Source organism: Chlorocebus sabaeus, chromosome 22 (assembly GCF_047675955.1).
Source record: "Chlorocebus sabaeus isolate Y175 chromosome 22, mChlSab1.0.hap1, whole genome shotgun sequence".
NCBI classification, from domain to species: Eukaryota; Metazoa; Chordata; class Mammalia; order Primates; family Cercopithecidae; genus Chlorocebus; species Chlorocebus sabaeus.
The window spans coordinates 80468900-80613078 of record NC_132925.1 but is presented as its reverse complement, the minus strand read 5'-3'; positions in this window follow the sequence as shown (position 1 = coordinate 80613078).

The window sequence follows — 144179 nt, the reverse complement described above, 5'->3', positions numbered from 1 at the left end:
GACTTGTGGTTGAATCACTCCAATCTCTGCCTCCATGGTCACGTTGCCTCCCACCTTCTGTCTGTGTTATCTTTCTTTGCTTTTCTCATATAAGAATACTTGTGATGACCATTATATACATGTATTGAAATATCACCCTGTGTCCCATAAATATGTACAGGTATTATGTTTCAACTAAAAATAAAAGGAAAAAAGTCAGTTGCAACTTACTCTTCACGTTTTAAAATGGTTAAAAAGCACAACCTTTTTCTCTTTAGACACCTTGGGGTTCCTTCTTTTGGGGTGGTATGGGGTGGTCTTGCATTATATCATAAGATGAAGAGGAGAGATATAAACAAGGTATAAACTGTGATAACTGTGAATTGAGCCTCTTCAGGCTGCATTTCATGTGCATGAAAGAAGTCTTAACTAGTTATCTTTATTCAGACACAGAAACCTGAATGGATGAATATTCAAAATGTGTTGATGAGTTCCACACCCTCTTTGAAAGATAAGTGCCAAGTCCTTCCCTTAATTATACTCTGAGCAAAATAAGTTATGTAGAAGAAGAAGTAAAAAGAGTACTTGTGATGGCATTTAGGGCCACCAGATAATTTAAGGTAATCTTAACTCAAGATCCTTTATTTAATCATCTGTAAAGACCCTTTTCCCAAATAAGATAATATCTACACATTTCAGAGATTATGACTTGATGTCTCTGGGTGGCCATTATTCAACCTACTACATACTCTCTCTGGCTTTCTGATCATAAAATTCAGAATAATTTTTTCTATACAAAATAAATTTTATATTTATTTTTAATTTTCTAGTTTATCATCAGTTTTCTTTATGCCAGTGCTATGCAATAGAAATGTAATGAGAGCCACATATATAACTTTAAATTTTCTAGCAGCCACATTAAAAAGTGAAAAGAAACAAGTGAAATTGACTATAATAGCATATTTTATTTAACTGAATATATGCAAAATATTATCATTTAAACATGAAATCAATATGAAAATTATTACTGAGCGGTTTTGCTTTTTTAGGGGATACAAAGTCTCCTAAATCTGTCTGGTGTATATTTTGTACTCACAACACATCTCAGTTCAGACTAGCTACATTTCAAGTACTCAGCCACAAATGAATAGCAGCTAGTACTGAATTGGACAGTCAGCTCTAGACATGTAAAACACATCTATTGTGCTTTTCAGGGCCAACACAGTGCTAGAAACATTAGAAATGCTGTATATATGAATATATATGATACACACATGCTATACATATATATGAATAAGTTATTGGATGAGTAAAAGAAGACTAGCAAAATCTCATGCCCAAATATATTACATTTTCCTTAACATCAAAATAGATATCTATTTGCAGAGCCACATTTATCTGAATTTAACTGTGAGTGGAAAGTTAAGAATTAGTGATTATAAAACATCTTTGTCTCTACATCAACTCATTTTTTTGCTTGTACTATTTCTCTGGATGATAGATTTCACAACTTTAGTATATGAGAATATTTTATGTAAACTTTAGGGCATTTGTGAATGTTTAATATTCTAGGATTTGGTGAATTGTATCTTAATACATATTTATTGCAATATTTTCTTTAGTTATGGTGAATTCTGTGAACCAAAATTTCTATGGAATTTGTCCTCTTAAATATTTATTGTCACATAATATTTTAGGTTTGAACAGTGGGGAAATACAGCCGCTCATAGAGAAATTAGAACATAAATGAAATTCAACCTATAATAGTTTATATATCATTTTGAACTGACTAAAGCTAGGCAAAGCATGCATATTCACTTAAAAATATTAAGTTATTGAGGACAAATTTTTATTTAATAATAAAATAAAATGAAAACCTCTTAAATCACTGGAAAGAATCCTCAGAAGTGGAAGGAAAACTCTACATCAACTTAAACATTTCAAGACAACCAATTTCATTAATTTAAAACATCATCCAGAACCAAGGATCCAAGCAAATGAGCCTTTTTCTTTAAACATTCTGACTCATCTTGGGAGCATTAAAATTAATAGAACTTATGATCTTGAGTTCTACTCATTTGAGAATGTGTTTTCAGTAAGTACACATATTGGGGTTGGGATCTGGCAGTCCCTTATATATAACCACCATGAACATACATTGAGTTTTATACCATTAATATTTCAAGGTGTTTGATTCATAGTTTTTTACAAGCTGAACACACCCATGAAATGAACTAATATTGAAAAGAAATCTTACTGCAGACCAATGGGATGTACTATATTCATAACATATTAAGATTAAAAGTAGTAAGACAATATTTCAGCCCATGGCCTGATCCTTTTCTATAGAACTCTGGAGTGGGTAATGTGATAGGAGATGCAGTGGAGAGAAGGAAGGAAGGATCAGAGAAGTCTTAGGATCATGTTTTGCAAAAATCTCATCGATGAGTGGGTCAAGACTTCATTTCTGCGAAGCAGATTTTAAAAATTGATTATCACCAAATCTTCTCTAGACATGATCATTTTGCCTAGATCTATCAGTGTCTACTTTCTCCAGTTCCATCTACTATAGTTTCTGATACCTTCCCCTGGGGAAGCACAGCCTGGTTCAGATTTTGAGCCAGTTTTGATGAAGGCAGGCGGTATACTCAGCACCTCAGTTTTGGCATTCAGTGGTATCTAAGTGTAGTTGTGTTACCATAGAATTGTTTTTCATTGTGCTTAGGAAAAGCTTTAAAGGCTGATGAGGCCACTCAATGTGGTGCTTTCCTTACATGCCCTGCATTGTACTCTGGTTCCCCATTGGAATGCTGTTAGTCCACCTTTGTCAGTCTTCTATACCTGGAGGTGGATGTTATCTTTCAATACAACAAAAGGTAAGAAACAACACAAACCTTAGACCTGCTTCTCCAGGATTTAACTGTGGTGGTTTTTGTTTTTTTAAGTGTGTGGTTTTTATAAGATAATGTTATTAGAATGGGCCTTTGGTGGTATATGAAAGACACATCTAATAACTTATAAATTTATTTATTTATTTACAGACAGGGTCTTGCTCTGTTGCCCAGGCTGGTCTTGAACTCCTGGTCTCAAGCAATCTACCTGCTTTGGCCTCCCAAAGTATTGGGATTACAGGCATGAGCCACTGGGCCTGGTAACTTATAAATATTGATATCAAAGGGGGAGAAGTAGGTAATGATCATTTTAAGAATTGTATAAACTTCTGAGTAATAAGCTCAAAATTTAATAGATGCCGTATAATTTGAACTTAAAATAATCTCTAAGCATGTTTATAAAAAATTACATGCGTTTATGAAGATTTTTTGCTAAAGTAATTTTTGGTATTTTCAGTGTCTACTTATGCAGTGAAGTATTTAAACGTTTAAGGAACTATAAAATGGCCTGACCCTGAGAACTTGAGACTATGTAAAATAAATGCTAACAAAATATTAGACGACAGATCAAATACATTGAAAGTCTAAAAGAAGTTCATCACACTGTAGAAAAACTTCAGTGAAGAAAGAACAGCGACTTGGAACAAGAAGAGAAAAACTTCACAGGACTAAAGAAACAGAAGAACACACATAAATGATTGTAAATTGCAATCATGTAGAAGAACATAATACAATAAGTATGTTATAATGTGATTTTATTATAATATACATTACATAATATATACATATTTCATATAATACAATTATAATATATACATGTCATATGCATAATACATAATGTGATATATATTATAGTATGTACTTTATTATAATATAATATGTGAGCTCTGAAATAAACAGAAATCATCCTTGCACATCACATTTACATATTGCACCACTGGATACAAAGATACTCTCATAATCAAAAGAATCTAGTTTCTCATACATTTAGCTATTTGAGTACCATTCACAATTTCCAGGGACAGATTTTGACTTTATCTGTTCAGACATTTAAAAACCCGTTGAGTGTGGACAATTCAAAAGTGTAATTCTTTGAATCACATACTATATCTAAGAAGCATTAGGTATTTAATCTTGCTAACAGTAAACTTTATGAATATGTTACTAAAATGCGTTCATATTTTATTAATAATTATTAGGATCTTGAAGAATAATATGTATTATGTCAGGTCAGCTGAATTTCTGTAAATTCCATCTGCTCTTTTATTTCAAGATGTGAATGCTTTGCAATTATGAAACTCATGAAAGTCAGTTGAAATGTGTTTATCATGTCCACTTCCATCCCTTCACCTAAGCTCTCACACAAACTTAGATCTCCTTGCAAGGTGCCAGCTGAAAGAAGGAGGTCCAAACTGACAAGACTTCTCTGGACACTCTTCATTGACTGTTGACTGCTCTAGACGTAAACGAATCCTACAATAACTGGATTCATTTTCTTAGCCTTCCATTCTTTCTTATTTCTTTTCTTTTCTTTTTTTTTTTTTTTAAATTTATTTATTATTATTAAACTTCAAGTTGTAGGGTACATGTGCAAAACGTGCAGGTTTGCTACATATGTATACTTGTGCCATGTTGGTGTGCTGCACCCATCAACTCGTCATTTACATCAGGTATAACTCCCAATGCAATCCCTCCCCCCTCCCCCCTCCCCATGATAGGCCCCGGTGTGTGATGTTCCCCTTCCCGAGTCCAAGTGATCTCATTGTTCAGTTCCCACCTATGAGTGAGAACATGCGGTGTTTGGTTTTCTGTTCTTGTGATAGTTTGCTGAGAATGATGGTTTCCAGCTGCATCCATGTCCCTACAAAGGACACAAACTCATCCTTTTTTTATGGCTGCATAGTATTCCATGGTGTATATGTGCCACATTTTCTTAATCCAATCTGTCACTGATGGATATTTGGGTTGATTCCAAGTCTTTGCTATTGTGAATAGTGCTGCAATAAACATACGTGTGCATGTGTCTTTATAGCAGCATAATTTATAATCCTTTGGGTATATACCCAGTAATGGGATGGCTGGGTCATATGGTATATCTAGTTCTAGATCCTTGAGGAATCGCCATACTGTTTTCCATAATGGTTGAACTAGTTTACACTCCCACCAACAGTGTAAAAGTGTTCCTATTTCTCCACATCCTCTCCAGCACCTGTTGTTTCCTGACTTTTGAATGATCGCCATTCTAACTGGTGTGAGATGGTATCTCATTGTGGTTTTGATTTGCATTTCTCTGATGGCCAGTGATGATGAGCATTTTTTCAGGTGTCTGTTGGCTGTTTGAATGTCTTCTTTTGAGAAATGTCTGTTCATATCCTTTGCCCACTTTTTGATGGGGTTGTTTGTTTTTTTCTTGTAAATTTGTTTGAGTTCTTTGTAGGTTCTGGATATTAGCCCTTTGTCAGATGAGTAGATTGCAAAAATTTTCTCCCATTCTGTAGGTTGCCTGTTCACTCTGCTGGTAGTTTCTTTTGCTGTGCAGAAGCTCTTTAGTTTAATGAGATCCCATTTGTCAATTTTGGCTTTTGCTGCCGTTGCTTTTGGTGTTTTAGACATGAAGTCTTTGCCCATGCCTATGTCCTGAATGGTACTACCTAGGTTTTCCTCTAGGATTTTTATGGTATTAGGTCTAACATTTAAGTCTCTAATCCATCTTGAATTAATTTTCGTATAAGGAGTAAGGAAAGGATCCAGTTTCAGCTTTCTACTTATGGCTAGCCAATTTTCCCAGCACCATTTATTAAATAGGGAATCCTTTCCCCATTTCTTGTTTCTCTCAGGTTTGTCAAAGATCAGATGGCTGTAGATGTGTCATATTATTTCTGAGGACTCTGTTCTGTTCCATTGGTCTATATCTCTGTTTTGGTACCAGTACCATGCTGTTTTGGTTACTGTAGCCTTGTAGTATAGTTTGAAGTCAGGTAGCGTGATGCCTCCAGCTTTGTTCTTTTGACTTAGGATTGTCTTGGAGATGCGGGCTCTTTTTTGGTTCCATATGAACTTTAAAGCTGTTTTTTCCAATTCTGTGAAGAAGCTCATTGGTAGCTTGATGGGGATGGCATTGAATCTATAAATTACCTTGGGCAGTATGGCCATTTTCACGATATTGATTCTTCCTATCCATGAGCATGGTATGTTCTTCCATTTGTTTGTGTCCTCTTTGATTTCACTGAGCAGTGGTTTGTAGTTCTCCTTGAAGAGGTCCTTTACATCCCTTGGAAGTTGGATTCCTAGGTATTTTATTCTCTTTGAAGCAATTGTGAATGGAAGTTCATTCATGATTTGGCTCTCTGTTTGACTGTCACTGGTGTATAAGAATGCTTGTGATTTTTGCACATTAATTTTGTATCCTGAGACTTTGCTGAAGTTGCTTATCAGCTTAAGGAGATTTTGGGCTGAGACAATGGGGTTTTCTAAATATACAATCATGTCGTCTGCAAACAGGGACAATTTGACTTCTTCTTTTCCTAACTGAATCCCCTTGATTTCTTTCTCTTGCCTGATTGCCCTAGCCAGAACTTCCAACACTATGTTGAATAGGAGTGGTGAGAGAGGGCATCCCTGTCTTGTGCCAGTTTTCAAAGGGAATTTTTCCAGTTTTTGCCCATTCAGTATGATATTGGCTGTGGGTTTGTCATAAATAGCTCTTATTATTTTGAGGTACGTTCCATCAATACTGAATTTATTGAGCGTTTTTAGCATGAAGGGCTGTTGAATTTTGTCAAAAGCCTTTTCTGCATCTATTGAGATAATGATGTGGTTCTTGTCTTTGGTTCTGTTTATATGCTGGATTATGTTTATTGATTTGTGAATGTTGAACCAGCCTTGCATCCCAGGGATGAAGCCCACTTGATCATGGTGGATAAGCTTTTTGATGTGCTGCTGAATCCGGTTTGCCAGTATTTTATTGAGGATTTTTGCATCGATGTTCATCAGGGATATTGGTCTAAAATTCTCTTTTTTTGTTGTGTCTCTGCCAGGCTTTGGTATCAGGATGATGTTGGCCTCATAAAATGAGTTAGGGAGGATTCCCTCTTTTTCTATTGATTGGAATAGTTTCAGAAGGAATGGTACCAGCTCCTCCTTGTACCTCTGGTAGAATTCAGCTGTGAATCCATCTGGTCCTGGACTTTTTTTGGTTGGTAGGCTATTAATTATTGCCTCAATTTCAGAGCCTACTATTGGTCTATTCAGGGATTCAACTTCTTCCTGGTTTAGTCTTGGAAGAGTGTAAGTGTCCAGGAAATTATCCATTTCTTCTAGATTTTCCAGTTTATTTGCGTAGAGGTGTTTATAGTATTCTCTGATGGTAGTTTGTATTTCTGTGGGGTCGGTGGTGATATCCCCTTTATCATTTTTAATTGTGTCGATTTGATTCTTCTCTCTTTTCTTCTTTATTAGTCTTGCTAGTGGTCTGTCAATTTTGTTCATCTTTTCAAAAAACCAACTCCTGGATTCATTGATTTTTTGGAGGGTTTTTTGTGTCTCTATCTCCTTCAGTTCTGCTCTGATCTTAGTTATTTCTTGCCTTCTGCTAGCTTTCGAATGTGTTTGCTCTTGCTTCTCTAGTTCTTTTAATTGTGATGTTAGAGTGTCAATTTTAGATCTTTCCTGCTTTCTCTTGTGGGCATTTAGTGCTATAAATTTCCCTCTACACACTGCTTTAAATGTGTCCCAGAGATTCTGGTATGTTGTATCTTTGTTCTCATTGGTTTCAAAGAATATCTTTATTTCTGCCTTCATTTCGTTATGTACCCAGTAGTCATTCAGGAGCAGGTTGTTCAGTTTCCATGTAGTTGAGTGGTTTTGATTGAGTTTCTTAGTACTGAGTTCTAATTTGATTGCACTGTGGTCTGAGAGACAGTTTGTTATAATTTCTGTTCTTGTACATTTGCTGAGGAGTGCTTTACTTCCAATTACGTGGTCAATTTTGGAGTAAGTACGATGTGGTGCTGAGAAGAATGTATATTCTGTTGATTTGGGGTGGAGAGTTCTATAGATGTCTATGAGGTCTGCTTGTTGCAGAGATGAGTTCAATTCCTGGATATCCTTGTTAACTTTCTGTCTCGTTGATCTGTCTAATGTTGACAGTGGAGTGTTGAAGTCTCCCATTATTATTGTATGGGAGTCTAAGTCTCTTTGTAAGTCTCTAAGGACTTGCTTTATGAATCTGGGTGCTCCTGTATTGGGTGCATATATATTTAGGATAGTTAGCTCTTCCTGTTGAATTGATCCCTTTACCATTATGTAATGGCCTTCTTTGTCTCTTTTGATCTTTGATGGTTTAAAGTCTGTTTTATCAGAGACTAGTATTGCAACCCCCGCTTTTTTGTGTTCTCCATTTGCTTGGTAAATCTTCCTCCATCCCTTTATTTTGAGCCTATGTATGTCTCTACGTGTGAGATGGGTCTCCTGAATACAGCAGACTGATGGGTCTCGACTCTTTATCCAGTTTTCCAGTCTGTGTCTTTTAATTGGAGCATTTAGTCCATTTACATTTAAGGTTAAGATTGTTATGTGTGAACTTGATCCTGCCATTATGATATTAACTGGTTATTTTGCTCGTTAGTTGATGCAGTTTCTTCCTAGCCTTGATGGTCTTTACATTTTGGCATGTTTTTGCAATGGCTGGTACCGGTTGTTCCTTTCCATGTTTAGTGCTTCCTTCAGGGTCTCTTGTAAGGCAGGCCTAGTGGTGACAAAATCTCTAAGCATTTGCTTATCTGTAAAGGATTTTATTTCTCCTTCACTTATGAAACTTAGTTTGGCTGGATATAAAATTCTGGGTTTAAAATTCTTTTCTTTAAGAATGTTGAATATTGGCCCCCACTCTCTTCTGGCTTGAAGAGTTTCTGCCGAGAGATCTGCTGTTAGTCTGATGGGCTTCCCTTTGTGGGTAACCCGACCTTTCTCTCTGGCTGCCCTTAAGATTTTTTCCTTCATTTCAACTTTGGTGAATCTGGCAATTATGTGTCTTGGAGTTGCTCTTCTCGAGGAGTATCTTTGTGGCATTCTCTGTATTTCCTGGATTTGAATGTTGGCCTGCCCTACTAGGTTGGGGAAGTTCTCCTGGATGATATCCTGAAGAGTGTTTTCCAACTTGGTTCCATTTTCCCCCTCACTTTCAGGTACCCCAATCAGACGTAGATTTGGTCTTTTTACATAATCCCATACTTCTTGCAGGCTTTGTTCATTTCTTTTTCTTCTTTTTTCTTTTGGTTTCTCTTCTCGCTTCATTTCATTCATTTGATCCTCAATCGCTGACATTCTTTCTTCCAGTTGATCGAGTCGGTTACTGAAGCTTGTGCATTTGTCACGTATTTCTCGTGCCATGGTTTTCGTCTCTTTCATTTCGTTTGTGAGCTTCTCTGCATTAATTACTCTAGCCATCAATTCTTCCACTTTTTTTTCAAGATTTTTAGTTTCTTTGCGCTGGGTACGTAATTCCTCCTTTAGCTCTGAGAAATTTGATGGACTGAAGCCTTCTTCTCTCATCTCGTCGAAGTCATTCTCCGTCCAGCTTTGATCCGTTGCTGGCGATGAGCTGCGCTCCTTTGCCGGGGGAGATGCGCTCTTATTTTTTGAATTTCCAGCTTTTCTGCCCTGCTTTTTCCCCATCTTTGTGGTTTTATCTGCCTCTGGTCTTTGATGATGGTGATGTACTGATGGGGTTTTGGTGTAGGTGTCCTTCCTGTTTGATAGCTTTCCTTCTAACAGTCAGGATCCTCAGCTGTAGGTTGTAGCTGTAGGAGATTGCTTGAGGTCCACTCCAGACCCTGTTTGCCTGGGTATCAGCAGCAGAGGCTGCAGAAGATAGTATATTTCTGAACAGCGAGTGTATCTGTCTGATTCTTGCTTTGGAAGCTTCCTCTCAGGGGTGTACTCCACCCTGTGAGGTGTGGGGTGTCAGACTGCCCCTAGTGGGGGATGTCTCCCAGTTAGGCTACTCAGGGGTCAGGGACCCACTTGAGCAGGGAGTCTGTCCCTTCTCAGATCTCAACCTCCGTGTTGGGAGATCCACTGCTCTCTTCAAAGCTGTCAGACAGAGTCGTTTGCGTCTGTAGAGCTGCTGCGTTTGTTATTGTTTACGGTGCCCTGTCCCCAGAGGTGGAGTCTACAGAGACAGGCAGGTTTCCTTGAGCTGCTGTGAGCTCCACCCAGTTGGAGCTTCCCAGCAGCTTTGTTTACCTACTTAAGCCTCAGCAATGGCGGGCGCCCCTCCCCCAGCCTCGCTGCTGCCTTGCCGGTAGATCACAGACTGCTGTGCTAGCAATGAGGGAGGCTCCGTGGGTGTGGGACCCTCCCGGCCAGGTGTGGGATATGATCTCCTGGTGTGCCGGTTTGCTTAAAGCGCAGTATTGGGGTGGGAGTTACCCAATTTTCCAGGTGTTGTGTGTCTCAGTTCCCCTGGCTAGGAAAAGGGATTCCCTTCCCCCTTGCGCTTTCCAGGTGAGGCAATGCCTCGCCCTGCTTCAGCTCTCGCTGGTCGGGCTGCAGCAGCTGACCAGCACCGATCGTCTGGCACTCCCCAGTGAGATAAACCCAGTACCTCAGTTGAAAATGCAGAAATCACCGGTCTTCTGTGTCGCTGGCGCTGGGAGTTGGAGACTGGAGCTGTTCCTATTCGGCCATCTTGCTCCGCCCCCCATTCTTTCTTATTTCTTGCTCACTCCTTTCTCTGGTATCCTGCATTAACGAGACAGTGAATAAGACAAAGAACAGTACCTCTTTGTGTTCCTACAGATGCAGTTACTATCACTAACTGAATCCCCAAGCATGCAATTTAGCATCCCTCCACTTAGTTCAAAGCATGTTGCAAAATTCTCAAGACTCAAATCCTACTTAATTTTCATTCATTTTAATATTATATAGCACAGCGTCCTTGTAAGAGGAGTAATGGTATTCTGTGAAACCATATAAACGACAACAAGGTGTTATACTTCCCCGAAGACTGGAACTTACCAGTATTGACAACGTAAGTGGCAAATCTACCTAATACCACAGTGGTTAAGATCCTTTTGCTTTCAGGAAGGGGAGTGAATGAGCTGCTTCTCCTCCTGGTATGCCACTTGTAGTAGGTCTAGTGATAAGATGTCATGTCTCAGGCACCCTCTTAGTGGTGCACATTCTGGAAGGGACTACAGAGTTTCCAGAGTTACCAGCAAAAGGCTCTGCCTGTGTAAGTATCCCTACATGAGTAGGTTGGGAGTGGATTTAGACATTGGTTGAAAAAGGGACCTTTACATCTATATTAGTGTTTTTTAAAAAATAAATTATTATATGTCCATTAGATAGCTTTGCTCCATTCTTCTGATTTATCCTGTTCCTCACCCCACCCCTTGCATAATCCACACCAAACCTCGTTCTGTCCTTGAGCTTCATTCAACTTCTGCTTTCCATTCAACTCCAGAGCCTTACTCTGTGTCTTACCCCATCTCTCACTGAGGTGCTGGACACTAAGGGATGAGTGAGGGATGGAGTGTGGATTAGGGCCAAGTTAGGGTGAAAGGTGAAATGAAGCTCTTTCACAAGGTAATGGTTAGAAATATTACTGCAGAAATTATTTGTAATTTTAAAAATTATGTTTTTAAGTTCTGACTCACATCAGTCAATGTGACACTGTTGGAATAGGTGTGTCAAAACATTCTATTAACCTGCCACTTGACTACACAAAAATGTCTTCTTTTAGGTCCTCAGTGACCTCAACAACTCTTCACCCTGAACATTGATGGTGGAGAGATTATTGGTGCTGTCAAAATTTGCCCTACAAATTTATCAAGAAAAACAGGGAAAAGGGCGAGTTCTTGGAACTTACTACCAGAATAGTAGTACATTCCTGTATTTCCTTACCTGCCTTTGGCCTTTGGCCTTTTATCTCATTTCCCTGTGTCCGTGATCCTCTGGAACTTCTGCTAACATTTTCTAGTTCATCAAAGACACCACTTCCAAGGGCATTTATTTACTCATGGAAATTGGTTGGAAATTTGGTGTCACCAAGAGCTGCTTTATTCAATATGTGGGATGAATGTAAATTTATCAATTCATGTTGAACAAATATAAAATATAAGTCTGGGTTAGTGGTGAATAGCACTGTTCATAGACTAGAGTCTCATCAGGTGCAAGGGGTCCTGAGATGCAGAAAGTGTTACTTGGATAACTTTTATCTAAAATTTGTGCTCAGATTCTTTTGTAACATCTCAATAAATGGTCACACATATCAGTAGACCAGCAATGCCTACTCCATAAGGTGAGCTATTACATTTCCAGTTATTCTAATTCAAGCCTTTCCTGAATTTGAGCTGAAATCTACCTTCCCGATCCTTCTTCTAGTCCAAGTGTAGCTCACTACAACCTTGGATTGAAATTAACTCATCTTCTTCCTGACAACTTTTCAAATATTTGAAGACAGATATAACCGGTCTCTACTTCTTGGTTTAAATGACATTTTACCTTTAATTTGTGACATCAAAGTATAGGTCAGCAATGATAGAATCCAGATGTTGATCAATCAAATGCTATGGTTTTGACTTTTCTCAAAATGTGCCACCCTATCCATCACGGTATTTACAGCCATGGTGGTGCTTGAAAGCAGGTGATTATTTATAAAATCCCTGATGTGTGCAGATTCTCAGAATGCACAGTTTAATTTATAACCAGTCAAATAGTACATACTGGCAGATGAAGGGGCTTTCAAACAATAAGCAAACCTCCAGGAGACGCCTTGCATCTCTAGAGAAATGTGAGGTTTTTGAAAGGTAGATTTAAAATATTATACTGCTTAAAAATAATATATAAACTGGAAAATACTTAAGTGGATATTATCCAAGTGCTTCTAACTTCATTATAATTCTATACTAAGAGAATTAAGAATTTTGTCTTTTTTTTTTTTAAATAAAAAGCATTCCATGAAAATAGAGTTACATTCTATGCCCTAGATGTTTTTATTGATTTCCTCTTTCTGAAATTTCTTGTTTTTGTCTATTTTATTATCTGAGATAAAATTCTTGAGGCTTTGCCTCAATCTCTTATGTTTTAATGTAGAGATTAAAGTAATCCTTTTTGAAAATATGATGACAGTAAGCCGTGCTGAAATATTTATCAAACATATTTATAATCTCTTTATTATGTGACTTTTATTTAATAACTTAAACTTGTTTTAGACAGAAAAGGACAGGATTAACTTTTCTTATGAAGATAAATGAGAACAAAAAGTATATATAATTTATTGCTGCTGTGTGAGTTCCTAGAGTTACTAAAGAATAGCAATGAAAATAATTGCAAGAAAATTGGAGAGAGAACTTCCACATGCTGCAATGATGAACTGAAAATGTTTTTACTTAAGGATGAGTAAATTACTTTCATACGGTTGAGCATACATTCCACATTTTTATATTCTGTATGGGGAGAAACTTTTTAAGAAGAGTCAGATCTCTTGGAAGCAAGTTACAAAGTTTATGGGAAAGTTTATAATATTCATTCATTTATTCATTGTTTGCTCAATATCTATCAGCACCAACAGAATATAATTTCTATGACACTTGCCATATTTTGTCTTGTAGGATCCTTTTTTTATATATATAGGTAGGTTATAATTTCCTTGAAGCAGGGTCTGAGTGTTGTTCACGTTTGTATTACATGTGAGGCTGAGAATAGGCATAGCAGGCAGTTACTCAATGTAAATTCTATTTCCATAGACTTTTGATGTTGCTGCTAAAGTATCATTTCCATATTTTTTTGAATCTGTGCCCTAAGTAATTATCAAAGACACACTGTGAGTTACAATACAAATTTATTTAACCTTAAAAGGATTTTAAGTACATTTGTGGTCTCATTTCCAGAATTTAGCAGAGTCCTACAAAGAAGAATGCTTCAGAATCTGTCAACTCAGGGTTGCATTCTGAGTGATGCATAATTGAAAGGGGTGGGGAGGACTTATGTGAAATACCAAATTCATACAATGTAGATGATTGGTATGAGAATATATGCAGAACACAATATATTTTCTCCAGCTCTCAAGCTAAGTTGAAAAGAAATTTGAATTCATATCCCACCTCTGATTTTATAAGCCTTGCAAAACCATTTCTCAATTTGGCACCATTAGCAGCCGGATTGGAAGCCACAGTGTCTGCTCAACCAGATCCAATGAATTCAAAATCAGAGTGAATGGATATTAAGACAACAACACATGAGCAGAGCTGCATTACAGAAATGACATCAACAAATGACAGAGTTGCTATATTAAAAGTATTTGGAAGCAATAATATAGATTTATTCATGACAATGATGTGGGTTGGTTTTATCTAGGTTAATTGATAAAAAGCAGATTTAAAGAAGTAATAAAATTTTAATTTAATGAAATCAAATGACAAAAATTATTGAACTGGATCTTTTTCATACTAGATGTAATTTTAGGTTTAAATAATACAATACAGGCTATTCGTGAATGGCTACTTTATTGACAGCAGATATAATTCTACAGGGTGCTAAAACATTACACAGTTGTACAACCCAAATGAGTATTGATTAGAGAACAGCCTCAAACAGATTTATGCCATTCTACAGCAATATAGAAAACACGAATTTTTTGAGAATGATATGAATACCAAGAATTATTTGAAAGGTTGTTGCACCAACCGTTGCAATAATAAATGTTCTATCTGCATTTCTGATGGCTCGTTAGTTATTTTCAGATAAACCTTTTGCCAAAGAGAACAAGGTATATTTTGTGTATGCAGAAGACTTAAAGGAGGCAGTCAAATAAAAAAAATACATATGAAAGAAATCCGTGTGTAAATAAGTAGATTGCAAAATAACTTAGAAATTTGTTCATGCAGAGTTCTGGAACCCAGTGGTGTGGAGTCCCACAGAAAAGACAAAAGATATAAAATCCCCACTGTCATGGACTTGACATGTTAGTGCTGGTATTGGTGAGATGACAAAGAAATAACAAGCGAAGGCCGGGCACGGTGGCTCATGCTGTAATCGCAGCAACTTTGGGAGGCCGAGGCAGGCAGATCACGAGGTCAGGAGTTCAAGACCAGCCTGGCCAACAGGGTGAAACCCCGTCTCCACTAAAGATACAAACATTAGCTAGGCATAGTGGTGGGCACCTGTAATTCCAGCTACTTGGGAGGCTGAGGCAGGAGAATCATTTGAACCCAGAAGGCAGAAGTCGTGGTGAGCCAAGATTGTGCCATTGCACCCCAGCCTGGTTGACAAGGCGAGAGTTCATCTCAAAAAAAAAAAAAAAAAGGAAAAAAAAAAAAGAAATAATAAGTGAATTACACAGTATATTTAACTGTGAAAAATTAAATGGAGAAGATTAAATAAGAAAGAGTGGTAGGGGGCAAGGCCAGTGGTAGGAGGAGAATGGTGGTTGCTATGTTAAATGAGATGGCTGTGGAAGGCAGGGCCCTGAGGCAGTGCCTTTGTGCTTATTGCATTTGGGAAACAGTATGGAGGTAAGAGTTAGCTGGAATGAAGTGAGGGAAAGTGGTCGGTTATCAAGCCACAGAGATATGAGGCCTGGAGTAAATCATGCTTGGCATTATGGGACGTTTAATGACTTTGGCTTCTTCTTATGAGTGGATGAGATGCCATTAGAAAATTTTGAGAATAGGGCTTAAAATTTAGAGCTGACTCTGATTTTCAATGTTAGTGCTGTAGACTGAATTGTGTCTCCCCTAGTTCATATGTCGAAGCCCAGTCCCTAATATAACTCTATTTGGAGAGAAAACTTCTAGGTTATTAAGGTTAAATTAGGTCATAAAGGTAAGGTCTTAATCTAATAGGATTTTTGGCCTATAAGAAGAGAAGTGTTTCTTTCTCTCTGTTATGTAAGGACACAATTAGAAGGTGGCTGTCTGCAAGCCAGAAAAAGAGCTCTCATGAGGAACCAAAATAGTCAACACCTTGATCTTAAACTTCCCAGCATCCATAACTGTGAGAAAATATGTTTTTGTTGCTTAAGCAACCCAGTCTGTGGTATCTTGTTATGGAGGCCTGAATACACTAAAACAGTGTAGAAAATCTGAACTATATTTTGCCTTTGGAAATATTTTTTTAATGCATGGGTTGTCTGACTGTGCTTTATACATGTAGTGAGATGAAAACAATAATTATTTAAAACCAAGTATGATTACAGTTACTTTGCCTCCTAAAGCAAGTGACGTAGTTTATATGTGTTATACTGCTCTCTTCCATTTTTAAAGGACATACAAGAAGATAATTCTACTCATAGACTTCTGAATTGGATCTTGTCAGGCATTTTATTCAGAAGAATTTTATTTTTAAAAAACTGCAGGGAAGTACTCTTTCATTCTTTGTACTGTATTTCAGCCATTATGTGTTAAATGGGCTTTAATAGACAACCCAGAAAGTATTTGTGATTTTATTTCTACAAAAACTGCAATCTGATTTCTAGGTCATTGACTTACGTATGAACTTTAGGAACACAATCCATAAATGACCTGGAATTTGCCTATACAAACAAGTAGAAACAGATAGATGATGGTAATAATCAACCTTCAGTAGATCAAATAGTTTTAGTGAATTTTTCAAATAGGGCAATCTTTTTCATGCATTGTAAAATGACTTTGGACTTTTAGTTTGCAACCTTTGAATATACAACAAAGTTTTTATTGGTTGTGATTGAAACTCAGACTGCTTCAGAGCTATCATCCTTAAACTGGAATTTATTACCTGTGTAAAGTTTGATTCGTAGAAGCTAGGAATAGAGAAAGCCCCTCATCACTATCTTATCTATTGGATCTGTGAAACCATTTCTGGTGCATTTTCTGAAGTGGCATTTAGATGGAGGAATCCAGGAGGCCTGGACTCCTAGGCAGATGGGTTATCACTTTTGAAATGATTAGTCTAGCAGTAAGGAGAAGTAGTGACTCATAGCTACTAAGAGCAGGTGCTGTGGATTTAGTCAGAGTAAGCTCCAATCCCACCTCTGCAACTGATTGGCGATGGGCTATGGGCATATTTCTTAACTTATCCCCAGCCCTGTTTCTTCATCTTCAAAATCAGGATTCTACCTAACAATTTGAGTTGTAATGAAGATAGTATGTATCCATTCCTGCTACTTAATAAGTATGGTGCCTTAATTGTAAAAATGACCATGATTCCATATTCTTTCCTGTACCCACACACTTTGAAATATGACTTTGAAGTTCCTCCCATGAAGAGAAAATAGGTTAGGCGTGGTAGCTCACACCTGTAATCCCAACACTTTGGGAGGCTGAGGCGGGTGGATCACAAGGTCAAGAGATCGAGACCATCCTGGCCAACATGGTGAAAACTCGTCTCTACTAAAAATACAAAAAATTAACTGGGCATGGTGGCATGCACCTGTTGTCCCAGCTAATCAGGAGGCTGAGGCAAGAGAATCTGTTGAACCTGGGAGGCAGAGGTTGCAGTGAACAGAGATTGCACCTCTGCACTCCAGCCTGGTGACAGAGCAAAACTGCATCTCAAAAAAAAAAAAGAGATAAAATATATTTACTCACCCCTTCAGTCTGAAATGGCCATGACTTTCTGATTTCTCTTAGCACATGTGATGTGATGATTTGAAGCCTAGACCTCAAGAGTCTTTATGTGACTCTACTTTTCCTCTTGGACCCTTGTGACTTCCATGAGAATGAGCCTGAGCTAAATTTCAGGAGGATGAGTGACCACAGAGAACTATCCAAATTGTCTCATCTCAGTGCATGCTAGAACACTAGACCACTGGTAACTCATCAGCTGATCACAGATGCAGAATGATGAGCTTGGCCCAGGTTAGTAATCTAAAGACTTATGGATTGACTAAGCCAAAACGTAACACCATCACGACCACCAAAAAGTAAATAATGGTTCTTGTTGTTGTTGTTGCTACTGCTGTTTGAGGTACAGTTGATATAAAACAAATTGCACAGGTTTAAAATATGGAATTTGACAAGTTTTATGAATGTAGTGAGATGAAAGCAATATATCTATACCAGTTAAACCATCACCAAAATCAAGATAATGAACATATCTATCACTTCCTGAGGTTTCCTTGTGCCACTTTATAAATTGCTTCCTACCATCCCATCTGCCCATGCCCCCATCCCAAAGCATCATAGCATCATTTACATGATTTGTCAGCCTGCATTTTCTAGAATTGTATATAAATGGAATCATACACTATGTATTCCTCTTTGGCCTCTTTTGTATAGCAGAATTACGTTCAAGTTCATTTATATTGCTCTGTGTATATTACTGATTAGTATTCCATTTTACAGACATACCACAAATTGTGGGTACTCATCTTTTGATGAGTATTTAGGTTGTTTCCAGTTTTTAGCTATTATAGCTAAAACTGCTATAAACATTTGCATGTAAGTCTTTGTACCAACATATGCTTTCATTATCTGGTGAACCATACCAACACAGGCTTTTCATTTATGATGGCCGGTCATATGCGATTACGAAATTGCAAAGCAACTTTCCAATGTGGTTTTACCATTTTACATAACCACCAGCAATGTTTGAGAGCTGCTGTTGTTTCATGTCCTCACCAACGCCTGATATTGTCAGCCTTTTTTATTTTGGTCATTCTAAAAATTATGTAGTAGTATTTCATTGTCATTTTAATTTGTATTTCACTAATGACTAATGATGTTGAACATCGTTAGATTTCCAACTGTTGTGTGGAACAAAATGAGTATTTGGCAATCAGTAGCTTTCCTGTATGCAAACAATCAGTAAACAAAATTTCTAATGGGCAAAAGATATCATTTATGATGATATTCAGAAAGACAACACAGGAATAATCTTAACATAAAATGTTTGCATAAGCATAAAAAATATAAAATACCCGTAGAAGATATAAAATAAGCCTCAATCACAGGAAGATTCAATATTATCATAAAATTTCAATTCTCCTTAAATTTACAAGTTATAAATTTAAAATGTGTTATAAAGTTGTACATTGAGGCCGGGCATGGTGGTTCATACCTGTAATCCCAGTACTTTGGGAGGCCGAGGCGGGTGGATCATGAGATTAGGAGATGGAGACCATCCTGGCTAACACGGTGAAACCTTGTCTCTACTAAAGATACAAAAAATTAGCCAGGTGTGGTGGCGGACGCCCGTAGTCCCAGCTACTAAGGAGCCTGAGGCAGGAGAATGGCTGAACCCGGGAGGCGGAGCTTGCAGAGAGCCAAGATGGCGCCACTGCACTCCAGCCTGGGCGACATAGTGAGACTCCCTCTCGGAAAAAAAAAAAAAGTTATACATTGCATAACCTTCCAATAACAAATACCAGTTTTTAATTTTAACTAGACTAGCTCCTTATGAATTTACATGGAAAAATAACAACATGAATAATAAGGAAAACTCTGGATCAGTGAAGGAACACTAGCCTATCAGATAGTGTAACAGGTTCTCCAGAGAAACAGAACCAACTTTGTGTGTATGTGTGTGTGTGGACAGAGAGAAGGGGAGAGAGAGAGTTTGAGGAATTGGCCTAGGTGATTGTTGGGGCTTAGTAAATCCAAAATCTTCAGGATAGGCTGGCAGGCTAGAGACCCAGGAAAGAGTTGCAGTTTGAGTCCAAAGGCAGTCTTGTGGCAAAATTTCTTCTTGCTCTAAGGAAATGTGGGGTGGGGGTGGGGGTGGGGGTGGGGAGTCAGTCTTTGTTCTATTAAAGGCCCTCAAGTGATTGGAGGAGGCCCACTCACATTTTGGAGAGTAATCTGCTTTACTCAAAGTCTATTCATTTAGAAGTTAAAATATTCAAAAAATACTTTCACAGAAACACCTAGAACAATGACCACAATTTGGCCCAGCCATGTTGACACATAAAATTAACTGTCGTGAATAAGAAGGCATATTATAAAGTTTCGGTAAATAAAACAGTGTAGTACTGGCCCATATATAGACATGCGGGCCAGAGAAACAAGTACATATGAGAATTGAACTGAAATGCAGGGGTTGGAAAATTATGGTCCACAGGTCAAATCTAGCCCTCAGCCTACTTCTGCAAATAAAATTTTATTGAAATACAGACACACTCATTTGTTTATGAATCATCTATGGTTGTTTTTGCATGATGATGGCAGAATTGAACAGTTGGGACAGGGATCTAGAAAGCCTAAAATATTTGCTATCTAACTCTTTATGGAAAATGTTTGCTGAACTCTAGTATCCAGCATACCAAGCTATCGGGGAAAAACTGGAATATTTGATAAATGGTTCAGAGAGCACTGATTAGCCCTCTGGGGAAGGACAGGATGGGTCTATACTTCACACCCGTACCAGAATAAACTCCAAATTGATCAAAGATGTAAGGTAAAGTTTAAAACATAAAAAACTGAAATAAAATATGAGAAGTCTTGTTACCTATTATTTTAAATCCAGAAGACATAAAAGATTAATACATTCAATAACATTTTTTTAAAGCCCCAAACTTCTGCATGGCAAAACCCACTATAAGTAAAGTCAAAAGAGGAGCAACAAATTGTAAAAAAATTTGCAACTCATATCACAGAACAGAGGTTTAATTTTTCTAATATGAAAAGAGATCCTAAAAATTGAAATAAAGATTAACGGCCAGGTGTACTGGCTCATGCCTGTAATCCCAGCACTTTGGGAGACCGAGGTGGGCGGATCACAAGGTCAGGAGATCGAGACCATTCTGACTAACACGGTGAAACCCTGTCTCTATTAAAAATACAAATAATTAGCTGGGTGTGGTGGCGGGTGCCTGTAGTCCCAGCTACTCGGGAGGCTGAGGCGGGAGAATGGCGTGAACCCGGGAGGTGGAGCTTGCAGTGAGCTGAGATGGCACCACTGCGCTCCAGCCTGGGTGACAGAATGAGACTCCGTCTCAAAAAAAAAAAAAAAAAAAAAAAAAAGATTAACAACTCAACAGTAAAATGAGTAAAAAGATGTGAACTGTTCATAAAAAGAGAAGTAAAGCATATCTTAAAAATTGAAATCCTTACCTATACTTCTAATAAAGTGAAACAAAAATTAAAATATTCTTATATAACAGTTTTCAGCAATGATATACACAAAAATTAAAATTTTGATAACATTTTGTTGATGGTGCTGGGGCAAACAGAATTATTTATTGGTGAAAGTGTAATTTGGAGCAGTTTTAAAGCAGTTTTTCTGATATTTATGAATTTAAAGCAGTTTTTCTGATATCTATAAATACTGCAAAGGTATATAATCTATGACCCAGTAATTATTTTTCTAGGATTTAGTCAGGGCTATATTTACACCCATGTGTGAAATCACTTATCCATAATCTAATAATGACATTCGTTTTTAAGTGCAAAAGAATGGAAATAACCTAAATGGTCAACAATAGGAAACCGGTTAATTAAAATAGTTATGCATATCCATTCAAAGTAAAAAAAATGCAACTGTAAAAAAAGAGTAAGCAGGCTAAGTGTGAATATGAAATGAACTCAAAGCTAAAGTTTGCATATATGTTTGTGTGTGTGAGAGAAAAAGTAAGATGAATAGAACAGTGTATGGTGCACTATCACTTATATTTAGAAAGGGAGTATACATATTGATTGTCTAAGAATTAAGAGGGATATATGTACTCTGAAGAATGATTACCTTTGCATGTCTGTAGGTGGGAAATTGGGGTAAAAGTAAGACTTTTTACTGTATTAAAATGTTTAAAGGCATAAGAAAAAAGAAATAGAAACCATAATGGAACAAAAAGACAGAACCAAAAATTTTACACTAGAGAAATTTCCCACTGTATGGTATCATTAACTATACCAACATCTGGCATATTGTAAGCACCCAACAAATGCCTTATTTGTATTGATTAGATGATGTGTCTTTATAAAGCAGAAGGTATTTACTTAATAAGATGCCATCCCAGTAGCTCTTCTAGATTTTCCTCAAATATTTATAGATAATTCTTAAGGATATGAACCAGAGCAAGACCTCACCTTTGTGAATCCTTGTCAGAGATACTCTTGAGACAGAAAGATGTAGGTCCCTGGCTGTGGGCTTTTAATATTTCCCGTGTCCCAGAAATATTTGCCCTATCCCAGAAAACAAGGGAAATTACATGAACAGAGATCCTGTGATCTCAAATTCAATGCATGCAAGGTCATGTAACCAATAAATAAATAAATAAATAAACAAAACACCACACACACAGATAGAAAGAAGAAAAGGAGGAAGAAGAGAAAGAGAGGAAGAAAGAAAGAAAGGACGACGAGAAGGAGGAAAAAAACTCACTTTTACTGCCCCAGCCAGCACATTTGGCTTCCTATTCCATTTTCCAAAGCTCACTCACCTGTAGCCTGAAACTCCAAGCCGCACAGTTATCATTTAAGTAACTACCATTAAATGGGTATCATTTAAGATACCCTATGTCTTGCATATTTTCCAGAAATATCTCATGCATATACTTGTGTATAAAAGTAGCTCTTCTATGTCTTTCTTTTTCACTTAAAAATGTATCTTGAAGGTCTTTCTTTTTTAATGGTTCTACGCATTGCATTGTATGGATTTGGGCTAATTATAGTTGATCATGTGTCCAAAGGGCTGAAATCCAGCCTGTGTACCACTGACATGGGGCTGTGAGAGCCAGGAGGAGGCAATGTTTCTAACTTTTTCATTGTTATTATACCTGGTATGTTGATCTGTGACCAGTGAGCTTTGATGTTATTTTGTAATTGTTTTGAGATACCATGAACTGCACTCATATAAGATGATGAACTTAATTGATCAATGTTGTGTGTATGCTGACTGCCACACTGACAGCTGCTCTGTATCTCCCTCTCCTCAGGCCTCCCTATTCTCTGAGACATAAAATATTAAAATTAGGACAATTAATAACCCTACAATTGCCTCCATGTGTTCAAGTGAAAGGGCGAGTCGCATGTCTCTCACTTTCAATCAAACCTAGAAACAATCAAGCTTAGTGAGGGAGGCATGTTGAAAGCCTACATAGGCCAACAGCTAGGCCCCTTGTACCAAAAAGTTAGCCAACTTGTGAATGCAAAGGGAAAGTTCTTGAATTAAATTACAAGTGCTACTCCAGTGAACATAAATCATAAGAAAGCAAAACAGTCTTACTGCTGATGTGGAGAAAGTTTGAGTGGTCTAGATACAAGATCAAACCAGCACAACATTCCCTTAAGCCAATGCCTAATCCAGAGCAAGATCCTAAATCTCTTCGATTCTATGAAGTCCCAGAGAGGTGAGGAAGCTGCCAAAGAAAAGTTGGAAGCTAACAGAGGTTAGTTCATGAAGTTTAAGGAAAGAAGCTGTCTCAATAACATAAAAGTACAAGGTGAGGTAACAAGTGCTAATGGAGAAACTGCAGCAAGTTATCCAGAAGATTTAGCTAAGATAACTAATGAAGGTGGCTACACTCAACAACATCTTCAATGCCGATGAAAAAGACTTTTATTGGAAGAAGATGACATCTAGGACTTTCACTACTAGAAAGGAGAAGTCAATGCTAGGCTTCAAAATTTCAAAGCACAGGCTGACTGTCCTGTTAGGAACTTACGAAGCTGGCGCCTTTAAGTTGAAGCCAATGCTCATTTACCATTCTGAAAATCCTAGGACTCTTAAGAATTATGCTAAATCTACTCTGCCTGTATCTCTATAAATAGAACAACAAAGCTTGGGTAACTGCATATTTGTTTTTAGCATGGTTTACTGAATATTTTAAACTTATTGTTGAGACCTACTGGTCAGAAAAAGAAGATTCCTTTCAAAATATTACTGCTCACTGACAATGCACCTAGTCACTTAAGAGCTCTGATGCAGATGTACAAGGAGATGAATGTTGTTTTACCACCTGCTAACACAATAACCATTCTATACCTCATGGGTCCAGGAGTAATTTCAACTTTCAAGTCTTATTATTTAAGAAATATATTTCATGGGGCTATAGCTGCATAGATAGTGATTTCTCTGATGGATCTAGCCAAAGTAAATTGAAAATCTTCTGGAAAGGATTTACCATTCTAGATGCCAAAAAGAATAGTCACGATTCATGAAGGAGGTCAAAATATTAACACTAACAGGAGTGATATGGTTTGCCTCTGCCTCCTCACCCAAGTCTCATCTCAAATTGTAATCCCCAAGTGTTGAGGGAGGGACCTGGTGGGAGGTGATTAGATCATGGGGGCAGTTTCCCCATTCTGGTTTTGTGATAGTGAGTTCTCATGAGATCTGATGTTTTAAAAGTAGCACTTCCAGGCCGGATGTGGTGGCTCACACCTGTAATCCCAGTACTTTGGGAGGATGAGGTGGTTGGATCACTTGAGGTCAGGAGTTCGAGACCAGCCTGGCCAACATGGTGAAACCCAGTCTCTACTAAAAATACAAAAATTAACCAGGCATGATATGTGTGACTGTAATCCCAGCTACTCGGGAGGCTGAGGCAGGAAGATCACTTGAAACCAGGAGGCGGAGATTGCAGTGAGCCCAGATCACACCACTGCACTCCAGCTTGGGCAATAGAGTGAGACTTAGCCTAAAAAAAAAAAAAAAAAAAAAAAAAAAAAAAAAAAAAAAAAAAGTCGTACTTCCCACTTTGCTCTGTCTCCTGCTTTGCTGTGGTAAGACATGCTTGCTTCCCCTTCACCTTCTGCCATAATTATCAGTTTCCTGAGGCCTCCCCAGCTACATGGAACTGTGAGTCAGTTAAACTTCTTTCCTTATAAATTACCCAGTCTCAGGTAGTTCTTTACAGTAGTGTGAAAATGGATTAATGCAAGGAGTTTGGAAGAAATTGATTCCATCGTGGATAACTTTGAGGTGTCCAAGACCTCCGTGGAGGAAATATCTGTAGTGGAAATGTGGTAGAAATAGCAAGAGAAATAGAATCAGAAGTGGAGCTTCAAGATGTGATTGAATTGCTACAATCTCATGATAAAAGTTGAATAAATGAGGAGTTGCTTCCTATGGAAGAGCAAAGGAAGTGGTTTCTTGAGATGGAAACTACTCCTGGGGAAGACGCTGTGAACATTGTTGAAATGACAACAGAGAATGTAGAATATGACATCAACTTAGTTGATAAAGCAGTGGCAGGGTTTGAGAGGGTTAAGTCCAGTTTTTGAAGACATTCTACTGTGGGTAGAATGCTATCAAACACACTACAGAGACATCTTTTGTAAAAGGAAGAGTCAGTCAACACAGTAACCTTCATGTCTTATTTTTAAAAATGGCCACAGCCACCCCAACGTTCAGCAACCACCGTCCTGATCAGTCCACAGTTATCAATACAGAGGCAAAACACTTTACCAGCAAAAAGTGTGGAACTCTCTGAAGGCTTAGAAGACTGTTAGGACTTTTTAGCAATAAAATACTTTTAAGTAAGAGAGGTACATTGTTTTTTAGACATAATGCTATTGCACACTTTATAGATGACAGTATAATATAAGCATAACTTTTACGTGCACTGAGAAGCCAAAAGGTTTGTGTGACTCCTGTTACTGCGACGTTCACTTTATTGCAGCAGTGTGGAGCTGATCTTGCAATATCTCTAAGGTATGCCTGTATATTTAATGGGTCTCTCATTGATAAGTATATTTTTCCTAGTCTTTTCCACCACTAATACAACCAACATCGCAGTGAACAGTCTTGTGATATTTGTAATGCTGGGTGACACAGATTAACTTGTGGAGTCTCCACCCCAACATGGCCTGAGTTACTTCCTGGTTTTAGCAGGCTATAGTTTGGCCACTTATCACTCTTATTTCTCATTTTTAGAATTTCTTCTAGCCTGTTAATCACTTCCACAGGTCTAAGATTAATTCCTTAAGTTTCAGAGCCACCTTTAACTTTGGCAGTGACACAGGAAACTGTGCCTGCACGAACACATGCCTCTCCATATGTCTCCAGCAGAAAAATTAATAAAAGGAGAGGGGAGTGGGAAAAGCATGACATGTGTAACATGGGTGCCTTGGAAGGGAAGCTGCATTTATTGGCAAAGGTGATAAAGACAAGCAAAAAATAAATGATACCATCTGTATCTCCTTTCTGAAGTGAAGCTGGAAAGAACTTACAAATTCCACTGGACAGAACAGTCAAGGCAATGGAATTGTCTGTTTCCCTTAAAAGAAGAAAGCATCAAATGTTTGGGAAATTGCAGTTAAATTAAATGCCAAACACTTTCAACTGAATTGCCTGGCTACTCTGCTTCGCTGGTGTTGTCCACATCTTCAACCTTTCCTCATGACTACTGTTCAGCCACACGTTGGAGGAGAGTGCTGGGCTTCCACAGGCTGGTCTTTCTTGTCAGCCGCTACTTGCACTGTATGTGACACATGTAACTTTTCTTTTTAAAAAAATTGTGGTTAAAAAAAATATATAAGAAAGTATAACATATATTTTATATCTATAAAACATATTTATATAATACACAATAAATGTATCTATATAATAAATATAATATGTATATAATAAATATATTTATATAAGAAATATATTTATGTAATATATAATAAATGTAATATATTTATTTTATATTATTTATATTATATATTATAAATATAATATATTTATTATGTATTATTTATATTATATATTATATTATAAATATATTTATTATGTATTATTTATATTATATATTATATTATAAATATATTTATTATATATTATTTATATTATATATTATATTATAAATATATTTATTATATATTATTTATATATTATATTATATTATAAATATATTTATTTTATGTTATTTATATTATATATTATATTATAAATATATTTATTTTATTTTATTTATATTATATAGATTTTTACATCAATGTTCATCAGGGATATTGCCTTGTAGTTTTCTTTTCTTTTCTTTGTCTGGTTTTGATATCAGGGTAATACTGGCCTCATAGAATGAGTTTACAAGTATTCCCTCTTCCATTTTTCAGAATAGTTTGAGGAGGATTGGTGTTAGTTCTTCTTTAAATATTTGGTAAAATTCAGCAGTTGAAGCCATTGGGGACTGGGCTTTTTTTTTTTTTTTCCCCGGGAGACTTTTTATTATGGCTTTGATTACATGACTTGTTATTGGTTTGTTCAGGTTTCGGATTGCTTCATGGTTCATTCTTTGTACATTTATGTTTCTAGGAATTTATCCATTTATTCTAGGTTTTCCAATGTATTGGCATATAGTAGCCTCTAATGATCTTTGACTTTCTGGAGTATCAGTTGTAATGTCTCCTTTTTTGTTATCTCAGATTTACTTATTTGGGTCTTCTCTCTTTTTTTCTTAGTCTGGCTAAAGGTACGTCAATTCAAAAAAAAAAAAAAAATGTTTCATTTCATTGATCTTTTGTATTTTTTTCCATTTCATTTATTTCTGTTCTGATCTTTATTATTTGTTTTCTTTTGCTGATTTTGGGTTTGGTTTGCTCTCGTTTCTCTAGTTCTTTAAGATGCATCATTAGGTTGTTTATTTGAAGTTTTTCTGCTTTTTTGATGTAGGTGCATATTACTATAAACTTTCCTCTTAGTACTAATTTGTCACTGTATCTCATAGGTTTTAATATGTTGTATTTCCATTTTCATTTGTTTCAAGAAATTTTAAATTTTTATTAATTTCTTCATTGACCTACTGGTCATTCTGGAGCATGTTGTTTAATTCCCTTGAGTTTGTATAGTTTCCAAAACTCCTCCTGTTATTGATTTCTAGTCTTATTCCATTGTGATCAGAGAGGATACTTGATATTATTTCAGTTTTAAAAAATGTTTAAAGACTTGTTTTGTGGTTTAATATATGGTCTATCATTGAGAATGATCCATGTGCTGAGGAGAATGAGTGTGTAAAAATTAGCCATTTTAATTGGGGTAAGATAATATCTCATTGCAGTTTTGATTTGCATTTCCTTGATGATTAGTAATATTGAGCATTTTTTATATGCCTCTTGTCTATTTGTATGTCTTCTTTTGAGAAATGTCTATTCAGATCCTTTGCCCATTTTTAAATTTGATTATTAGTTTTTATTTGCTATTGAGTTGTTTGAGTTTCTTATATATTCTGGTTATTAATTTCCTTTTCTTTCTTCTTCTTTTTTTTTTTTTTTTTTGGAGACTGAGTCTAGCTGTGTCACCCAGACTGGAGTGCAGTGGCACAGTCTTGGCTCACTGCAGCCTCTGCCTCCTGGGTTCACGCCATTCTCCTGCCTCAGCCTCCCAAGTAGCTGGGATTACAGGTGCCTGCCACCATGCCCAGCTATATTTTTGTATTTTTTAGCAGAGATGGGTTTTCATCATGTTGGCCAGGCTGGTCTTGAACTCCTGACTTGGTGATCCACCTGCTTTGGCCTCCCAAAGTGCTGGGATTACAGGCGTGAGCCACCACGCCCAGCCCTGGTTATTCATTTCTTATTGAAGGATAGTTTGCAAATATTTTTTCCCATTCTCTAGGTTGTCTCTTCACTGTGTTGACTATTTTCTTTGCTGTTCAGAACCATTTCAAGTGTACAGTCCAGTGATACTAACTACATTCTGTTGCAGGAAGTCAGGGACCCTGAACAGAGGGACTGGCTGGAGCCCTGGCAGAGGAACATAAATTGTGAATATTTCATTTTAATGTGGACATTTATCAGTTCCCAAATAATACTTTTATAATTTCTTATGCCTGTCTCTAATCTCTTAATCCTGTTATCTTCATAAGCTGAGGATGTACATCACCTCATGACCACTGTGATAATTGTGTTAAATGTGCAAATTGATTGTAAAACGTGTGTTTGAACAATATGAAATCAGTGCACCTTGAAAAAGAACAGAATAACAGTGATTTTTAGAGAACAAGGGAAGACAACCATAAGGTCTGACTGCCTGTGGGGTCTGGCAAAAACAGCCATATTTTTCTTCCTGCAGAGAGTCTATAAATGGATGTGCAAGTAGGAGAGATATCACTAAATTCTTTTCCTAGCAAGGAATAGTAATGTTAATACCCTGGGAAAAGAATGCATTCCTAGGGGAGGTCTATAAACAGCCGCTCTGGGAATGCCTGTCTTATGTGGTTGAGATAAGGACTGAGATACGCCCTGGTCTCCTGCAGTACCCTCAGGTTTAGTAGGGTGGGGAAAAACTCTCCCCTGGTAAATTTGTGGTCAGACTGGTTCTCTGCTCTCGAACCCTGTTTTCTGTTGTTTAAGATGTTTATCAATACAATACATGCACCAGTGAACACAGACCCTTATCAGTGGTTCTGTTTTTGCCCTTTGCCTTGTGATCTTTGTTGGACCCTTATCAGTAGTTCTGCTTTTGCCCTTTGTCCTCTTCCCTCAGACGCATGTGATCTTTATTAGACCCTTACTAGTAGTTCTGCTTTTTGCCCTTTGAAGCCAGTGATATTTGTACCTACTCCCTGTTCTTACACACCTTCCCCTTTTGAAACCCTCATTAAAAACTTGCTGGTTTGAGGCTCAGGTGGGCATAACAGTCCTACCAGTATGTGATGTCACCTGCGGTGGCCCAGCTGTAAAATTCTTCTCATTATACTGTCTCTCTTTATTTCTCAGTGAGCCAACACTTATAGAAAATAGAAAGAACCTATGTTGAAATATTGGGGGAGGGTTCCGCCAATAACATTCACATCATTATACAGATTTCAACACCATTCATCTCCAGAACTTTGTTTATCTTACAAAACTGGGACTGTTCCATTAAAAATCCTTCATTCCCATCTCTCTTCAGCTCCTAGCAACCACCTGTCTATTTTCTGTCTGTAAGAATTTGACTACTAATCATATGATATTTGTCTTTTGTGATGCCCTTATTTCACTTAAGATAATGTTTTCAGGGTTCATTCACATTATAGCATGTACTAGAATTTTCTTCCTTTTTAAGGATGAATAATATTCTATTGTATGTATATGCCAGAATTTGTTTGTCCTTTCATTTGTGAATGGGCATTTGAGTTGTTTCTGTCTTTTGGCTATTGTGAATAATGCTGCAATGAATGCTGGTGTACAAGTGTCTGTTTGAGTTACTGCTTTCAGTTATTTTGGGTATATTCAGAGGTAGAATTGCTGGATTCTTATAGTAATGCAATGCTGACATTTTGAGGAACTGTCATACTGTTTTCCATAGTGGCTATACCATTTTGCATTCCCCTCAGCAATGCATAAGAGTTTAAGTTTCTCCATATCCTCTGGTGGCACATGTCACTTTTGACAACCACTGACAAATGGCTCTTTCCCATGTGCTTAATTTATGATACTTAGAGGTCTAACCAACAGTTCTAGGATTTGTTTAGAGTTGCTCATCGAAGTCCTCTATTCAGAAATAGATAATGAAGGCCAAGTGTGGTGGCTCATGCTTGTAATCCCAGTACTTTGGGAGACTGAGGTAAGAGGATTGCTTGAGGCTAGGAATTCAAGACCAGCCTGGGTAATGTAGTGAAATCTTGCCTCTACAAAAAAAAAAAAAAAAAAAAAAAAAAAAAGGAAATAATAGATAATATATAATACTGATTCAATAACTGATACATAAATATTCAAAAATGCAATTCCCCCCCACTTTATATTTCTGGCTTCTTCCTTATCTCTTGTTTTTTGTTTGTTTGTTTGTTTTGACATTACTACCATCTCTCTTGCTTAGATTGAACATTTATACACCATATGATAGTGAGTATAAAATAGCTACATTGAAACCTCCAGGACCCTGAGAGCAATGGCATGGAATTCTTGTTTTGTGCTTAATGAGGGATGCTTTCTAATTTAGATTCTTCTTAGCAGTGACTCCTTCTTTCAAGAAATAAGAGAGGAAACATCCCATCATCACAAGGCATAAAACGAAGGTGCAAAATCCCAAAGACAGACTGGACTGGGACACACAGCCAGGACACACACACACACACACACACACACACACACACACACACACAGAGAGAGAGAGAGAGAGAGAGAGAAGATTGCTGTGGTTCATAAATAGAGGATGATAGGATGATAATTCCAACTAGTATTTGGCAGGCTATACTGGAACAAAGCTAGACTTACTTAAATACACCTATTGACACATACTCTGTACTAACAGATCAAGATATTTCTGCCATTGTAATAAGCTCCCTAACAATGGAAATAAGAGTCAGTCAAGAGCAGCCTGTGACATGGAGGAGCAAAATAGTAACAACAATAATAAATGCAACCATTTATTAAGCTCAAATTATGTGCAAAGGGCTTAATAACTGTTATTATTTTGTACTGTATTATTAGACACCACCTAATGATGATAATGTAAGTGCTTTTAATATAATGATCTTATTTAATCATGACTACAGCCCTATTGTGTCAACTAGGTTCACCTAAGTTATGTTACAGTAATAAATAACCCTCAAATTCCAGTGGTTTAGCATACCAAATGCCCATTTCTTGCTTACATAAAATTTTCTGGAGGTCCAAGATAACTGCAGGGAAGTGGTGCTCTGTTTCAGCTTGGAATTCCAGCCTGCTTCAATCATATCACGTTTCCATATCAATGCAACCTGCCATGATCACCAAGGCTGGGGAAGACAGCTGTGGAGTATCAAACGTCTGTGCTTAAATGCTCCCACCTGGAAGTGACACACATCAAAGCTGCTCACATCTCATTAGCCAGAAGAAGTCATATGGCCATGACTAACAACAAGGAAGTAGGGAAGTGCAGTCCTCTGAAGTGCCTAGAAGGAAAGGGAGCCAGATCTTGGAGAATATCTTTACGCCATGTCAGTGATGTAAGTACCATAATTATCTTCACTTCCAGATGGCTAAGCCAACACTCAGATTAAAAACATACATTCAAGGCCACTCTGCTACAGGGATGCTTGATTTTTGGGTCCCAGGCACTTTGCCTTCAGCTGCCCTCTTCCTCCATTAAGAAAAAATTTTAAGGCTGGGCATGGTGGCTCATTCCCGTAATCCCAACACTTTGGCAGGCTGAGGTGGGCAGGTCACTTAAGCCGCAGGAGTTTCAGACCAGCCTGGGCAACATGGCAAAACCCCATCTCTACAAAACAAAAAAAAGGAAAAATTAGCCTGGCATGGTGGTGGCACACCTGTAGTCCCAGCTACTCGGGAAGCTGAGATGGGAGGATCATCTGAGCCCAGGGAGGTTGAGGGTGCAGTGAGCCATGATTGCGCCACTGCACTCCAGCCTGGTGGCAGAGTGAAATTCTCTCTCTCTATATATATATATTTGTGTGTGTGTGTGTGTGTGTGTGTGTGTGTGTAGTTAGATTGTGCTGAACTATGTTGAAGAGATAACCTAGAGAATGGGAGAAAATATTTTCAAACTATCCTTCAGTAACGGATTAATAACCAGAATATATAAGGAACTCAAACAACCCGATAGCAAAAAAACTAATAATCAGATTTTAAAATGGGTAAATATATATTTATTTTATATATATATTATGAATGCATTGGTATAAAGATGAAAATCCAGGCTTTTTAATTTTATTATATTTATTACATTTATTTTATTTTATATTTATTTTATTGTATTTATTTTATTATATTCATTTTTTTCTTCTGATAAAAAAAATAAAATGAAAACATTATTGTGGGCAGTAGGAATGAGCCTATTGTGCCTAGTGGAGAAGTCAGCCCTGTTCAAGTAGCTGGGATTAGAATAAAGTCTGATTCCTAAACCCATGCTTTTCACCACAGCACTAAAATACCTATCCAAACCAAAGAACCACATTGAATCAAAATAGATACAGTTCTTTAAATCACAGTTACTTGAGTATTTTCAATATTTTCTCAAAATGAGAATGGAAGTTAATATGAGAATCCACTTTACCACTGTTTGAAAATTATAGGGTATTTGGGAGGGGTGTGGAAAGGTGAGATTATGCTGAATTATGTTTAAGAGTAAACCATGTGTGGTTCTCTTTCCAGAAGATGACTATTTCATCCACAACACATCCTTAAGTCCTTGCTAATGAGAAGACAGAATGTGGCCTTGGCCAGCTCAGTTCAACATTCACATATATACATTTTCATGAAGGATAGTTGAAATGTTCTATAGAATAAAATAAATAGTTGATATTCAAAGCAAATGCTAGTCATAACCTTCCTCTTCTTGGAGTTGCATAGTTCATCTCTAGTGTTAGAAATGGCAGTTTGTTTAACAAACCACCTTAATGTGTCTGTCTTGCTGTGGAAGGCTGAGACCCTGGGTCTAGACCAGCACTGTCTGAAAGGCACAGGATGCAAGCCACACACGTAACTTTAGATTTTCTAACAGTTACATTTAGAAAGTAAAAAGCAGGTGAGGTCAGTTTTAATAATATACTTTTAATTTAATGCAATACATTATAATCTTATTTAACCTATTATTCAATATATTTATTTAATAAAATAAAATATCAGTTAGGATATAATCAATATTAACATTATTAATGAGATATTTTATTACTTATTTGAAGACTAAATATTCAAGATATGATGTGTGTTTTACTCTTACACACATCTCAGTTTGGATTAGCCACCTTTCTAGCAGCGTTCAGTAGTCATATGTGGTAAATGGTTAATGTACTGGATATTGCAGGCCTAGATTAAGAAGAGGTCAGAAAAAGAAAGAGGGGAATTGTTCTACATTCGAAAGTGTGTAAGAAGCTGGTTGCGATGGATGGCTCACCCCTATAATCCTAGCACTTTGGGAGGCAGAGGTAGGAGGATTGCTTGACACCAGAAGTTTGAGACCACCCTGGGATAAGCAGTGAGACCCCTTTCTCTACAAGAAATAAAAATAAAAATAAATCAGCAGGTGTGATGGTGTGTGCCTGTATCTACCAGCTACTTGGTGCCTGTATCTACCAGCTACTTGGTGCCTGTATCTACCAGCTACTTGGGAGGTGGAGGTGAAAGGATTACTTGAGCCCAGGAATGGAGGCTGCAGGGAGCCATGACTATGCGACTATACTCCAGCCTGAGTGACAGAGCAAGATCCTGTCTCTTAAAAAATAAAAATAAATGAATAATAGAAAAGAAGGTGGCCGGGCACGGTGGCTCACGCCTGTAATCCCAGCACTTTGGAAGGCCGAGACGGGCGGATCACAAGGTCAGGAGATCGAGACCATCCTGGCGAACACGGTGAAACCCCGTCTCTACTAAAAAATACAAAAAATTAGCCGGGCGTGGTAGCGGGCGCCTGTAGTCCCAGCTACTCGGGAGGCTGAGGCAGGAGAACTGCGTGAACCCGGGAGGCGGAGCTTGCAGTGAGCTGAGATCCGGCCACTGCACTCCAGCCTGGGCAACAGAGCGAGACTCTGTCTCAAAAAAAAAAAAAAAAAAAGGAAGGAAGGTATATAAGAACTCTGAGTTTCCTGGAAGGCAGTGGTGGTGGTGGTGGGCACAGCCAGAGAGAACAGCTGAGGAGTCTAGAAAGAAGTACTGTTAAGGGTGTGGACAGAGAGGAACTGTGTGAAGACAGGAGATGGCCAGTGAAATAGTGCAGAGGTGCGAAAGGCTTGGAGTGTGTTTAAGCTTGTGTTTTAATTTGTTGGCAGTGGTGCATTGCAACATATCCCCCTCTAAAGCTCTCGTCCATTGCTACTTTTGAATAATAGTAAAAGTGCTATTTATACATACCTACTGAAAATTGTCTTTGGGGGAAATCCAACAAAACTAGCTATGTTTCATCTTTTGCCATGATATGGAGTGAGGAAAGCAGCTATAAGACGGGAAGTGCAACTCATTCCAAAAGGACCAGGGTTCTAAAAATCAGGGTGAGATGGGGCATTGGGCTTGTAATGCCTGTGATGGGGGCTTGAACCACTTAAGTTTAAGTTCAAAGAATAGCCCCTCCCCTCCATTTCTATCCTCAAGGCTAAAAGATTTGGGTACATCCAGCAATCAGATTACGTTTAGAGAGGGGACTCTTACATTAAGTAGAAGTAGCATAGTTTTATTTTTGTTTGTTTTTTTGGAGACCGGGTTTCCCTCTGTCGCCCAGGCTAGAGTGCAGTGGCATGATACCAGCTCACTGCTTCTGGGTTCAAATGATTCTCCCACCTCAGCCTCCTGAGTAGCTGGGATTACAGGCACATGCTATGATGCCTGGCTAATTTTCGTATTTTTTTTGTAGAGATGGGGTTTCACCATGTTGGCCAGGCTGGTCTTGAACTCCTGACTTCAAGTGATCTGCCCGCCTTGGCCTCCCAAAGTTCTTGGATTACAGGTGTGAGCTACCACACCTCAAGCTAGAAGTGGCACAGTTTCAATACAATTACATGTTTGCTCTTTTTCTACTGTATTGTCAGATATTTGCTAGGTACTGGGGTTAAGAGGAGGAATAAAAATGACCTGACCCACAGACATATTATATCCTGTGATAAAGATATACCAACTGAAAAATAACGTGGTCCCTAAAGTGTAACTTTAATGAATTTTTTTTTTTTTTTTTTTTTTGGAGACGGAGTCTCGCTGTGTCGCCCAGGCTGGAGTGCAGTGGCCAGATCTCAGCTCACTGCAAACTCTGCCTCCCGGGTTTATGCCATTCTCCTGCCTCAGCCTCCCGAGTAGCTGGGACTACAGGCGCCTGCCACCTAGCCCGGCTAGTTTTTTGTATTTTTTTTTTTAGTAGAGACGGGGTTTCACCGTGTTCGCCAGGATGGTCTGGATCTCCTGACCTCGTGATCCGCCCGTCTCGGCCTCCCAAAGTGCTAGGATTATAGGCTTGAGCCACCGCGCCCGGCCTAATGAATTTTTTTTAACTAAACTGAAAATACAAACCTCTATTTGTGTTCTTTTAAGACTACTTAAATACATTGTAATATGACTTAAAAGCTAATTCTGCAACTATTCACTAAGTGTATGACTTCATTTCACAATGAGATGCTTGAATAGATTTGATTCTTCTGGGTATTCTTTGAATTAAGATGGATTATAATATCTGTTATCATCCTAGTCATTTATTTGTCTTCCAAACTTTTGACTATTTTTTTTTTCTTTGAGACGGAGTCTCATTCTGTCACCCAGGGTGGATTGCAATGGCATGATCTCAGTTCACTGCAACCTCTGCCTCATGGGTTCAAGCGATTCTCCTGCCTCAACCTCCCCAGTAGCTGGGATTACAGGTGTGGGCCACTACGCCCAGCTTATCGTTTTGTATTTTTAGTAGAGACAGGGTTTTGCTATGTTGACCAGGCTGGTCTCCAACTCTTGACCTCAAGTGATCCTCCCACCTCGGCCTCCCAAAGTGCTGGGATTACAGTCGTGAGCCATCGTGCCCAGCCACTTTTGACTTTTTCATTTGGAGATGTTTCTTTTTATTTTTCTTCAAAGACCTTAATTTCAACGTTTATATTTTGTTCGTCATTGTTCCTCAAAATATACAGAGATATTTTGGTGGAATCAAAATCTGGATTAGGAAAAAATAAATGTGATTTATTAGGAAACGAAAGCAGTCAGGACTCTCAAGTTGGATTAACGGGGTCACCCTTTGCTTTTGTGTGGTGCCTGACTAGTGGTGCTTAGATTGTCCTCAACAAAGACACCCAAAGTGAAAAAAAGAAAGGAAGAAGGAAGCAAGCAAGGAGGCATGCAGAAAAGAAGAATCTATTGTGATGATAGAAAAACTTAAAAAGATAAATCCATCTCTCAGCAAAATTAAGCTAAAAGGCCAATTTATTTTACTAGATAGCATCTCTATTTGGTAAGAAATTTCCAGAGAAAGAATGTCAATAAATAGTGTCAGCTTTGAGGTTTACATTAAATTTTTGTTCATATGAGTAAATTTTGTGCAGCTTCATCTCTTTGACTCTGGTATGGTGAATTAAAGTACACAGAGATGAACTTCTTTCTAGGAAAATATTAGAGTCTTGAAAATTACTTGTATTAAAAGAGAAAGAGAATAGAGAGCGTGAGCCGGGTGATTGGCAAACTGGCTGACAAACAGAATGAGAGATGGCTTTGGTCTATGCATTTGCAGTGGGCTTGGGGGATACGTTCTCAGCGGTGGAGTATGTGGCCCCATTGTTCTTTTTGCTAAAGTTCTTTCTTTCAGCTGAGAGATCACGAGGAAAGGCAGCTTTATTTTTTCTGACTGTCTTTTCAGATGGTCCCTTCAGTTAATTTTAACTCGATTTAAAAAAACCTATTTTCATGTGAGTTTTATTATCCCTTTCCTGTACTCAGACAGTCATCTGCACAGACCCGGAGAGAGTTGACAAAAAAGGGTACACATGCTTCAGGCCCTATCACTTCCCTAAGGTCAAATATATTATCCTTTTGGGTACGACTTGTGAACTTCTGTGTTTGAACTTCTGTGTAAGAAGAAAAAATGAAGGAAAATCTGTTCGCCTTTTATCTAATAAAGTATCAAATCAGAAGGAAAGCAAGCTCCAGAGAGAAACAGAAAGATCACAGTGCTTTGTTTCAACCAACAATACCCATGCTCAAAAAAAGACAAAAAAAAATTTCTAGAGCATATTGTGCCCACCAGGCATTTTGTTGTAATTAGGAAAAAGTCACACAAGGCCACGGGAGTGAATAAAATGACAGATAGATTGGCTTCCCTTTTTGATGAATTTTATTTTTTTGAAAGGAGTTTGGGGTGGAGGTTGTATATGTGATCATACTAAACATTGACCTGACAATGAATGATCTATTAATGCAGATTATCAGAGTTCTGAGATGATCAAACTTGCCTCAAAAGGTTAAAAAGAACCCTCATAGAAAAGAACTGATGAGAGCTTATTTCTTAGAAGATCAACTCTTACAGCATAATATGTTTGTTCAGAACAGCCAAAAGGACTTTCCCACCTCCATTTGCAGCACAAAGGGCTAGACCTGCTTGGGGCAGACAATGTCATGTTTAACAAATAAGGGAGGAAAGGCAGTGCCTCCCAACTTGGATTTTGCTTTGATTTTTTATTTTTCCCCCATGGAGGAGAATGATTTTCAAGTAAGAAGGATAAGCTAAAGAATCGGTGAAAAAGAATTAAAGTCCAAGACAGATTTGGAGAAGAGCATTTTGGCCTTTACAAGAGCCCAGATCAAAAGTCATAGGCAGCTCCTATTTCATAGCCCTGATCAAAGAACCATAGTTGGTAATCTGAGAAATCATGGAGCATGAGAGTTTTCAGAACCCTGGAGAGGGGTGAGCATTCCAATTTTCAAAAAGAAAGGATGAAAGAAACAGCTGGCTAATAAGCTTGACCTTGAACTGAAGTAATTCAAAATGACTGTTTGTGAGTAACCGGAAAAAAAAGTGGTGATGATTCATTCTTAACATAGGTTTCTCAAGTCATGCCAAATTAGTATTGGTTTTTTATCTCTTGATGATTATTCATTAGACCGGTGGAGTAAGGAAATGTCATAGCTAGTGTAGAATCTCATCATTCAGAGCTCCATGTGGACAGTCACCTCTTTAGAAGAGCAATTCGTGAGCACCTGGTCTTAAGCAGTTACCCAGATGTAGCCATAAAAAGTTACTTTATTGTTTTTATTAAAAACATTTGTTAATATCTAAATATCCTATTGCAATGACTTTGTTGATAGTCTGGCCTCTTTCCCACTAGAATGCAAACTCCATGGAATTGAAATCCCAAGTGTTTGGCCTTCTTTATATTTCTACCATCTTTAACAGTGTACTACCATGCAACAAGCACTCAGTACGTGCCCATTCAATGAATGAATATTGCTTAAGTACATTTTTTGGGTGCAAGTACTCTCTATACATGTGAGATATGGTGATTATTTCAGCAAGGAATTTGACAAAGTCTCCCATTATTTCCTTGATGATGAGATGGAAAAATTCATCGCATGATTTTATAGCTGCCAATTTGTGGTATAGCTGTCACTTACAGTCATTTCAGGCCAAGTAGGGAGAGTCAGGAGTTGCAAGGCAGATAGGAATAGAGGCTATCTTTTGATTCCCTTCACATCTTCACATGTGGTTCTGTCTGTGACCACATGAAGCATCTCCAGCTGACATTACAAGTGAAGGGGTATGCTGATCTCAGAAGGATGCTTCATCTCATCAAAGTAACCTTCATTTCTTTACACTTTTATATTATGCTGCTTGTACTTTTGTTTAGCATTCATTTCATGCCGCATTGTTTTTAATTAATTTAACATATTTTTTGAATAGTTTAAAAATTCAAAAGGTGAAGTATACAGTGTAAAGCCTTTCTCCCACTACCATTGTTCACCAATAGCTCACTTCCTCTGTCCATAAAAATCCAATGTTATTGGCTGGGTTCGGCGAGTCATGCCTCTAATCCCAGAATTTTGGAAGGCTGAGGTGGGAGGATCGCTTGAGCCCAGATGTTTGAGACAAGCCTGGGCAACATGTTGAAATTCTGTCTCTACAAAAAATACAAAAATTAGCTAAGCCTGGTGGCACACACCTGTAGTCTCACCTACTCATACAGGAATATCACTTGAGCCCAGGATGTTGAGGCTACAGTGAGCTGTGAGCGTGCCACTGTCCTCCAGCCTGGGCGACAGAGCAAGACCCTATCTCAAAAACAACAACAACAAAAAAAAAGAAAAAAAATAGAAACAAGACCAATGTTATTAATTTTTTTATCCTTCCAGAAATATTTTAGTATATACAAGAATATATACATATATATTACATATGTTAGTATCTTCTCTTCTCTTCTTTGTTATATATGTACAATGGTAACATACTATATATGTGTGTGTGCATATATGTTTAGGACTGTGATATTTTCCTGTTAGAAAAGGCCTTTTGCCATTATATAATGTCCTTCTGTGTCTTTTACTGTTGCTTTAAGATTTGTTTTGTCTGATGTAAGAATAGCTATCTCTGCTTGCTTTTGGTGTCCATTTGCATGAAATGCCTTTTTCCACCCCTTTACTTTATGTTTATGGGAGTCCTTATGTGCTAGGTGAGTCTCCTGAAGGCAGTAGGTTAGTTGGTTGATGAGTTATTATCCATTCTGTGGTTCTGTATCTTTTTTTTTTCTTTTTTTGAGACGGAGCCTCGCTCTGTCACGCAGGCTGGAGTGCAGTGGTGTGATCTCGGCTCACTGCCAAGCTCCACCTCCCGGGTTCACACCATTCTCCTGCCTCAGCCTCCGAAGTAGCTGGGACTACAGGAGCCCACCACCACACCTGGCTAATTTTTTTGTATTTTTAGTTGAGACAGGGTTTCACCGTGTTAGCCAGGATATTCTTGATCTCCTGACCTCGTGATCCGCCTGCCTCAGCCTCCCAAAGTGCTGGGATTACAGGCGTGAGCCACCGTGCCTGGCCTGTATCTGTATCTTTTAAGTGGAGCATTTAGGCCGTTTACATTCAATGTTAGTATTGAGTTGTGAGGTACCGTTGCATTAATTGTGCTATTTGTTGCCTATGTATGTTGGTTTTTTTGTTTTTTGTTTTTGCTTTTTAATTTGTATTCTTGTTTTATAGGTCCCGTGTGATTTATGCTTTAAAGAGGTTCTGTTTTGATGTGTTTCCAGGATTTGTTTCAAAATTTAGAGCTTCTTTTAGCAGCTCTTGTAGTGCTGGCTTGGTAATGGTGAATTCTCTCAGCATTTGTTTGTCTGAAAAAGACTATCCTTCATATATGATGCTTAGTTTCACTGAATACAAAATTCTTGGCTGATAATTGTTTTGTTTGAGGGGGCTGAAAATAGGGCCCCAATCCCATCTAGCTTGTAGGGTTTCTGCTGAGAAATCTGCTGTTAATCTGATAGGTTTTCTTTGATAGGTTAACTGTTGCTTTTGCTTCACAAATCTTAAAATTCTTTCCTTCATCTTGACTTTAGATAACCTAATGACTGTGTGCCTAGGCAATGATCTTTTTGCAATGAATTTTCCGGATTTTCTTTGAGCTTTTTGTATTTGGATGTCTAGATCTCTAGCAAGAGTGGGAAGTTTTTGTTAATTATTCCCTCAAATATGTTTGCCAAAATTTTAGATTTATCTTCTTCCTTGGGAACACCAATTATTCTTAGGTGTGGTTGTTTAACATCATCTCAAACTTCCTGGAGACTGTTCATATTTTTTATTCTTTTTTCTTTGTCTTTGTTGAATTGGGTTAATTTGAAGACCTTGTCTTTGAGCTCTGAATTTCTTTCTTCTACTTGTTCAATTCTATCGCTGAGACTTCCCAGAGCATTTTGCATTTCTATAAGTGTGTCCAGTGTTTCCTGAATGTTTGATTGTTTTTTCTTTAAGCTATCGATTTCCTTGAATATTTCTCCCTTTGCTTCTTGGATCGTTTTTTGGATTTCCTTGCATTGGGCTTCGCCTTTCTTTGGTGCCTCCCTGATTAGCTTAATGTCTAACCTTCTGAATTCTTTTTCAGGTAAATCAGGGATTTCTTCTTGGTTTGCATTCATTGCTCGTGAACTAGTGTGATATTTTGGGGGTGTTAAAGAGCCCTGTTTTGTCATATTGCCAGAGTTGGTTTTCTGGTTCCTTCTCTTTTGGGTAGGCTCTGTCGGGGGAAAGTCTAGGGCTGAAGGCTGTTGTTTAGATTCTTTTGTCCCACAGAGTAAAAACTACTACTTAATGTAGTACTCTCCCCCTTTTCCTGTGGATGTGGCTTCCTGTAAGCCCAACTGCAGTGATTGTTGTCTCTCTTCTGGGTCTAGCCACCCAGTGAGTCTACTCGGCTCCAGGCTGGTACTGGGGGTTGTCTGCATGGAGTCCTGTGTTGTGAACCATGTATAGGTCTCTCAACCATAGATACCAATGCCTGTTCCAGGGGAGGTAGCAGGGGGGTGCAATGGACTCCCTGAGGGTTCTTAGCTTTGGTGGTTTAATACTCTATTTTTGTGGTGGTTGGCCTCCTGCCAGAAGGTGGCACTTTCAGAGAGCATCAGCAGTGGTAGTATGGAGAAAAATTAGTGGTGGGTGGCCCTAGAACTCGCAAGATTGTATGCCCTGTGTCTTCAGCTACCCAGGTGTAGGGAAGTGTTTCACGTGTCCGTGTGGAAAGATCACCAAACAGGCTTTGTGTGAGCAACAAGCCTGTTTATTTCACCTGGGTGCAGGCGGGCTGAGTCTGAAAAAGGAGTCAGCAAAGGGTGGTGGGATTATCATTGGTTCTTACAGGTTTTGGGATAGGCGGTGAAGTTAAGAGCAATGTTTTGGGGCGGGGGATAAAGATCACCAAGTACATTCTCAAGGGTGGGAAGAATTACAAAGAAACTTCTTAAGGGTGAGGGAGATTATAAAGAACCTTCTTAAGGGTGGGGGAGATTACAAAGTATATCGATCAGTTAGGGTGGGGCAGAAACAAATCTCAATGGTGGAACGTCATCAGTTAAGCTATTTTCACTTCTGTGGATCTTCAGTTGCTTCAGGCCATCTGGATGTATACATGCAGGTCGCTGGGGATATGATGGCTTAGCTTGGGCTCAAAGGCCTGACAGGAAGGACCATCAGGTGGGGGCAGGGCTAGGCATGTCTGAGCTCAGACTCTCCTTGGGCGGGTGTTGCTGTGGCTGCTATGGGGGATGGAGGTAATGTTCCCAGGTCAATGGAGTTGTGTACCTAGGAGGATTGTGGCTGCCTCTGCTGAGTCATGCAAGCTATCAGGGAAGTCGGGGAAAGCTGGCAGTCACAGGCTTCGCTAAGCTCCCAAACAAACTGAAGGGCCAGTCTCACTCCCACAGTGCCCCTGCAACAGCCCTGAGTCTGTTTCCAGGTGGTGGGTGAGCTGGCCTTGAAAACTTGCCCCAGGCTACCTGCCTCCCAGCTGCAAAAGAAAAGGGCTTGGTTCTTCCCCTGCCTGTGGAGTCTGCACACCAGATTCACACCCTACTCCGAGTTCTGGCCAGGAGGCTTCTTCCTCCGTTGAAATCGTCACGAAGTTCAGCTGGAGATTTCCTTCTCCCTCTGGTGTTCCTTGCCCACTCCTCTGGCCACCCTCCCAGTGGATCCTTCTGGTGCCAGACAGGAATGGCCTGCTTGGGGACACAGTGAGCTCCCAGGGCCTTCCTGCTGCTTCCTCTACCCCTGTACTTTGCTCAACTCTTTAAGTTGACTCAGTTCCAGGTAAGGTCAGAAACTTCTCCCGCAAACAGACCTTCAGTTTCTCCAGTGGGGGTGTGTGTTTGGGAGAGGAGGCTCTCCCTTTCCCACTTCTGCAGTTGGGACACTCACAGTATTTGAGGTTCCTCCCAGGTCCTGCAGGAGCAGTCCGCTTCCTTCAGAGGGTCTGTGGATCTTCTTGGGATTGCTGGTTTGTTCGTGCAGTCAATCTGGAGCTAAAATTCACAGTGTGAGCCTCCACACACTGCTCTGTCCATCCACATTGGAGCTGCCTATCCACAATTCTTAGCAAATGACACATAGTTAGTGCTCTGAATAGGACACAGTCAGTTCATCGAATTGAGTGCTGCAAGCTTAAAGCATTTCTTAGCCTTTTGCTATAAAACATGACTTTCTCCTAAGTGAGAATGGCATTCATTTTACAAAAACATATTGAGCATCTACTATAAGCCTGGCACTGTTGTAGGTGCTGTGAATATGGCAATTAATGAAATACTTAAAAATTCCCATCTTTAAAAAAGCCACTGGACATTTCTAATTAATTCTGGTTTCCTTTGGAAACAAGAGTTAAGGTTCAACCTAGTATTGTTGTGTAAATAACCATTATTCATAAGTTATTATCCTGTACATAATTTGTGGATTAGCAGTCAGGCATTATAATCACATTATAATCATTTTTGTTAAATATGATGATATTTTAAGCATTTAAATTTATATAATTAATCTTCTATATGTGCACTGTCCAGTAATGTAGCCACTGTCACATGTAGCTATTGAGCACTTAGAATGTGAGTAGTCTAAAATGAGATGTTTCCAAAGTGTAAAACACATGCTAGATTTCAAAGATTTATTTTAAGAAAATAATATAAAATATAGCTTAATAATTTTACATTGATTTTATGTTCAAAAATATTTCGAATATATTGAATTAAATGAAACATTAATAAAATTAATTTCCGTTCTTTTTATTTGTATTTATGGGACCATAAGAAAGTTTGGTCCCTATATAGCTTACATATTTCTGTTGGGCAGTATTCTTCTAGATACCTCCTTTATACTTAGCTGCTGTTTCTCAAATATGGTTTTTAGTAGACAGGAATATGGAGTTAAGATTTAAAAGTTTATTGCTGGATTCAAAGAGTCTTTAATATGTTACTTAGAACTGTGAATTTTCATGAAGATAGGAGTTGTTCACGGTGTTTCCCAGATTACTTTTACTAGGAGCCCTCTTGAAACAGCCTTTGCTAATATCCGATTAAAGTGATGCACTGCGCTGCTCATCTAGGAACTTGGCACAAAGGCACTGATGGCAGAAGAGGTTTTAATTTACAAGGCTAGGCTTCCATTCATTTTCTGGATTTTTCCTTGGTTTTCTAAATAAAATCAACACTGATAGTTTTTAAAATGTAATTGTATTGCTTAAATATAATTCACCAAATCTTGAAAAGTTTGATTTAAAAAATAAATATTGAGATCTACTGGATTTACCAAAATGACTAATTTTAAAAATATGTAGTTGTAATGGGCTTGTCCGTTTGGGTGGTGAGACAGAGAGAAATCCAGTGATGAATGGCGTAGAATTAGTTGTTGATAAGTCATATTTTGACAGAAGAATATGCCACTTAGAGGACCTACACACTGGGAAATGATAAATTCCAGAAAGCAATTGAGCTGGGAGTTACTCCAGTGATAAATGTTACCATTTATTATATTCAGAAGTCCTTGTTATAAAGGCATCCAGGAGTTATCTAGGTGTAAGCCACAGTGTCATAAGCCTCAAATGAGCTTTCTGTTAGTCCACCCATTCCAGAGTGTGAGTCTCTCCTCTGAAGACATCAATCTCACACTTGGAACAACAGAATCGCAGCTCTGTGCTTTCAGTAACTCAAAATGGTTCTCAGGCCTTCACCCAAACATTTCCCCCAGCACAAAATCCATTGGATACACGTCCCAGGGAAATACCACATTTGCCACATAATTGACATTTTGGTAAAATCTACGTGGTCTTTTTGTTAACATGACTTCTGACAGAAACTAAATAGAGTAGAATCTGTTCATTCTAACAATTCACCAACGATAGCCGTTCCCCATAAAGAGAGAAAAGACAATTGACGTGTTAAAGGCCCCTGTTCGATCTCTCCTTGTGTTGTCAAGACTTTGTGATGAAAATGAAAAAATATGTAATTCCTTCCTTCCAGTTATATATTTTTGTCCTTTGCGGCAGAAAGCTTACCAAGTAGGAATAAACAAAGGAAAATCTAAGAAAGCAAGACTGGAGAAGCTGGGTAAGTGAGATCTTCTTGCCAAAGTTTGTATCTGGGTGATTCATCCAAATTAAATGTGGTAGAGTGGATCTGATTGTTGGGCCTACTTAATGGTGGGTTTCTGCAAAGTCAGTTGACTCAATATAGCAATGAGCTGAATTGACCATTAAACCAGATCAAACCCGGTAAATTAGCTATCCTTCGGTCCTCTGTTTTCCAGTCATAACAACGTAGTCATAAATCAGATAAACAGCCATCTAACTGACAAACAAAAATCAGAACAGAGTATAAAATGAATACCTATAATTGAAATACTCATTTCCCATTAGGTGTTCATGCAATAAATCAAAATTACTTATGTTTTCTCTTTTGATTTTGTTAATGAACTAGTGATGCCCTGGTATGGACTTGTAGATACTAAGAACTTATTTGCAAGGTTGCACTGAAATTTTATTCTAAAAAAGTATTGGTTTGGCCAGGCGTGGTGGCTCATGCCTGTAATCCCAGCACTTTGGGAGGCCGAGGCAGCCAGATGATGAGGTCAGGAGTTTGAGACCAGCCTGACCAACATGGTGAAACTCCATCTCTACTAAAAGTACAAAAATTAGCCAGGTGTGGTGGTGCACGCCTGTAATCCCAGCTACTCAGGAGACTGAGGCAGGAGAATCGCTTGAACCCGGGAAGCTGAGGTTGCAGTGAGCTGAGATCATGCCATTGCACTCCAGCCTGGGCAACAGAGTAAGACTGTCTCAAAAAAAAAAAGAAAAAGTATTGGCTTGCCATGAAGCCTGTCCTTTCCTCATACTTATATGTGTGCTTCTAACAGAAGCACACATACAAGTGTGTATACAGATCTACTTGATGAAAATTACAACAGCTTATAATCTAACTCCATTAAGATAAGTTTGATCTAAGATGACACTGGAAAAGACATTTTTGAGTGTTTTTAATACCAAATGATACATTTCACTGTAGAAACTTTAGAATTGTAAATAGGCAAATTAAGGAATAATTATCTGTAATTTCACCACTGAGATAGAACCCCACTACAATGGTAATGAATATCTTTCCAGACGTTTCCCTTACATTAGAATATGAGATTATACCATAAAGACTGGTTGTCCTTTTTCTTTTTCTTTTCTTTTTTTTTTTTTTTTTTTGAGACAGAGTCTTGTTCTGTCGCCCAGGCTGGAGTGCAGTGGCCCAGTCTCGGCTCATTGCAAGCTCTGCCTCCCGGGTTCATGCCATTCTCCTGCTTCAGCCTCCTGAGTAGTTGGGACTACAGGCACCTACCACCACACTTGGCTAATTTTTTGTACTTTTAGTAGAGACGGGGTTTCACTGTGTTAGCCAGGATGGTCTTGATCTCCTGACCTCGTGATCCTCCCACTTCAGCCTCCCAAAGTGCTAGAATTACAGGCGTGAGCCACCGTGCCTGGCCTGGTTTTCTAAACTGTGTTTACAATATATTTATTCCTTTTTTCTTTTTAATATATGTTATAAAACTGATGGATGTATGCTTTTCTATACCATGCAGAGACCAGTTTTATTTAATCAGTTCCCTATTGTTCTATGATTGTTCCCAAATGGTTGCTCTTATTGGCAATGATTCAGAGAATATCCTTGAACATATGTTTGTTGACTTGCTCAGTTATTCCTCTAGATAGATTTCTAAAACTAGAATAAATGAGTAAAGGAGAAAGTACACTAAAATTTTTTGATGCATTTTGCCAAATTGCCTTTCAGAAATGGTGTGCCTATCAGTACACAATTCATTGAGTGTTCAGTATGCACTATAATAGTGAAGAAGGCATATAAATTCCTGATGCTAGCAAATTGACAAGCTAAGAGGACAATGTTTAGCTATAAAGACCTTTTGAATAGTGAATTATTACAATTTAGCACAAAATAACTTTACCTAAGCAATGCATTTTTAAAAAGCACATTTAAAATATATTTATTTTAAAATATTTTAAAAATAAGCATTTAAAAATAAATAGTTTCTTAAGTAAGTCTGATTTTTGGTCCTACTCAGTGATACATTTCTGCAAAGTAAATGGACTTAATACAGCAGTATCTGAACTGATCATTAAACCAGGCCAAACCCGTGAACTTGGCTATTCTTTTATCTTGTTTGCCAATCAGAAACACAAAATGTGTAACCAGAAAAATGCACAAATTATCAATGTGTGGAAGATGAGCAGCACTTCAGAAGCCCCTCTCAGACCTTTGTTCGGTCGCTATATCCTCACTTATCAAAGATCATCATGACTCGCTAGTGTCACATAAGACTTATTAATAAATGTGTATGCGTTTCTCCTGTTGATCTTTCTTGTGTCAACTTAATTCTCAGACTCAGCCCAGGACTCTAAGAGGGGAAAGATGGCTGGGCGTGGTGGCTCACGTCTGTAATCCTAGCATTTTGGGAGTTCGAGGCTGGCGGATCACCCGAGGTCAGGGGTTTGAGACCAGCCTGGCCAACATGGCGAAAGTCTATCTCTGCTAAAAAATACAAAAACTAGCCAGGCGTGGTGGCGCATTCCTGTAATCCCAGCTACTCAGGAGGCTGAGGTGGGAGAATTGCTTGAACCTGACAGGCGGAGGCGCAGTGAGCCAATATCGTGCCTCTGCACTCCAGCCTGGGTGACAGAGTAAGACTCTTTCCAATAATAATAATAATAATAAATAAATAAAAAGTGGGGGAGAGATAAAGTTTTTGTCTCCCCTACAACATATACAATGGAATATTCAGCCCCACAAAGGAATGAAATTCTGAAACATGCTACAACATGGATGTACCTTAAAGACACTATGCTAAGCAAAAGAAGCTGGAAACAAAAAGGATAAATACTGTGTGAGTCCATTTATGTGAGATATCTAGAATAATCAAATACATAGAGATAGAAAGCAGACTAGCAGTAACCAGAGGCTAGGAGGTAGAGAAGGAAAATAAAGTATTGCTCTTCAATGGGCACAGAGTTTCAGTTCGGGATGGATGAAAAAGTTCTGAGATAAACGGTAATAATGCTTGTACAACAATGTAAATGTACTTAATGCTACTAAACTGTACACTAAAAATGGTTAAATAATAAATTTTATGTTATGTATAAAAGGTGGTGATTTTCCTAACTTTTAAATTCTTTATTTGTTCTGTACTTTATGCAAATTGAATTATACAGTGTATCTTCTTTTGTGTGTGGCTTCTTTGCCTCACCATTATTCTTTGTAAAATTTATCATGTTGTTGCATGTGATTATTGTAATCTGTTTATTTTCATAGCTTTAAAGTATTTGTTAATATGGATAAACTATATTCTCCTGTTGATGGACATTGATTCCACTCATTTATTCTTTATTTTGCTATTTTCAGTGAGTTTGCCATGAATACACACACACACACACACACACACACACATATTTATTTATTTATTTATTTATTATTTTTGAGACAGAGTCTCACTCTGTCACCCAGGCTAGAGTGTAGTGGCGTAATCTTGGCTCACTGCCACCTCCACCTTCCCAGTTCAAGCGATTCCCCTGCCTCAGCCACCTGAGCTGGGATTACAGGCGCCCGCCACCATGCCTGGCTAATTTTTGTATTTTTAGTAGAGACAGGGTTTCACCATGTTGGCCAGGATGGTCTTGAACTCCTGACCTCAAGCAATCCATTTGCCTCGGCCTCCCAAAGTGCTGGGATTACAGGCGTGAGCCACCGTGCCTGGCCTTGCTGTGAATATTTTTGTACGTGTCTTTTGGCGTTGGTGACGCAGGAACATATTTCTAGTGGATGTGTGTGTATCTCTAAGGGAGGCATTGCTGATCCTTGGGAGGCCTACCACAGTGTGTGAGAGCTCCAGTTGTTGCATGTCCTCATCATTTCTTGAGGATTCTTTTGGTTTGTTTGTTTAGCTATTGCAGTCGGCTCATGGTGATGTCTCATTGCAGTTTTAATTTAATTTATATTTTCCTAATGATTAACGATGTTTAACATCTTTCAGTAAGTGCATTGGCCATTTGGATATCCTGTTTTGTGTGAAGTACCTTTTATTCATTTTTCTATTGGATTGTCTTTTTATTTTTCTTGTTAATTTATAGGGGTTCTTTATCCTGGAGCTTTTGTGGAATACATGGATTCCAAAAAAATTCCCATTTAGTGGCCTTGCTTTTCCTATTGTCTTAATGGTGCCTCTTGATAAACGAAAATCTAATTTTAATGTAGTGTAGTTCATCATTCCTTTTCTCTATGGCTAGTGCTTTTATGTTCGGTTTAGGAACTGTTGGCTTATCCCAAAGTCCTGAAGATATTTGCCTGTGTTATCTTCTAGTACTTTTATGTTTTTGCCTTTTGCCTGTAGATCCTTGAGGTATTTGTAATTAAATTTTGTGTATCATGTGAATATGATGAGTGGGGAGATGCTGAATTTTTTTTTTTTTTTTTTTTTTTCTGTGAGGATAGCCTTTTGACACAGCATCAGGTATTGAAAGAACTGTTTTACCCACAATACCTCACTCCTGACCTTTGCTATAAAACAGGTATATGCCATGGTTCGGATTCCAGACTCTCTATTTTGTTATATTGGTCTATTTATTCTTACACTAATACCATCCTATCTTAATTGCATTAACTCTGTACTTGGTCATGTATCTACTGAGATATATGATTTCTCTTCTTTCCTCTGTTAATGTCATAATTTTATTGATTGGTCTGCAAATGTTAAGTCAACCTCAAATTATTGGAATAAAGTCAATTTAATCACAATATATTTTTCTTTCACATATCACTGGTTTGCTAACCTTTTACTAAGATTTTTGTGTGTCTATGTGGGTGATATTGGTCTTTAACTACATTTCTTGTAATATTTTTAAAATTGGGTTTGTCATCAAATTGGGAAGTATTCTCTATGTTCACTGTAAAGATTTGTGTTCTATGGCTCAATTTCTTTAATATACAGGGTTATTGAGATATTTAATTTTTATGTCAGTTTTTTATATTTTTTTGGAAGCAGAGTCTCACTCTGTTGCCCAGGCTGAAGTGCAGTGGCATGATCTCGGCTCACTACAATCTCACCCTCCTGGGTTCAAGCAATTCTTCTGCCTCAGCCTCCCGAGTAGCTGGGACTACAGGTGCATGCCACCATGCCCAGCTAATTTTTGTATTTTTAGTAGAGATGGAGTTTCACCATGTTGGCCAGGCTGGTCTCGAACTCCTGACCTTGTGATCTGCCCCCCACCTTGGGCTCCCAAAGTGCTGGGATTACAGGCATGAGCCACCGTGTCCAGCCTTATGTCAGTTTTATAACTATCCTTTGAGAAATGTGCTCATTTTATATACATTTTCAAATTTATTGGCATAAACTTGTGCATCATAACTATCATCACTTTAATGTCTTTAGGATCTTTAGTCATTTCTCCATTTTCATTCTTGATAGTGGTGATATATCCTTTTATCTCTTTTTACGTGATCAGTCTTTCTGGGATACTGCCAATTCTGTTCTCTTTAGATAAGAACAACTTTTGAATTTGTTGATCTTCTCTATCTTAAAATTGCTTTGTAAATTTTGTTGATTTATGCTTCTATCTTTACTATTTCTTTATTTCTACTTCCTTTTGCTCTAATTTGCTATTTTAAAAACTTCTTTTTGTGAAAAATTTTTTCAATGATAACTTACTTAATTTGATAGAAAATATTAAATGTGAAGATTTTTGTTAAATTTGAAGGTATAAATCTCTGGCTCTCCAAATATATGCACATTTGCAAATAAATTGAAAAATTTAAATTATATAGCTTAATATAGTTTAAAACACATAAGACTTACCATCATTTAAGAAATATTAATGTCATACTATAAGCATTCATTGTCAATATCATCTTTATTGTATTTAATTTATAAATTCCCATTCAACATTATAATCATAACTTATTCTGAGGGATAAAAAAACAGATATTTTACTTCAAAGGACATTAAAAATACTATATCTTTCATGATTCTCAAGACTATACAAAATACCTTCCAAACTGTTTAAGAACTTAGTATTAAATATAAGATCTGGCAGTTTCTCAATAAATACAAGTCTAACCATAATTACATCTTAGTATTTCTGTGAATATCTGCCTTCTCCTTAGCATATTAAGAACTATATTGTGTCTTTTAGGATAAAAAATTTCATTTGTAAAAAATGAAAACATGACAAAATGTACAATATGCATAGACTTTTTTTATATAGTTGTGTTTTGAGATGAGGCTGTTACTCCTGAGAAATTCACAGCTGTTTTTTATTTTCAAAAATCTCAATTTTGAGTTCTCCAATCTTTGGTGGAATTCCAGGCATTGTGAGTTCAGGTAGTAGTTCCCGGGGATGATTTTGGGACCTGTGTGCATGGCTGATAGGCTGGAAACGTGTATTTCCAAGTAGGTGAGCCAGGACACCCTTGAAAGGTATGGTGAGCTGCTCTGGAAAGCAAAAGTTCTCTTGGTGTACAAGTGCACTAACTCTGAGGACCCAGGGTGGGTGGAGCTGGTGTTTCCCCTACTTTCTGAAATAGATGAATGATATTCCGTCTTCTTTTTTAAACATGTGAGTTTAAGGCAAAAGAATTCCCTGTAAGTATGGTTTTAGCAGCATAATAATCTTTTTTTTTAACATACAACATTTGAAGTACAATAAATTTTAAGATATTTTTAAACTTCACTGAATACATCCAAGGAAAAAAAATTCGACAGCATCCAATATTTATTTGTGATTAAAAACTCTCAGCAAACCAGGACTCGAAGGGAGCTTTCTCAACTGGATAAGTGGCTTGTAAGAAAAACCTCCAGCTAATATCATACTCAATAGTAAAAGAATAGATGCCTTCCTTCTAAGATCAAAAACAAAGCAAGGATTTCTACTCTCATCACTCCTGTTCAACATTGTACTAGAGGTTCTACCCTGTGCAATCAAATAAGAAAAAGAAATACAAGGTATCCAGATTGGAAAGGAAGAGGTAAAACTGTTTTTATCCACAGATGGTATGATTATCTATGTAGAAAATCTATAGAATCTACATTAAGTTACAAATACATTTACCAAGGCATCAGTATTCAAGATTATATGCAAGAAAGTCAGTTATATTTTGCATCAGCAAAATTTTTCATGGCTCCATTTTTTCTCCTATTTCTCTTATTCTCTCATTTAAAAAATTACTTATATTTTTATTCATTTTATTTACATTTTTTTTAAAATTTATTTTTGATTTTTGTGGGCACATTGTGGATGTATTTATGTAGTACACAAGATATTTTGATACAGGCATACAATATTCACATTAGGGTAAATGAGGTATTCATCACCTCAAGCATTTATCCTTTTTTTGTGTTACAAACAATCCAATTATACCCTTTAGTTATCTTAAAATGTAATATATTGTTGTTGCCTGTAATCACCCTGTTGTGCTATCAAATACTAGATATTGTTCACTCTATGTAACTACATGTTCGTACCCATTGACCATCCCCACATTTCCCTCCCCCCTACTATCCTTTCCAGCCTCTGCTAACTGTCCTTCTGCTCTCCAGCTCCATGAGTTCAATTGTTTAAATTTTTAGCTTCCACAAATAAGTGAGAACATGCAAAGTTAGCGTTTCTGTGCCTGGCTTATTTCACGTAATGACCTCCATTCATGTTGTTGCAAATGACAGGATCTTATTCGTTTTTAAGGCTGAATAGTACTCCATTGTGTATATGGGCCACATTTTCTTTATACATTGCTCTGTTAATGGACACTTAGGTTATTTCAAAATCTTGGCTATTGTAAATGCTACAATAAACATGGAAGTGCAGTTATCTCTTCAATATACTGGTTCCCTTTCTTTTGGGTATATACCTAGCAGTGGGATTGCTGGAGTATATGGTAGCTCTGTTTTTAGTTTTTTGAGGGACCTCCAAACTCTGCTCCATAGAGATTTTACTAATCTACATTCCCACCAAGAGTGTACAGGGGTTCCTTTTCTCCACATTCTTACCGGCATTTGTTATTGCCTGTCTTTGGATAAAAGCCCATTTTAACTGGGGTAAAATGATACCTCATTGTAGTTTTGATTTGCATTTCTCTGATGGTCAATGATGGTGAGCACTTTTTCATAGACCTGTTTATTTGCTGTATGTAGGTCTTCTTTTGAGAAACATCTATTCAAATCTTTTGTCCATTTAAAAATCATATTATTAGATGATTTCCTACAGAGTTGTTCGAGCTCCTTATATATTCTAGTTATGAATCCCTAATCAGATGGATAGTTTGCAAATATTTTTTCCCATTCTGTGGGCTGTTTCTTCATTGTGTTGATTGTTTTCTTTGCTGTGCAGAAGCTTTTTAACTTGTTGTGATCTATTCGTCAATTTTTGCATTGGTTGCTTGTGTTTGTGAGGTAATAATCACACATTTTTGCCCAGACCAATGTCCTGGGGTTCCCACAGTGTTTTCTCTTAGTAGTTCCATAGTTCGAGGTCTTAGATGTAAGCCCTTGGTCCATTTTGAGTTGATTTTTGTATATAGTGAGAGATATGGGTCTAATTTCATTCTTTTGCATATAGATATCCAATATTTCTACTACCATTTATAGAAAAGATTTTCTTTTCCCCAGTGTATGTTCTTGGCACCTTGGTCAAAAATACATTTGCTGTAGATGTATCAATTTATTTCCAGGCTCTCTATTTTGTTCCATTGGTCGATGTATCTATTTTAATGCCAGTATGTTGCTGTTTTGGTTACTATACCTCTGTAGCATAATTTGAAGTCAGGTAATGTGATTCCTCCTGTTTTATTCTTTTTGCTTATATATTCTTTTACTTTTCTTTTTTTTTTTTTTTTTTTGAGACAGAATTTTGCTTCTGTTGCCCAGGCTGGAGTGCAGTGGCGCGATCTCATCTCACTGCAACCTCCGCCTCCTGGGTTCAAGTGATTCTCCTGCCTCAGCCTCCTGAGTGGCTGGGATTACAAGTGCCCACCACCATGCCCGGTTAATTTTTGTATTTTTAGTAGAGACCGGGTTTCACCATGTTAGCTGCTCTTAAACTGACCTTAGGTGATCTGCCCACCTTGGCCTCCCAAAATGTTGGGATTACAGGCATGTGCCACCATGCCTGGCCTCTTTTACTATTTTTATAGTAGTTACCCTATAAATCACAACACACATCCTTGATTTATTACATTTAGTATGATTTCATATATTTATGATCTCCTGGACAATGCAGTAACTTTAGAACCTGCTAACTCCATTTATCTCCACCTGCCTGTGAATATATTTAATTTTGGAGATATTTTAAGCCCTATATTTTTATTATTGTTTTATTGAGATGCTATTCACTTAGATTTACCCAAAAACTAATTCTTTCCGTTGCTGTTCCTTCTTCTATCTTCTTACTCCTAAATGTGATCATTTTCCTTCACTGAAGAATACTTATTAGTGCAAATCTACTGCACAGTGCTCATTAGTACAGATGCTGCTGACAAATTCTCTCAGTTTTTGTTTGTCTGCAAATTTTTAAATTTTATTTCAACTTCATTTTTGAAGAATACTTTGGCTGGAATTAGAATTGTACATGTGGTAACTGCTTTTATTTCCCCATGGCACTTCAAATACCTGATACCACTGTCTTTGGCTTTTATAGTTAATAAGCTGTTAGTGTTACTGTTAGTCTCCCAGAAGTTAGGTGATTGTTTTCCTCTGATAGTTCTCAATTTTTCTCTTTGTCATTGGTTTTTAGCAGTTTTACCAAGATGTACGTAGGCGTAATTTTCTTTGTATTTGTCCTACTTCAGGTTTATAACATTTTTTTAGTTTACGGGCTTAATGTCTGCATCCAGTATTTTTTAATCTTAAATATTATCTTTCCAATCATTGTTTTTGCCACATTCTATCTCTTTCTTTCTTTTAGGACTGTAATTATACATATTAGACCTTTTCTCATGTTCTACATGGCTTTTTTTTTTTTTTTTTTTGAGACGGAGTCTTGCTCTGTCACCCAGGCTGGAGTGCAGTGGCACAATCTTGGCTCACTGCAACCTCTGCCTCCTGGGTTCATGCCATTCTCCTGCCTCAGCCTCCCGAGTAGCTGGGACTATAGGCGCTCACCACTACGCCCGGCTAATTTTTTGTATTCTTTAGTAGAGACGGGGTTTCACCGTGTTAGCCAGGATGGTCTTGATCTCCTGACCTCGTGATCCACCCACCTTGGCCTCCCAAAGTGCTGGGATTACAGGCGTGAGCCACTGCGCCCAGCCCTACATGGCTCTTATACTCTTTAATATTCCCCCCTCTTCTTCAGTTGAATTTTTTCTTCTACTTTGTATTCCAGTTTATCGATTCTCTCTCTCTCTCTTTTTTTTTTTTTTTGCTGGGTTTATTTTACTTTTTAGCCTATTAATTGAGTTCTTTATTTTGTTGAATTTCTTTTTTTAGTTCTACAATTCCATTTGGTTTTCTCTTTATGATTTTCAGGTCTTTGCTGAAATTCCTTCCCTCCCTCCCTCCCTCCCTCCCTCCCTCCCTCCCTCCCTCCCTCCCTCCCTCCCTCCCTTCCTTCCTTCCTTCCTTCCTTCCTTCCTTCCTTCCTTCCTTCCTTCCTTCCTTCCTTCTTTCTTTCTTTCTTTCCTTCCTCAGAATCTCACTCTGTCACCCAGGCTGGAGAGCAATGCTGTGATTACAGTTCACTGTGGCCTTGACCTCCCAGACAGGCTCAAGTGATTCTCTCACTTCAGCCTCCCAAGCAGCTGGGCACTAACATGCCCAGATAATTTTTGTATTTTTTGTAGAGATGGGGTTTTGCCATGTTGCCCAGGCTGATCTTGAACTCCTGCCTTGGTCTCCCAAAGTGCTGGGATTATTGGTATGAGCTACCACAACCAACCCTTTACTTCTTTAACATACTTAATTGATTTAAAAAAATCCCAATATGATCCTTAGAATATCTGTATCTTTTATGGATCTATTTCTATTGTCTTTTGTTATTTTGATTTTTAGCTAATGTTTTGGCGTGTTTTGCTACTTTTAGTGGAATGCTGGTTGCTGTGTGTGAAAATTATAGAGACAATTTATATCTGGATCATATCTTACTTTAGAGAGGATTTCTATTTGTTTCTAGCAGGTGGGTAGCATAGGAACATATTAAGTTAATCCATTCATGAGTTGAGTAGATTCAAAACTGGGTTCAGTTTCTGTGAGGGCTGCTCTGTTTAGAGTTCATACCCCTAGTTATAGCACTTCAAGGGTAACAACTTAAAACCCAGGTTTTTACTTGAGCCTCTTCTCCTGTATGAACTCAATCCCCTCTTCACTCCCTCTCTCTCCCAAGTCTGGTGAAGTTTCAGTATACTCTCAGCTCTACAGCCTTTCAGACACTATTTTCTCTTCAGTTTTTCTCATCTCGGTTGTTCCTTAAAAATTTGCAAATGTCTCAAAGGGAAAAGTGGTGTCAAATACCAGTTCAATATTCTGGGTTTCTCCTCTCTCTAAGATCTTGGCCCTTTAAATCCTCACTGTTTGGGCAGCTCTCTGATGTCTTTGACAGATGTTTGCTTGCTTGTTTTAATTTTCTTCAGCCTTACTAATGGTTAATAGAAGTAAGTTTGATTTCAAATAAGCCAGTCTGCCATTTTTGGGAAGGGAAAAGTCAGCACTACTTAGATTTATATGTTGTTCTCATTTCTGTTATTTTCTCATACTTTTATCTCTATTTGATGGTAAAGAAAATAGAAATAGATAGAAACTTTGCTTCAGGTTAAATTCCTAGTTAATGACCCAGCTGAATTAAGAATCCAGTTTTTGGACTACTGAAACAGAATCTATTGCTTTCATCTGATATACACAGTAGAAATACTGCAGTCATATCAGGAATCATATTCTTTTGATATTGCAGATTCTGCTTAGAGGAAGCATTCTTTTCCATCTATAAATATTTAAATTCTATTTGTGCTGGGAAGCATGCTAGATTTTGTTTGGGCTCAAAAATTTTAAGTAATCCACACATATTGGGTACCTAGTTGGTAAGCCATAGTGCCATAGGTTTTATGTGCACCAACTCATTCAGTCCTCATGGCAATCCTCTGAGGCTAGATATTTTATCATCTTAATTTGGAGACAAGGAAGCTGTATTTCAGAGAGGTTCATTAATTTGCTCAAGTCACACTATTAGTAGTGACAGAACAAATACTTAAACCTGTGTGCTGTAGCAGAATGAAGAGTGATGTTTGGAGTCAGAGAGACCAAGCTTAATACTCTGACATTGTCGCTGATTAGCTGTGTGACTTGGAGCAAGGTCCTCTCTGAGTCATAGTGTCTTAATTTAGTAATGATGAGACTTCGGTAACAATGCAGTGAAGAGAAAATAAAACAATGTATGTGAGCACACTTGGTATACGTGAGGCACTAAGTAACTATTAGAAGCCTTTCATCCTTCCTGAACAAGAAACATTAGAAAAGAACTTTATACAAAACACTTGCAAAAATAAGATACATTTAACACAACAACTCTGAGTATAGTCTGGGCAGGTAGACATGTGAAAACCATGTATCGGAGAAATGAGGTAACTTGCCTCCAGTTACACAGCTAACATGTAGAACAGATAAGCTTTGCTGCCTGCAGTGTGCCTAGATTAACATCATATGTATATCCTCAAAATGGAGTTTGTATAAATTAGTTAATATTTCACATGCACAAAACGAATCTGCTATTTAAAGGATCCCTGCAGTGAATGCTTTTGTAAAGTCAGGAATAATTCTGGAAATGTAAGTTATATCCTGCTAATTTATCTGTTTTATACATTCAGCTTTTAATGTTTTCTTAAAGTTAGTCGTGTCTGATGCTGACTTTACCACCCTCAAAATGTCTTTCTGTTGATAAGATACTGTTACTTCGTTTCTAGAATCTAATTAAAGTTGATAGTACTCTAAGGGACAGCAAATGTCAAAATCCACCAGGGTTAATTATTTTGAATGTCTTTTAAAAGTAAAGGAACATATAAAAATCAATGAAACTGTGGTAGTAGAATTAAATCATCCTGAGATTGTTTTCCTCAAACATATGATTTATTTGAACACTTGAATGTCTTGTTCAAGAGAGACATTTAGCTTATAGCAAATGTCCCCAACAGGACGCTGCTATGATCCGATATATTAGCTCAGCTGCCCTCCGTGCACAGGTAGGGCGGTCTTCTCGTCAGGCAGGTATTTTGGGATATTCCTTGACTTTTATAAGAGGATGCCAACTCTCTCTGCCTGCATCCAGTTGACTAGAAGATTTATCTTCCAAGCTCCTGCAAGAGGACATATGCTCAAATTCCCCATTGCCCTGATCTTACCAAGCTCAGTGACTTAACTCTACTCACACTTACGAACGCCCAAAGGGTCTCTGTTCCATTCATTTATCAAGATCAGTGGCGTCCAGGCTTTCTGCTCAGAGAGAAGCAGAGGAAAGCATGGATGGTGCAACACACTTGCATGGCTGAGGCTGCTTGCTGTGTGTGATCTGTGGCACAGAGAGTAGGTGTCAATCTTGAAATGCTGGCTGGAAATCCACCCCTTTCACTGCCACTCACCTGCAGCCATCCATTGTATTGAGAACACCAGCATTAAAATGATTGTATCTAAACTTTTACCATTTTATTTTCGGGTGTTGCTGGTCTTGCAGGACTGCATGGTTTTGACCCTTCATGAAATCACTCCCTTTGAATTGCTCTTTGGTTTTGGACCATAAGCCTACATTGAGGAACTTTAAAGGAATAAACATGAGAAATGTACTGTGTCATCTAGGGATGTTCAGTGGTGTGCAATCTGGTTGCTAAGCCATTATTAAGAAATAAACTATATGAAGTTACCATTAAATACATTATATCAAAAAGAAAGTTAATAAATATGTAAAATGCATCACTTCCCAACTATTTGACCACATTTTACTGTTATCTATGCTCTTGAGGTTGTTCATGACTATTGTATTAGTGTGAAGGAAATGTTATATAAAGTAGGCTGCCGTCCAGCTGCAAGTTCAGAGGTGTCATGTTGGTAGTATGAAATTGGCCAAGGTTGAAGTATTTACAATATAGCACATCAAATCAACACCCTGCCCCGCACCCCAAAACCCAGTTGTGAAATATCTAACAGCTCACTACTGTATGTTATTGAAGATATTATGTTACAGCGATTACGAGAATCTATGGGAGAGATTCCTCATAGGTCTCAGAAGCAAATAAAGATGTGCTTCTCTTCAGGTACATGCTTATTTTTATTTTTAGAACCTCATGCCTATTGCTAATAGTTATGTTTCTTCTTCATGTTCACTGCTAAGTAGCTCAGAACCAAATCTTCAGCACCTTTTACAAAAAGAAACGTGTTCCAGGAACCATCTTATTTCCTTATTGTTGTTTTTATTTAGCCCCTTCCTTTCCTTTCTTCCTTCCTTCCTTCCCTCCCTCCCTCCTTCCCTCCCTTCCTTCCTTCCCCTCCTTTCCTTCCTTTCCTTCTGTTTCTTTTCTCTCTCTTTATCTTTTCTCTTTCTCTTTTCTTTTCCTCTTTCTTTTGTTCTATGTTGTTGCATTAATGGATTTCTTTTAGCTATCTCTAAACATGTTAAAAATGATGTGGGGGTATAAAAATAAAAAGTATACTTAAATGTGTGCAAACATTCTTAACAGCAATGGATTATTAAGACTTCCTACCTTATTTATAGATTTTATCTTGGTATAATATTTAAGCCTTCTTCCTGCTTTAATATGAAAAAACTTAAAAAGTTAGAATAAAATTTAGAACTGCATATATGCTTTATATATTAAGGGCCCGTGAAAAAAGTCCTGGGGAGAAGAAGAGTTCACTTACACGTATTTATTATCTTTCGCCCTTCTCTTGAATGTAAGTTCCAGGAAGACGTGGTGTGTCTTAAAACGTTTAAACTGCATCTCACGTTCAATGAGTATTTTTGAATGAATAAATAAATGAATAATTCACAAATTTTCTAATGCTCAATGGTTATGAATATCATTCGGTTTTTAATGATGATATTATACAATATACATACACACATGTTTAAGAACTTTCATTCCATACTTATCACATCCATTTAGGCTTTGTTTCTTCAAATTTTAATTTTTCAATTAAACATTCATTGCTAATGATATTTTTTCATTAGTTATTTATAGAAATATGGTCACACATCATAAAAAGAAGCAATATGGCATTTTCTACCCATGTGGAAAGACCAGTTATCCTAAACTAAGCCTGAAGTTTAATACCTCTGTATTCCTTAGATGGTTCTCCTGAATCTTTCACTGTAATTCTGCTGCTTTATTTTTTTCTTATACTGAGAAAAAAGAACTAACATTTATTGAGTGCTTACTTTGTGATAAATGCTTGCTGTGTATTATTAACTGACAGAACAATCCAGTGAAGCAGGTCCTATTATTGTCCCCTTTTTAATAGGTGAAGTAACTGGAGCTCAAAGAGATGATGTCACTTTCCCATGTCACGGCTCCCAGTGATGGAGCTTGGCTCTGTAGTCACAGGGTGGCTGTCTGCCCCACTCAACTCTAGATCCCTGCCTCCCACCCGTCACTTCTTCACCTCTGCCTTGTCTTCATCTTTCACAGGTCTCCCTTAGACACTACTTTTATTATTTTATTTGGTTGGTAAATGAGTGTTTCCAGTTATTTGACAGGAATGCCAAGCTAAGCAGCTTGGTGTTCAGTGAGTGGGAAGCCACTGGGGTTTTTGAGCAGAGGATGGTCATCCAGGAAGTAGGGAGAACGATGCCTCATAGATATGGAGACTGGAGATAAATGAGTGGCCAGGTGATATTCAAGAGTGTGTTTGGCAAAATAATGGCTCCCCCAAATATCCATGTCCTTATCCCTGGAACCTGTGAATATGTTACCTTACATGGCAAAAGGGTCTTTGCAGATTTGATTAACATTAAGGACCTTAATCACAGGAAAGATAAGTTTGGATTAACCAGGTGGGCCCAATCGAATCACACAAATGCTTGAAAGCATAGAACTTTTACAGCTGTAGCCCAAGGGACATGTGACTACAGGAGAACAGTAAGAAAGGTGCAGGGTTGTTGCCTTTGAAGATGAGGGAAGGTGGCCACAAGCCAAGGTAGGTGGGTGGTCTCTAGAAGCTGAAAAAGGCAATACATTTTCCCTAGAGTCTCCAGAAAGGAATGCAGTCCTGCTGACACCCCGATTTTAGTCCAGTGAGACCCATGCTGGATTACAGACCTGGAAGAGAGTAAATTTGTGTTGTTTTAATCCACTAAACTTATGGTAATCTGTTACAGCAACTTCATAAAACTAATCTAGGGAGAGATTTAGACTACATGAAGGCAGTAGGAGTTGTACCTGCTCAGAAATCTTTAGCATCCTCTCTTTCCCACTGCTTTCAATCTCAACTTTCCTGTTCAGCTCTCCAGGTTCTGTGTACCCTGCCCATATTGTTCTCAATAGTGACCCCTCCTTGCTGGGTGATCAGGCTGTTCCTCTTCCTGACCTGTGCCTTCCCGAGGCTGTGCTCAGTTTTCTAACTGCAGGAGATATTCCCTTCCCAGGAAGCTATCCCCTCTATCCCCTTTTCTTGATTACTTCTGCCCTCTCTGATCTTCATCTTCTCTGATTAGCTCCAGCATTGATGTCCAGGAAACACAATTAGTGTGCCATTATATTCATACATTTCATTGGTGCTACATAATATTAGTTTTTCCCCTTCCCTCCCCTCCTCTCCCCTTTTCTTTTTCCTTTTCTTTTCGAGACAGGGTCTCACTCTGTCATCCAGGATGGAGTACAGTGGTGTGATCACGGCTCACTGCAGCCTTGACCTCCCATGCTTAAATGATTCTCCCGCCTCAGCCGCCTGAGTAACTGGGACTGTAGGCACTTGCCATTACATCAGCTAAATTTTCACATATTTTGAAGATATAGAGTCTCCCTAATCTTTCCTAACCTGTTCTTGAGCTGCTGGGCTCGACCAATCTTCCCATCTTGGCCTCCTGAAGTGTTAGAATTATAGGTATGAGGCATCACGCCTGGCCATTATGAGTTTTTCTTAGTGTTTAATGTATTACTTGCATTTTGTATTGTTCCTACTTTAAAAAATGCCACCTAGTATTCTGAAATCCCTCAGAAAGTGTGATATAGTGAAAAGATCATGTATTTTGGATTCTGGTTTAGCAATTTCCTAGCTGTGCATTTTGGGCAAGATACTTTACCTCTCTGAGCCTCAGTTTTCTTATAGGTAGATTTCAGACGATATCCATTTCACAGGATTTTTGTAAGGATTACATCACTCTACTATTCTTACTTCCTAGGTTACTGGAGGGAAGAGAATGTGTCTTACTCCTTTATGCTATTGACACCTACCACAGTGCTTAAGCACCCAGTAGGCATACAGGTTGACCTCAGTTTATTGTCAGACTTTTGCATCTTGTTAGAGATTTTGCCATTGTTTCTATACTGGCACACCCCTCCCAACTTACCTTTCATGCAACATTCTATTAATAGAGTCTTAAAAGTCTATTAAGTCTTAATAAGTCTTATTAATTAAAAGTCTTAAGCGTCTATTATCACTGTCTTAAAAGTCCTAGCTTATTGTATCATCTGTTTAACTTCTGACAGACCTCTAAGTTAATTTCACAAAATATTTCCTGAGCATGACCTCTTTGAAATAAATCTCCCCCACCTGTCCACGGCTAGTCCCCATGGGCTCACTTCCAGTTGCCCATTTTATATTCTTTCCTGATCACAACACGCTAACTCCACAAAGCCGACTTGCTATTTTTTGATGCTCTCTTTCAACTTTCATTTGCTATGGACACCACTTCAGATTTGTTGCCTTTGGATGCAGGTGTTTCTGAGATAGGCAAGTGTTTTATAATATATGAGTACTTTCACTGCCTGCATTCTCAAGATTTGGAGATGCAGGTTATCTGCTCTGGAAACCTTCTTTGCTTTTTTCATGGTTCTAAGTTTCATCGCTCTTTCAATAAGCATTAACTCTTGATTGCTCTCTTTGGCCACATTTTTCAGCTTTAAATGTGTGTTTGTTTTTTTTTTTTTTCCTACTGCCCGGATAAGCCAGGGAGCAGAGGCTTTCATTTCTTCAGGAAGTCTCTCTTCCTCCTTCTTCTCTGATTACATCCTGCTGATATCCTTATCAAGTCTGGATCTTTTGTCAGATGAACTTTGCTTCCTACCATTGTAACGTGATAAATTTGTATGCTAGCATTACAGTGTCTGATATCTACTTGGCCTGGACTTGCTGGCAGAAATCTTTATAGGTGAGATGATTTATTGCTGAAAATTGAATCCCAAAAGTGTCTTAAGAAACTGTTTTTTTTTTTTTTTTTTCTTTTGGTATAGATTTTAGGAGAGACCTTCTTTCCTGCTTTCATTGATTTCCTGTGGCTGGGTGATATTTGCAAAGAGTTCCAGCCTAATATCTCTTTTTGGAAATCAGCGGTCAATTCTTTGAGACTATTTTTAGCTCTAGAACGTCTAATAAGTGTTTCTCTTTATATATGATCAATATGGCAGTTCTAAACTGGTGCACCTGGACTTCTTACAGGACTGTCCCCAAACTTTGGTCAATGTGTAAAATTTAATTTTGCTAACACTGAGTCATACAGTTTTGCTGTTTGGGTGCTGTGTGTCACATGAATTGTTGGCCTGAACAGATCCTATAATGTGTTATACTTTGGGGTGCTGCTTGTGGCAAACGTGCATTTCAAAGAATAGCATAATGTCAATTTAGTGTCAAAGAAAGGGTTTCCATTTACTGGAGTATTGCTTCTTACCCTCCTTAATTCTAAGGGATTGTGGTCAAGACAGAAAACAGTTCTCAGAGAGAGTGCTGTAAGGTGGCTAAGGGTAGTAGGATGGCCATAGATACATCTATAGAGATGTGAAACGTGGTTATTTTGTGATACTTCATGTGTTGTAAGTATTTCTGTCTTTTTACAAGGTCATCTTTAGTCTTTTGATATTTTGATTTATATCACCAAAAAAGTATAATATGTGAAGACATGGCGTGAACATACTAAGGTTTATTCTGGGCAGGCCTAAAGAGAAGGAAGGCTTGCTATACTGTCTGCATTATTTTTATTTGGGTTAGGGAGGAAGTGGACCTTTCACATTATTAATGACTCTTCAGGAACCAGTGTCCTCGTTGCCCTTCAACTTTTTGAAAGTAGGTGGCAGCATACCTATAGCTACTTCCAAAAATAGGACTGTGACTTTCTGAAACGCTCTTCTTTGTTCTTGGGAGATGCTCCACGATCTCCCTTTGTGCCCTCCATCACCTACAGATTGCAGAAGTGGGCAGGTGGGCTGAAAGCAGCCTTTCTCCCACAAAGCTGTTTGTGAATTTCCTTGCATGGTTTCATCAGGGCAAGTATTCAGAGTTTTCTAGCAGTAATTAATGATGTCCTTCCCTCGCAGGATAATAAGGATAACAACCAGACCTGTGTAGACCAGATTCTGTTGCTTTTAACCTCCATGCTGTTGTTAATGCATTTGATCGGATTTGTAACAAGAAGGGCTAGGCATTTTCTTACTTGCTTTTTCATCGTACAACACTTGGGGTCCCTTTATTGAAAGTTCCAGAGCTATTGTACTTGTGACAAAATGCAATAGGTTATCAGATTTTACTGAGGGCCATTTTCAGAAATTGGTAATCTTGCCTGATTAATATATTTAAAAATGCTTAATGAGTATTGATCACATTCAAGCCCCAAGGGAAATCTCCAAGAAAGTCAGTGGAATGGGGATCCAGATACCTATATTAAATCAATACAGCATCGTAGATCTCTGCAGTTTTCTTTGCTACCGTGTTTGCCTCATTCAGAGCGAAAAAGATCCCTTATGGAAGTAGGTTTATGTATTTGAAAAATCTCTGGCATTCTTTACTTTTAAAAAAGGGTGCAAGTGAAGTAATTGCTATGAACTGTCTTGCTATATGAGGAAACTAGGAACTCTTTTGTTACAGTTCTCCCCACACAACTACAGACTAGTGACTAGACCCTGATCTGAGTGTTAGTTCTGTACTTCAACCAGAAGGGTGCACTGTTGTATCTTATTTATTGCTTGGGGTTGGTGGGGAGGAAGAAAAGGAATAGAACAATGTTCTTTCCAACCATTATATGTCCTGGTAATTTGCTTTTTCTTTTGAATTTTATTAGCATCCTAGTTCAATTCTTGAATTCCTGGATTCTCTTCACACCTTTCTTGGTACAAGTGAGTAAATAGAAAGTTCACAGAGGAAGAAGTTACCAGCATGTTGAAAAACTGACTAAGGAATATTGCCTTACCTTTTCCAAATTTTCTCTCCTCTGAGGGAGGAGTTTATCACCTTTGTTACAGATGGGACAGGTTTGGCAGTGGATGCCTGCAGATGCAGAGCTCTGGAATGTTCCCAGCCTTAACATCTGGGGTACAGCTGGCTTATTCCCAACTTTCTTTCCTGCTTTCCTGGGCTGGGGTTGTTGTTTTGGGGCTTAATTACACTCTGGCTCTAAGGAGGAAGACACGGTCATCCTCTAGATGTTATTTAGGCCCCCAAATTGGTACTGTTGAGGTATTAGATTTTCATTGGAAAAAATATGTATGTGTTGTCCTTCCTAATTAGTTCTTTAAAAAGTCACACACACAACCAAATCAATAACAATAGCAACAAGCCCTTTATTCTGAAAGCTTATTGCTAATGAATCATCCTACATATGCCATGCAAGGAAATAGCAAGACATACATGAAATACTTGTTGAAACTTCTTTGGAGATACATTTGTTTTTGGTCATATTTGCATAGATACAGAAAGACATGTTCAGTGTCAGATTTCCCAAATATGGAATCGACATGGTAAACAGCTGGGAGTTTATTGATACTCTCTCGTTAACACAGTGATTTCAGAGTTTTTCCATGTTTCTTTTGAGGCAGAATTTTGCTCTTGCTGCCCAGGCTGGAGTGCAATGAATGGCACGATCTTGGCTTACCGCAACCTCTTCCTCCTGGGTTCAAGTGAGTCTCCTGCCTCAGCCTCCCTAGTAGCTGGGATTACAGGTGGCTGCCACCACACTCGGATAATTTTTTGTATTTTTAGTAGAGACGGGGTTTCACTATGTTGGCCAGGCTGGTCTCAAACTCCTGACCTCAGGCAATCCACCCATCTTGGCCTCCCAAAATGCTGGGATTACAGGCATGAGCCACTGTGTCCGACCTTCCATGAATCTTTCCAAGTATACACTATCATGATTTTTAACTAACAACATCTGAAAATATGAAGGGTTGTTTCTTACATAAGAAAGTAACTATAAGAAAATGATAACATCAGCGTCAGGATGTGTGAATGGCTCACCATAATCTTATCTATGTTTAAAATGTAAGGAAAAAGATGAGAAGAAAATATACCTAAATGAACAATGCCATTGCCTCTGGATGGTAGGACTATGAGAGATTTCTTTCTGCTTTTTGACACTTCGGTACTGTTCAAATTATCTACAATGAGAATATGTTATGTTTATAATTAGAAAAGAAAAAATAGCTTGTCCTGTGCAAACTGAAATAGTCTAAGCAATTTAATAGGAAGTTTCTCAACATCATCTTGTTACAAATACCAGATTTTAGCATTTAAAGGCAAACATTTTAAAATGTAAATGGTCGTATGCATTTATGGATTTAACATTTAAAAATCAGCTTCAACTCAACAGTGTCCAATTTCTAAGGGTTGCCGTGCTATGTACACATGAATATTGATTTGAATCCTGAAGTTACCATTTTCATAGTAATGCCCATCCGTATTCAGCATTCTGTAACCACAGCTAAAGGGCTGACACCTATCTGACTGCAATTCAATAAAATAGCTAGTATCACTCTTCTTTCCTTCAGTGTTTGGGCAAGCCAATTCTTGAACTCAATTAACCCAATCAACTGATGACCTCTCTATCATGAAAGCACAATGCAAGTAACTAAAAATATTTGGATCAATTAATGACCAGACTCTCCCTAACACCTGTGCTCTGTTTTAGTTTCTGTTGTTTTAGTTTTTTAAGATAAGCACTGGAGACTGGGCCTGTGCAGCTAAACAAGAACAATAACCCTTGTTATTGGAATGGTGCCCACTACGTAGATGGTAGAAGTCTGACTTTGCCTCTGTGGATCTAGTAGGTGGGCATTTTTCAGGCATGGATCTGGGACTAGGATAAGGTTAGTTAGGTGTTTGCCTCACATTAGTCTCTGCCTTATGGATAATTCTGGGAATAGTTAAGCCATGACTGTTTATGTTTCCTATAAAAATATAACTCTAGGCTGGCCACGGTGGCTCATGCCTGTAATCCCAGCAATTTGGGAGGCTGAGGCAGGTGGATCACCTGAGGTCACGAGTTTGAGACCAGCCTGGCCAACGTAGTGAAAACCTATCTCTACTAAAAATACGAACAATAAGCCAGCCGTGGTGGCGGGCGCCTGTAATCCTAGCTAGTCAGGAGGCTGAGGCAGGAGAATCGCTTGAACCTGGGAGGCGGAAGTTGCAGTGAGCCGAGATTGCACCACTGCACTCCAGCCTGGGTGACAAAGTGAGACTCTATCTCAAGAAATACAAAAATTAGCTAGGCATGGAGGCGGATGACTGTAATCCCAGCTACTTGGGAGGCTGAGGCAGAGAATCACTTGAACACATGAGGCGAAGGCTGCAGTAAGCTGAACTCCAGCCTGGGCAACAGAGTGAAACTCTGTCTCAGGAAAAAAAAAAAAAGATATACACACACACACACACACACACACATATATATCCAGTGAATAATTGTGCTTGTATGTAAATACCACAACTTATACAAACAACTCATCTCTCCTGGAAATTGACTTCTACAACATGTGGCAATTCAAGATATAGCCAGTGAGCCAGGATGTTGCTGTCCCCCAAAGGTCTCCAGGGTCTCTCAATTAACTGTGACCTAGGTTATACATTTTGCTCTATGAAAGTAACCCCCACCATGCTCTATTTAAGTCATTTTGCATGTGGATCTATACACATAGTTTGGATAGTCCTAGGACTTTTATGCAAATGTCAGTGGGTCAGTGGTTGGTATTGGTGCTCTGTTGAAAATGTAACCATGGAATTTCAATTAAAGGAGTAAAAAATTCAAAAGGGTAAAATGCACGTTTTTACTGCATCATATTTTTTTCTGTGTTACTACATTGTATTTCATATGTAATTTCAGTATACTGTTAATACATGTGTATTTAATTGGAAAATTATTATATATGACTGACATTTTCACCATTTTTTTTTTTTTTAGCTCTGTCAAACATGAGGGATATGAAACTCTTCTTTTAAAGGTAGTAAACAACTATGGCAGTTATTCTCCCCATCTCTTGGTGGGAGATGAGGATGGGGTGGGCATATCAGACTCTCCAGTGGAATATGTTTGGGTTAAAAAAGACATATCCTTCTGCACCCACAGTTGAAAGTTTTGGGTACTGAGTGTTATGGTGCTTCATATATAATATATAATTTTTATAATTGGTGTGTCCTCAGCTTATTCTTACTAGATAGCAAGCAAAGAGGAACTTTATTCTTGTTTATGTCTTTTTTCACAAAGATTATGAAATTATTGCCTTATTCATCTTTCTATCCTTATAGACTTAGTATGTGTAATATTATGATATAATAAATATATATTTGATCTTTATTCCTAGTTTCTGGCACAGAGATCCTAAAACCCTTGGAATTTCTTGAATGATAAGGAATAGAGGAGCAGCTTTTACATTTCATAATAAACCCCTTCCAACCATACCTGAGCTAGAGCTAATGAAGTACTCTTAGGAGGATAGGGGCTGGTAGCCAAAGGAACCAACTATGCGATTGGAAGCTTAGAACTTCTAACCCCACCCTCTGACCTCCTTAGTCACTGATGACCAGCAATCAAGTCAACCCTGGCTATGTAATAAAGCCTTCATAAAAACCCCAAATGAGATCTGGACAACTTTGGGCTCAGAGAAAAAGTGTGCATCTATGTGCTGGGAGGATGGTGCACCCCAAACTCCATAGCGACAGAAGCTCCTGTGCCCAAGACCCTTCCAGACCTTGCCTTATGTCCTTCTTCATCTGGCTATTCATTTGCATCCTTTAAAATATCCTCTATAATAAATTGGTAATAGTAAGTGAGCTATTCTAGCAAATTTTGATACTTGAGGAGGGGATCGTGGGGGAACCTCTGATTTGTAACCAAATTGGACAGAGGTTGTGGGTAACCTGGGGACCCGCTACTTGTGATTGGCATCTAAAGTGGGAGGTAGTCTTATGGGATTGAACCCTTAACTTGTGGGGTCAGTGCTAACTCTGGGAATTTAGTGTCAGAATTAAGTGGTAGGATGCCCATTAGAATCCTAATTAGAATCCCTAAGAATTAGAGAATTTGTTGGTGTGGTGGAAACTCTTAAACATTTGGTGGTGTGTTTTTTGAGTGAGTATAGAAAAAATTTGTTTTTCCTTTAGTGCTCCTTTGTAGCACTAAACCCTGGGCACAGTTGATGCTTACTGAATATTTTAGAATTGAATTGATATTTGATATGTAAATGATTTAAAAGATTACCAGAACAAAGAAAATGCTTTTGAATTTCAAAGACATTTCAGGCATGAATTCAAGTGTGAACTATCACATTTGGAGTTTAGGGACTATTTGATGAATTTGAGGCTGGTGGTGCAGGGCAGACCACCACGTACAAGAGGTGTCTGGATCAACCTCATGCAACCACTTCCTGAAGACAGGATACCATCTTGTTGGAACAGTGCTCTTACAGACAGGCATCCGAAAGCTGGCCATTCCATCCTTCTCGTATTACTGTTTATCCAGTATATTTTTTTCAAGCTTTTACTTTCGACCTCTACGTGTCTTTATATTTAAAGGGCATCTTCTGTAGGCAGCATATATGGGTTTCCAAAGAAAACTTTCTGACACTCTTTCCCTTTAAATTGGAGTGCTTAGACAATTAACGTCTAGTGTAATTACTGATGTGGTTGAGGTTAGACCTACCATTTCATTATTTGTTTTAACTTGTCTGCTCTATTTTTATTTTTTTAATTTTTATTATTTTATATTTATTATTTTATTATTATTATTTGTTAACTTGTCTGCTGTCTTATTTCTGGTCTTTTTGAGGGGATTACTTGAATATTTTATAGAACTTTGCTCCATTTGGATTTTCTTATTGATTTTTAAACAATACTTATTTGTATTATTATTTCAGTGACTGCTTTGGGAATCATACTGAAAATCCTTTGGTGTTCACAGTCTACCTACAGTTAACATCATAATTCTTTGCGTAAAATGTAGAAATCTTGCAACTCTGTATCCCTCATCTTTCATGTTTTATGTTTTTAAGCAATATTTTAATAATTAGATCTGCATATGTGATAAACCTTGTAAAACAAAGTTATTATTTTTGCTTTAAACACTTGTATGGTTTATTTAAAACAGGAGGAAAGCAAAATTAAAATACAGTTTTTTGCATATACATAGGCATTTACCACTTCTAATGCTTATTCTTCTTTTTTGAGGCTCTAAATTTTCATCTGGTATGAGTTTTCTTTAGCTTTAAGAACTGTGAGCATTTAAAGGAAAATCTTTCGATAATGGAGTCTAATGCCTTTATTTCACCTTCATTTTAAAAAATAGCTTTATTGAGTTATAATTGATATGCAATAAACTGCACATGTTTAATGTTTAAAATCTAAGTTTGGACATATATGTATACACCCATGAAGCCATCACCACAATCAAAGTAATTAATAAATATATCCATCACCTCCAAAAGTTTTGTTGTATCCCTATTGTGTGTGCGTGTGCTAGGAAAACTTAACGGGAAATCTACCCTCTTGGCAAATTTTTAGGCGCATAATACAGTATTGTTGACAGCACTATGCTGTACCTCTAGAGCTAATCTATCTTGGATAACTAAAACTTTATACCAATAGAGCAACTCCCCATTTCTCACCTTACCCTGGGCCCTAGTAACCACCGTTCTATTCTCTGATTCTAAGACCTTGACTATTTCACCTACCTCATACAAGTGAAATTATACAGTGCTTGTCCTTTTGTGGCTGGCTTATTTTATTTAGCCTAAAATCTTTCAGGTTCATCCATGTTGTTGCAAATGGCAAGATTTCCTTCCATATGGAAGATGCACCTGACAGCAATAGCGTAACTTAAGCAAACCCTGAGGATGACCCGATGATCTAAAAATAATGGGTGTTCAGATTTCTGAATTAAGGAATATGAGAGTGGCCACCCGGAGATTCACTCCGATCTATGAAGGACATCCTGGCCAACCTTTTGGAATAAGGATATATTGGGGATTGAGGCTTTTGTTTTGAATTAAGTGAAGGTTGCTAGGCGGAGGGTGCTAAGTAAAAAATGCTGTATAAAACAGCATGTTTTTTACAAACAGTAGTGGTTCTCCCTTCTAGCTCACTGCCACTGGATTACCTTTGTATGTAAGCCCCTACAATAAACCCTATGTCTCATTCACTGTCTCTGGGTCTCTTCTTTGGCCTCTCAGGCATGATGCCATCCCTGTTGGAGTCAACAGGGGTCCAGCATGACACCTTCTTTTTCAATACTGAATAATATTCCATTTGATGTACATATCCCATTTTTTTTATCCGTTGATGGATATTTGGGTTATTTTTATAACTTGTCTATTGTAAATAGTGCTGTGGGTGCAAATATCATTTGAGATCCTGATTTCAATTATTTTGGGCACATACCCAGAAGCAGCGTTGCTGGATACTGTGTTAGTTCTATTTTCATTTTTTTGAGGAACCTCCATACTTTCTCCACAGCAGCTGTACAATTTTACATTCCCACCAACAGTGTAGAAGAGTTGTAATTTCTCCACATCTTCTCCAAACTCTTATTTTCTTACCTTTTTATTTTTACTTTACTTTTTAATGATAGCCATCCTAATTGGGGTAAAATAATATCACATGTAGTTTTGATTTGCATTTTTCTAGTATTAGTGATGTTGACATATTTTTGTGTATCTGTTGATTATTTTTATATCTTCTTTGGAGAAATTTCTATTCATCATTTGCCCATTTTTAAATTGGTTATTTGCTTTTTGCTATTAAGTTGTGTTTATCCCTTTGTTATTTTAGATATTAACCTATTATGAGATATATGGTTTGTAAATCTTTTTTTCCATTCCATAAGTTGCCTTTTCATTCTGTTTATTGTTTCCTCCGCTATACAAATGACATAGTTTCATATGTCTATTTTTTGTTTTTGGTATCTGTGGTTTTGGTGTCATCACATAACACCAATGTCAAGTAGCTTTCTCCCTATGTTTTCTTCTAGGAATTTTACAGTTTGGGGTCTTTTAAAAAATTTTTTATACTTTAAGTTCTAGGGTATGTGTGCACAACGTGCAGGTTTGATACATAGGTATATATGTGCCATGTTGGTTTGCTGCACTCATCAACTTATCATTTACATTAGATATTTCTCTTAATGATATCCCTCCCCCAGCCCCCTACCCCACAATAGGCCCCAGTGTGTGATGTTCCCTGCCCTGTGTCCAAGTGATCTCATTGTTCAATTCCCACTTATGAGTGATAACATGTAGTGTTTGGTTTTCTGTCCTTGTGATAGTTTGCTGAGAATGATGGTTTCCAGCTTCATCCATGTCCCTGCAAAGGACATGAACTCATCCTTTTTCATGACTGCATAGTATTCCACAGTGTATATGTGCCACATTTTCTTAATCCAGTCTATCATTGATGGACATTTGGGTTGGTTCCAAGTCTTTGCTATTGTGAATGGTGCCTTAATAAACATACGTGTTCATGTGTCTTTATAGTAGCATGATTTGTAATCCTTTGGGTATATACCCAGTAATAGAATTGCTGGGTCAAATGGTAATTCTAATTCTAGATCCTTGAGGAATCGCCACACTGTTTTCTACAATAGTTGAACTAATTTATACTCCCTCCAACAGTGCAAAAGTGTTACTATTTCTCCACATCCTCTCCAGCATCTGTTGTTTCCTGACAATTTAATGATTGCCATTCTGACTGGCGTGAGATGGTATCTCATTGTGGTTTTGATTTGCATTTCTCTGAGGACCACTGATAATGAGCATTTTTTCATGTGTCTGTTGGCTGCATAGAATGTCTTCTTTTGAGAAGCGTCTGTTCATATCCTTTGCCCACTTTTTGATGGGGTTGTTTGTATTTTTTCTTGTAAATTTGTTTGAGTTCTTTGTAGATTCTGGATATCAGCCCTTTGTCAGATGGATAGATTGCAAAAATTTTCTCCCATTCTGTAGATTGCCTTTTCACTCTGATGGTAGTTTCTTTTGCCATGCAGAAGCTCTTTAGTTTAATTAGATCCCATTTATCTATTTTGGCTTTTGTTGCCATTGCTTTTGGTGTTTTAGTCATGAAGTCCTTGCCCATGCCTATGTCCTGAATGGTATTGCCTAGGTTTTCTTCTAGGGTTTTTATGGTTTTAGGTCTAACATTTAAGTCTTTAATCCATCTTAATTTTTGTTTAAGGTGTAAGGAAGGGATCTAGTTTCAGCTTTCTACATATAGCTAGCCAGTTTCCCAGCACCATTTATTAAATAGGAAATCCTTTCGCTATTGCTTGTTTTTGTCAGGTTTGTCAAAGATCAGAGGGTTGTAGATGAGTGGTGCTATTCTGAGGCCTCTGTTCTGTTCCATTGATCTATATCTCTGTTTTAGTACCAGTACCATGCTGTTTTGGTTACTGTAGCCTTGTAGTATAGTTTGAAGTCAGGTAGTGTGATGCCTCCAACTTTGTTCTTTTTGCTTAGGATTGTCTTGGCAATGTGGGCTCTTTTTAGGTTCCATATGAACTTTAAAGGAGTTTTTTCCAATTCTGTGAAGAAAGTCATTGGTAGCTTGATGGGGATGGCATTGAATCTATAAATTACTTTGGGCAGTATGGCCATTTTCATGATATTAACTCTTCCTATCCATGAGCATGGAATATTCTTCCATTTGTTTGTGTCCTCTTTTATTTCCTTGAGCAGTGGTTTGTAGTTTTCCTTGGAGAGATCCTTCACATCCCTTGTAAGTTGGATTCCTAGGTATTTTATTCTCTTTGTAGCAATTGTGAATGGGAGTTCACTCATTGTTTGGCTCTCTGTTTGTCTGTTAATGGTGTATAGGAATGCTTGTGATTTTTGCACATTGATTTTGTATCCTGAGACTTTGCTGAAGTTGCTTATCAGCTTAAGGAGATTTTGGGCTGAGACGATGGGGTTTTCTAAATATACAATCATGTCATCTGCAAACAGGGACAATTTGACATCCTCATTTCCTAACCGAATACCCTTTATTGCTTTCTCTTGCCTGATTGCCCTGGCCAGAACTTCTAACACTGTCTTGAATAGGAGTGGTGACAGAGGGCATCCCTGTCTTGGGCTGGTTTTCAAGGGGAATGCTTTCAGTTTTTCCCCATTCAGTATGATATTGGCTGTGGGGTTGTCATAAATAGCTCTTATTTTCAGATACGTTCCATCAATACCTAGTTTATTGAGAGTTTTTAGCATGAAGGGCTGTTGAATTTTATTGAAGGCTTTTTCTGCATCTATTGAGATAATCATGTGGTTTTTGTCATTGGTTCTGTTTATGTGATGGATTATGTTTATTGATTTGTGTATGTTGAACCAGCCTTGCATCCTAGGGATGAAGCCAACGTGATCGTGGTGGAGAAGCTTTTTCATGTGCTGCTGGATTCGGTTTACCTGTATTTTATTGAGGATTTTAGCATTGATGTTCATCAGTATATTGGTCTAAAATTCTCATTTTTTGTTGTGTCTCTGCCAGGCTTTGGTATCAGGATGATGTTGGCCTCATAAAATGAGTTAGGTAGGAGTCCCTCTTTTTCTATTGATTGGAATAGTTTCAGAAGTAATGGTACCAGCTCCTCTTTGTACCTCTGGTTGAATTCAGCTGTGAATCCATCTGGTCCTGGACTTTTTTTGGTTTGTAGGCTATTAATTGTTGCCTCAATTTCATAGCCTGTTATTGCTTTATTGAGAGATTCAACTTCTTTCTGGTTTAGTCTTGGGAGGGTGTATGTGTCCCGGAATTTATCCATTTCTTCTAGATTTTCTAGTTAATTTGCATAGAGGTGTTTGTAGTAATCTCTGATGGTAGTTTGTATTTCTGTGCGATCAGTCGTGATATCCCCTTTATCATTTTTTATTGCATCTATTTGATTCTTCTCTCTTTTCTTCTTTATTAGTCTTGCTAGCGGTCTATCAATTTTGTTGAACTTTTCAAAAAACCAGCTCCTGGAGTCATTGATTTTTTGAAGGGCTTTTTTGTGTCTGTATATCTTTCAGTTCTGCTCTGATCTTAGTTATTTCTTGCCTTCTGCTAGCTTTTGAATTTGTTTGCTCTTGCTTCTCTAATTCTTTTAATTGTGATGTTAGGGTGTTGATTTTAGATCTTTCCTGCTTTGTCTCTGGGCATTTAGTGCTATAAATTTCCCTCTACACACTGCTTTAAATGTGTCCCAGAGATTCTGGTACATCATGTCTTTGTTGTCGTTGGTTTCAAAGAACATCTTTATTTCTGTCTTCATTTTGTTATTTACCCAGTAGTCATTGAGGAGCAAGTTGTTTCAGTTTCCATGTAGTTGTGCAGTTTTGAGTGATTTTCTTAATCCTGAGTTCTAATTTTATCGCACTATGGTCTGAGAGACAGTTTGTTGTGATTTCTGTTCTTTTACATTTGCTGAGGAGTGCTTTACTTCCAATTATGTGGTCAATTTTAGAATAAGTTGGATGCGGTGCTGAGAAGAATGTATATTCTGTTGATTTGCAGTGGAGGGTTCTGTAGATGTCTATTAGGTCTGCTTGGTACAGAGCTGAGTTCAGGTCCTGGATATCCTTGTTAACCTTCTGTATTGTTGATCTGTCTAATATTGACCGTGGGGTGTTAAAGTCTCCCATTATTATTGTGTGGGAATCTAAGTCTCTTTGTAGGTCTCTCAGGACTTACTTTAAGAATCTGGGTGCTCCTGTATTGGGTGCATATATATTTAGGACAGTTGGCTCTTGTTGAATTGATCCCTTTACCCTTATGTAATGACCTTCTTTGTCTCTTTTGATCTTTGTTGGTTTAAAGTCTGTTTTATCAGAGACTAGGATTACAACCCCTGCTTTTTTTTTTTTTTTTTTTTTTTTTTTGCTTTCCATTTGCTTGTTAGATCTTCCTCCATCCCTTTATTCTGAGCCTATGTGCCTCTTTGCATGTGATGTGGGTTTCCTGAATACAGAACACTGGTGGGTCTTGACTCTTTATCCAATTTGCCAGTCTGTGTCTTTATTGGGGCATTTAGCCCATTTACATTTAAGGTTAATATTGTTATGTGTGAATTTGATCTTGTCATTATGATGTTCACTGATTATTTTTTCTGTTAATTGGTGCAATTTCTTTATAGCATTGATGGTCTTTACAATTTGGTCTGTTTTTGCAGTGGCTCGTACCAGTTGTTTCTTTCCCTCTTTAGTGTTTCCTTCTGGAGCTCTTGTAAGGCGGGCCTTGTGGTGACAAAATCTCTCAGCATTTGCTTGTCTGTAAGGAATTTTATTTCTCCTTCACTTATGAAGCTTAGTTTGGCTGGATATGGAATTCTGGGCTGAAAATTCCTTTCTTTAAGAATTTGGAATATTGGCCCCACTCTCTTCTGGCTTGTAGAGTTTCTGCTGAGAGATCTGCTGTTAGTCTGATGGGCTTCCCTTTGTGGGTAACTCGACTTTTCTCTCTGGATGCCCTTAACACTTTTTGCTTTATTTCAACCTTGGTGAATCTGACGATTATGTGTCTTGGGGTTGCTCTTCTCGAGGAGTATCTTTGTGGTATTCTCTGTATTTCCTGAATTTGAATGTTGGCCTGCCTTGCTATGTTGGGGAAGTTCTCCTGGATAATATACTGAAGAGTGTTTTCCAACTCGATTCCATTCTCCCCATCACTTTCAGGTACACCAATCAAACGTAGATTTGGTCTTTTCACATAGTCCCATATTTCTTAGAGGCTTTGCTCGTTTCTTTTTGCTCTTTTTTCTCTAACCTTGTTTTCTTGCTTTATTTCATTGATTTGTTCTTCAATCACTGATACCCTTTCTTCCATTTGATCGAATCGGCTATCGAAGCTTGTGCATGCATCACGAAGTTCTCGTGCCATGGTTTTCAGCTCCATCAGGTCATTTAAGGTCTTCTCTACACTGTTTATTGTAGTTAGCCATCCATCTAATCTTTTTTAAAGGTTTTTAGCTTCCTTGAGATGGGTTCGAACATCCTCCTTTAGCTTGGAGAAGTTTGTTATTACCAACCTTCTGAAGCCTACTTCTGTCAACTCATCAAAGTTATTGTCTGTCCAGCTTTGTTCCATTGCTGGCAAGGAGCTGCAATACTATGGAGAAGAGGCGCTCTGATTTTTGGAATTTTCAGCTTTTCTGCTCTGGTTTCTCCCCATCTTTGTGATTTTATCTATCTTTGATCTTTGCTATTGGTGACCTACCGATGGGGTTTTGGTGTAGATGACCATTTTGTTGATGTTGATGCTATTCCTTTCTGTTTGTTAGTTTTCCTTCTAACAGTCAGTTCCCTCAGCTGCAGGTCTGTTGGAGTTTGCTGGAGTTCCACTCCAGACACTCTTTGCCTGAGTATCACCAGGAGAGGCTGCATAACAGCAAATATTGCTGCCTGATATTTCCTCTGGAAGCTTCGTCCCAGAGAGGCAGCTGCCTATATGAGGTGTCTGTTGGCCCCTTCTGGGAGGTGTCTCCCAGTTAGGCTACACGGGGGTCAGGGACCCACTTGAGGAGGCAATCTGTCCGTTCTCAGAGCTCCAACATCGTGCCAGGAGAACCACTGCTCTCTTCAGAGCTGTCAGACAGGGACGTTTAAGTCTGCAGAAAAGGACGTTGTCTGTTGCCTTTTGTTCAGCTGTGCCCTGCCCATAGAGGTGGAGTCTAGAGGCAGTAGGCCTTGTTGAGCTGTGGTGGGCTCTGCCCATTTTGAGCTTCCCAGTTGCTTTGTTTACCTACTCAAGCCTCAGCAATGGCAGACCTACCTCCCCCAGCCAGGCTGCCATGTTGCACACAGATCTCAGACTGCTGCGCTAGCAGTGAGCAAGGCTCAGTGGGCATGGGAGCTACCAAGCCAGGCACAGGAGAGAATCACCTTATCTGCCAGTTGCTAAGACCTTAGGAATAGCACAGTGTTTGAGCGGGAGTGTCCCATTTTTCCAGGTAGTCTGTCACAGCTTCCCTTGGCTAGGAAAGGGAAATCTCCCAACCCCTTATGCTTCCCAGGTGAAGCAATGTCCCGCCCTGCTTTGGCTCACCCTCCCTGGGCTGCAACCACTGTCCAACTAGTCCCAGTGAGATGAACCAGGTACCTCAGCTGGAAATGCAGAAATCACCCATCTTCTGTGTCTATCCTGCTGGGAGCTGCAGACCGGAGCTGTTCCTATTTGGCCGTCTTGGAACACCCTCCTCTAGTTTGGGGTCTTAAGTTTCAAATCCATTTTGTGTTGATTTTTGTGTATGGTGAAAGAAAAGATAGGAGTCCAATTTTATTATATTGCATATGGATATCCAGTGTTTCTGACACTATTTGTTGAAGAGTCTATTTTTCCTCGTTGTGTGTTCTTGGCATCTTTGTCAAGGACTGTGTGTCCATAGTGATACGATTTGGATCTGTGTTCCCACCCAAATCTCATGTTGAATTGTAATCCCCAGTGTTGGAGGTGGGGCCTGGTGGGAGGTGATTGGATCATGGGGGCTGTTTTTCATGAATGGTTTAGCACCAGCCCCTCAGTGCTGTTCTTGTGATAGTGAGTGAGTGATCGTGAGATCTGGCTGTTTAAAAGTATGTAGCACCTCCCCACTCTTTCTTCCTCCTGCTCTGACCATGTGAAGATGCCTGCTCTGGCTTTGCCTTCTGCTATTAGTAGAAGCTCCCTGAAGCTTCCCTAGAAGCAGATGCTGCCATACTTCCTGTAGAGTCTGTGTAACTAGAGCAAATTAAACCTCTTTTCTTAGAAATTCCCTTGTGTTAGGTATTTCTTTACAGCAATGCGAGAATGAACTGATACACATGGCTTTGATTGTGGGCTCCCTATTCCACTAGTCTGTTTATCCTTATATATCTTTTTAGTATATTTTGAAATTAGGTAGAGTATTGCCTTCATCTTTGTTCTTTTGCTCAAGGTTGCTTTTTTAAATTCAGGACTTTTTTGATTCCATATGAATTTTATTGTCTATTTCTCTATTTTTGTTAAAAAATGCCATTGTAATTTTGATGGGGATAACATTCAATCTGTAGGTAACTTTAGGTAATATGGACATCTTAACAATATTAAATCTTCCAATCCATGGACATGAGATGTGTTTTCCATTTACTTGTGTTTTCTTTAATTTCTTTTATTGATATTTTAAAATTTCTAGTATAAAAGTTTTTCATTTCCTTGGTTATGTTTATCACTAAGTATTGTATTCTTCTTGATGCTATTATAAATGAGGTTGTTTTCTTAATTTCCTTTTAGGATTCTTTGTTGTTAGTACATAGATACACAACTGGTTTTGTGTGATTTTGTATCCTGCAATTTAACCGAATCATTTATTAGTTCTAACAGTTTTTTTTTCTTAGATCTTTAAAGATTTTGTACATATAAGACACTGCCATCTGCAAACAAAGATAATTTTACCTTTGTTTTTCCTATTTTCTTATCTTTGTCTTTCTTTTTCTTGCCTAATTGCTCTGGCCAGAACTTCCAGTAATATGTTGAACAGAATTGCAGAATGGGAATCTTTGTGTTGTACCTGGTCTTACAGGAAAAGTTTTCAGTTTTTTCATCATTAAGTTGTTAGCTATGGGCTTTTCATATACAGTCTTTATTATATTGAGGTAAGTTCCTTCTACATTTAATCTGTCCCAAGTTTTTTTTAATCATGAAAATGTGTTGAATTTTGTCAAATGCTTTTTCTGCATCTACCGAGGTGATCTTGTGGTTTTTATGCTTCATTCTGTTCATTTGGTATATCACATTAGTTGATTTGCATATATAGAACCATTCTTGCATCCGAGGGATAAATCTCACTTGGTTGTGGTGGATGATCCTTTCAATGTGCTAATGAATTTGGCTTGCTAGTATTTTGTTGAAGATTTTTGTATCTGTGTTCATCAGAAATATTGGCCTGTAGTTTTCTTTTCTTGTAGTGTCTTTGTCTGGAGGCTTTGTATCAACAGGGTAATGCTGGCCTCATAAAGTAAGTTTGGAAGTATTTTCTCTTCACTTTTTTGGAAGACTTTAAGAAGAATTAGTACTATTTTTTTCTTTAAATGTTTAGTAGAATTTGCCAGCGAAGTCACCTGGTCCTGGGCTTTTCTTTGTTGGGAGGTTCTTGATTGTTAACTCAATCTCCTTGTTCATTATTTGTCTGCTCAAGTTTTCTATTTCTTTGTAGTTCAGTTTTGGTAAATTTTATGTTTCTGGGAATTTATCCATTTCTTCTAGAATTTGTTGGCATATAATTTTTCCAATCACAATAGAATGAAACTAGAAATCAACGATAGAAAGAAAATTGGAAAATTTACAAACGTGGGAATTAAAGAAAACAGTCTTGAATAACAATTAGATTAAAAAAGAAATCCAAAGGGAAATTGGAAAATACCGTGAGGCTAATGAAAATAAAAATACAACATACCAAAACCTATTGATAGAGGAGTTAAGAAGAAATTATTTAGGCAGATAGTGAGGGAGTCTACGGTAAAGTTTTCCTTTTAATGAAAAGGAGTCCCCAAATCATTTTCTTTTCTAACAAACAGCAGACTGTAAAGTTGATCTGCAGTTACAGTCAAGCAAGCTAGAAGCTTGCACAGGCGAATGTCAGCAGTTGTGCCAATAGGAAGAAACTACCTGGGAACAGGCATGATCAAAATGGCGGCTCCATCTTCTCTTGTCTTTGCCAGCCACATGTACAGTAAGGAGCAGACAAGATGGCAGCGGGCCAAGTAGAAAGCCTATTTACCTAATAAGATTAGAAAGGGGTGACCAGCCTTCCCTACTCACCATGTGATCATCACACCTAGTCAAACTAATCTGTGGGCCCTATGTAAATCAGACACCACTCCTCAAGCCTGCCTATCAAATCTGATGTGGTCCACTGCTTTTCCCTTTTCAGACGCCTCTCTCTCACAAAGAGAAAGAGAGTTGCTTTCCTGTCTCCTTTCTTCTACTTATTAAACTTTCCGCTCCTTAACCCACCCACATGTGTTTATGTCCTTAATCCTCTTGGTGCAAGAAGAGGAACCCGGGGTATTTACCCCAGACAATGATGCTGCTTTACTGGGAGGGGCAACAAGAGCAATATTAAGAAGAAAGTTTATAGATTAAAAACACCAAATTAAGAAAGAAGAGGGCTGGGCACAGTGACTCATGCCTGTAATCCCAGCACTTTGGCAGGCTGAGGTGGGCAGATTGCCTAAGGTCTGGAGTTTGAGACCAACCTGGATAACATTGTGAAACCCTGTACAAAAAAATTAGCCGGTTGTGGTGGCACACATCTGTAGTCCCAGCTACTTGGGAGGCTGAGGCAAGAGAATCATTTCAACTGGGAGGTAGAGGTTGCAGTAAGCCAAGATTGCACCATTGCACTCTAGCCTGGGCAACAAGAGCAAGACTCTGTCTCAAGAAAGAAGAAAGATGTCAAAGATATCCTATACATAACCTAACTTTATAAATCATGGAACTAGGAAAAGAACAAACTAAGCCCAAAATTAGCAGAAGGATGGAACTAACAAATAATAGACCAGAAGTAAATAAAATAGAGAATAGAAAATCAACAGAAAAAAAAAATCAACAACACTGAGAGTTGGTTTTTCAAAAAGATAAACAAAATTGATAAATCCTTAGCTAGACTTACTAAAAAAAAGGAGAGAGAGAGAGAGAACTCAAGTAAATAAAGTTAGACATGAAACAGGAGGCATTACAACTGATCTCATAAATAAAATAGATCATAGGAGAATCTTATGAACAATCACCTTCATTTTTGTATATTTTTGCTGAATATAGAATCCTGGCCTGGCAGGTTTTAAAAATTTTTTCTTGGCCAGGCGTGGTGGCTCACGCCTGTAATCCCAGCACTTTGGGAGGCCAAGGCGGGCGGATCAGGAGATCGAGATGGTCAGGAGATCAAGACCATCCTGGTTAGCATGGTGAAACCCCGTCTCTATGAAAAATACAAAAACAAAATTAGTTGGGTGTGGTGGCGGACGCCTGTAGTCCTAGCTACTCGGGAGGCTGAGGTGGTAGAATGGTGTGAACCCAGGAGGTGGAGGTTGCAGTGAGCTGAGATTGTACCATTGCACTCCAGCCTGGGTGGCAGAGTGGGACTCCGACTAAAAAAAAAAAAAATTCTTTTACACCACTTCAAATTATTGTTCCACTTGTCTGCTGATCTATATGATTTCTGATGAGTTGTCAGTTGTTAATCATATCATTCATTGTTTCTCTTTCTATTATATGCCTTTTCTCTTGTTGCTTATAACATATACATTTTAACTTTAGCTTTCTACAGGTTGACAACAATGTGCCTTGTCATGGGCTTCACTTTCATGCTTCTTGGTATTTATTTGGCATATTGAATCTGTAAATTTTATCAGTCATAATAATTGAGAAACATTCATGTTCACATGATGATACATAAACTATTAATTGAATGAATTATTTTATTGGAGTAAATTCCTAGGAGTGGTATTGCTTTATGAAAGATATATACATTTTTAAAGATTAAAGTACAATGTAGCAAATCAATCCCCATAAAGACTGTACTAATGTATTCTTACACAGTGTATACAGTAAACTAAATAATGGCCCCCAAAGTTGTCAGGTCCTAATGTTTGAAACCTATAAACGTTACCTTATTTGGAAAAAAGGTCTTTGCAGATGTGATTCAATTAATGATCCTGAGACGGAGAGATTGGCCTGGATTGTCTAGGTGGGTCCTAAATGCAATCACAAGTGAGAGGCAGAGGGAAATGCAAACAGTTAGAAGAAGGGAAGGCAATATGACCGTAGAGACAAAGACTGGAGTAATGTAGCCACAAACAAAGGAATGCTGGCAACCACCAGAAACTGGAAAAGGAAAGACATGAGTTCTCCCTAGAGCTGAGTTCGCTCCCTAGAGATACTTTGTCCCTGGCAAAAACCTTGGTTTTGGAATAGTGATATTGATTTTAGATACCTGGCCTCTAGAACTGTGAGAAAATAAATATCTATTGTTTTAGGCCACCAAGTTTCTAGTAGTTTGTTACAGAAGCCACAGGAAACTAATACTGTATATGAGAATGAGTAGTTTTTGCTATCCCTATGGAAATTATTTACAGTCTTTAGAGATAAATGGAACTTTTTTTCTATTTTATGGGTCTTTGAATGTGGAAAAACTCTGTGCTTTCTTCATATTTCTTGACTATTTTAGATCTTTGGTTTTGAGGTCTACTGATGAAATGGATAATTTAAACTTACTCATTTCTTTTTAAATGAAATACTGTTTTCACAATTCTCACTTTGATATACGAATCTAGTAAGGACAGTATAAAAGTAAGAGATTTGACTCAAGTTACTTATGTTCTATGTATATTGTTCTGTCGTTTTTATCGGTCTTTATACAGGTGGTGGTGCCATTTCAATCATAAGGAGGTTTCTGGAAAGAAGTGTTTCCTCTTTCTTGTGGTGTGAATTTAAATTTCTGAAAGGTGTTAAAATACTTCTTAAGAATTTTGTATCTATTTTCATCCTCTGAACATTTTGAGAACTTATTTGAGCATAAAAGAGCTAAATAATTTAAAGATAGTTTTAAAAAACCATTTTCTAGTTCTAGATCCTTGAGGATCGCCACACTGTTTTCCACGATGGTTGAACTAGTTTACAGTCCTACCAACAGTGTAAAAGTGTCCCTATTTCTCCACATCTTCTCCAGCACCTCCTGATTTTTTATTGATTGCCATTCTAACTTGTGTGAGATGGTATCTCATTGTGGTTTTGATTTGCATTTCTCTGATGGTGAGTGATGATGAGCATTTTTTCATGTGTCTGTTGGCTGTATGAATGTCTTCTTTTGAGAAGTGTCTGTTCATATCCTTTGCCCACTTTTTGATGGGGTTGTTTGTTTTTTTCTTGTAAATTTGTTTGAGTTCTTTATAGGTTCTGGATATTAGCACTTTGTCAGATGAGTAGATTGCAAAAATTTTCTCCCCTTCTGTAGGTTGCCTGTTCACTCTGATGTTAGTTTCTTTTGCTGTGGAGAAGCTCTTTAGTTTAATTAGATCCCATTTGTCAATTTTGGTTTTTGTTGCCATTGCTTTTGGTGTTTTAGACTTGAAGTCCTTGCCCATGCCTATGTCCTGAATGGTATTACCTAGGTTTTCTTCTAGGGTTTTCCAGCCATCCCATTACTGGGGATATACCCAGAGGATTATATATCATGCTGCTATAAAGACACATGCACATGTATGTTTATTGCGGCACTATTCACAATAGCAAAGACTTGGAATCAACCCAAATGTCCATCAGCGACAGACTGGATTAAGAAAATGTGGCACATATACACCATGGAATACTATGCAGCCATAAAAAAGGATGAGTTCGTGTCCTTTGTAGGGACATGGATGCAGCTGGAAACCATCATTCTCAGCAAACAATCACAAGAACGGAAAACCAAACACCGCAAGTTCTCACTCATAGGTGGGAATTGAACAATGAGATCACTTGGACACAGGAAGGGGAACATCACACACTGGGTCCTATTGTGGGGAGAGGTGGGGAAGGATAGCATTAGGAGATATACCTAATGTAAATGACAAGTTAATGGGTGCAGCACACTGACATGGCTCATGTATACATATGTAACAAACCTGCATGTTGTGCACACGTACCCTAGAACTTAAAGTATAATAAAAAAACGAAACAAAACAAAACAAAAAACCATTTTCTAGTGGAAAATAGTGAATCATTTCTCTCACATTTCCTTTTTTTCTGTCACACACACATATACAGTACACAAAGACACACACATAACCCCATGTATTAGTCCATTCTCATGCTGCTATGAAGAAATACCTGAGACTGGGTAATTAATAAAGAAAAGAGGTTTAATTAACTCACAGTTCCACATGACTGGATAGGCCTCAGGAAACTTACAATCATGGCAGAAGCCACCTTCTTCACAGGGTGGCAGGACACAGAATAAGTGCTAGCAGGGGAAATGCCAGACGCTTCTAAAACCATCAGATCTCATGAGAACTCACTATCATGAGCACAGCATGGGAGAAACCACCCCCATGATTCAATTACCTCCCACCGGGTCCCTCCCATGACACATGAGGATTATGAGGATCACAATTCAAGATGAGCTTTAGGTGGACATAGCCAACCATATTACCCCACATATACATAAATGGGATCACATGCTGTGCACTTTAAGAATGTAGTATTTTGCTTTAAAATGTAGTATTTTCTTTTTTTGCTTGGCTTCTTCCTCCGCCTCCCCTCCCCTCCATCTTCTTGTTTCTCATCACTAACCTTCCCACCCAGGGAACCCAAGCTAACAACATGATATATATCCTCTCATGTTCTCAATGGGCACCTAATTATATGGTCATATACAAACATGGTTTCTAGGTCATTGATAAAAATAGAATTATATTATTAAGTATACTTTCTGTATTGTTTTAAGGTTTATTTAACAGCAGTCATGGGCATTCCTCTAAGTATATTGGTTTAATTCAAATTCATGCTTTTTAATAGAGATGTGATAGTCCTTAGTGTGGCTTGACCATAGTTTATTTAATCCGTTATTGAAAGGCACCATTACTTTTCTAGTACTTTGCTACCTCAAACAGTGCTATTGTAAACGTTCTTGTGACTATATTTTTGTGTATTTTGTTTCTTCCATACAAATATTTGTAGAGAAACTATTTCGCTATAGTTTGGGTTCATCTTTTCTTTTACATCTGGGTTTCTGTCTTTAATATAAAAGTCTTCCACACCTTCTAGATTATATAGGAAGACCCCAAGATTTATGAGTTTTATTTTTTATACTTTAGTCTTTATCTAAAATTCCACCTGTGTTTTGTTTCAGACGGATAGTCAATTTCGTCTGTACCATTTAAACCATCCGTCCTTTCCTAGCTGAATTGAAATAAAATTTCTAATGTATCTCTCTATATAATATATCTGTAGATCTATATTTATACCCATCATATTTTATATATAATATTGTGTGTGTGTGTGTTTAATCTTTATATTTAGAGGACTTACAGGGACCTGGCTCTGGAGTCTCTATTTGTTACACTGATATCCCAGTATATATTCTAGTGTCATTATGATATGATTTTGATGATGGTAGAAGTGAAGTAAGTTGCAACATCTAGTAAGACAAGTCATCCTTCATTGTTCTTCTTCATATTTTTCTTAGTTAATTCTGGGGGTATTTTCCCCTTAGGTCTAAGTTTTAAGATGAATGGATCTATTTCTTAAAAGTATCTCATCTCAGTTTTAATTGCATTGAATTTGTATATTTATTGTGGCAGTTTTTTTTTTTTTAAGTCTTCTCATTCAATAATATAATAGTTTTGTCCATTTGTTCAGAAAGTTATTGACTTTTATGTATTTATATGGTATCTAAGTCTTTACTAAATTCTCTTATTACTTTCAATGAGTAGTTTAGTAGTGTCTCTTGGATTTTCAAGGCATAATCCTATAAGTAAAACATATTATTTCTTGTTTTCTAATATTTCTACCTATTATTTTATTTTCTTGCTCTGTTGTATTCTCTCAAACTCCAACATTACTATTAAACACTAAAGATGATAACAAGTATCTCAGTCTAGTTCCCAATTTTAATTAAAATGCATTTAGTGTTTCATAATTTAGGATATTTTTCAGTCATTGGTAAATCATCTTTATTATACTTAAGGCATTGGTTTGCATTCTATTTGTATGTAGCTTTCATGTCAGTAATGACTGCCTTATTTTATCAAATGCTTGCAAATATTGATATAATCATATGTTTTTTCCCTTTTATTTAATGATATGTTGCATTCCTGGAATATGCCTTAGTTGAGTACATGGAATTAATATCTTTTGGTTAATCATTGAATTTCATTGCTAATATGTTATTTACCAATTTTAATCCTTATTCATAAATTGTATTACTCTACACTTCTCTGTTGTTTTTGATTTGGAATCATGCTCAGTTGTTTTAAAATATGAATTGATGAAATTTTTTTATTCTATGAATTGTGATAATTTACATCACACTAGAACAAACTCTTCTTTATCTAGCTGAATTTAGCTGTCAATCCCTCTAGTCCTGGTAACTTTTAAAATATCCTTTTAATAATAAATATACTATTTTGTATAGTAGTTAATTTAAATTTTTTACTTTATCTTATGATAGTTTTGATAATTTATATTTTGTTATAACATAATTTTATAGCTTCAAATGAAGGCATTTAATGCTATATGTATTCCTTTTACTGTGTCCAGTGGATTTTTGGCTATAGGTGTTCCAGCCTTGTTATCTAGATAACTTTTAATCTCACTTTTGATTTATTCTTTGACACAAGGCATTATACAGGTATGTGCTTCTTAATCTCCAAATATTGAATATTACTTTACTCTATGCTTCATAATTCATTTTCAGTATTATTGGGTAATGATCAGAGTAAGTGGCTTATATATGCTCTACTTTAAAACATTTGTTAAAAAAATATTTTCTTAAAAGGTTTGAAAATCAAGTATGGAGTCAGATTTTATGAATGAAAATATTCATTCAACAAATGTTCTTTGAACTCAACTCTATGCCAGGTTCTTTTCTTTTTCTTTCTTTTATTTTGACAGAGTCTCGCTCTGTTGTCCAGGCTGGAGTACAGTGGCATGATCTCAGCTGACTGCAAGTTCTACCTCCTGGGTTCATGCCATTCTCCTGCCTCAGCCTCCCGAGTAGCTGGGACTACAGGTGCCCGCCACCACGTCTAGCTAATTATTTTTGTATTTTTAGTAGAGACGGGGTTTCACCATGTTAGCCAGGATAGTCTCAATCTCCTGACCTTGTGATCTGCCCACCTTGGCCTCCCAAAGTGCTGGGATTACAGGCGTGAGCCACCATGTTCGGATCATGCCAGGCTCTTTTCAAAGTGCTGGTGATATAGCAGTGAAGAGTACAAACATATACCTCACCTCATGGAGTTTACATTTTAAGGAAGTTACAGTATTCCACTGAGAAAGAAATATATGATCAAATTTATTTTTTAATTCAATTGCCCCATGTTTATACTTATTTTTTGCATATAACTACATCTACTCAACTCTAAAAAGTTTTTCACTGTTTTTCTTGTTCATCAAGCTCTACTTTATTTGTAATATTTTTGCTTTATATTTTAGGTGCTTTATTTTTTGATGACTACTGATTTATAACTGCTAGAGACTCTTCATAAATTATACTTTTAATAATTATGTGATATCCCTTATATTAGATTGAGTCTCTATATTAGGTCTGCTCCCATGCTGCTAACAAAGACATACCTGAGACTGTGTAATTTATTTAAAATAAGAAGTTTAATGGACTCAGTTCCACATGGCTGGGGAGGCCTCACAATTATGGCAGAAGATGAAGAAGGAGCAAAGGCACATCTTACATGGCAGCAGGGAAGAGGACATGTGCAGGGGAACTGCCCTTTATGAAACCATCAGATCTCATGAGACTTATTCACTATCATTAGAGCAGCACAGAAAAAAAACCACTCTCATGATTCAATTACCTCTCACCAGGTACCTCACACAATACATGGGGATTATGGGAACTACAATTTCAGATGAGATTTGGGTGGAGACACAGCCAAACCATATTATTCCACCCCAGCCTCTCCCAAATCTCATGTCCTCAAATTTTAAAACCAATCTTGCCTTCCCAGCAGTCCCCCAGTCTTAACCTATTTCAGAATTAACTCAAAATTCCATGTCCAAAGTCTTATCTGAGACAAGGCAAGTCCATTCCACCTATGTGCCTATAAAATAAAAAAAGCAAGTTAGTTACTTCCTAGATACAATGGGGGTACAGGAATTGGGTAAACACAGCCATTTTGAATGAGAGAAATTGGCCAAAACAAAGAGGCTACAAGCATTATGCAAATCCAAAATCCAACAGAGCACTCAAATCTTATATCTCCAAAATCATCTCCTTTGACTCCATGTCTCACATCCAGGTAATACTGATGCAAGAAGTGGGCTCCCATGGCCTTGGGCAGCTCTGCCTCTGTGGTTCTGAGGGTACAGCCCCCTTCCTGGCTGCTTTCACAGGCTGGCATTCAGTGCTTGGGGCTTTTCCAGGTGCCCAGTGCAAACTGTCAGTGGATCTACCATTCTGGAGTCTGGAGGATGGTGGCCCACTTCTCACAGTTCCACTCAGTGGTGCCCTAGTAGGGACTCTGTGTGGGGGCCCCAACCCCATGTTTCCCTTCCACAGTGCCTTAGCAGAGGTTCTCCATGAGGACCCCAATTCTACAGCAAACTTTTGCCTGGACATCCAGGCATTTCCATACATCCTCTGAAATCCAGGCAGAGGCACCCAAACCTCAATTCTTGACTTCTGTGCACCTGCAGGCTCAACACCATGTGGAAGCTGCCAAGGCTTGGGGCTTGCACCCTCTGAAGCCACAGCCTGAGCCATATCTTGGCCCCTTTTAGCCATGGCTAGGGTAGCTGGGATGCAGGACACCAAGTTCCTAGGCTACACACAGCAGCAGGGGTGCCTGGGCCCACCCCAGGAAACCATTTTTTCCTCCTGGGCCACTAGGCCTGTGATGGAAAGGGCTGCCCCAAAGGTCTCTGACATGCCCTGGAGACATTTTCCCCATTGTCTTGGTGATTAACATTTGGCGGCTTGTTACTTATGCAAATTTCTGCAGCAGGCTTAAATTTCTCTCCAGAAAATGGGTTTTTCTTTTCTACTGCATTGTCAGGCAGCAAATTTTCCAAACTTTTATGCTCTGCTTCCCCTTGAATGCTTTGTTGCTTAGAAATTTCTTCCACTAGATACACTAAATCATCTTTCTCAAGTTCAAAGTTTTGCAGATCTCTAGGGCAAGGGCAAAATTCTGCCAGCCTCTTTGCTAAAGCATAACAAGAGTCTCCTTTGGTCCAGTTCACAACAAGTTGCTCATCTCCATTTGAGACCACCTCAGCCTGGAGTTTATCGTCACTGTCAGCATTTTGGTCAAAGCCATTCAACAAGTGTCTAGGAAGTTCCTATTTTTTCCACATCTTCCTGTCTTCTTCTTAGCCCTCTAAAAGGTTCCAACCTCTTCCTGTTACCCAATTCCAAAGTTGCTTCCACATTTTCAGGTATCTTTACAGCTATGCCCCACTACCTGGTACCAACTTGCTACATTAGTTTGTTCTCGTGCTGCTAATAAAGACATACCTGAGACTGGGTAATTTATAAAGAAAAAGAAGTTTAATGGACTCAGTTCCACATGGTTAGGGAGGCCTCACAATCATGGTGGAAGGCAATGGAGGAACAAAGGCACGTCTTACTTGGCGGCAGGCAAGAGGGCATGTGCAGGGGAGCTGCCTTTTATAAAACCATCAGATCTTGTGAGACCCTTTCACTGTCATGAGAACAGCACAAGAAAAACCTGCCCCCATGATTCAGTTACCTCCCACTGAGTCCCTCCCATGACACCTGGGAATGATGGGAGCTACAATTCAAGATGAGATTTGTGTGGGGACACAGCCAAATCATAGCCTTGCTAATACTAACATTGCTGCTGCTGCTTTTGCCTTTGTGTGTCTGCATTGGTCTAGTATAAAGTGATTTTTAACCTTTATTTTTTATTTTAGTTAGGTAAATGTTTCAGGGTTTTGCTCTCTACCTTATTATTATAGTCTCTTTTTTCATATGAGAATGCAGTTCTCTCATATGTAGTATTACAACTACATAGTTGATTTTATTCCTCTCATGCATTATTTATTTATTCAACAAACACATGTTAAGTGCCTACTAAGTGTCAAATGTACTAGGGGTTCAGCAATGAACAAAACAGATGTAATCCCTAACTCATGACATTTATATTGAGAGGTTAAAAATACTAAATAAAATAAGTAAGTAAAATATTGAGTATATAAGAAGATGATAAAGTTTATATAGAAAAATAAAATAGGGTAAGGTTATGGGCAATGTTGGGGGGTTAAAATTTAAGCAAGGTGGGCAGAGTAAGCCCTCACAGAGAAAATGACTCTTAAGAATAGAAGGGAATGAGAAAGTGAGCTGATTGGGCATGTGAGATGATAGTTTTGTAGGCAGAAGGAATGGCCATTGTGCAAGGTTTTAGTGTATCTGGCGTGTTCAAGGCTATCAAGAAGGCTAATACGGGAAGTTTGCTGGAGAAGATGGTGAAAGAAAGACAATGAGGTTAGAGAGAAGCTTGATAATCATTTAAAAGACTTTAATGCTGGTTTTAATTTTTTTAATTTAGTCTCATTTATTGAGGTATACATTGATATATAATGAAATCTATGAGATTTATATAATCTGTAACTGCCGCTAGTATCAAGATACAGAAAATTATCATTACCCAGTAAATTCCTTGTGCCCTTCTTAGTCAATAATCAGCCCTCATCCCTAACTCCAGGCAACCACTGATCTTCTTTCTGTCACTAATGATTAGATTTATCTTTTCCAGACTTTCGTAAAAATGGAATTATACTCTTTCCTTTGGTGTCTGGCTTCTGTTGCTCAACATAATGTTTTTGAAATTCACCCATGTTGTTGTGTCTGTCAGGAGTTTTTTTCCTTTTTATTGCTGAATAACATTCCATTGAAAGAATATACCTCAATTTAATTAGCTACTCACCTGGTGATAGACATTTGGGCAGTTTCTAATTTTTGACTATTATAAATAAAGTTGTTGTGAACATCCATCTGCAAGTCTTTGTGTGGACATCTGTTTTCATTTGTCTTTCATTCAGGATAAATACTTCTGTGGCTTGAATGATGGTGTTCCCTCCCAATTCATGTTGGCAGTGAATCTCCAATGCAACAGTATTACGAGGTGCAGACTTTGAGAGGTTATTAAGTCATGAGTGTTCTACACTAATGCATGGAATTAGCACCCTTATAAAAGGGATTGAGGTTGAAAGGAGCCTTTTTTAAGTCCTTCTGTCCTTTCTGCCATGTGAGGACACAATTTTTGTCCCCTCCAGAGAATACAGCACAAAGCACCATGTTGGAAGCAGAGAACAGCCCACACCCAACAACAAACTTGCTGGTTTTTCTATCTTGGACTTCTCAGCCTCCAGAACTCTGACACATTTCTGTTCTTTATAAATTACCCAGTGTGTGGTGTTTTGTTGTAGCAGCACAAGAAGACTGAGACACATATTTCTAGGAGTGGAATGGCTGGATCATATAGTAAGAGAATGTTCAACTTTGTAAGAGAGGATCAAACTGTTTTCCAAGATGACCGACCTATTTTATTTTTCCACCAGCAGTGTTGGAGAGTTCCCATTACTTCATATCCTCATCAACACTTGCTATTGTCAGGCTTTTAAATTTTGGTCATTCTAACAGATGTGGAGTGGTATCTCATTATGGTGTTAATGTGCATTTCCCTGATAACTCATGATGTTAAAAACCTCTTCATGTTCTTATACCTATAAGCATGTCTTTTTTTTTGTACAGATTCTGTTCAAACCTTTGCCTATTCTTTTTATTGGTTTATTTGGCTTTTCTTCTCTTTCTTTTCCTTTCTTTTTTTTTTTTTTTTTTTTTTTTGAGAGGATCTTGCTCTGTTGCCCAGGCTGGACTGCAGTGGTGTGATCATGACTCACTGCAGCCTCAACCTCCTGGGCTCAATTGATCTTCCCACCTCAGCCTTCCAAGTAGCTATGGCTACAGGCGCATGGCAGCATACCCTGCTAATTTTTTTTTTTTTTTTTTGGAAGAGATGGAGTTTCACCATGCTACCCAGGCTGGTCCCAAAATCCTGGGCTCAAGTCATCCACCTACCCTGGTCTCTGAAAATGTTTGGATTATAGATGTGAGCCACTGTGCCTGGCTGTTTGACTTTTTTTTTTTTTTAATTGAATTGTAAGAATCCTTCCTTATTAAATTGTAGGAATCCTGATGTATTCTATACATAAGTCCTTTGTCTTGTGTGTATGTATACTTATATATGTACTTATATACTCATACATATATATTAATAATAGTTAACTATACCCAATATCAAAATAAATCATATGTAACACTATAATAATGTGTAACAGTACATCAATTTTCAAAAAATGCTAACACTTGTTTGGATTTTTTTTTTTTTTTTTTGAGAAGATGGAGTCTTGCTTTGTCATCAGGCTGGAGTGTAGTGGTATGATCTCGGCTCACTGCAACTTCCACCTCCTGGTTCAAGCGATTCTCCTGCCTCAGCCTCCTGAGTAGCTGGGACTACAGGCACGTGCCACCATGCCCAGCCAATTTTTGTATTTTTAGTAGAGACCATTATGGCCAAGATGGTCTCGCTCTCTTGACCTCGTGATCTGCCTGCCTTGGCCTCCCAAAGTGGTGGGATTACAGGCATGAGTCACTGCACCTGGGCTGGAGTTGTATTTTTAAAATAAACAGTTTAAGGGGCAGGACCATAGAGTGTATGAGGTATAGCACTTTAACATTGAAATTCCAGACAGAAGGTTACTGTGTAGCACTCACTGATCTAAATATTTTGTAACTCACCGTGCAGAAGTATTATTGCAAATTCTTTAATTTTAAATTATATCATTAACTCTCCACTGGTTGCAAACTGAACAGCTTAATTTTACTTGGCACATTTCTTCCATTCCTTTTGGCTTGCTGAAAACACAGAGCCTGGTGAACATATTAAACCTATAGATGTTACATATTGCTTCACAATTCAGACGGTTATTAACAATCCTTCTCTCAGCTCTTCAGCTCAATTCGTCCAGAATTACCCTGATCATCTATCTAGCATGACTGTCTGAATTCTCATAAGGATGAAGATACATGTCAGGGGATTAAAAAGATGCAGTTTGCAGTTTAGCTTCCTGGGGGCAATAGGAAGATCTATTTTCCCAGCAGTGACTTAATTCCATCATAATATCTCCTTTACCTATAGGGAGAGCAATGGTGTATTTCTTTGTGCTCAGCTTAGCCTGCCAGCTGAGTACTTCTCTTTTTCCTCCTCTACACCCTCCTTCCTGTGTCTCTCTAGTGTCCAGATACCAGAAACCAACCTTTCTATTTCCTGTGAGTTAGGAAATATTATCACAGCCAGGATATTATTGAAAAATTAAATTTAACAAATAAACGTTCAGTGAAGTTTTAAATACAAATCAGGCACATCGCTAGAATTTGCTTTTAACCGCACACCTTCTAAGAAATTATATTTGTACTCCCAGCAAATTACCTAGGAGAAAAAAATGACAAGAGTAATCTATTTTTTTCACAGCTGGTCGGTTGGCCAGAGTTTCTCATCAAGGAGTACATGCTGTTTGCTCCCCAGATGGACAGCCTGGATGAGCTACAAATCCACAGAGCCTGGGACACAAGGTGGAAATTACACTGCCAGGACTTTTAATCTTGCACAGCTCTGCACACTTGAAATCGCAAGTGGCCCATTTCCAAATGGGTATCTATTGAGACAATATCCTATATCTTGTCAGAGTGAGTCCCATTAAATCCTCAGCTGGAATTAGACCAAACACTTGTAATAATTACAGGAAACTTATTAAAAAGTTGAAGCCCTAGACTGTGACAGTGAAAACACTCAAGCGACATTAACAGTAATTGAAATTTCTGTGAGTTTTTCTTTTTCAATCAGTTGTTGATGGCTAAGCAAAGAACGCCCAAATGAGAACGTGTGAAACCAAAACACCCAGCGTCTCAGGGGTGTAATGGTCTTTTGTTTCATTATAAAATGTAGCGTTAGAATGGAAGTGAAGTGCTCATTCTCAGCCTGGGGCACCTGCCAAACCCACGTCCCCACCCCCAGAAGGAGCTCTAGTCATCATTATCAGGGACGAGTGACCCAGCCTCTCCCCAGTAGTGTGTCCCCACTTTCCTCTCTCATCTGCTATTCTACCTTCAACATTCACTGCCTCCCCTACTAAGTTCTGAGAGTCAGAGACAAGAGTAATAAAGAAACGATTTTGAAACCTGGCCTGCAAATATTTTGGTAGTACCTTTCAGAACTCTTTTCAAAAGTTGAAAATATTGGCCAGGCGCGGTGGCTCATGCCTGTAATCCCAGAACTTTGGGAGGCTGAGAGGGGCAGATCACGAGGTCAGGAGATCAAGACCATCCTGGCTAACATGGTGAAATCCTGTCTCTACTAAAAATACAAAGAAAAAAAAAAATTAGCCGAGCATGGTGGTGGGCACCTGTAGTCCCAGCTACTCGGGAGGCCGAGGCAGGAGAATGGTGTGAACCCAGGAGGCGGAGCTTGCAGTGAGTCGAGATTGTGCCACTGCACTCCAGCCTGGGTGACAGAGTGGGACTCTGTCTCAAAAAAAAAAAAAGTCGAAAATATTAAAATAAACTTTTCTGAGCTTCAGTCAGAAAGATGACTTTACTTTCAATCTATCTCCAGGTGGGAAAGTTTTTAAAAGGAGCTTTATCAAGTTAGGAGATGTTCCCTAGCCTGTTTTTCAGGGACTGTATACTGAGCAAGCAGTACACCTGCTTGTGCTTGACTTTTTATTTCTGTATTTCTGGATTAATTCTTAGGCAACTGTAGTTTTGTTTTGTTCTGACTTTTACAACTCAGGATGACATGAAAGACAATTTGGACTCTTGAGAGAGGCACAGTAAAAATAAAAAAATCTGAAAATATGGGTTCATTGGAGGGCAGGCCATTCTCAATGGCAAGTCTGACTTAGAAGTCATGTCTGATGAATGCAATCATATCCTTAAAAAAAAAAAAAAAAGGAAAAAGAAAAACCCAGAAATTTCTAAGTTCAGCCAAGTGCTCCAAGTAGGGGCCAAACCACAGCTGGAGTACCAGGTTGAGTTGTGGGTGTCAGATGGCAGGACAGACAGAAAGAAATTGGAGTAGACCCAGAGTGGAGGAACAAGGATGATGAGGAGGTTTACAATCAAAGCTCATGGGCAAGGTCAAAAGAGAGAACTCTGGGGAGACCTCACTTGGGTAAGAGGGAGTCACATTATTCTGCACGGCTGCAGGGGACAGAGGTGTGACCCAAGGGTGGAAGGAAGGAACACCAAGGTAGAGTGTTAAATCTTTTCTGAATGAGGACAAACTGTGCTGGAGAGGCCGACTGCATGGCTGTCTTTGCAGTTTCACTTAGACCTGACCCTAAGTGAAGAAAGGAAGGAGAGGAAAAATGAGCTGTCAAAGATCAGAGTGCATTCCATTTCTGTGGAGGTGTCCAGGGAAGGGCTGGGCATTAAATGGCATTATTGTGGCAGGGACTTACTCATGCCTGAACAATTGAAGAATAACTCTAGGTCCCTCCCAATTCAAATGTTGTATGGTTTTATGGAACTGGATTTATTTCTTCAAGAGGATGAGACATATTTTGTCATTAGCATCCAAATGAATGCCAATATTCCATAGGAAAATCACTTTTCTTAAATATTTCACAGATTCTACTGTTATGATCTTCTTTACAACCCTTTTCTTCTGAGATATTATGATATAAACCTCATTCTAGTCAAATTTAAATGTATCAGGGATTCTGCGGTAGCTAAAATTTAATGAATTTGCTTTTGAAATGAAAAAAGGGATGATGATGATGATAATGATCATCGCTACTTTAAACACTTAAGAGTTATATGTCATATTTTAAAGGGTCTAAACCGTCTATAGAATGGATTCAGAATTGCCTATGCGGCATTTGTATTCTAAATATTCTGTGTTGTGAGAGGAGAGTTATGGTATCACTAGAGTTTTCATAACTTAAAATAGGCTCCTGATATGAGATGATTTTAGGCTCTAGAACAGAATTAGCATCTTTACCTGTTAGGTAATACATTATTTTTTTGATTATTAAGTGATAGCTGTAATGAAAAGGCACTTCAGGGCCCTGGAATAGGTTCTTACTCAAATGCTGATGCCAGGTGCAGGCGAAAGTATTGAGTGACAACATAGAACACATTAGCTCTATTTTTATTCAAGCCCATCGCGGTGAGGTCCTCGCTTGCACAGTGGCCCACTGTATCCTGGCCCAACTGCCTGCTTGGGAGGAGATTAAACCTAACAGAATCAGAAGACAGATAATTGAGGACAATTTAATCCTGCCTCCCAGGTTAGGTGGGGCAAAGAAGGCCCAGAAAGCGGTGAAAATGGCAGAAGTGTGGAGAAGAGAATTCCAGGGCAGCAGGATACACCACTACTTATTAGTAGATAGCGTTTAACTTATACATAATAAATCATCTTTCCTCCGCGGCTGTCTCCCTGTCAGCCCGTGTGATCTCTTATTTGGCTTTTGCATGCATCATGCCAGACCTTAGGGTGTAATCGTTTTTCCTAGTTTCTTAGGGGATAAAACAACAAAATGGTGGTGCCTGAGATGCATTTTCTCCTGCTTTCAGCACAATTATCTCAGAGTCCGCTTGTCCCTTTACCTGATCTCCTGCCCCAACCCTTCGGTCAGGACCAAGAAAAGAAGGGCTTCCTCCACTTGCCTGGGTGCCCTTAGCCTTGCCTGATAGCCTGTGTCGATTTGAGTGGGGATGAGCTCCGATTTGGGAGGATTTGCCTTGAGTCTTGAGTGCCCTCAGAATCTGCTTTGTTCCCTAGAGCAATCCTGGGGGAGCCTCACTTCAGGGAGTGTAAATGCTGGAGGAAAAGTTTGAGGGCCGACTTCCAGATTCAGAGGGAGGGTCAGCATCCCCAGGACAGTGCTGCCCCATCCAGGTTCACTCTCCTCCAGCTGACTGCTCAATGGACCCCCACTCCCTTTTCTTCCCTCCCAACCCCCACTGGCTAAAGAGCAACCCAGTACTTGCACCCAGTTCCATTTCCCACAAAGGGCCTTCCAGTGGAGCCTCCTCCTGGCCTCCTCTGCACTTCCACATTTCCCTGTCTTTCCTCTACTGGACTCTATCTCTGTTTTGCTCACAATCTGAGAGCCTGTTTGGTGATCACAAACGGATCTGCTTCCCAGAAAACACAGTGGGAAACGTGGAGCTTAAAATCCTTCTATGCAAGTGGATTAAGTAGTGTACACTAATATACAATAGATAAACCGCCTTTTAAAAGAATAAAATAGCTACTATAACAATTTACCACAAGTGTATTGGTTTAAAACAATACAGATTTATTCACCGAGTTCTGGAGGCCAGAAGTCTAAAATCAAAGTGTTGGCAGGGTTGTGTTCCTTCTGAAGGTTGCAGGGGAAGACCTGTTTCCATTCCTTTTCTATCTTCTAGAGGCTAGCTGCCTGCCTTGGCTTGCAGCCCCTTCCTTGTGTCACTCTACCCTCTTATGTCTGTCCTCACATCTCCTCCTGTGTACTCTGATCTGTCTCCTCCTGTGAGGACCTTAATGAAGTAAGGGGACTTCATACTAGCCCTTGTGGATAATCCAGGATAACCTGCTGGTCACAAAATCCTTAACTTGATATCGGCATAGTTCTTTTGGTTACAGAAGTTAACATATTCATAGATTCCAGAGATAGGATATGAACATCTTTGGGAGCTGTTATTCAGCCTACTACAGGTACTATTCAGGGTAGATACTTCTTAAATCAGTGTTTCTGGAAGCTAATATATAGACCCCCTTTCAAAACAATACAATTTTATAGTACACTCTCCATATTGACTTATGTTTATTAAATTGTTACATACATATAAGCATTAAACTGTGTATAAACTCCTCAAGTTTGTAACTCTTGTACAACAATAAAACTAAAACAAATTTACAAAGTAAATACAAACAAGCCATAAAAATGAACAAAATTTAAATTAAGTACATTTATTTAATGTGACTAAAGATGTAATTTTATTGAAAATGGAAATGATCAGAAAGTACAAGTAGGGTGCTGACCATAGGGGTTCAGTTTCTTCTGAGTTTAACATGCCTATGCTATTGTCTGTTATGTGAGAACTCAATTCTTCCTTCATTCCCATTTCAAATCGTGATAAAATTTTTGTACATATAGGATGCTCTGACATAATTTGGCTTTTATTTGCCTTGAAATCTTGCTAATTTCACATCTTTTCTCATTTGTTTAAGACAGTGAAAGTGTTACTACTTGGTCTCAATGCAGATACTGACTCCGACTTCACATAGCAGGACTTAACTAGAAAATGGGCATCTGGGTGATTACAGAATATGTTTTTTTTAAAGAAAGATTATTTTTAAATAAAAAATCCAATTATAATTCTTGCAGAGAATTTATTAGAGAAATTGACTCATCTCTGACTTTAATAGTAGAAATAACAGGAAGTGTAGGAAATATTTTTTATTGAGAATATTCTTTCAGGTTAATCTTATGTCACCTAGGTTTTAATTTTTAAAAATCTCTGTGAGTTACACCAAAGCTCCTTAAAGAGGCAGCTTAGAATTCTGCTCTTTCAGTAGTCTGTGACGATATACTTGATGGGAAAAAAATTGGAAAGGAGAGAGCAAGAGAGAAAGAAAGAGTAATGGGTTTGGCTCACTCCTGTAATCCCAGAACTTTGGGAGGCAGACCAGCCTGGCCAATAGGGCGAAACTTCATCTCTACTAAAAATACAAAAATTAGCTGGGCATGGTGGCGCATGCCTCTAATTCCAACTACTTGGGAGGCTGAGGCAGGCGAATCGCTGTAACCCAGGAGGTGGAGGTTATGGGAAGCTGAGATTGTGTCACTGCACTCCAGCCTGGGTGACAGAGCAAGACTCCGTCTGGAAAAAAAAAAAAAAAAGTAATAGGTAAGGGAATGAGTGAAAATGAGTGAATAAGAGGTTATAAACATATGAAAAACCTGATTTAAATTATGGTAAAGAGTTTGACTATTGGGTTCCATAGTCACTCTGGAATGGATAAAATGTGAATTTATACATAGTCTGGAGAAGGCATGGGCTCCTGGTCTTGCTGTAGTTCCTTCTGCAGTCTAACACTCACCAATTTATTATTTATTCAGTTTTATCCTGTCAATGAAGGGTGGTAGGAAATGATTGCAGGACTTCTCTGAACTCAAGTGATCCTGTTTGTTGAGCTTCTTGTTCTGCAAACATTAGTCACAACCTTGTCCGCTGTCTTCCGGGGAAATTCTAGTTTTCAGTGGGATTGGTGCAGGTATCAGGAATTCTGGGCAGGGAGACATGCAGGCACACCCCCATTCTAGTTCTGCTGAAATTCATTGGCTTATATATTTATTCTTTTGTTTTGTAAAAAAAAAATTCATTGGCTTATATATTTATTCTTTTGTTTTGTAAAAAATGTACACAAGTTTAACCAGTGTACATTTCCACTAATATTTCTTTCCTTTTCCTTTGACTAGCCATAAAAGCTCTGCTGTCATTCACACTAGAAATAATTTTATGTTCTCTTTATGAATCAAAACAATGACTTTTATAATGGAAGAAAGAAATGTTTTAAAAATCAGCAAGGCATATACACATTTTTTGCTTGAATTTGAATTTGTCAAGCTAATATATACTCTAAATTACCTGTGGAAGATTTATCAAAAGTCCTAATCTCATGAAAATCCTATATGCTGTGCAGAATTGCCTGAATTTACCTTCTATTGATAAATTCACTCACCTTTCCTTTGTTTTATGTTCTCATCTCCAAGTTTCTGAAGGGCATATGACGTTCGTTTTCAGAAGCTGTTTATCCTGATCATTGCAATATAGCTACAGCTGAAAGACTTTGTTTGCATATAAAGGAGAACATGATTAATATTTAGTGAACGAATGGATGAGTGAGAGAATAATGCTAAAAAGTTGATTTTGTTGATTTTAATTTAATGAATTACTTTGATGCCATCATATGATTTTATTATAAGTAGATTCTACTGGAACCCAAGAAAAGATTATAAAGAGATGGAATGGGATGAGGATGTTGTGTGGGAAGAATAGGTTTGATTCTTTGGTGCATGTTCAGAGAGATTTTTAAAAACATGGTAAATAATATTTACAAAATTGTGGTCACTATGCAGGCCTGATTATTTTTACATTTAGTTTTTATATTTGCTTCAGATCTTTGATTTTTGAACAAAAAGTGAAAATAAAATCATTTCTTATTGCTCCATGCCCAGGCCAAAACTCTTTTCCCACAATCTGAAAGTAGCCACAGTTGTGGATTTGATGCAAATCCTTCTAGTTTATTCTTTTAAGCTTTGGCACCCGTAGCTATAGTATTTGTATTAGTCTGTTCTCATGATGCTAATAAAGACATGCCTGAAACTGGGTAATTTATAAAAAGAGGTTTAACTGACTCACAGTTCCACAGGGCTGGAGAGGCCTCAGAAAACTTACAATCATGGCAGAAGGGGAAGCAAACGTATCCTTCTTCACACGGAGGCAGCAAGGAGAAGTGCTGAGCAAAAGAGGGGAAAAGCCCCTTTTAAAACCATCAGATCTCATGAGAACTCACTATCACAAGAACACGATGGGGGAAACTGCCCCTATGATTCAATTATCTCCACCTGGTCCCTCCCATGACATGTGGGGATAATGGGAACTACAAGTGAAGATGAGATTTGGGTGGGGACACAGCCAAACCATATCAGTATTATTTTACAGTGTGGATTTTTAATTTACGTACATGTTAGCATGATATGATTCATAGGAGGGTGATGGTTTCCCCTCCTCTTTCTCCTCTTTTTTCTGTTTTTACTTCTGTTCTAGTTTCCTAACCCCCTATCTTTGGTATATTGTAAAGATAGCCCCTTTTAAGTCAAGAAATCATATTTTTCAGGATTTAGTATTTTCCACAAAAGGGTGGGGGGCATGGGGAAGGGAGATACTCAAACTCCCACCAGCTGAAACCAATCCCTGTTAATGTTTTGTTTCAGTTGCCAGAGCCCACATCTCACACCACTCCATTTCTTACCTTCTCCTGGCGAAAGTCCCCAGAAGAGTCGTCTACACTCACTCTCTGCAGTCCCTCTGCTCCCATCCTCCCTTCAGTCCTCTTCAGTCAGGGCTTCTTCTCCACCATGCCGTCTGGGTCCCCACATCCAATGATAATTCTCAAGTCCTCTTCCTACTTGCCTTATTAGGAGCCTTATTAGGACACCCACACCTTGGGGTCACCCTGGACTCCTCTCCCTCACATTCCACGTTCTTCACCAAACCACATCAGCTCCACCTGCAAAATATGCCCAGAATCTGACCCTTCTCATCCCGTGTTCTACTACCATCCTGGTCCAAGGCATCCCACTGTTGACTGAGATGATTGCAGTAACCTCCTAACTGCTCTTTTGCTTCCATCCCTGCTGTGGTCTCAAGGTTTACACTCCCCCCAAATTCCCATGTTGAAATCTTCACTCCCAAGGTGATGGGATTAGGAGGTGGGGTCTTTGCCAGTTAATTAGGTCATGGTGGTGACGTGCCATGAATGGGATTAGTTTCCCTATAAAAGAGACTCCAGAGAGATCCCTCACTCCTTTGGCCTTGTGAGGTCAGTGAGAAAACGGCCATCTATGAGGACCCAGGCCCTGACCAGACACCAGATCTTCTGGTGCCTTGATCTTGGACTTCCCAGACTCTAGACAATGAGAAATGAATTATGTTGTTTATAAGCCACCAGTCTATGATATTTTGTTATAGCTGCTTGAAAGGACTAAGACAAGTCCTTACCCCTTTCCAGCATATTCCCAACATAGTAGCCACAGTGACTCAATCTTAAAACAGGTCACATCCACATCTGTTCAACAAACTGCCCACCACCCTCCAAGAAAGCTCTAAGTGGTTAAATAATGATTTCCATGAACTGGTGTGATCTGGCCATTTGCTACCTCACTTTGACCTCGCTGCCACTTTCCCTTGTTCACTCTGTTCTGGCCACTCCAGCCCCTTTGCTGTCTCTTGAATATGCCAAGCACTCTCCTGCCCACCCAAACCTTTACCGTTTGCTGTTCTCTCTGCCAAGCAAGCTTTTCTTCAGTCATCAGTATGGCTCCCCACCTTACTTTCTCCTATTCTGTTAGTGGTGAGTCTTGCCTTCTGTGCTGGGAGTTCCTGGAGTGCTTCTCCCTGTCCTGCTTGGTTTTTCTCCATAGCACATATCACTGTGTAACATACTTCATATTTACATGCTCATTTGTTTATTTTCTATAGCCTGTCTCTAGAATCTAAGCTCTGTGAAGCAGGGCACTTATTTTTCTACTGTTATTTCACACGTCCAGAATTATGAAAGGGACCCAGTAAAAATTTGTGGTTATGAATAAATAAACGAATGACTCTAGTATTCTTTATATTATATATCTAATTCACTTTATATAAAATGGCATCATATAAACATAGCTTGCTTTTTAAAACCTAATACATGGTCAACAATTTCTCGTATCAAAAATATTCTTCTATAACATTTTGCATAATGACTTCTCAATATTCTATTTTAGAGATGCACAATAATTCATGTAATTCTCTAATGCCCCTTTTGATGGTGCGCAACATTTTTATGACAAAGATAGCCACTTGAACACACATCCCTTTCTGATGCTCCCTCTCTTTCATGTTGTGGACTAAACTGCAACTGGAAAGCTGGCAGGCCCGGAGCTCTGCTGGCACGTACAAACTTGTGGCATTGTCTCTGGGCCTTTGGATTCCTTGCTTTATAAACTTCCCGTAGCTACCCAAATGTTGAGCCTCTGCTTTCCTTTCCTTTTCCAAACCACCACCCAGTTTTGTTGAGTACTGCATTTCAATACTTCGCCTCATAGGACATGCATCATGGGCTGAATCTGCAAATTATTTTTCCCTTAGGAGATTTTGGTTGATAATATAGGACTATAGCTTATTTTATTATGCTAATTTTGTGGAAGCTGCTGCCTATGACTTAATCTTTAGTATCTCTCACATCAATTGATGAGAGGCAATTTTGAGAAAGCATCCGTTTTCATTACGTACCTAGTGACTAGTAAGTGACTGTGTAGGAATAACTAAGTGTTCTCACTTTTAGCATGCAACAAGTACTGCATGCCTCAGTTACTAGCACACCAACTTGCTGTGTCCTGAGGGGAAATGGTTTTCTCTGTAGGAGGATAAGCTCTTAGTAGCATGAACCTGAACATAAATCAGAGATTCATTAGCTTCCGGGACTATCCTTTTTGTCATCTAGAGAAATATACTTTTTCATTTGCTTGCCACTAAAAGTTTAAAGAGATCTCAACTATTTTTATTTATTCATTCAAGTCAGCTAGCCTAAGATGGCCTTACTCAAAGTCTCAGAATAAAATTTTTAAACAAATTACAAGAATAAAAGCTGCTGTACAGTTTCCTAGCAAAGGTAGGTTATCTTTATCTGTAAAACATACTCAATTTAACTATTACATATGTTTGACATTGTGGTAATACTTAACTATTTTTATAAAAGTCTTCAGTATGGTCTGTCCTTTGACCTTGCAGCCTGAATATCCTCATTTTATTGGACATTGGAGAGGAAGCTCTTAGAAAGGGCAGTGTTTTGTCTGTTGTCATAGAGTTAATCAGTGGTGAAGCCAGAATTCAAATCCCAGCCACGGATCTGTTTCTTATCATGAAGTCGACGTGCTTGGCAATATCCAGTGTTCTGTACCCTCCTACATATTTGAATTTCCTGGGGAGATTTTTAAAAATACAAATTCCTGGACTCATCACTCCAGGAGATTCTGAGTCCTTAGGTCTGGGGCAGGGCCAGGAATCATTTTTCTAAAAGCTCCCTGGGTGATTCTACCATGCAGCGGAGGGGTCCTCCATTGCAGTTTCCCTCAGCAGAGAGGAAACAATATGCAATTAGCCACTAATCAAGAGAAGGAGCAATTTAGCTCATAAGATAGACAAGAATGATGTCTTTGTTTTGCTGTCCTGCCATGTTGTTATAAAAAAATCATGGGAGTTTAGAAGTCATTGCAGAGAAATTTAGCTGTTTATTAAGAATTATGGGATGGCAGAGCTTCTAGGCTCCCTGAGGGAATAAATCTGCCCACTTTTGGCTGGCGCATGACTTCTTTAACAGCTGTGTGTGGTCAGCAGTTTACCTTACAATTACCTTATCTTGACCTATCTCCTTTTGATGATGCAAAAGGATGTTAATCAAGGTTGACTCTTTTTTGGTTCGTCCTAAGAATTGACCCCAGTCAGTGAATCTCCGCTCTTTGTTTAAAGTTTTGAAGCACAAAGTTTTGACTGTTCTATTTATCTTTTCTGCCTCATCTGCAAAGGGATTGGCACGTCTCCAGGTCTCCAACTGTGTGGCTACTTTTCACGCTCACATCTCAGAAAAGCGATGGAATTCTCTGTTGTACGCACATCAGCACTGTTCAGTCATGAATGAGCTTCTTTGGACTTTAGTAGTGCCTCTTCATCGAGTCTGTGTGTATTTTTTAACCAGTGCTGATGCTTGATTTGTCATTCCTTGTCTCTGCTGCCTCAGACAGGCCTCCTCAGGACTCTAGTCCTATGTTGTTTGTCTCTATTCATGTGCACCATTATGGTGTAACTGCCCACATTTAAAATAATTGGCTTCAGGAGATGAGAGGCAAAATTAAGCCCAGTCTTTCAAACTCACCTGCCGGTGTTGGAGCTGCAGCACAAGCTGGGTATTCTGAGCTAAAATACTTCATCTCTTTGAGCCTCAGTTTCCTCATTTGGTTTGAGGACGAAATAAAACAATTTATGTTAAGTGTCTGGCACACTATGGGTGCTCCATCAATGTTAGTCTATTTTTCTTGGTTTTTCTAAATTTGATGTTACACGATTCAAATTCACTACTTAGATAAACCTGACTGTGTTATCTTTGTTCTCATTAAATAGATCTGGTTACCCAACAATGCAGTTTCCTGAGCTCTGTATATTCTGTCCAGAAAGTACCCAGAATGTGGATAACCTTTAAAACTGCAAGTCACCTGGGAAGGGAAATAGTATTTATTAATACTCCCCCTGCCCCATAAAACAAAACCAAAAGATATCCGTGTGCGCGCACACACACACACACACACACAATACTCAGTGCACTGTGCTACTAGGGACTTTCTTCACAAAAACTTCATGAGGTAGGCAGCATTAATATTCTAACCTTATAGATTTGGATTTGAGACTTAGGAGATCTAACTTGCCCACGGATACGCAACCACTAATTAGTAAAGCTGGAATTCCAACCCTTATCTGTCTGATTCCAAAAATGTTACCTCTTCAGTAGGCATCTTTTGGCTTTTCGGTAGGTTATCTATTCAGAGAATAGTAAAAGAGATACTTGAACCACAAAGTGCAATTCATCATCTGCTTTCACAAGCTCCAACATTTGCATGAAATATTTGGATAGGGTGAGGTATGACAACTTTGGGGGTGTGGGTGATTGGGTTCATAACTGTGTGTTTATGTGTGTGTTGGCATGGGTGTGTGTCTGCAGCACAAGTGTAATTATAATAACGCACTCACAAAACTCCTCACACTAAGTGGCAGAACTCTGCATGTTGAGAAACCGCAAGTCTTTAAGTAAGAAATGTCTCACAGGAGTCAAATATCAACCAAACATCTGTGTGGCTAATCAAGGAGCTACAAGGCCACACTTAGTCAACAGGAAGATTCCCTATAGAAAGACATCACTAAAAGCAGTGCCATATGATTTATTTGCTATAACTCAATTTCCATCTGTCTCATAAAATGGATTGTGTACACACTGCACTCCAGGCATCCAGCCAGGGCGGAAACATACCAAGGAGCAGAAAACCTTCTCCTCCCTCGGGCTGTTGGTGACATGCTCTGCTAAGAACCAGGCAGGGCCAGGGTGGCCTACGAGGAAATGCCTTGGACTGCCTCGCCAAGACTTCATACCTTTGGGAGTTGGTTGGATCATGGGCCTTTGATCAAGGTTCTGTAGCAGTAATGGGGCCAGGTGGGTTTTAAACATTCTGCTTTTCTCGGAGATTCCTTTGACTCACATTTGCAGACTCCAGATGGTAATTTTGCCAGTTTAGGCAAGATGCTGTTCATAGTCCCTTAAATTTCTTATGTAAATAAAGAATGAGCCAAATAAATACTTTCCTGCTATTGTGTGTTGAAGAAAATAAGGTGAAACTGAAGCCCGTTCGCATTCTGTAAACAGTATACAAAATGTAGGGATGCTTAAGACTGAGTAAAAACCAGTGTGATCCCCTAAAACCATGCCATTGCATAAGAACCAAAGAACTTCTAGAGCCTTCTGAAAATTAAGGATTATTTTAGACAATATTAACCTTTATTTTTTGTAGGTAATAGAAACCTCATCTATTTTGTTTCAAAAGCTTCCTTGTTTAGGTTACTGTAATATCCTCAACAGCTTTGAAGAAAGAGATTTTAAGAAACTATTTCTGTGGAAAATTTCCTCCTTTGGCATTCCTTTTCGTTAGGCAGACCTGTCCTATAGAAAGTCAACACTGTGACACATTTGCTGTGGAGAGGGAGAAAAGGAAGTCAAGGAGAGGGTACCCTCGTACAGGGTTACATGTTCTCCCTCCAGGACCTAGTGATGATATGGTTTGTCTGTGTTTGCACCCAAATCTCATCTTGAATTGTAGATCCCGTAATTCTCATGTGTTGTGGGAGGGACCCAGTGGGAGGTAATTGAATCATGGAGGCGGTTTCACCCACACTATTCTTGTGGTGGTGAATAAGTCTCAAGAGATCTGATGGTTTTATAAGGGGAAATCCCTTTTGCTTGATTCTCATTCTCTCTTGCCTGCTGCCATGTAAGATGTGCATTTCACCCTCCATCATAATTGTGAGGCATCCCCAGCCATGTGGAACTGTGAGTCCAATAAACCTCTTTTACTTCATAAATTACCCAGTCTTAGGTATGTCTTTATCAGCAGCGTGAAAACGAACTATTATACAGAACATTTCTGACGTACACTGTAGCCTAGCTCTGTGAATTAGGGAAATTATTTAAAGACTCAGAGATTTAATTCCCTCACCCATGAAATTAAAATAATACTATATATCTTTTGGGTTTCTCTTGATGGATGACAGGAAATTACAGAAAATCATGTTGTTATTCCAATATGCTGAGTAGACAGAGTTCATTAAATATTACTTACATCTGAATCTGAATGTCAAAGTGTAATGCTGGAATGAGAAATGCAAGAGACAAATCTTGCTTTTTGGGGTTGGAGTATCTGCTGGGTGAGGAGGGCACTTCCTCATTAAATTACTCAGCAAACTTCGCTGAGAGCCCATTGTGTTCCAGGCACAATGCTGGGTGCTGAGGAGAGGGATGAAGAAAAGAATCTGAGCTCACATGGAGCTCATGGTCTGGTTGGGGAGAGGGACATTTAAATAAATAAATCACTGTCCGGTGCTGAGTGCAGCAACGGAATCATGTACATGGTAGAGAGATAACACAAAGAAAGCAAGGTCGACAATGTAAGGCCGTGGGTTCAATCTGGTCTGCTGTCTGTTTTTGTAAATGAAGTTTTATTGGAACACAGCCTGCTCATTCATTTGCCTATTGTCTGTGATGACTTTTACCCTTATGGTGAGTGTGGTTGGTTCTGCTCTAAGGATGCACATGCGTTTCTGAAAATCACCACACTATACACAATTGTGCAATAAAAAACACAAGGCCTATGGGGAAAATGGCACTGGGCACAGCACTCAAGAACTTGGCCAGTGACACATAAAAAATGGATAACCTGAAAAAGATGACAACATATTTCTGCACATGTAAAATGGTTAAGAAACATATAACAATACTACCACAAACTTGCCCGCTTGCCTTGAAAAAGCCCTGGCGTTAGCCTGTAGAAGTGGGAGTGAGAAGAGCTGTAGCCCGGTCAGAGGGGGTTATCTGGAATCCTAAGGAAAGTTGTAGCAGTAGATATGCATGGTGTGGCTTATACACTCGTGTTGAAGTGAGAGTGGATGGCAGTTGTTTAATGGGTGTGTGTGTATGTGTGTGCATTGTATAATTTCTTATGTGTCGTTACAGATGTGTTCAGTTTTTTTGCTTTTACTCAGCGTTTCTCATGGAGGAAATTGCACATAAGCAAATGTGAAATTCATGTCATGCTCGTATTGTTCCCTAATATATTAATCATATTGGAGAAATACACATTTCTAAACAAGTGTTAGAGCAGAATTGATTGTTGTTGCAACAGAGACCATATGGCCCACAAATTCTGAAACACATACTATCTGGTCCTTTCCAGAAAACGCTTGCTGACCGCTGGCAGAGAGGAAGGAGGGGTCAACTCTGAGGGAACAGGAAGGCTGCCAGAGGGTGCTGTGTCTGAACTGTGTTTAGAAGGTTGAAGAAGGCAAGTTTGAGAGGTAACACAAGGGATTGAGAACAATTTGCCATTTTTATTGTTACTTCCTCTCCCATGCATATATCTACATTCACTTGTCCTCACTTTCTTTCCTAAGAGTATAGCTCTTCCAACTTTTATATAGAGTGAACCAGGGTGCAATACAGTCGGCCTTATAGGTGAGAAAATGCTCCTGTGATTTAGTAGCACTCAAAATGCTGAAAAAACCCTCCTCTCATCAGCGCATATCTGGGAATGGCACAGGCCCTGGCTAGGCCATCCCTTCCACGTGAAAAAGCAGTGGTTCACTAGGAGAGGCAGCAGAATGGCCCATCAGTGGGTTACTAGGATACCACGTGGTGTCCCTGTCTACAACCCTCTTTGTGAGGTCCAACTCCTCCCTGGGGTCTGGCCTCATCAGAGTTTTCATCCCTATTTTCCTAAATCATACTGAACTCTTTTCTATTTCCTTATGAGAGTTATGAGTCAGAACAGAGATATGCAAAACCATTTCAAATAATTAGCTGGTTTCCAGATCAGCAAAATCAGTAGGAGGTGATTAAAATAACTGACCTCAGGAAAAAAACCAGAGATGACATTGATGGGAAGGAGGTGTGTTAGTCAACCACAAAGAAAAGGAGAGAGGACATTTTGGTCCATCTCTCTAAGGCCTCTGTTCTTATCAGAGGAAACAAAGGCATATCAGACTACCTCAGTTTAATGTCAGAAAAACAATCTTGTTACATAACTGTCCTTGATCTGCTTTCATGTTCAAGCATCATCTTTTTAATTATAATTTGCCTTCAGAGAAAACATATGATGGCCGTACTAATTTACTCTAATCCAAGTTACTGCTCATAGGAAACAATACATTGATCATCTGGTGTTATACATCAGGCTCCTAAGTATGGTTGGTTAGGGTCTACCCTGAGTGCCAGCTCTGTTCGCGGGCTCCAGAATATAATAAATCTGGTTTCTGGGTTAGCAGAGTGGAAGACTGGATTGAGCTCCAGTAAACATAGCAACATAATGTTCATTCCTTATGAGCCTCTACCCTGCTTGCACTGTTCTATCAACTGTGTATCTTCAAGCCTTGCCTGAGGGTCAAGCCCAACACATGTTGTGTTTTATGACACTCTCTTTTTCACTCACAGACAATACTGTTCTCACTGGCCTGTGAGGCCCCATTGCACATTATTTATACAAACCTGTTCAGAACACTTGTAAGATTTTATCTTGCACTACAGTTATTTGCCCATGGGCTATTTTTGCCTAAACTTGAAATTCTGAGAAAGCGGAGTTTCTTTGTGTGCCCTGTTGTACCCAGCACAATAAAATGCTTAATGAACTAGTAGCATCCTGACAGCATTGGTAGGCACAGCAGTTATGGTGCACATGCATATGTGTGTGTGTGTGTGTGTGTGTGTGTGTGTGTGTGTGGAGAGGTTTCATCTGGAGCAAAGGGACTTTGCTGAGGAAGGATACCCCCAGTTAAAATGTCATGGGGGTGGAGGAGGAAAAGCTGGATAGTCAAGCATAGAATGAGAGCCCAGGTCTCTGAGTAAGAGCTCCCATTGCAGACGCTGTTTTGAGCACTCTGCACACACACCATCTCTTCAATCCTCTTAAGGATCCTGTGATACTGGTGAGGTTTACTCTCCCACTTTTACAGCTGAGGAAACTCAGGGAGATTAAGCAATTTCCTCAGCATTAAGTAACTAGTAGCTAGGCTGTCTGTATGCTTCATCCTCTTAACCACCATGCAAAAGCTTCTTGCCAAGCCTGGCCTTAGACCAGCTCCATATAAAGGGAGGGTGGTTTAACCAGCACCGATCAATGAGTCACTAGCACGAGAATACAAAGGAAGGGATTCTGGGCTTCAGACTCTCTGTCCAGTGCATCGCCAATGGTTCTTTTGTGAGGTGTGTCCTGCAAGATGACCTTGGGGCCTGAGCCATATCTGCGTGCCACCCTTCCCTCCCTCCCTCCCTCCCTCCCTCCCTCCCTTCCTTCCTTCCTTCCTTCCTTCCTTCCTTCCTTCCTTCCTTCCTTCCTTCCTTCCTTCCTTCCTTCCTTCTTTCCTTCCTTCCTTCCTTCCTTCTCCCTTCTTCTTCTTCCCTTTCTCTCTCCCTCTGTCCACTCATTACCTCTCTCTCTTTCTCTAAGCCCCTTCCTCCCTTCCTCTTCTCCTTCCCCTTCTTCTCTCTATTTCCCTTTTCCCTTTTCAGAGTAAACAAACCAAGTAGCAGTTAGTAAAATGCCTGATGATTTAATAGTGATAGGTTTTTGGTTTATGTTATTTTAAAGTTTTCTGCTGATTATTATGAGCTCTGGTGACGAGATTAATTCAGCCACCATGATTTGTTTCCTTGCCTTGACTTCATAAAAATCACAGGGATACAATAATATAGTTATACATCCCTTGGGCTCGAAAATGCCCAGTAATTACAAGTGATTCACGAGAACAGCTTAACTTGTAGGGGATTGTATTGTGCTGTATAGTAAGCAGTCATTTATTAAGTTTAAAAATGCCTTTAGAAAGGATATAATGGGATCATCAATTAAAAGTAGGTTTGGAAAAAACTCCGGGGCTGTCTGTTGTAATTCTTCTTCCCCCAAACTCTCCTTTTCAAGGCTGCCAAGTTGCATGTGGGGTGTGAAATGCCTGCCCTCCTTTCCTAATATTTCCCGATGCCACCTAGGAGCACGGTGCAGCCCCGCTCAGTGCCAAGTGAGGTTCAGATGGCCAGGACTTCCAGGGTTGAGGCACTGCGGTTCTCCTTCACAGCTTGGCCATCCATCATTCGATTAGAGTGAGGTTATCCGGGTGACACGTCCTGGCAGTGGAGAAGCACTGGCCGGGCCTCCTCAGGCAGCTGGGTTGCTGTCCATGTTACTAATGCTCAGCCCTGCCACTAACAGATGGCCGAGAGTGACCTTCCAGGGGAACTCGGCTCTTTTGTAGCAACTGGTGCTTCCAACACACGACTTCTAAAAGTTCTTCTTTGTCTCTGGCATGGCTGAGAATAGGCCTTCACCTTCCAAGTTCCATTGGGTGGCTTGTTTCCTCTCTTCTTCTGCAGAACAAAACATGAAAAGCATATGCTCCACGCTTCCTTTCTTGGTAACATCTCATCCCTTTCCTCTCCCCAGACTTGATTTCCAGCTGAAGTCTTTGTTTCTTCCTGGAAAAGGCTACGTCTATGCCATGATCTGCTCATTGCATCCTCTGCCTCTCCTGCTTTCTCTTGCCTCTCCTTGCTAGTGCTTTCCTGGGAGGCAGCCTGCTTCTTCTTGCAGCCAATCCTTCCATCGATGTCTATATCCTATGGTTTCCTGAGGGACCTTGTCATTCCCTATCTGCTGCCTGGCCACACAGCCTCTTCATAGATCCACTTCTTCTATCTTGAAACACTCTTTCACTTAACACTATGTATCTGGTAAGTATTGACTGATTCCCATCTCTCCGTATGTATCAGATGCTTTCATTTTCCTACCTCTTATTTCCTCCAAAGTCCTTGCAGTCTGGTTCTATCCCCAATATTCCACCAAAAACTGCAGTCAAGTTGGCCTTTTTCTCTCTCCCTTTTAGACAAATTCTCAGCTCTTTCCTGAGCCATTCTTCTTGATTCCTTCTATATCAGACACATAGATACTACCCCTACTCCTCTCATGATTTAAAACTCATTTTCCACCTGGTTTCTAGGCAATCTGTCCTCAAAATCCTTCATACTCTTTCATCCTTGTTGATTGTTTTTTGAAATAGTTATAATTTATCCTGTATTTTTAATGACCACCATTTGTTCTATCCTATCTACATTATTCTATCTCTTACCAGACCCCAATATACTAACTCTATTTTGATCTTTCAATTCCTGCACTCTTCTCTTATGCATGATGTTTGTTTTTACTTTTCTGACTTGGCTTATAAGTTTATGCATTCAGAAATATCCATTGAGCACCTACTGTGTGCCAGTCACTGTACTAGTGATAGGGATAAAATAGTGAGTAAAACAAATCAATTCCTGCCTTCATGAAGATTATGGTTTGTTAGGGAAGACCAATAATCACACAAATGAAAATCGAATTTGCAAATGTAGTTAGGGCTTTGAAGGGGAGGACCACAGTATCCTGAGAGAATATCATGGGTGGGGCAGTAAGGACAGAGGGAGGAAACTAATTAGGGACGTCAGAAGGGAAATGAGTTGAAATATGAAGGCTGATTATATGTTAACTAGTTGAACTAGTTGCAGAGGCTAAATGAAGGGTTTTCTGAGCAGCAGAAAGAGCATGTGCAAAGGCCCTGTGGTGAAAGAGATCAAGGAACTTGGTGTCAGAAAAAGCCAGGGGTGGGCAGAGATCTGAACATGCAGGGTTTGCAGATCACCCTGCTAATGAGGGAGTTTTAAAAAGGGTGGAGGAGGGGAGCATGGTCCCACTGATGTTTTGAAAAGATCCTGTTTATTTAGCCTGATTTCACACAGCCAGCTCCCTCTCATGGAGCGCACATTTTTGAGATGTGCCAGGGAAGAGAGTTGGCTGGACTAGATTGTGAACTCCAAATCTGTGGAGAGTTTTCAATGAAGATGCATAAGGCCCTAGGGAACAGGCCTAACAGATGTTATCAGTAAGGCAGGAGGAGGAGAAGAGCTTTAGTTTAGCCACATTCCTCTGGGGACCTCTCTGACTTGGCTTCTCTGGCTGAGTTACATTGCCCTGATCTGATACTCAAGAGCAACAGCTGGCACTGAGGGAAGGAGGCAGTGGTGGCTGTGTGCAGGTTGCTGTGGATAATTGGAGGTAAAAAAGGAAAAGTGGCTCACCTAATTGTATTCTAAATTACATCCATTGTTCAATTTCTTAAAAGTACTTGATGCATTCAAGAAGGCAAGTCCTTTCTGGAGTAGGGGATCGATGGGGGGCAGAAGGAGGGAATGGATGCATAGGTACTCTTATCACATTACTCAGGGTGTTGTAAGTGCAGATTTGAGTGGCTTGCTCAATTACTTTCACTGTGTGCATGCTAACGGTAATAAACTTGGAAAACTGAAACACATGAGTCTATAGTAATTGTTTTTTAGATAGTGTAATAATTCATGATAATTGCTTGCAAAGCATTTTCCCCCTCCTTGTCTACAGGGGTAAATACATTAAAGCCGCGCGTTCTTGTATACTATTTTACAATCTATTAGCATAATAACCCATTATAAAATAAGCCCTGCTGCTGTGGGAAAGTGTGTGATATTGGTCCATTAGACACCTTTATTCTTATACACAAGCAACTAATGGCACTATTTATGGGCTCATGTTAGTTTTGTATATGCTTGTTACCAACTAATAGATTCAGAGCATGAAGTACTGTTTGATAAAAGTTATCCAACACTAACAATCCACCATGACTCTAGCCTTTTGCTTGCTTGAAAATTGCTTTTAGCCCCATGTGAATGGGAAAGTCATCTTGATAAATTTAGCTGCAAGCCAAGCTATAACCAATGTTCACAGAATGTAATCAAATTAGATCTTAAAGCCTTTAATTTCATCATTAGCATGTGTTATTTCTTCCCCAAACCTTGTAATTAAATAGCATATTAGGAATAGATTTTTTTTTTCCCGTTTATACATTTATTAGGTATCTGGGGTTAAATTTGGATCTCTGTTATGATACACATCTGCTTATTCTTAAATTAGGATAGCTTTAATGATACCTGAAGAATTAGAAAAGTAATTGGTTAACGAAACTAAGGGAATTTGTGGCAAATAAGATATCATTATGTTTACCCGAGCACTGTTATAATCTGAGAGTTGTATAATTAGCCAAATTATACAGAGGGAAATTAGATACTCATTATTTACTTTTCTTGGACATTCTGTGGCTTTGTGCAAAAATTTTCACCACACACATGAGATTAATTCTTCTTGATGTTTACATCTGGTTTATCACAAGTCAAGAATTTCAGATAAATGCTCTTTTCTTACTCCCAGTTAGTAGTAAGAAATCTGAGGCTTTGCGATTACTGCAGGAGCTATTGCTGTGGAGAATGGAGGTTGCATGGGCTGTACACACAGGCAGAACAGTGAATTCAATGACTGTTGACACACAGAAAATCCCCTTTTGTGACCCGGTGGACTGGTCTGTGTCTCTGGGAAGGGTTCTGGTCTAGGTCAATTTAACTTTCTCCCCTTTAACTCATTCCTCTTCCCATCTCCAACAGAGCTTGCTGCTGGGTTTAGCTAAATAAATTCCCAAGCAGCTGGTAGTTCAGTGTTTCCCAACCCTGGCTGCATATGAGAATCACCCAGGGAGCTTTAAAAATCGCAGATGTCTGACCCTACCCCCAGAGATTTCAGGGCAATGTGATACCAGGGTTGAACTGACTGCAGAGGCAAAAACAGGGGCGGAAGATAGGAGTCGTGGGGAATGCTGTCCCACTCTTGGCCCCAGAGCCACACCTGCCAGGAATTTGGGATTGCAGCACGCTTTTCCATTGAACAGTGATTCACCTTCTCTTAGAAGCTGCTGCTGACTGATCAAACCTGACATACAAAATGAAGCAAATATGTCATCCCTGGCTTAAGGTGTTACTTTACAGGCACTCTAGATAGAGAATTCACTCATTCCTTTGACAAATATTTAAAGAACACATAATTGCTGGGTGCCAGGCACTCCTGTAGAGTCTAGAGATACGAGAGTAAAGAAAACAGACATTTTTTGGGGAACCTAGTTGGGGAAATTAAAAAAAAGAGAAATAAAGAAAATGTATACAATATAGAAATCACTTCCTAGGGAGGTAGCAGTGATGAAGCTAAGACAGAGAATGGCAATTTCAAGTCTTGCAAAGACTCTCTCACAGAGGTGGATCCTCCTTGTTGGAAAAGGCTCTGATACAAGCCAACTGAATCCGAGGAAATCATAGTAGACAGTCAGGGGCTGAATCCTCCCTCTCTCATCTTGCCTTTTCATTTGCAATGTTAAGTTTTTATCCTGCTTGTGACATGAGGACGTTGGTATGATTGACCTTCCCTGGAACTGGTCCTTTGCTGTGTCCACCTGATGGCTGCTTTAGGTATTGGTCGTCTTCATGCCTGGGGTCTCCCATGTCCCTCTCTGCTTGGTGGCCAGCTGGTTTTCAACTGTGTCTTCAGAGCAGCCACCTGAAAAAGGCCCTTAGATTATAAAATACTCCCTCCTTCTCATTATTCCTCTGTCCCCAGCCCCCAGCAGAGTGGAAGCCCCTAGACTCAGCTTTCTTTGCCAGAGGATTCCCTGTAAAGCACAGGCTGTACATGGGAGTAAAATAATGATGTTTTGAAGGACTTCCTTTCTACTCCTGCAAGGGAAGCTCTTGGTGCCAAATTGTTGACACTGCCTCATTCTCTCTGCCACACTGAATAAATATATTTAAAATGGGATTCGTTTGTGAGTCCTTGGCTTGATTTATAATACATTTTCTATCCAGATATGTGCTGCTACTGTTTATCTCCACAAAATAAACATTAAAATTGCATTTGAACCTCATATTAAATTTATATTCGTGCTATTACAATTTTATTTCTGTCGAGCGATATTCACTTTTCAGACATAAGGCAGAAATAAGAGCACATAGGCAAATAAAAGTAGTTATTATTATTTCATTTTCTCCTAAGTTTTTCCTTAACATGTTACTCACGGCCTGCTCTTTTTCTCATACACAATCTATATAGTAAATACTGGGGAGATGAATAGGGGCTCCTTGATTTTTGCAGTGTATCTAGGTGAGCAGTTTCTATTAATAAAGTGTTTTCCATTACTTGAGACTCAGACAGGAGCAGTGGGTCTTTTGTCATGTGCAGTTGTTGGGCGTCCAGTGGTGTCAGAGGCCCACAGTTGGTAGAACATGGCTTCAGGCTTGTATTTCCAGTAGTAGGAATGGTTACTGCCAATAGTCATACACTCTTTAACCAGTTGCTCAAAGCTAGAGTCCAGTTTTGTGTCCAAAACGATACTCCAGCCTGGTTATCACACTGTTCCTTAAAACCATCCTGCAATGTCACACTTTAGCCTATAGCAGCAGACATAATAATAATAATGATAATCACAATAATAATGGTGAGTAGACATTATTATTTTTGGAAATTTGATTGTAGAAGTAGTGTGGGGAAAGGTAATATAATTATTTGCAAATTGCAACAAGCTTCTATCTTTAAAAATGGACACTATTCTAACTTTAGGATAATTCAGTAGTAGAACTTTGATATTCTTTTTGTTTTGCTCTACAAGATTGGATATTAATGATCTTTTAAAGAGAATTTGGTAATATAACCACATTTCTTTTTTCTTTTTATAGTATTTTTTTCTTTTCTTGCTCTACAAAAATTGGATATTATGATCACTTTAATTTTTTCATTCTAAAAGATGAAAAATCGTATATTGTTAAAGTGTGCATTTTCCTCCTTCATACTGATATTGATCATATTCAGTGATTAACTTTGGACAGTATGGTCCAAAAAGCTGGCTATCCCTAAGGGTTGACTTTCACATTTTATTTGCTTGTTGTTATTTAATGCAAGTAATTTAGTCAGAATAATGCCAAAAGAAGTAATGCTTCTTGCCTTTAGTGGGTTGCTTGACAGCCTCTTGTGAATAATATTAAAAATGAGGATGATCACAATTACTGTGTAATGAGTGCACAAGTACTATGATAACCAGTTCACATGATTACTTATTTCACCCTCACAGTAAACCTACAAGCTAGGTGCTGTCATCATATCCATTTTACAGATGAGAAAACTGAGGCTGAGGTAAATTAATGTGTTCAGAGTTGTCTTGGTGACTCAGTGGTAGAACTGAGATTTCGATGCAGATCTGTATCATTCCCACCTCAACGTTCTCACTCAGTATCCTTTATTCCCTGTAAGAAGATTTTACAAAATGTGGGAGATAAAGTTGATAAGAATTTTTAGCGGTTTCACCAACAGTAGCCAAAGGACAGTAAGGTAAAAAGGAGAGTTAGGTTTCAGTTTGGTCTTACTCACTCACTACTTTTGTGTTCTCAAACTAGCAGCTTCACAGTTTGGGGTCTTAATATCTTCATCTAAAAAACAGGGTTAGTGGTACCTAACTTGAATGAGATAATGGGAAAGCGTTTTATAATTAAAGATGCTCTGTGAATGGGTTTCATCAGCAGGCTGCAAATTCTCTCCTTGGTTCTATCTTATTCAATGTTTTCAGTATCTTAAAGACATGTAGGTCGTAATCAACAAATTTCTGGTACACTCCTGGGAAGGATAACTAATTTGTTGGGTGAGGTAATCAGGACATATAACGATAGCTGTAGGCTGAACTAACAGATTAAATCCCTCAAGATAAAATTGAACCACTTTAGAAAGTCACATAAAAGACAATGGTGGTCAGTTCATTCCAAACTAACACGTAACATTGATTGAGCACTTACCACGTGCCAGGTACTATTTTAAGCTCTTTACATGAGTTATATAATCTGCACAGCAACTATCTGGAGTAGGCACTGGACTAGTCTCCCTTTACAGGTAAGAAAATTGACTTTCAGAGAGACTTTTTTCCCCCAAAGTCACACAGCTGGTAAATGGAGGAGACAGCCTATGAGCCCAGGCAATTTGGACTGTTTAATGCTACCCCATAGTGCACTGTTCAAAAAGCTAACACAGTTTTTGGCCATGTCAATAGAAATATTGCATCCAGATGAGAATTAATAAGAGTCTCAGCCAACATCCCTGTGGATGTTCCACAAATTTTAAACTGTTATATCCAGGTATTGAGGAATGCTGACAAACCAGAGAGCAAATAGGAAAGGATCATCAGGATGATGTCATCTAAAGGGATGTCTGGGGGACTTGAAAATGTCAAGATTGGAGAAGAGGACATATGGCGAGACAGCCATCTTCAAATATTTACCATCTAGAAGTTAGAATTGGATTCCTGTGAACCCCAGAGAACAGCCCCAAGTATTTGAATGAACAATGGAGGGAGGCAGTTTCTGTACAATACAAGTAAGACCTGTCTGAAGGCGAAATCTGCCCACCAGTAGAATGGACCTCTGCCAAAATGTAAGTGCCCAGTTGTAGAACATTTTCAAGCTGAGAACGCTTGTGTGGCTTTCCATCAGGAAAGCTGAGCTGATGGGGGATTTCTACATTGGTGGAAAAATTCACTGGATGACTTCTAATGTCCTTTCCAACTTTAAGATTCTACTACTTCATTCATCAGGTATTGTGCCTCCTACTTTATCCTTAAAAATAGACATTTCTCTTTAAGGTATCACGAAAGGGTTAATGATTAACTGGATTTAAGGTTTGTGTGTTTCACTGATGAAGCAGCTTGGGGCAGGAGTGAACACCTGAACCAAGCCGACTCAATCAGATTCTCTCTCTCAGAATGTGGTACCAGCGGTCTTTCTGGAGCTAGGATGTACTGGAGCTGTGGAGTGGGGCAGTCACTTTCGTGCTGTAGTGGGGAGACTGAAAACACCAATGGGCAAAAGAAAAGATAAAGCAAATGCAAATAAAGAATACAGAAATATGAAATCATGTGATCCAAGGGAGGGAAAGAGAGAAAGGGAGAGATGATGAGGTTGCCTATTTTGGTTCCCATTGGCTGGCAAATTCTAACCTCCCATCCTCCAAGCTTGGCTAAACTTGCTACTTCTGGGTTCAAGGAGACAGCAGTGGATGCTCTAAGTTAGTTCTGTTTATTTTGCTTCAGTCTGAATAGGTTTCTATAATGTGCCACCCAAAGTTTTTAACTTTGGACAATTCTTTTTAGATAGAGTGACTCTTCTTTCTTTTGTGTAAAAAACCCTTACTTTTACTGTCTTCAATTGGCTGCTTAATAGTGGCAAGTCATTACAGGTACACATTTTCCCCCAAGATATAATGGTTATAATTAAGTGATTCAAAAGTACTTTAGTGCAGAAGGGCCAGGGCTATCCAAATGTCAGACTAAATTATAAAGTGAGCAGAACTAAAATGCCACAGGATGTAACCATCCATAATTTATGAGTAGCAGAATCAGATCAGTCCATAAAATGAGCTGGAATAATTTTTTCATGGTTTCATATGTTTTTATTAAAAGATATGACTCAGTAGCAGTGAAACACTGAAGATCAATAAAGTTGCAAAAGAGTAAAGCATTCTTACCATATCCCTGGGACCCCCTGTTTTTGATGGTATACTGGGGGAAATGTCATTAGGTGAGGCACTGCTTTATCAGCCTGTGGGAATCTGAGCCGTGAATATTTTAGGTGGGACATCGGTTCTCAGGAGGCTCCCTGGCTGCTGTTTTTGCCGTGGAAGAAATCTCATGGGTCTTCCAGGAGAGATACTCTCTGAGATGTGGATGGTTAAGAGAAATCCTCATAGGCTCCTGGAGCTGTCTCCTGCTTGCCAAGAATAAATCCAAACTCAAGATTGTTTGGAATGGGCCTGTGTGACAGAAACATTTGCAATCATGTCACTGAAAATGTTTGTTTTCCTGGGTCTACATGGCAAATAGGATACAGATCAGTGAGCAAAGAAATGGTTTGCTGAGTGGGTTGGACATCACTGATGAAATGTTTGCTGGAAGCGTGTACCATGAGTCTTGCTTCAGCACCCCATCCAGGGGAGTTGCCATGCTGCCTGGCAGCATTGCCAGCCTCAGTACTTATGAGAAACGAGCTGAAGTATTTGTCATCATTAAGGCTGTAGATTGTTTTCGAGGAGTGTTAAACCTTCCAACCATATTGTAGCTCATGGAGTTTAATCCACATCTCTCTCAAAGTTTGGATCAGATACAGGGCAGCTATCCTTGACATTTATGGAATAAATACGTTCCAGGGAATGGCCAGTAAAGTGCATTGTATAAAGTAAATCACATTTCCCCATTGATCTACTTTATGAAACTAGAGACATACACTCTGGAAACAAATCCATTAAATGTTTGGTGAGGAGATAGCCTAGGTGGCCCCCATTGGAGTCTCTCAGTGGACTCCTCTAAATGTCATCATTGACAAATGCCTGCAGAAGATAGTTCCCTCTTAGTGCCTTGATTTTCCTCTATGTAGGTTCCCTGCACAAGGAAACTAGACACTGGGCATCAGCTCTGTGCTCCACATACTACAGGATTCTCTTCCCAGCTAGGAATATCCTTATGCTATACTCATGCTTTTAATCCCCTCTTTCACCTTTAATCTGCTGTGCTCATGATTTTAATCCTTTCTTAATTATATCCTTTAACAAACCTGGACATGATATCATACACAAGTTCAAATGTCCAAAAACATTATAGCTGTGATAATAGGATGCAAGTTGGGAACCCCAGTGTGTATACAGGCTCCAAAAAATGCATTTGTTTTAAAATGAAGGAGCAATATAGGAAAATAACACATGGGAGATATAGTTATAAATAACTAAATAAATCTCCCAGATTAAAATTATACATATTCACAAGATGTTATGAATGAACTGAGGACAAGTGAGTTAGAATGCACTAAAATAACAGTTTTCTCTCCACAAAATTACATGAAACAATATATTTACTTTTCAACACTTTATTTTGAGTCTAGGTGATATGGTTTGGCTGTGTCCCGATCCAAATCTCTTCTTGAATTGTAGTTCCTGTAATCCCCACATGTTGTGGGAGGGAGTCAGTGGGAGGTAATTGAATCATGGAGGTGGGTTTTTCTGTGTTGTTCTTGTGATGGTGAGTAAGTCTTACCAAATTTGATGGTTTTATAAAGGGGAGCTCCCCTGAACATACTCTCTTGCCTGCCACCATGTAAGATGTGTCTTTGCTCCTCCTTCACCTTCTGCCATGATTGTGAGAAATCCCCAGTCACGTGGAGCTCTAAGTCCATTAAGCCTCTTTTTCTTTATAAATTATCAAGTCTTGGGTATTTCTTCATAGCAGTATGGAAGTGGACTGATACACTAGATAAACATGAGTCATTAATTGTCCCTTGGTTGGTGAAATTGATCTTTTCTTCATGGTTGATTGGGAAGGGAGAGGGAAGTTGACCTGTTGAAGTTCATGCTTGGAGCTTCTGTTTGGTTAGGAGCAGCAGCACAATATTTCCTTGCCTGTGAGGGAAAGTGAATATTTTGAGAAGTGGGGAAAAATAACTTTTGGTGTTAGCTAGATTCCTCAGAGCCATAATGCCTAGGTTTTCTTTTGTTTTTGTGAATTTTATTTTATTTATTTATTTATTTAATTTATTTATTTTTGAGACAGTCTCACTGTGGTGCCCAGGCTAGAGTACAGTGGTGTGACCTTGGCTCACTGCAGCCTCTGCCTCTTGGATTCAAGTGATTCTCCTGCCTCTCAGCCTCCTGAGTAGCTGGGATTATAGGTGCCCACCACCACATCCAGCTAATTTTTGTGTTTTTAGTAGAGATGGGGTTTTACCATGTTGGCTAGGCTGGTCTCAAACTACTGACCTCAAGTGATTTGCCTGCCTCGGCCTCCCGAAGTGCTGGGATTATAGGCATGATCCACCACACCTGGCCTGTTTTTCTGAATTTTAATAAGTGGCATTAGGCTTCGTTCAATTTCTCTATTATCAATTTTTATTATATATATCCAGTGAGAATGATTTAATTTCTATGGTTACAGAGACTTAGCACTTCACAAACTTAGTTAAACTTATTACAATGTACCTGACTGTCCCCATGACTCCATTTCCACTGCAGGTCGTGTCATGTCCTGTGTGTATGGCACATGGTGGATTTCTCAGTGTAGAAAACATCTATTGCTGTTCTCTTCTTGGTCTTGCTGTCAGCCCTGGGACAAAGAGGTCCTTGGCCCCAAATTGTGCTTAGTTTTCTAATAACAAATATTGCTTACATTTATTTAGGGCCCATCATGTGCCAGACACTGTGTTAAGCACTTTGCTGGCATTATCTAATCAATTATCTAACCGACTTACTGGCATGTCACAGATGGAGAACCAAAGGTAAATTAGCACACACTCAAGCCTACACAGACAGTGGCAAGAAGCCAGAAGCTAGAACGTGAAACCAAGTCAGTCCTTGATAGGGCTTACGCTTATCACTCCTCTTCTCGACTACCTCTCTCTGGTTGTCATTTTATTTAAACTACTTTTTAAAGACATGATTGACATACAGAAAGCTATACACATGTAATGTATACAGCCTGAATGAGTCTGGAGATAAATGCAGTCGGTCCTTTGTGTCTGTGGGTTCCACATCCGAGGATTCAACCAACTACTGATCAAAAAGATTTGGGGAAAAAAGCCATCTGTACTGAACACATACAGTTTTTTTCTTCTCAGTATTTCCTGAACAATACGGTATGACCACCATTTACCTAGAATTATGGCTTATTAGGTATTGTAAGTAATGTAGAGATGATTTAAAGTACATGAGAGGATGTGCATTGGTTATATGCAAATACTATGCCATTTTATATGAGGGACTTGGATTTTGGTAGCCATGGGAGATCCTGGAACCAATCTCTTATGGATATCAAGGGATAACTGAAACTATCACCACAATCTATGCCATAAACGTATCCTTCACCTTCAAGAATTTCCTTCCTTCCACCCTCCTTATTTATTTATTTTTATTTAGTCATTTATTTATTTAGATCTTGTTCTGCCACCCAGGCTGGAGTACAATGGAGCAATTATAGTTCACTGCAGCCTTGACCTCCTGGGCTCAAGTGATCCTCCCACCTCAGCCTCCCAAAGTTCTGGGAATACAGAGATGAGCCACTGTGTCCAGCTGCTCCTTATGTATTATTATTTTCTTATGTGTGTGTTAAAAATGCCTAACATAATATTTACTTTCTTAGAACATTTTAAAGAATACAACAGAGTATTGTTAACTGTAGGCACTATGCCATAGACCTCTGGACCTTACTCGTCTCATAAAACAGAAACACTGTGCCCTTTGACTACAAACTCCCTGCTCCCCACTACCAAAGGCCTGGAAACCACCCACCATTTCCACTCTTTGTTTCTATGAGTTTGACTATTACTGACTCATCATATGAGTGATATCATGCAGTATATGTCTTTCTGCGTCTGGCTTATTTCACTTAGCATGATGTCCTCCAGGTTAATCCACTATTGTCACAAATGGCAGGATATCCTTCTTTTAAAAACACTGAGTAATATTCATTGTACGTATATATCACAGTTTCTGTATCTATTCATCAATGGACATTTAGGTTGTTTCTGTGTCTTGGCTATTGTAAATACTGCAGTGAACATGGGCGTGCAGATATCTGTTTCACATACTGATTCAGTTGCTTTGGATGTATTTCAGAAGTGAGAGTGCAGGGTTTATATGGCAGTTCTATTTTTAGTTTTTGGAGGAATCTTCATACTATTTTCCTTAGTGGCTACATCAATTCACATTCCTACCAACAGTGTTGGAGGATTCCCTTTTCTCCACATTCTTACCAACATTTGTTATCTTTTGTTTTTTGGATAATAGCCATCCTGGTTTGGTTACCATTTAATACCAGAGCTATTAGACCTACATCGCATCAAATGGGCACACTGCAAACTGTCAAAATAAACATTTGATCAAGAAGTTTGCTGAAGGAATTTTGATAGAGTATAAACCTTAGCCAGGTTGAAGTTTCTGTGCTTCAAGAAACAAAGAACATTGTAGATTTATTCCTTAACAGACTTTATGATAAGCCTGTCATGTATCATTGACCTAAGTGAGGACAATTGCAACCCAGAGGGAAACTTTTGTTTCTAGGATATTCTATAAATAACCTATTTGATTAATGGCTCTGTCCATGGAGAACAGAAGCCTACTTTATGGCTGAAGACAGGGATACAGCTCTTACCCTCACTTCCCATGCATTTCCCAAACTGGCCCACTTACCCTGGATCACCTACTTACTTTGATTTTTTCATTTAACCTTTATGTATCTCTGGGATTTAATTTATTCAGGGTATATAACCTCAGCTCATGAGATGTTTTTGCCCAAAGCAGGACAGAGGTATTCATTTCTCTCAGAAACAAATCTTGGTGACTATTGTACTGCAGTTTAAGGTATTTACAAGTCTTTGAGATAAACGCTCAGTCAGAACATGGCAAGAAAAGTCATCTTTAGATTCAGTGTCCCTGTCACTATCATTACATCACTCAGTTATCCAGTTCAGAGGATGAGGAAACTCTAGGGGGAGACCCCATGCCTTTATGTGATGCAGTATTAACTCAACGGGCCAGATAAATACCTACCAGTTTGGGGCAGGAAAAAAGGAAATTAAGTTAATTTTTCTCTTCATTTAAAAAATTGACTCTGGGAGCTTCAAGGAGATTTTTCCTTAGACAAAATGGACCCTGTTCCCAATTTTGAGACAAGAACTCATTTATCTGAGACATCGTAACAGAGTCTTCCTAACAGGTTAATGGGCAGAATTTACTTGCTTAAAGGGTTTTCATTATATTGTTCAAACCTAAAAGCTTTAAAAAAAATTTTTTTTTCAAGTACAGTGTTGTAGATTGCAAAAAGAAAAAAATACGGCCACAGATTCCTTTCATCCCTGTATACATCTACCTTTGCAATGTGAACTGGCTGCCCTTCCTGTCAAAACTTGGAGGCATTCTCCCTATTCACTTGCATCTGACTGGCCTTGAGGCCTTTCGGACCAGCAGAATGGGGCAGAAGTGGTGACATAGGAATTCTGAGTCTAGGCTTCAGGAGGTCTTGCAGTTAATCTTCTCATGCTCTTGCTGTCCTGAGACCTCCATGTAAAGAGGCCTGGGCTAGCCTCCTTGAGGGTGAGAGACCACATGGAGCAGAGACATCCCAGCTTAGGCTCCATAAGTCAATCAGCCTGCCCACAGCCCATTCGTGTGAATGAGACTGCCTGGAACTGCTAGCTCCAGTTGACCCACCAGCTGCTTGCAGAATCACCCAGTTAATCCACAGACTTGTGAGCAATGAGAAAATTGCTTTAAAGCTTTAATTTGGGTATGCTTTTATGCACGAATAGATAATGGTTACATATAGGATCAGCCTATAGGCATACAGACACTTTAAATAGGTAAATGTATTTCTGGGTGGTGCGATTGTAGGTAATTTTGTAAATAGGTAAATGTATTTCTGGGTGGTGCGATTGTAGGTAATTTTGTGTTTTAAAGATGTTATATATTTTCTAATAAATCTGCATAACTTTAATGTTAAGATTAAGAATAGGCTGGGTGTGGTGGCTCATTCCTGTAATCCCAGCACTTGGGAGGCTAAGGCAGGAGGATCACTTGAGCTCAGGAGTTGGAGACTAGCCTGGGCAAAATAGTGAGACCTTGTCTCTAAGAAAAGTTAAAAAATTAGCTAGGTGGTGGCATGCGCCTATAGTCCCAGCTACTCAGGAGGCTGATGTGAGAGGATTGCTTGAGCCCAGGAGGTCAAGGCTGCAGTGAGCTATAATCATGCCACTCCACTCCAGCCTAGGCAAGAGAGTGAGACCTGGTCTCTACATATATAATATAAATATATGTATATATATCATACATATATATCATATATAATATATATACATATATGATATATATTATAAGATATACATAAATACATATATAATATATACTAATTTTATTAAAATGACTATTGCAAACAGCTAGTTAATGAGTGAGCAACTCAGTCACTTTCCTTCGGGAGTCCCTAGAACAGTGTGTTCCGGCTGTCAGTTGCTGTCTAACAAACCACTCCAAAATTTAGTCACAGAAGACAAACAACCATCTTACTATGCTCATGATTTTGTGGATCAGGAATTCAGGCCGGACGTAGTGAGAGCTCCTTGATCACTGGGGTCTCAGCAGGGATACTCAAATGGCATGAGATGGCTGAGAGCTCCACTGGGGTCATGTGCCCAAGACTTTGGTTATGGCTGTAGATGAGTTCCTTGCTTTTACACGTTGTGTCTGGTGGAGCTTGAATGTTCAAGATGGCTTCTTCAGTCTCACTTCTGGTGCCTAGGCTGGGCTTGGTAGAAGATCTGGGGCTGGCCGGGAACCTGTCTCTTTCTCTTTCTCCTCATAGTTTTTTCATATGTCCAGCTTGAGCAGCAAGGCAGTCTCAGAGCAGTTAGATTTCATACTTGGTGGCTAGCTTCACCCTGAGCAAACATTTCAAGAAGCGGAAGCTGCAAAGCTTCTTATAACCTATACTTGGAAGACCCAGAATGTCATCCCAAAATCAAAGGCTTGAGCATTACTCCTAAATGGGAGTAGTAGCAAAAATATTGTGGCAATCTTTAATCTACCACAGTCTGCCCTCGGGCCACACATTATTTACACATGTTCCACATGCAAAATACACTCACTGTTCTCTAAGGAATCTCCCTCCCAAATCATATCTTATTACAACATTGGCTGTCAAGAATCTCCCTGTCAAAATCAGATCCAGATATGGATGTGTCTCCTCACATGTGAATCTTTGAGTACAGCTACTTGAATACAATTTTTTGTTGTTGTTGTTCTGAAGGCCTGCGAACTACAGAAACAAACTGTTTATATAATATCTCCACACATCCGATATTCAATGGTAAAAAAGGTATCGTACAACCACAGTAGACACTGCCATCCCAAAGGAGGGGAAAGAGTACATGGCAATCAGTTGTCCACAGCAATTCTGAAACCCAGCCAGGCACAGATCATCAATTCTCTCTTCTCTGGGGTCAAGAACATTTCTTGACTAGGGCTCTGTGTTGCTTCCTGGAAATGACTCCTACTCTAGAAATTCTTCCCATTACATCAGCAGAGTGCAAAGAATCAGGCCTCCCTGGGTTTGAATAATGACTCCATATTTACCACCTATATGACTCAGTGCAAGTTATTTGTCTATGAAAAGTGTATAATAATTGTCTATGAAAAGTGTTCATTGTCTATGAAAAGTGTATAATAATACTCCCTTATAATGTTATTGTGAAAATTAAATGAGCTACTATATATACTTAACACGGCATCTGGCATTCGACAACTAGTATTTTTCACCTCTCCGTGATATTCTGTCAGTTTAGGCCGTGGCAAAATTGTCACAGGTCTTGAGAAGGCCACAGAAACTTCCCCAAATAGATACTATAGTGGGGGAACCTCCTACAGAATTATTGAGCAGTGAATTGGGGCATTGCTTACAGAACTATTGAACAATGTACTTTTATCACAAAAAAGAAATTTTGAGAGAATCTAGTTTGTTCTGTTAACCCCCAAAATACTGAAGCTTTCAGGAATTATCATGCTTGAGGTTGCTTACTGAATGCTGGTCTTCTGCCTCTAGTAGCAGTGCTTGTTTCATGGTCTACAATGTGCAGCATCATTTTATTCATTCATTTCCCATAAACAGTTGTGAATGGAATTCCGAGTGCAGAAAATGAGATCAAAATTTGGTGCAAACTAGTGAAGATGTTTGACCCTTCCATCTGGCTCAGAGCAGAGCAGTTGTTCAGAAGGTTTAGTAGCCTCAAGCAGTTACCTGAGATCTTAAGATTAGCAGGTTGTGATAAGAAGAGGTAACGTTTAATGTTAACAACCGAGTGGGGAAAGGAAAGCATACCACATTAGTGTGGTTCTGCATATAAATGTGTAGTAACACAACCCTACTCAAAAAGGCACTAGATGTGTGATCCCATGCACAATGTTTAGATCACTATACCAAGTGATTTAAAGAAATTCCACTGCTCACATAAATACACACTCATGGATAATAATGGAAATCAGAAAACTGAAAAAATATATTCCAAGTTTAATGCTGATTAATTTTGCTGTAAACATATATATATATCCTTCTGGAACTGTGCTCATTGAGGCATACATGTAGTCAGCAGGTGCAGCAGGCATTATCAGTGAATAGATTTGTTTGTTGTTTTGGGGAGATTAAATAAGATTTTGTGGTGAGGTCAGGTTCCACAGTCAGCAGGAAAGTTAACTGCATGTGCAATGATGAAATTAACCTGTGTCTTCTAAAGCTCACTTATTCACAATTCCTATGTATTGAGTATGTGCTATGTGCCACATATTATCCTAGACACTGAGAGTAAGGCAATTAACAAACTAGACAGATTCCTGCCCTCATGAAGCCTATATTCCAGTGGGAGGAGATATAACAAACCAGTTATTGTATAATATATCGGATGGCAAAAACTACTATAAAGAAAAATAAATCCGGGTAAGGTGGGTAGTGAATGCCAGAGTGGAGGACACTATTTTCTTTGAGTGGTGGGAGTGACCTCACTGACAAGGTGACATTTGAACACAGACCTAAAGGAAAGGAGAGGCTAGCCGTGCTGACATCAGGTAAAAGGCATTCCAGTGAGAGGAAACAGTGTGGTTGACGTGGAAGTTCTGCTGAGAGGAGCAGTGTTGGTTGTTGGCCACATCCCAGCTGCTTCCCTGTGGGTCCACGGTCACATTCATGTGGAAGCCACATTTCCACTGAGCCACTCCAACCCATTGTAGGAGCACAGTGAGATCCTAATTCAGGCCATTCTGGTGAGGCAGGGAAAGACACCCACTGGCCTTCTGGAAACTTCCTTAGGACTGCACTGCAGTCTGAACCCTTCTTGCACAAGCCATCTTCCATCTCCTCTTCCTCACGGATGTCAGATTGGCATGGCTGTCAAAGGCTCTTCCCACCTTCTCCCCCTCCCTCCCTTTTATTCTTCACCTGCACTTCCCCTCCATACATTTCATGCACATCTAATTCCATCTTAGCATTTGCTTCTTGGAGAGCCCAAACAAACACAAGCAGCAAAGGCAATAGCCCGAAGCAGGAGCACGCTCGATGTCATTGAGGAATGGCAAGATCTGTGTGGCAGGGGCAGACTCAGAAAGGGGCAGGGTGGCAGAGCATGAGGACAGGCAGAGACAGAGGTCAAATCTAGAGGGCCTGGAAAGCATCATAAGGACCTGGAGTTTTCCTCTGAGTAACACGAGGTCACCTTTGGAGGGGGATGACCAGGGTTGGTGATATGATTCAACATTTTAAAAGGACAGTCATCCCTGCTGCATGGAGGGCAGGTTATAGGTGAAAAGCACAGGGAGATCTGAAGCAGAGATGTCACTGAAGAATCCAGACCAGAGATGATAGTGTTTGAAGGAAGTGGTAGTAGGGGAGTGAGCAGTGAGTGAATTCTAAAAATATCTGAAGATAGAGCCAATAGGATTTGCTGATGGTTAGGGCACGCGGTGTGAGAGAAAAAGGAGTCAAAGGTTTTTGTTCTGTGCAAGTAGAATTGGCATTCACAGAGACAGGAAAGACTGGGTATTGTGAAATATCATGATAGAAACCCTAGTTTAAGTAGATTTCTTCTGCTTATATGCTGAAGTAGTGCTTAGTTTATATCTCTACTTCATCATTAGTCAGTCAGTCTTTTTACAGTGACTGTTGCTGCTATTCTTGCTACCTATCATTGAGTGCTCACTCACTGCCTACTGCCCTAGTATTTATATTATTGTATTTATTAATTATATGAATATGTCATGTATTTTTTATATATATATATATAAAATATTTAAAAAATCTCCTCCCCCTCTTCATTTAATCTTAACCTCATGAAATTAGCCTCAGGTTTTGTGTTGTTTTCTGGCTGGAGGTCACATAGAGAGTTACTGCCAGACTCAGAACTGAATGGAACAGAATCCTGGAGGGTGCGACCCTAATGCTGTGTTCCTCCTTATGCTGAGGGCTTCCTGGTGCCTGTGCGGCCCTTCTGTAGCTGCTCTTTTACCACTGTCTTCCTGACTATGTCTAGAAGTGTCTTCAGAACAGGATAGTATCATAATCATCTTCATGTGTGCCACTTAAACTACTAAGCTTCCTTGCATACTGTAAGTTCCATGATTCCTTGTGGTATTTTGTGAGTTCTGTGTACCTGACTCTGCCCCCACCTACCTCATAACTGACCAATGAAATATTATGAGAATTCCTAAATATGATCAGATCCATTGGCCTGACAACATCCAGTGGCTTCCAAACTTGTCTGTTGCCTGTCCGACACTGCACGACTCCACTCTAAACTTTTGTCTGATTTTTAGCAGGTGGTCCTGGGACTCTCTGGTATTTCCCTGGTATCTCTGGGCTCCTCCAGCAGAGAGAAGACCCTGTATGAAATGTAGGACCCAACACCTCATTTCAGATGTTAGTGGTGATCCCAGTGTCCCTGCTAGAAAGAGATGTGGATGCATTTACTTCTTTTTTTTTTTTTTTTTTTTTTTTTTTTTTTTTTTTTTTTTTTTAGACAGAGTCTCGCTCTGTTGCCCAGGCAGGAGTGCAGTGACATGATCTTGGCTCACTGCAAGATCCGCCTTCTGGGTTCACGTCATTCTCCTGCCTCAGCCTGCCAAGTAGCTGGGACTACAGGGCATTTAATTCTTTGGTTATGCAACCTCTTTTCCCTAATATCTGAAGGGCTCCCTTTCTGTCAACTGAGTTAGTCATAACTTGAGAACACTTACGTTATTTGACACATATGAGTTATGTAGGTATTCAGAATGGCAAAAAATGGACCAATTACTAAATTACTTTTTTCCATCCAGTTGCAATTACTTATATAAACTTGAATGTTAACTCCCAATTATTTGGCAGCAACAAAATGCATTTGTAAAGATTCACCTTCAAAATGGCCGGTAGCTTTCTGACACTCTCCAGTTGATAACAACTCTGGACTGTGGATATCTCATCAGAATTAATTGTAGCAGACTGGAGTCCTGCAGATGCTAAAATGTCTTTAGTTTTACAGACCAATAGATGCTATGGTTCAGCAGTTTTGCATTATTATTAGTAAGCTCTGTGAATCTTTTGGGAGGCAGCTCAACAAACCGCTGTAACCTTTCTACATTAAATGAGAATTAGCAACTATGCTTGTTGATTGTGAGTATCAGGAACAAGGACATGGAATAAAAATAACATCCTTTTTATATCTACCAAATAATTTCACATGTAAAAGCTTGCTTTGCCTGAGAGGTAAAAATAAAGCAGTCAGCCAAATATAAAATATTCATCATGTGCATGGGAAATATCTGACATGTTTAGGGAGTAGACTGATAGACAAAGAAGAAGGAAACCCTTTAATAAGGTCAGAACGTAATTTCAAGAGTTTAGTGGATAGAATATGGTGCCAGAAAGACATATGTCTCCAAATCAAGGTGAAGATCTGTAGTGTAACAATCATATCTAAACCTGTAAAGGACTAAGAGACTGGAATTTCTGCATATCACTGGTTCTTCCTGTACATTGTATATTCACATGAGAAGTGGAACATTTTTATTATTGAGGCATGTAATAAAATATATATATAGAATTTCCCTTGGGTAGATTGTCAAAATTTCATGTGATCAGGCTCCCAAAACTTGGAGAAAACAGAAGGTGGTGCATGGGGACAAGGGGGATGATGATAAGCAGAGATGAGGAAGAAACTTTAGAGACTTCATATAAATTAATGGAGCATGGCAAGAAATAAGAATGAACTTTCAAAAATTTTAAATTCGATTGAGTTGGTAAAAACTATTCATCATCATTGCCAAGGATGGCCCCACACACAACTGTTGACTATATATAGTGCAGAGCATTATGCTTAGGATCAGAGAGATAAAAAGACATTAATGTTCCTATTTTCATCCATTTAACATCATTTATTATGTGCCCTCCATGTATGAGGTATTATGTTAAGATGCTAAGGCAAGGCTGGCACATCCTGATACCAATGCCAGCAATTGTTCCCATGACAGACATTACCAATCAACCCATGACAGACATTACCAATCAATTACAGCACTCTTCCTACTGCTTCTGGTGATGGCCATGGTGGCTTTTTCAGCACAGATGCAGATCCTACTGTTGGCAGAGACCAGATGGAGGCTATTGCAGTAAAGTCAGGTAACACAGGGTGAGAGTTAGAATGAAGCTTAAAAAGTGGGCATAGGGAAGTTAATACATTCAAAAGATAGTAAAGAGGTAAAAGAGGACATTTTAAAAGATTGCACACTGGCTGAGGATGGAAGTTGCTGGGACACAGTCAGGGATCACATCAAGGTTTCTAGCCTGGGCAATTGGATGGATGGTAATACACTTCACCGAGGTTTGCAAGAAAGAAGAGGGTCTGTGGAGAGAAGGGTGAGCTCATTTTAAAGTACTTTGAGTTTTAGGTTCCTGTGGGCCGTCCAAACAGACATATCTAGCAAGAAATTGAATATCTGAGTCTGTAATTTAGATGCACAAGTAAAACTAATGAGGTGATAGTAGAGGGTGGTTCTTATAACACATAGACACTGGAGGCCTATTATTTGGGTTTGAATCCTAGTTCTACCAGGCATCAGCTTGGTCGAGTTTCTTCATATGTCTTAATCTCCTGTTTCCTCATCTTTAACATGGAGATAACAGGAGTATCTATCTTACAGGATCATCTCAAAGATTCAATAGATGCCTGGCAAACACATAGTAAACACTGTGTGAATGTGTGCTATTACTATCATTGTCATTACTTCTAAACAGTGCTAAGTGAATATTTGTAGAATGAATGAATCAATGAGATTACTCAGAGAAAGTACAGGGAATGAGAAGACAAGAGGAATGAGAATAGAAACCTGCAGTTATCATTCCTTACAATGTTAGTATTCTAGTTCTATGAGAATTCAGTTGCTTTGAAATTTACTTAAAGGAACAAAGATAAATTCAGATCCAAATAGTAAATTATTTCTCTAAAAATTTTGTATTTATTTTTATTTTTTGTAGAGGCAAAGTCTTGCTATATTGCCCAGGGTGGTCTCAAACTTTTGGCCTCAAGTAATCCTCCCACCTCTGCCTCCCAAAGCTCTGAGATTACAGGCATGAATCAATGCACCCAGCCCCCCAAAAATAAATTCTTATCAGGAGCACAGAAAGGAGATTCATTGTGCCAGGAAAAAAGATTGTTTGAGGACCAGATGGGGGTAGTTAATCTTGAACCAATTAGGTCCTTCTAGAAGGAACAAGTCTGTCTAAAAAGCAAGTGTGGGCTAGCCAGGCACCCACACTTGGTTAAAATGTAAGATAAGGAAGCAAGGGTCAAGGTTTTGTTGCTAAAACAGTTGGCAGAGTTGCAGCAAGCAGCATGGTGGCCGAAGCAGTCATTTGCATGATGCCGGAAATAACATGAATTCACAAATTTGGTGTTGTCCCACAACAAACATGCTCCTGACAAGATGTGTGAGAGTCACAGCATGGTACTTCAAATCATATTTTATTAGCTACTAGTCCAACTGGAGAAACAGTGTTTATGAAAGTCGGTGCTAGTAAATGCTACTCACCTCGCACAAAGTTCTCAAGCCCAAACCCCCAAAGTCATCCTTCATTCTTTTCTTTGCTTTGGACTCCCTCTCCATCAGTTCTTTAGGAGCCCTGTCGACTGACAAAAGGACATCTTACATCCATGATCCTTTCTTTGTCTCCACTTTTATCCTCCTGGCACTAGGCAGCATCTTCTTTTGCCTGGGTAGCCCACAGTAGCCAACAGTCTCCAAATTAAGCCATGTAACTCCCCAACATAGAGCAAAACCCATATTTTTACCTGCAGGACTTTGTGTGATCTTGCGCCTGCCTACCTCTTTCATTCTGTCCCTCCTCCCATCTTCTATGCTTCAGCTTCACTGGCCTTCTCGCTTTTCTCAGACACATCACACTCTTTCCTGCCTGAGGGCCTTTACACCAACTGTTCCTTCTGTGACACCTCTAGATTTTCAGAAGACAGAGTCCTCTAGTCATCAAGGTTCTTATCTGCAGTGTGACCACTTCAGGGAGCCTAATCTGGACATTGTGTCTGTCCAGCCCCTCTCCACTGGTCACTTTCTAAGATGTCCTATTCAATGACCTTCGTTGCACTTTTCTAATATTTTTGTCATGATTTAACTATTACTTGTTTGTTATTGTCTCTGCCACTGGAATGCCAGTTCTGTAATAGCAGGGGCTGGGCTGGACCAATTTATTCATTAGGCACAGTAGGCACAGTGCCTAGAATCCATGATACTTTCTGGGTTCCACAAAAATGTTTTAATTTTCATTTACTTAAAAAGTTAGAAGAAAAAGTAAATATAAAATAATAATTTTAATTTTTTTATGGAGGTAGAGACCAATTCATAATACAGTCACAGAAGTGAGTCTGTCAACTTTGTTCGCCACAGTGTCTCCAGCACCTGGAACTATACCTGATGTCTAGAAAGCCTTCCAGACACATTTGTTGTCCAGATGAATGGCAGTGTCCTGAGAATTGGGGGATCTGGCCTCATGGAACTCAGGTCGTGTGTGTGTGGGGGTGTGTGTGTGTGTGTGTGAAATGGATATCTTAAGTTTGCCACTCTAGACCCACTCTCTTTCCTTCTCTACTTGTTTCTGGGCTGAAGATGCTGATCTATATGTACATCAATGGCTTTAGGTTGGGTTCAGCCAAGGGAGGATCTGAGGATGGAAGGATAGTGAGGTTCCAGTGTTTATTCCTGGGTTTTCCTCCCCACTAAGTCAAAATGAACTTCATCCCCCCCATTAATCTAATGAATAACAATCATATTACCAATAATAATATGATTGATATTTATTGAGACTAAATCTAGTGTTGATATTTTTATGTAGTGAAATGGTATGATAGCATAATGCAATAGCGTTTACTTTATGCTTAAACTTCACAGCACAAAAATGTTTTCAGACTTCATCAATTTCCTTAAAGATTTCCCTTGATCTTTTGATATTCTTATTTTTCCCCTCTGATATCTTTATTCTATTACCATGTTTGTAAGTTTTCTTTTTTATAGTTCACAGGTCTAGCTTTGTCAGATCCTCATTTGTCAATGGTTTTGTATGTGATTGTGCAACTTTCCTACATCGCTGTCATTAACCTAATAAAACCTGAATCTTTTGCAGTGTTTGTGATTTTTACAAGCAACATATTTACTCTGTGGGTTTCCTTGAACTTAGACTAATGACAATGTCATAATATTGTGAGTCTTTGGCATTAAGTTGCCCTTATTTCTGCAAGAACAACTAGCAACCTCTTTTCTGAGCTTCTGATATAAGAGAAACCACATGGCATTTAAAGAACACTTTACTTCTGGCAGGAAAATATTTTTTGTGATAACAATAGACATATGATAAAGCTTAAATTCTTCCAGTAAGTAAACACTATGTGGTCCCTGGTTTCTAGGGCATAAAGGGCATGCTTCTGCTTTGTCAGCTGACCTCGGTTCTTACCCATATACTGTTTTACTTCCATATTTTCTCTAGAAAATCAAAATTTCAAAATATATAAAATTCTAAAGCTAAGATTTTGAAGTAGTTTTAAAGGTACGCAATAGATAAATAAAACAGTATACATAAATGTCCTTTGTGAGGCATCTCAAATTAATGACTCAGATAAATTTGGTTTTAATATATAACATCATTAGTCCTAATGGCAAAGTTCATTATAATAATCTATGTACAAATTTCCTGGTAGTATTACAAGTGTTTGGAAGTACATCTCATAAATTATTAGTAAGATGTGAGACAACTCACTTTATTAGTCCACTTACACATTTATTGTCATCAAGGATATTTATCATATTTCCAAGTAGCTTGCAGTTATATAGATAAGTTCTGTTGATTTCTTCATATTTTATCAGCTATCTGAATGTCATTATATTCTAAAATATTCTTTTTTTTTTTTTTTTTTTTTTTGAGACGGAGTCTCGCTCTGTCGCCCAAGCTGGAGTGCAGTGGCCGGATCTCAGCTCACTGCAAGCTCTGCCTCCTGGGTTCACGCCATTCTCCTGCCTCAGCCTCCCAAGTAGCTGGGACTACAGGCGCCCGCCACCATGCCCAGCTAATTTTTTGTATTTTTAGTAGAGATGGGGTTTCACCGTGTTAACCAGGATGGTCTCGATCTCCTGACCTCGTGATCCGCCTGTCTCGGTCTCCCAAAGTGCTGGGATTACAGGCTTGAGCCACCGCGCCCAGCCTATTCTAAAATATTCTTAAACTCATTTGCTTTTTTTTTTTTTTTTTTTTTTTTTTTGAGATGAAGTCTTGCTCTGTCGCCCAGGCTGGAGTACAGTGGTGCAATTTTGGCTCACTGCAAACCCTGCCTCCTGGGTTCAAGCGATTCTTCCGCCTCAGTCTTTCGAGTAACTGGGACTACAGCTGTGTGTCACCACACTTGGCTAATTTTTGTATTTTTAGTAGAGATGGGGTTTCATCATGCTGGCCAGGCTGGTCTGGAACTCCTGGCCTCAAATGATCCATCCACCTTGGCCTCCCAAAGTGTTGGGATTACAGGCGTGAGCCACTGCGCCTGGCCAATTTGCTTTTGTAATCCATATAAACTATATCTCATGGCTAATTATTGGCACACAATCAGAGTAAAATGTGCATAATTGTTGGGGGCATCAATGTTGAACTGTGATTGTGATTGTTTTTATGATGCTCTTATGGGGCGTTTCATCTACACCTCTGGTTGGAGAAGGCCCAGTTTGACTCTGTATCTTGCCTGCTTTTCCTCCTCGAAGGAGTCCCTGCAGTGTAATGGCACTCGCCTCTTTGCAAGTGCTCAGAGTAAACATCTCTAAGTCATCTTCTATTTCATCCACTACTCTCATCCTCTCCCTTCCTCCTTCTTCTCCCCTAGTCCTCTGTCCAAGAAGTCACCAGGTTCTGTTGCTTCCTTCCAGAGGGGGAGAAGGGAAAATGCTTTCTGACAAGAAGATACGGAGAAGCATGGCATGTTTGAGTCTGGGGCTCACTGTGGCCAGAATCCCAAGTTGTGGGGGACAGCAGTGGTGGGATGTGAACAGGTTGAGGAAGACCATGCGGTACCTTCAAGGTCTTGCTTAGGAACTTGGATTTTTTTTAGGAAAAAAATCTGGAAAAAAAAAAAGACAGAAAAGTGTAGGACAGGGGATTAGCATAATGTGCTCGATGAGAGGAAAGTGAGGGAGTTTCAGGTGTGGATGAAAGAGGTATTGAAGGGGAGACAGGAACAGAGGCTGATCAGGGAAGGAAGGAAATCGAAAGGTGGAGAGAGGGGTAGGCCATACCCACAGAGGAGGGAGTGGGGGCAAAGAGCAGTTTGGAAGGAATGAAGAGGCAGGACATGTTGAGGAGAGCAGGCAATGGGCAGAGGGACATTTCATAGTTGAATATTTGAGAAGCATATGACCCTGGGAGTCAATTACTGAAGGCCTCAAGTGCATACTATTGAAACAGATGAGGCCAAGGAACTGAAAAGTGAGGGCTTTGGTGGGGTCATCCCTGGGATGTTGATATTACATTACTGGGGATGTCATTACTGGGTACTGGCAGCATCCAGAGTGGAGAGGAAATCCTCAACATATGGAAGGCAAAATGGATGTCAGTGGATGCTAGGTGTGGGGCAAGACAAAAGAGCTTATTGGCTGGGGGCACTGGCTGAGTTCAAAACCTGGCTTTACCACTTTCTGATTGTGGGAGAAGGTAGGTCACCCCTCTGCACCCCTGTTTCCTCATCAATAAAACAGGGGTCATATTAACTGTGTGTCACAAGGTTGTTACACAAATTACTGAGATAAAACGTGTAAAGCACTCAGAATAGTGCCTAGTCCGTAGCAAGTGCCCAGTCAATGTTCGCCATCATAACTCAGAGGGGATATAAGCATTGTTTGTGGCCTGGAAAGGTGGCAGGAGAATATTGGATCTCCCTCCTGCTGAGAAGCAGAAAAAACAAACGCCTGAGAGAAAAACATGTCCGCATTTAAAGCAAATGTGTTAGGCCCTCTTCTCCCTGCATCTATAGGCAGAATAAGCAACATTGAGAACCTAAGGTAACTTCTTGGCAATAGACTGAACTTCCAAAGTGCTCAGAGAACTTAGACAGATGTCTAGAGGGGTTGACTCATGGCCTGGACTATGGAAGACAGTGAGGAGAGGCAGAGAGCTGGGATGAAGACATATGGGACTGAATGGGCTACTCAGCCTTGGAATTTCAAATGAAACTCTGGAGGGGGTGGTGGGTGGGCCATGTTTGCAGGATCCCATGTTATGCTGTGTACAGTGGAAACGGTTATGACCAATGTGGCTGGATTATAGGAGCCTGAGAGTGAAGGTCGATTAAAGTGCACTTCAGTAAGTATTCTGAGCAACCAGAAGATGCCATGAGGGACCAGCTCATTTAAGGAGATATGATAGATTCAGATGTAAAAAACTGTGTACTCTCTGTTTTTGCAATTAGTCCTAAAGCACTTGATTATGCCTGTGTCTTGAACCTCATTTCATTTTATTTTGGATTATTGAATTTAGTTCCTAGCTCACGTTTTGGATCTAACACTTTTTGTTCTGTGTTGGATCTAACCACTTTGTATTCCTGGTTGTGACTCTTACCTCTTTGGGGAATGGTTCTGCTGCCCCTCCTTATGACATAGCAGTCTAAGACTACCGGGGGTAACCCTCTGCCTTCAATTGGGTTCACTGGAAACACAATTAAAGATGAGAAGTTCAGTGCTGAAGATTTATTGGGGAGCACTCTTGGGAGATACGTCCCCATAAGGAGGTGAGAAAGGCAACACTGAGCAGATGGAGAAGCTGATGTGCAGGGAGATTGCACCTGAGGCCTCAGCCAACCCTATGGGGGCCCTGGAGCTGGGATTACCCTTTAGAGTTGTTCCAATGGAGGCTAAGAAGTTAGACCTTTGTATCTCGGCATTAGCTAGTCATTAGCTGTGGGCTGCTCCCTAGGAGTGGATGCAAACTTGGGCAAGGAATATCCAGGGGTGGAGGCTGTGGGGAGCCTTCACTAGCTGACATTCCCAACAGACGAGGATGAGTGTGTTGGTCCTGGAGAGCAGCCCTTGACGGAGCACCACAGTATCTACTCCACTCCCCTCAAGGGGTTTACGTTAGCACCGTCCAGCCTGCCTCTGGTTCCTTTAGAGTGCAGTAGTGTTGGGATGAGATGAGAGATGAAAAGAGAGAGACTACAGGGAATGCAGGAGAAGGCAGAAGTCTTATCTTACATCCTTCAAAATTTTGCTCACAGAGAACTGAGGCTGGTGTAACAACATGGACATCACCTTGAAGGTTCATGAAAGAAAGGGAAGGAAGTTGTGCAGTCTATACCACTCATTCTATCCTTAACTGCATACCCACAGATCATCTTTAATATTTACAGGGTCATTGTCTTATTTGGCAACACTACTGTGGAATTACAAAGAAATAGATCTACATAGCACATGGATGCTAACAGCCAGGAGAATGAGCTTTTGGTAATTATCAGATAGTTGAAGAGCTAATTATGACAAAACTACTGCCTCCTCTAGAGAAGCTACTCTTGCAGAAGAAAGAGCAGTGAAATCTTCCATTAGGAGTATTTTTTGAAGCATAAGAGCTTGGTTAGATATTAAATTAAAGGCAATACAAGAAAATTTAAATGTCTGAGTGGTGAAAACAATGACAGCTCTGTTCTAATATATGGAGTACTGGGATGCCTGATAGAAAAGTGCTGTCTGGGCTATACAACTAGGGCTGCAAAATTAATGTCCACTGACCTGTTTGAAACATGATCTAGTGAGTGATCATGTCTTCAGCAGGTTTTGTGACTCTTTCTGGGGTAATCTTAACATCAAAACGTGCTTCTTTCATCATAGGGACCTAAAGATCTCCTTTTTGGGGCAATTATTGAAATGATTTTCCCAGTATCCCAGAGAATTGTTGATCTCCTGACCACCAGGAGGCAACTTTTGTTGCTTCCAAAGCCAAAAGCAAATGACACTAAAATACTCCTCTTGTTCATTCACTGGGAAAATTTCTAAATGATGGCAATTCTCTTATTCCCTGGAAGAGAATAAAGGAATGTAGAAAATGTGTTAGAAAGAAACTTCAGATATATCCCTCTTCATTAAAGTGTGAATTTCACTCTAAATGTGCTCATTTCCTATGTTGTAAATTACAGTTAGAAAAAATAAATAGAACCTGGCCATTCCCAAGTTTATGAAATCATGTAGTCTTTCCTGATGAAAAATTCCCTACTCAACAACTAATTTGCTGCTAATGATAATAAGGTCATCCAAGTGCACAGCTGTCGGGTTTCCATGGTACACACATGACTGATTAAAATTACCTAGCAAAACCATGGGAGTGGGCTATTAGACTGGTTGGAGGATTGTGCATGGAATGAAGCCTTAGGCATTGATGGGAGCTGGTTAGTCAGCCTGCCTTTAATTAGCAAGGGAAACCTCTCCTGTTTTAAATAATTTATATCTGCATCCAAAGTAGATAATAGAAGGAGTATAATAATGAGAAAGCATTACTGCTCACCAGGAGGCCTTTTCCGAACACAATTTACCAGCACAAGAAGTACCTGGGTTTGAACACAGTTCGCCCCCCTGACAAAGCTCAGCCTGAACAATTTGACTCCTCTGATGAGATTTCCCATGCAACCGAAACTTGTTAATCGAGTAAACTAGGCACAAACAGAATGTGGTGTTTTTATATCTTTGGTGAGCAAAAAGCATCTGAATTCTTTTCTTCTTTATTCTATACTTTTAGGAAAAAGAAACGCACCCATTACTTAAATTCTACACCATCTCTTTTTTTGTGCTTTGGCTTAAATAACTGGCTAAACCATTGAAATAAATGCCATTTTATTGAATGGGGAAAATGTAGATTGATTCCATTCATATAAATAATAAATTCTCGGAACACATTAAATATTTCTTGAGCTGCATTAATGCACATTTGCATTTCTCTTTAATATGAAACAGCTGTTGTATTTTTCATTTTATGATGTTTTAAAGAGAAGGAAAGAATTGAGAACAAACATGAATCACACATCCCCACTACGTTTCATTAAAGACAATATTGCATTAATTCCCATTGCTCCTGAGTCTGATGGAGAACAGAAACTTGCTTCATTTTTAAAACCTTGAAAGTTAACATAGAAACTTTGGTAAGCATTCAAATTATCAACTTGAAATGAGAAAGGGAGTCGGCTCTGATATGCATCAACTTAACTGCACCGCTCTGGATTTAGGAGCCGGCAAAGTATAGAATTTACTTACATAAATCAAATCATTCTGGTGAAAGGTAGCCATGTAAATCCGCATTTCTCACCTGGCATTCTCATTTGGATAGAAGAATTGATTCTCTTAGCAATGGAATAAGCTGCCCTCCCTGTCCTTTCACAACATAGTTTCTTTATAGTTATGCAAACTGAATTTCAGTCATCTTCCTTATCGTGGCCTTGGGAAATAAAAATCTGGCTGGTTAAATATGGCTGATGGTTTTCATTATAGTTTGATAACCTACATTCTATATGTATAACAATAACTGAAACTATATTTTTTTTCTGACATGCCTGAGCTGAAAATCAAATGAATTTTCAGTCACTATGGACTCGTGACTTCATGTTTTTGGTAGGATTCCGAGAGCACACTTTAAGAAGATCCTTTTGTCTTCTTTTCTGCCTCCCCTCTCTCTTGATTCTATGCTTTGGCAGTATGGCCTAGTGGAATCAAACCATTGTATTTTAGAGTCAGATCTATGTAGTTCAGAGTTGTGACTCTCCCTCTTACCTGGTGTGTGGATTTTGGCAAGCTAAATGAACTCTGAGCTCCAGGTTCTTGATTTTGTAAATGAGAATACTAATTATTGTCTCCCAAGATTGTTATGAGGGTTAAAAGAGATAATATGAGTAACAGTCCCTGCCATGGGGCACAGGACCCAGTAGGATTTGCCAGATGATCACCTCTTTCTTTCTCCCTTTCCCTTCTCCTCACTTCCTAGCTCAAAGAGACAGTGACTTGGCAGTTGTCAAGGACTGTCTCAGCTAGAAGCTAAGAGTAGCTCCCACGGTTTGTAGAGTGTCATGAGAAAGCTTCCCACAGAGGACATGAGTCACTGCCACTGTAGACATGACAGCATCCCTGTGTATGTTGAAATGTCAACCCCAGGTTCGGCATGACATGTTATGTCGTGAAGGTAAATCACAAATGGAAGCCTGGAAGCAGGGGGATTCCAAAGTTCTCCAGAAATACTTTGAGAGTAAGGCACTGCCCCAGACTCAGACTAGAGTCTCTCAGGCCCCTTTAGAGCCCCCCAGGAGTGGGATCCAGAAAGCCCTGTGACTGGAAACTGAATAAGGCAGCAGAAATCTACCAGGCTAGGATGTGGCCATAGTCAAAACCAGAAAAGTCAGAGTTCACAGAATCAAGAATATATGCCAAGATTCAATGGCTGAAAAAATATATTTCCTTCTTACCAACAACTGTACAGTGCAGGGAGAACTTCCGCATTTATCGCCTTGAATTTCACAAGTCTTACGCAGTGAAGATGATTTGCCTAATTTTATAAGTATGGAAAGATAAGCTCATTGAGATGAAATCTCCATATAACTCCACTCTTTCTGTAGTGGGAGGTAGTATGTAGAAATTACACTTGTCAACTCTAGAATCAAACACCTTGGCTCAAATCCCAGCCCTGGCACTCCCTTGCTGAGTGTCCTTAGACACATTAGTTATTTAACTTGCTCGAACTTCAGTCTCCTCAGGTGAAAAATGGGAATCACTTTATAGGGTTGCTCCAAAGAGTCAATGAGGTAAT